This window comes from Desmodus rotundus, chromosome 10, assembly GCF_022682495.2.
Source record: "Desmodus rotundus isolate HL8 chromosome 10, HLdesRot8A.1, whole genome shotgun sequence".
In the NCBI taxonomy this organism is placed as follows: Eukaryota; Metazoa; Chordata; class Mammalia; order Chiroptera; family Phyllostomidae; genus Desmodus; species Desmodus rotundus.
Window position 1 is genome coordinate 40,130,257 of NC_071396.1, and position 143,844 is coordinate 40,274,100.

A 143,844-nucleotide genomic window follows, 5' to 3' on the forward strand; every position below is an offset into this window, starting at 1 on the left:
TCTAGACCTGTACTGTCAAACATGGATATCTAGAATTTTTACATAGATCGGCACACACACACACACACAAAGTTGTGTGTACATCGGTGCTTGGTTTCTCCAGTTTCCCTTCTCCCTGGTCCTGACCACCATTTCTCTCCGCGTAACAAGCCTCCTCACGTTTCCTTGAGGAAACGTCCTAAGTGTCTTGTGCCAAAGAAAACCGAACAATTCAGATGGATGAAGCAAGTTTTAACAAGTGTGGGCCTCTCTTTGGTTGGCCCTGTGCTGAAAGGGTGCACACAGCTTTGGGGGTTGCCAGACGTAAGACTGAGGACGACGAAGTCACCTGCCCGAACACGAGTGGTGCCAGATGCTCACTGGCAGCCCGAAAGACTGAAGGCTGGATCTGGCTTCCTGGGAACCCCCAGCTGCTCCCTTCTCTTCATGTCACGGCCCTCCAGGGTCTCTGAGGTCAGGCTACATGCCCCCCTCCTCCATGCAGTCGGCATCTTCTTCAGTTCTTTTTCCCATGTGTGATTATGGCCATTCTTTCCTATTGGTCTTATTTCTTTTCTCACGAAAACTAAGCTCTGACTCATAAAATACTTTGCCTTTACCTGCTTTTGTTTCTGAAACATGTTTAAAGAGGCCACTTTAAAGAATACAGGCCGACAATGGTTGTTTCTGTCTGCATCCCTGCATGATCATCCTACATCACTATGCATCTGTGATTGATAAAGGGAAGGTGTTCGGGTAAGGATTTCAGAAACCAAAACAATCAATTTATGTCAATAATTCTCTCATATACAATAAGTCAATAAATAAACTGTCTATTGGATGAAATAAAAATCTGAAGGCTGCCCTGGCTGGTGTGGCTCAGTGCATTGAGTGCTGGCCTGAAACCCAAAGGGTCGCCAGTTTGATTCCCAGTCAGGGCACATGCCTGGGTTGCAGGCCAGGTCCCCAGTAGGGGGCGCTTGAGAGGCAACCACACAATGAGGTTTCTCTCCCTCTCTATCTCCCTCCCTTTCCCTCTCTCTAAAAATAAAATAAAACAAAATATTTTAAAAAACACTGTAAGCTTTCTGTGAGTTACAAATCTTTGGGTGTTTTTTCTTCATTTTTAAGACTTGCATAGAGCAATATTATATATAGCCATGCATTTGCATAAATAACGCAAAACTTTTTATGGCTTCTCTGAATGACATATTATATGCGTGTATATGCATATGTATTTATATATGTTATTATGCATGGATACATATTCATAAATGGAAAAATAGATAAAGAGATCACATAAAATTTTACTTACATCATCTTTCATCTTAAAAAGAATGAGAAGAAATGATCTCATAAGAGGTAACGTTTCAAAAATAATCACTGGAATAACTCGTAAGAACACATGCTGTTAAGCCAAATAGGAGAATTCGAAGATTGAGGTAATGTGACCTAGATGGTAAGACTCTCAACTGACTGGACAGGTGACTTATCAGAATGACAGCTCAGCCTAGAGTCCAATGGGTGCGATAATCGGCAACCCAGGTTAATTAAACATTATTGAATGCGAAGAGGTCTACCTGTGTGGTTTTTTGTAAGACACGAGACAGTTCTATGAGTATGTTCCATATGTATGAACTGTTGGCTGGTTTCCACTTTGGGACAATTACAGATACTGATGCTCCTGTTGCAAATGTACTTTGGTCTTTTCAAAAATTGAGGTACAATTAACATATGCCATATTGGCTTCAGGCATACGACATAATGATCTGATATCTGCATATGTTCTGAAACGATTACCAGAAGTCTAATTAAGATCCATCACCACACAGAATTGTTTTCTTCTCATGAGGGAATTTAAGGTCTACTTACTCCTAGCAATTTTGATATTCACTTATGTTTTTCGGCACTGTTACAGATGTCCCCCATTTCCCTCACTTTGCCCTCCTCCACGGAGCCCCCATCCCCCCACCGGGCCTTCACCACACTGCTGTCTGTGTCCATGGGCTCTGCATATGTGCACGTATGTTCTTGGACTAATCTCTTCTAGCCCCTCCCCACCGCCTCTCCCTTCGGAGATGCCATTCTGTTCCATGTACCCATGCCTCTGGTTCTATTCTGTTCATTATATTCCACACATAAGTGACATCATATGCTATTTGCCTTTCTCTGACTGGCTTATTTCACTTAGCATACTATTCCCCAGGTCCATGAAACACTTAAATGTAAGTTGCAAAACCATAACCATCCTAGAAGAGAATATAGGCAGTAATATTTTTGCCGATCTCCTTGGGCAAGGGAAACAAGAGAAAAAATAAGCCATCGAAACTACTTCAAATTAAAAATGCTTCTGCACAGCAAAAGAAGCCATCAGCACAATAAGAAGGGAAGGCAATTATATGGGAGAACATATTCACCAAGGATACATTTGATAAGCACTTCATTTGCAAAATACATAAAGGACTTACGCAACTCAACACCAGGAAGACAAAGAACCCAATTTAAAATGGGCAAAGGGACTTTCATCCAAGATGGATGGGTAGGTAGACACACGGTGCCTCCTCGAACAACCAAAAGAAGGACGACAAATTTAAAAACAAAAAACAACCAGAACTGCCAGAAAATCGAACTGTATGGAAGTCTGACAAGCAAGGAGTTAAAGAAGAAACACTCACCCAGATGGCAGGAGGGGCAGAGACGGGCAGCCTGGTGGAGAGGACTCGCGGCAACGCGGTGCCTGGAGGACCAGGGGTCCCACATCCACATGCGGATAAACCGTGGGGAACAACTGGGGAGCGAGACAGACCCACAGCCCAGGGCTCCAGCAGGGAAATAAAGCCTCAAACCTCTGACTGACAACACCTGTGGGGGTTGAGGCGTCAGCGGGAGGAACTCCCAGCCTCACAGGAGAGTCTGTTGGAGAGACCCACAGGGTCCTAGAACGTACACAAGCCCACCCGGGAATCAGCACCAGAGGGGCCCAGTTTGCTTGTGGGTAGCGGGGGAAGTGACTGAAAGCCGGCAGAGAGTGGAGCAAGCGGCACAGTTCCCTCTCGGACCCTCCCCCACGTACAGCATCACAGCGCAGCATGTGTGACGCCACCCCTAAAACAAAAACGAAAACAAAGCAAACAACTAGAACAGGTACAAAATCACAGAAATGGAGATCACATGGAGGGTTGTCAGTGGGGGAGTGGGAGGCAGAGAGAGGGGGAAAAGTACAAGAATAAGTAGCATAAACGGTAAGTAGAAGATAGACAGGGGGAGGGTAAGAATAGCATAGGAAATGCAGAAGCCAAAGAACTTACATGTACAACCCATGGACATGAACTAAAGGGGGGAATGCGGGTGGGATGGGGTGCGCAGGGCGGAGGGTAATAAAGGCGGAAATGGGACAACTGTAATAGGATAATCAATAAAATATATTAATTAAAGAAATGGGCAAAGGACTTGAATAGACACTTCTCCAAAGAGGACATACAGGTGGCCTATAGACATGTGAAGAAATACTCATCACTAATCACCCACGTAGTATGCCATTACGTAAACGTACCACAGGTTTTTTATCCATTCACCTACTGATGGGCACTTGGGCCAGATTTTGGCGACTGTCCAAAATGCTGCTATGAACATAGGGGTGCACATATTCTTTTGAATTGGTGTTTCGGATTCTTAGGATATATTCCCAAAAGTGAAATTGCTGGGTCAAAGGGAAGTTACACGGTTACTTTTTTGAGGAAACTCCATACTGTTTTCCACAGTGGCTGCACCAGTCTACACTTGACTGCTTATGGGGTGTATCATTGGAGAATATCTTCTCCCCACTTATGGGCATATCCCGAAAGAAGCCCAAAACATTGATTCAGAAGACGATGCGCACCCCTATGTTCATCGCAGCATTACTTACAGTAGCCAAGATAAGGAAGCGGCCCCGTGCCCGTGGATAGACTGGTGAATAAGAAGGCCGTGGTACGCACATACAATGACATATGACTCGCTCACGAAAAAATGAAATCTTCCGATTTGCAACAACATGGATGGACCTAGAGGGTATTATGCTGAGCGAAATAAGTAAGTCCGAGAAAGACAGGTACCACATGATTGAATGTGGACCCTAAAGAACAAAATAAATGAACAACAGTAAGAGAAGCACAAGAAGGGGCATGGTGAGCTGGTGGAAAAGGAGGAAGGGTTAAGTACAAAGGGGTAGTTACAAAATAATTATGAGGATGTAACTACAGCACAGGGAATATAATCCGCAATATTTTAATACCTGTGTACCACGCCAGGTGGGTACTTTACGTATCAGGGGGGCTCCTCTGTAAACTACCTGATTGTCTATCCAATATAACATACATGTAAAACTAATATAAAATTGTATTGGATGTGAGCTATAAATGAAAAATAAAATTTAAAAAAGTTATGAAAAACGGTGGGTGAGTAGGTAAACAAAATGTGGTATGTGCGTGCAATGAAATATTATTAGCCTTTAAAAAGGGATTTTGACTCACGCTACATCGGTGAACCCCGGAAACATCATCCTCAGTGAAATAAGCCACACGCACAGGGACGTGTACTGTAGGATTCCATGTATATGAGGTTAACCAAGGGTAGTTAAGTTCATAGACACAGAAAGTATGATGGCAGTCGCCACGGCCTGGAGGGAGGGGCCATGGGCACTGTGTGATGGGTAAAGAGTTTCAGTCTGGGTTGATAAAACATTCTGAAGATGCACACGGTGAAAGCTGTAAAACAATATAATTGCACTTAATGCCACTGAATCGGACACTTAAGAAGGGTTAAGATATTCAACTTTGTTACAGATATATGAGTACAAGGAAAGAGTTATAGGAAAACGTGCGTGGGGCTGACTGGGTGCCAATTCAATCCCAAATATACACGTGGAGACACCAAGAAATAGGAGTCTTGTTGGCCAGCTGGCAAGCCATTGTCTTCCCCCCACCCAGAGAGAAGGGGGAACTTGCTGCTGTGCCACATGCTACCGTGGGGAGTAGACCTTCTCAGTAATGATGACTCTGGCCGTGTCTCACCCTGCTACCCTTTCCCTGCCAGAGCCCCGAGAGGATATTTCTCAGGTCACCACCATGTAAATATGCAGGGATTTTGGAGCTGGTGCCAATGGACACGGGAGATCCGTTAAAACTGTGGCCCCCAAGAATTTCTCACTCCCACGCCAGTCCTCACTCAGCCTTCAGCCATTCAACGAAATTAATGTTCAAATGTTCATACTGGGTTATCACTGCAGCAGCTTCCATTCCAGCAGAGCAGATCTGGACTGTCTTCTGGGTGTGCCGGTCTCTCTGGGTTTCAGGGTTTCAACGTACCCAGCAGCTTCCGTTCTCAAGAAGATAAGAGCCACTGATTTCCAGCTTGTCCAGATTTTTCTCCCTGTAAGGAGTGATGGCGTCCGTGCTGCTTACGTGGTGTAGCTAAAACTGGAAGCCCAACCAAGTTTCTGAATGCTGGAGAATTGAAGATTATTAAATGCAAACCAAATCACAAAACCTTTTAACTGCTTAAATGTTTAGATGCTAGTTAGTTACATCATTATCAGCGGAAAGGATATCACATGTCTGTACAGAATTAAGCAAAATATGGGCAGGACCACCGACACATTCCATAAAATCCTCTAGACTTTGTTTCAACTTCAAATAAATGGTTTGGACTTTTGCACACCCATTAAAATTCACATTTGTATAATTTACCCAAATCAGGGCATTTTCCTCATTAACTCAACAAAGTAAACGTCTGAAAAAAAATGTACATTGTTTCTGATGTTTTATCTGAAAGGGATTTTACTTGCAATAGTCTTCTAAGCAAGACTTCCATGGGAAAAACAGTACACAAGCGAAGGGAAATTTTTTCTGCATTGTATCACTTACATCTTGTCTTAAGTAGTAGGAGCATAAGGCACTTTAGAGCTTTAGTAATTTCTGTAATAAATTAGCTACTGAGTTTTATATTATCGCAGTGTTTTGCCCCAGCACTTGCGAAGTCATTTGCAATTTTAGAATCAGAAAACACTCCCGGTATATTCGGTCTGTATTCCGTGAAGATTTGGGTTGATGAAAACGATGGTGATAAGATACAGTATGGACAACAATGACAACCGCTGCTGTGATTATTTTATTGTCGTTTACATCTTGTAAGCAGAAAATGTATAGCTTTGTATCTTTACAGTTGAGTTAATCCCCTATCTCTGTTTTAGTGGTGAATACTCATATATTCTGATTCATATAGACTTTCCATAATTTTTGATATTGAACGTTTCATACTGCAGTTAATAAAGGTCTTTTTTTCTCATGTAATCTGCTGTTGATTCTATCTGATGTGCTCTTCCGTTTTATTGTATTCATTTCAGCTTCGTCCTTTTTTATGGTTTCTCTGTGTGAATTCTCACTGAGTTGATCTGGTGTTCCCCTAAGTTCTTTGAGCACCCATATAATCAGTGTTCTGAACTCTACATGTAATAGAGTGCTTGCCTTTATTTTGTTTAGTTCTTTCAAAAGTTTTGTCCTGTTCACTCACGTGGGACGTCCTTGTTTCCTCAGTTTGGCTGCCTCTCTCTGTTTGTTTCTATCTGTGAGGCAGATCTGCTGTCTCCCAGTCTTGGAAGGGTGGCCATATATAGTAGGTGTTTTGTGGGTGGGGTGGCCCTGAGGCCATCTGGCTGGAAGACTGGCCTAGCTGTGGTGCAGAAGCTGGCCCCAGGGACCAGGGTTCATATTAGCAGGGCTCTGGTCCTGCGGATTCACACTTAGGGTGTGTTTCTTGTGGCAGTAGTTGGGTGGTGCTCTTGTGTGGTCCGAAGCTCTCCATCAGGTGTGCTGGCTCTGCGGCCTCATGAGAGAACTTCCTGGGTGCAGACCCAGGTCAGATGCTGCCTGTGCCTGGCCAGCGGCCACCTGGCAGGAGCTACAAACTGATCTGAGGTTCATGCTGCCTGTGCTGTGAACAGAGGCCAGCTGCTACTAATGCCAAGCTTGGGGCCACTTAGCGAGAGTTACTGAGCACGCCAAGGCCAGACACTGCCTGTTTGGGATTTTTGGACCTTGGAGAGACTTTAGGAAACCCCAGAGTGGCCCAATGTCAGCAGCCTGTGAGGAACAACCACTGAAAGAGGTTCGGGCAGGTGGGAGGGTTGAGTGTGGTGAAGCCACAGGGAATCACCCCAGTGGGGAGAGTACTTGTTAGCCAAATTGATAGACTCATATAGGGAACCTATCTGCTGTGTTTGGGGGGAGGGCTCAAAAGAGGAACAGGGCCAGCACGTCCATCTGGGACAGAGCTGGCCCTTTATCCCTAGCCCTCAAGCCAGACCATTCAGTTTCCTCCCTTTATGTCCTTGGCACCTTTAGATGTGCTGCATCAGTACCGGAGCTTAGGGCAATTCAGTCCCGCAGGAAGTAAGTCTGTGCGTGGTCCTTTAAGAGGAAGCCTTTAAGAGGGCTACAGCAGCCCTCCATCTCACCTGGACAGAATCCCGGCTGCTTTCCACAGCCACACGTTGTGGGCTCTTTCTGGCACTGCTGGCCTAGGCGGGGGGACCTGGTGTGAGGCGGGGACCTCTCACTCCTTAGTGGAGACCTCCATGGCCAAGCTGCCACACAGGTACGGGACCAGCCCATTTTGCTCTCCACCTGCACCCCCCGCCCCAGCCTCAACATGGTTTCTTCTTCACATCCTGTCACGGGAGTGCTGCTCATCTGGTCTTCAGGTGGTGCTCAGAGGTGGTTGTTCTGTGATTTAGTTCTCATTTTGTGTGGTCACAGAGGAAGGCAAGCACAGTACTTACCTACTTGGCCTTCTTCGTCCTCCACATTGTTGGCACATTTTCCCTCCCTTAAAACCTTTGACTCCATCAACTTCTGAATGAAATGCAAACGTCTCAGCGAGGCAACTAGGCCTTTGTTATGTGGCCTCTGCCTTCTGCTTAACCTTTAGCAGGTCGTTGTCTTGCTCACTGGCTCCACTGGCGTTTCCACAAAGGTGTCGTTACACACGCAGTTTCTTCTCCTTTGAAAAGCTTATCTCACCCTCCGGGAAGTTATTCTCCCTTCAAATCCTGGCTCAGGCGTCACTGCCTCCGAAAAGCATTCTCTCACATTTCCAGGTTTGCTGGGTCAGGTTCAATTTCCTCTTCTTTCATCCTGCGCAACCTCCACATTCTTGCATTGCAGTACATTGCCCCAAATTACCTATTGGCCTTTTAAAACAAGCATGTTTACATACTGTGACATAATAATTTGCCTACTCATCTGCTAGTCCCTGAACTCCCCACCACTTCCTCCAATTCATGGCTTCCCTACGGCCCATGTCCTCTTAAACCTCCCCGCCATGAAGTACGGCATCCGCCCCAAAGCTGGGATTAAAGAAAAACAAAAAAACAAAACAAAAAAAACACCTACTGAGTTGTTTATAAGTGCTCACTTTGTTTTCCTGAAGTTGTTTGACACTACAGAAAATGAGTAAGGATAACGTATTTTTTTGTACCATGAAACTATTGATGTGCTTTCAATATTTTGGCACAGATGTTGAGGTTCATTAAACTTTTGACAGTTCCTCTGTTGCAAAGAAATAAATAAATAAATATATGTGCATATATATTAATAGCTTTAAACTTGAAATAATTGTTCATTTTTCCACTTAATATACCCAAGATGCAAGTTCACAGTGTGAGGCAGGTATACTCCCACAACAAATAACTTCACAGCAAAATATTCTGAGGACAGAATCACAAATTGGGTAGAAAATACCCAACCCATAGCAATTACTGGAACAAAGGAAGAAAACAGACTTTTATTTCTATTTTTAAATGAAATCCATGCACAAAGTTTGACATCAGGTCAGGAAAAGGACAAATCCCAGAAACCGAGAGGTAGTTTACAGTTCTTTTTATCTTTTATTTGGTCCTTCTCTCTAAAAACGTATACTTTCTTAGATCATATCTTTTATATGCCATTAGGATGTTATTTTAAAAAGCATTACCAGTTTATAGGTTTTTTTAATGAGAAATCCAGTGTCCACACACACCCCTGGCCCCGATGTTTCTGACAATCACATCCGGTATCTAGTGTGCGTTGCTGCAGAGATAAAACGATGCTCACAACTGCCCAATGTCCAGGCTGCCGTTGTGAGTGCGCTTCGGGGTATGTTAAAAGTCACGTCCGACAGACACGAACACTTTCCACTGTCCTCATGACCTATTATGTAGTCAAGACTTATCCTTGGAATTGAATATCTGACAACTACATTATAGAAAGGCTCTTATGTATCCGTTACACTTACCCCATCACTGCCACATACTCTGGAAAGCTTTGGTTTAAGGCTGTCGCACGTGTAAGAGTACCTTCTAGGAGCTCTCGTCAATGTGGATTTTGTAATGATTCATAAGAGACGACCTGTGGTTGAAAAGTTTCCCACACGTACTGCATTCATAGGGTTTCTCTCCGGTATGAATTCTCTGATGGGCAATACGCGATGAGCTTTGTCTGAAAGTCTTCCCACACGTGTTACATTGAAAGGGTTTCTCTCCCGTGTGAATCCTCCGGTGCTGAATGAGAGCTGAACTTTGGCCAAAAGATATCCCACACTCCTCACATCGATATGGTTTCTCTCCGGTATGAATCCTCTGGTGATTGCTGAGGGACGAATTACACCGGAACGTCTTCCCGCACTCATTACACTTATAGGGCCTTTCTCCAGTGTGCATTCTCTGATGCTGAATGAGAGCTGAGCTCTGTCTGAAGGCTTTCCCACACACTTTACATTTACATGGTTTCTCTCCAGTATGAATGCGCTCATGAATGATGAGTGTCGAGTGGGAACTCAAGGCTTTGCCACATTCATTACAATTATAAAACTTCTCACCAGTATGAATTATTCGGTGTCTATTAAGTCGTGAGATAGAAGTGAAGCCTTTTCCACATTCGTTACATCTATAGGGCTTTTCTCCAGTGTGAATTCTTTCATGTTGAATAAGAGACGCACTCTGACTAAAGGCTCTCCCACACTCACTGCATTTGAAAGGCTTCTCTCCTGTGTGAATTCTCTGATGATAACGAAGGGACGAGCTAGACTTAAAGGTGTTGCCACACTCGCTACATGAGTAGGAGTTCTTTCTGGCATGAGTTCTCGGGCAGCCCGGAAGAGAGGTGCTGCAGCTGGATGACTTCCTACCCGGGTTGTACTTACAGGGGTTTTCTCCAGCATGGATTTTTTGATGTATAAAAAGGCCTGACCTTCGCCCGAAAGATTTACCACATTCTTTACATCTGTAGGATTTCTCCACAGTGTGCGTTCTTAGATGTTTATAAAGGGATGTGCTAAGGGTGAAGGCTTTCCCACACTCTTTACATACGTAGGGTTTCTCTCCAGTGTGGGTTATTTGATGTTGAATGAGAGCTGAACTTTGGTTAAAGGCTTTTGAACATTCTTTACATTTAAATAATTTCTCTCCACTGTGGTTTTTCTCGTGTTTACGAAGGGATGAAGTGTTAATAAAGGTTTTCTCACATATACTACATTTATAGCGTTTCTCTGCTGTGTTGCTTTTCGGTTGACTAAGTAAATTTAAATTCTTCTTGAAGCTGTTTCCTTGTATTTCGCATTTTGGTGGTGTTTTCTCACTAGAAACCATCTGCTGCCTAGTAAGTACTGACTTTGGGCTGAAGTCTTGGCCAAATTCAGTATTTTTATGTCTTCTTTCCACAGTCAGAATGTTTTTCTGGGTGACTGAAAATATCTGAACACTCTCACTTTTCTTCTGCTTTCTCTCTAATCTGTTTTCATACATGCAGGGATTTTCTGATTTGAAGTCCCAGGGTCCATTCCTCCTGGATCTTTTCATTACCAGCTCCTGAAATGAAGAACCTTGCGTCTGAGTTGACTTGGTGGTTTTGTGACTGCTCTTCCATCCTGGTCCTGGAGGGGGAAACCCAAGATGTTTCATGTGATACAGCATTTGGCTACAGAGACAAAATTGAATAGAATTGTATAGAATAGATAAATATTGATGATATTTAAATACGATCTTGGTATCTGCCCCCAAAAATGGTTAAAAGAAGATTTTAGGAACTTTAAGCAGTATAGAGAAACAATCAATGAGACTACTAGGGTAGTCCTACTAGGGTTTTCCTACTAGGGTAGGAAAAAGTAATAAAACAAGTCCATTTAGAAGAGGGTGAGTGTGAGTGAGCAGCAGAACTGGTGAATGGAGAAAAGGAGAGCATGAATTGGGAAAGGCAGTCCGCGATCAGAGTCCAAAGCCCATGAGACTCCTACATTATCTTCACGACTTTTCTCTTCTTTTTGCAATCATTCCTAACCTGCAGGAAGGAAAGTTGCATCACAAAATATACAAGCCCAAGAGTAAATTCTGTCTCTTAAACAAAAGTTCTGTAGAAACTATGTAATGCTAATGACCAGCTGAACAACTCTCTCTACTGGTTTGTCACTTTGAACTCCAGGGGCAAACTTACCACACTTTGCCATGTATAATGCGTACTTTTTGGCCCAAATTTTTTAGGGAAATATAAGGATGCCAATCATACATGGGTAGTGCCTGAAATACCTTGTGTCTGTTCTTGTGTTTTCTAATTATTTGTTACATAAGATCTCTTGTACCAAACATGTTCGAAAATAAATGCTAAAATTCCTTTATACAAAAAACAAGTATCTAAATATAAATAAATAAAAATTGAATTAAAAAATTTAAATCAAATATTTTTTTCCAGAAAGTTTGGTCGAAAAACCTGGGTGCACACTATACACAGCAAAACACAGATACTTTCTAAATCAAAAGCTAAATTATAGAACAAATATTTGCAACCACAAGGTCAAAATCACTAAATGATTAATTTTCACCAGGAAAATACATTTAAAATAAAATAGAACTTTTGTTCATGTGTATCATGTCACACAGAAGCTGGCTTTTTTAACTCATTAAAAAAAAGTCTAGATATTTGTCAATGTGGCCAGAGCATTCAACAACAGAAGGGGAGCTCAGCCAGAGCGCACAGCTGGGCCCGCCTCGCCCCTGCAGGGCCCCGTGGTGCCCCTCCCACACCGCTCTGCTCCAGGGGACCTCCTGCAGAGATATCCTGACCCCGCACAAGCCCGCAGCCTCCCTCCACGCCCACTGGGAGCGTCCACCTGCCCCCTGGCCCCTGGTCTCCCGCAGTCAGGCGACATCCTCACAGGGCCGCCAGAAGCTGAGTGACTATGGGCACCATCTCTAGGCTACACCCAGGACCTGGGACAGCCAGGGGCCCCCAAAGCTCAGCGGGCCCCAACCTTTCTGGCACCAGAGGCCAGTTTCGTGGGAGAATGTTTTCCCACAGGCCAGGGTGAGCGTGATTTCAGGATGATTGCAGCGCCATTGCATTGACCACGCCCTTTATTTCTATTATCACTACATAGTAATATATGATGACAGAGTCAGACAAATCACCGTGGTGCAGAATCAGCGGGAGCCTGAGCTTGCTCCCTGCAACTAGACGGTCCGGTCTGGGGTGATGGGAGACAGCGACACCCGAAGCGTGTCGCTTAGGTCCAGTCTACTCCATAGTCTCATTTGGTTGCTGTCCCTGCAGAAACCCCGCTTCCCTAAGATGGGATGTTGGAAACGGGAGCAGGCTTCTCAGGGCCTCTGCGGCAATCGCAGGATATTCCACCTTGACCTTATTTACGTTTTGCCTGCAACAATCCCTTTATTTTCTTTTTACCGTTAAGGCTACAGAAAACCTGCACACAGACAAGGCCATTAATTCTCCTACTGAAAGGGCCCCTGTCCGCACCGCCAAGGTCTCCGTCAGGTCCACGGTGAGCGTGGGGCAGGTCACGTTCTGTCCCGCAGGTGCAGGTTCTCGTGAGTCTGGGGGGTTACGACGCATTCTTTCTGGAAATCCCAGCTTTTCACAAACGGCCTCCTTGATGGGGGAATCCTGTGCTACGTCAGGGGGCTCCGTGAAGACAGGAGGCAGAGCAGGCGTTAAATGAGCGATTTTGCAGTCTCCTGATGCATGTTCTCGTGACACGCTGGTCTCGTCGGCCTCTGGTAAAGTCTCGGGTCACTCACTCTGATGAGCACAACGTCAAGTCTGTAAAATAGCAACAGCAGGAAAAAGCTGGGAGGCACTCTACTCTAATTTTCACACTTAGAGTGGAAACTCCATGATGGTGAACTCATCCTCAAACAGGAGAACTTCTTCAAAAAACTTCATCTGATCTCTGGCTTTCGGTTTCTCTGTGTCTACAAGATGTGTTGTACGTACAACCTTCAACTTGAGTGATTCTCCAAGTAACATCCCCTTGTAATCTGCCCTGCAGGTCCCACCCTAGGGTTTAACACCCCCTCGGAGTGTGGGCCCTCTGTCCTGCTTTCCTGCCCCTCTGCCGCGCAGGCTCCTTTGAGCGTTCCTGGGTGGTTGGCCACACGTCTTAAAGCATCTGTGGCATTGACCTCGATCCCAAACCCAGAAAAGTGGTGGATTCTTAAAACGTCGTCTCCAAACATCTTTTCTGGGAGCGATGGCATATGCAATTCATCAGCTCACTTCTCCGGGTCTGCAGACCTCAGTGACGTGGGGGCTGGTAGCTGTCAGCCTCCAGGGCCCCAAGGAGAAGTCCTGCTCTGGAAGCCTTGGGCCATCCTGGCCCAGGGGGGGCCCAAGTGGGCGGAGGGGACCACAGAGGCACACACCATTCCCCAGCCTCACCCCACCCCCCACTTGACTTTATCTGCTCACCTCCTGCTGTGTGCCCCAGTTCCTACCTTCCTAAGAGAGTTCAGACCATACTGGTCTGTCCTCCCACATGGGGGAGGGGGGGTGGTCAGGGATGCCTGCTCAGCTGCTGGCCATCAGGAAAGCTGGGGAAAGAGACCCCCTCCCCATACATGAGTACAAACACTGGTTTTTGGCACATAGCAAAACCCCTATAAACTATCACCGTTAAAAAATGACACTTCCTAAATATTATCGAATATCAAATTCATTATATTTTATAATTGAGTTACTAGTTTTTGTAAAACATGTTTGCTTGAATTGTGATTTAAATAAGGCCTATATTTGGCAGTTAATGGATAAGGTTCCTAAATCTTGTCTATAAATTCGCCTTTATCTTCTTATTTATTGTGAATTTTGCGATTTCACTGTTGCTGAAGAAACTGGGTGGCTTGTAACAGAGACTTGCCTGCAGTCTGGATTTTGCTGAATACATATCCATGGTGTTGTCTTTGTCTAACTCCCATAATTCTCATAAATTGATTGTTAGTAAGATTTGATGAGATTGTCCATTTTTTTTTTTTGGCAAGAAGACCTGCATTGGTAGTTGTCTCTATTCTGAGGTTGTCAGTGGCCATTAATGAAGGCTTCCTATGTTTATGTTGTCATTAGAGTTTGCAAAATGACATTTTAACTTTATCTTCCTTCTTCATTTATGAGCTAAAATCCTTGGACCTCCCCCCACCCCCAACACACACCCACACCACAAGCTAATGATTGGCAATCTGGAAGGCCGATGTGCAAATTACACAGACAAGTTTAAAAAACACAGTATTATTATTTTTATTCCCAGTTTTGATGAGCTGGTTTCCTAACATTGTCTCACGTTCACCAAAATATTTTAGGGTCATTTGGAACTCCTGAATTTAAACGTGTTTGATGTGTTACATTCGTTGCAGTCACTGCTCACACTGATGCAGTGTCTCCCCTTTGGCAATGGAACCTCATCAGTTGATGCCCGAGTCCACGTGTAGTGAGGTATTGGACTGCGATCCTGTTTCCTGGTGTGGTCACAAGCTCCCAGCTTGCCATACATAAATTCTGCCGCTGACGTAGAGCTTATGATTACACCAATCATCTGTGATTTTCGGAAATAGGAGATAGTTTTACATACCACGACTTCAGGTCTGACAGTGGTCGCCACGATTGCACTGACAATTATCTCTAACTCTTTCTGGTGGACAGAGTTGCCACATGCACATTTTAAAGGTGATCTACATCATGAGTTCTAATATTTTTGTTTAATTCTTGCAAATTGTTGTTGGAGAAAAGAGAAGGTCCGTGTACAAGATTTCATACACATTACCTCAGGATTACGTCAAGTTACTGAAAAAATTAAGAAAAGCAAAGTTCTTTGCATTTAGGTTATATCACATTAAAGACATAGGCAAATTACTTTGTTCTAAAGTCATTTGGAATCATCACAGTACAAGACCTTTGACCTTAATAAAGTTTCAAACTGTGATCGACTGTTTAAGGATGTCTGCGTGCTACCTAGCTCAATGTTACATTTCCAGAAACTCAACACACACACTGTCCTTTCCATACAGAGGTTGCATTTTTAAAGCAAGTGTGAAAATCAACTTTTTATAAAGAAACTAATGATATGGGGGCGGGGAAAGACCAGATGTTTGGAAACAGGTCTGCTATACTGTGACTTTGCTGAAAAAATAACACAAGCAAATGATCTCTGAAGCTTTATGTACGCCTGCTCAACACAGTCAGAAACAATTCTCTAACCTACTTTATCTTACTTAAAAAAAATGCCCAAAATATGCTTATTATGCTTTTAAAATAAAACATGACCAGCTTTAGATTTATTTTAAGTTCAAATTTCAACGGTATGTTGGCATCTGTGGAAATATATTGCAAAGATGTCTGATTTGGAAAACACAGAAGTAATGCGTTTGCTCCATTTGGGTATAATACGTGTTGTGAGGTGTCACTTTTAGCTCCGGTACTCACTAAACCCAAGTACTACAGTGTAATACACCCATAGCCAGGTCACGAATTTATTAACCAAAAACTATTAGATACAATTTCAAAAACACTGAGGCATATTTATTTACATTGTCCTCACTAAAAATATTATGATTAATATAAAATAATTTCATTACCACCTTAGTTCATGGCCATGAGTCATACATCTAAGTTCTCTGGCTTCTCCATTTTCCACACTATTCTGACCCTGCCCCTGTCTATTTTGAACCTACCCTCTGTGCTTCTTATTCCCTGTGCCGTTTTCCCTATTCTTGCCCCATCCCTTCCCCGCTGATAACCATCCATGTGATCTCCATTTCTGTGATTCTGTTCTTTTTTAGGTTCAGTTGTTGATAGTTGTGAGTTTGTTGTCATTTTACTGTGCATATTTTTGATCATCTGCTTTTCCTTAGATGAGTCCCTTTAACATTTCACATAATAAGGGCTTGGGGATGATGAACTCCTTTAACTTGACCTCATCTGGGAAGCACTTTACCTGTCCTTCCATTCTAAATGATAGCTTTGCTGGAGAGAGTCATCTTGGATGTAGGTCCTTGCCTTTCAAGACTTGGAATATTTCTTTCTAGCCCCTTCTTGCCTGCAAGGTTTCTTTTGAGAAAAGAGCTGATAGCCTTATGGGAACTCCTTTGTAGGTAACTGTGTTCTTTTTTCTTGCTGCTTTTAAGATTCCCTCCTTCTGTTTAATCTTGGGTAATGTAATTATGATGTGCCTTGGTGTGTTCCTCCTTGGGTCCAACTTCTTTGGGACACTCTGAGCTTCCTGGACTTCCTAGAAATCTATTTCCTTTGCCAGATTGGGGAAATTCTCCTTCATTATTTGTTCAAATAAGTTTTCAACTTATTTTTCTTCCTTTTTTCATTCTAGCAGCCCTATGATTTGGGTGTTGGAAGGTTTAAGGTTGTCCTGGAGGTTCCTAAGCCTCTCCTCATTTTTTTTTTTTTTTTAATTCTTGTTCCTTCATTCTGTTCTGGTTGAATGTTTATTTCTCCCTTCTGTTCCAAATCGTTGATTTGAGTCCTGATATCCTTCCCTTCACTGTTGGTTCCCTGTGCATTTTCCTTTATTTCACTTTTCAAGCCTTCACTTTTTGCTCTATTTTGTGAGCATACTCAACTATTTCTGTGAGCACCCAATTTGAACTCTGCATCTAATAGGTTGGCTATCTCTTCATGCCTTGGTTCTTTTTCTGGATTTTGATCTGTTCTTTCATTTGGGCCGTATTTCTTTGGCTCAGCACAGCTGTTACATAATAAGGGGCAGAACCTTAGGTATTTGCCAGGGAGGGGCAAACCTGCTTGCTGCACTGTGGCGCTGTATGTGGGGAAGGCGTCAGAAAGGAAATTGTGCTGCTTGCTCAGCTCTCGCCCTGCTTTCCATCACTTCCTTCACTTCTCACAAGTGGATTGTGTCCTTTCAGGTGCCGATTCCAGGGTGGGAGGGTTTGTGTACCTTCTAGGGCCCTGTGAGCCTCTCCAACAGACTCTGCTGTGAGACTGGTAGTTTCTCCTGCCTCCACAACCCCCACAGACTTTTACAGCCAGAGGTTTTGAGTCTTTAGTTTCCCGTGCTGAAACCCTGGGTTGCATGGTCTGTTTCACTCCCCAGTTGTTCCTCCTGGCTTATTTACATGTGAATATGGGACCACCGGGTCCACCAGCCACCGCCTCACCCACCCAGTCCTCTGCCTTACTGCGCACCCTCTCCACCCGCCTGCCTATCTAAGCCCCTCCTACCAGTCTGGATGAATGTTTGTTTAACTCCTTGGTTTTGGAGTTCTGTGCAGTTTGATTTTCTGGCAGTTCTGATGGTTTATTGCTTTATTTTAAAGATTTTATTTACTTATTTTTAGAGAGAGAAGAAGGGAAGGAGAAAAAGAGGGAGAGAAACATCAATGTGTGGTACCCTCTCACACCCCCCCTAACAGGGACCCAGCCCACATCCCAGGCATGTGCCCTGACTGGGAATTGAACCACTGAACCATTGATTCCGAGGCCCATGCTCAATCCACTGAGCTACACCATCCAGGGCTGTTTGTTGTTTTAAATTGGTTGTTATCCTTCTTTTGGTTGTGTGAGGAAGTGAAGCATTTCTACCTAAACCTCCATCTTGGCCAGAACTTCTCAATGACATTTTTTTACACCAATAATAAACTCCCTGAAAGGAAACTAAGAAAACATTCGCATTCACAATTGCTTCTAAAAGAATAAGTGGCTGCTCAATCAGTTGATTAGAGTGCCGTTCCAACATGCCAAGGTTGTGGGTTTGATTCTCAATCAGGGCACATACAAGAAACAACCAATGAAATGCATAAACACGTGGAACAACAATTGATGTTTCTCTCTCTTTTCCCCCTTCTTCTTTTTCTACAATCAACAAATAAAGATAATAAAAAAATACATATATAAAGAAGAATAAAATACCTAGGAGTAAATTTAATCAAGGATGTAAAAGACCTGTACTCAGAAAATTGTAAGACACTAAAGAAAGAAATTGAAGAAGACACAAATAATTGGAAGCATATACTGTGTTCATGGATAGGAATATTAACATCATGAAAAAGTCCATACTACCCAAACTGATCTATATATTCAACACAATTCCTATTAAGATACCAATGATGTATTTCACTGAACTAGAACAAATATTCCAAAAATTTGTATGGAACCACAAAAGATCCTGAATATCCACAGCAATCTTGAGAAAGAACAAAGTTGGAGGAATCACACTACATTATATCAAACTATACTACATAGCCATCATAATCAAAACAGCATGTTACTGGCATAAAAACAGACATATAGATGAATGGAACAGAAGAGAGAATGCCTTTATAGTCGATTAATATTTGACGAAAAGGGCAAAAACACACAATATTGTAAAGGGAGTCTATTCAATAAATGGTGTTGGGAAAACTGGACAAAAACATGAGAAAAAATGAAACTATAACACCTCACATCATACACAAGAATAAACTCAAAATATATCAAAGATTTAAGTGTTAGATTTGAATCCATAAAAATCCTAGAAGAAAACATACAATCTTGGACATTTCTTGTAGCAATATTTTTTTCTGAGATATCTCCTTGGACAAGGGAAATGAAAGAAAAAGTAAACAAATGTGACTACATAAAACTAAAAAGGTTTTGCACAGCAAAGGAAATCATAAACAAAATGAAAATGCAACTCATTAAACAGGAGAACATATTCACAGATACATCGGATAAGGGGGTAATATGGAAAATATTAAAGAACTTATAAAATAACACAACCGTCCCCACCAACAATCTGATTTAAAAAATGGGCCACAGAGCTGAGTAGACATTGCTGCAAAGAGGACATTCAGAGGACTAACAGACATATGAAAAGATGCTCAACATCACTATCATCACAGAGATGCAAATTCAAACCACAATGAGACATCACCTCATATCTGTCAGGATGGCCGTCATCAGCAAATCAACAAGCAAGTGCTGGCCAGGATGTGGAGAAAGGGGAACCCTCATGCACTGTGGGTGGGAATGCAGACTGGTGCAGCCACAGTGGAAAGCAGTATGGAGTTATTTTGAAAAATTGTAAATGCAAGGGCTTTATGACCCAGTGATTCCACTTCTGGGATATATATGAAGAAACCCGAAACACTGATTTGAAAGAACATATGTATCCTTGTGTTCAGTGCAGTGTTATTTACAAACACCAAGATTTGTAAGCAGCTCAAGGGTCCATCAGTAGATGGATGAATACAAAAGCTGTGGTACATTGACCCAATGGAATACTCCTTGGCCATAAAAAAGAAGTAGATTTTACTTATTTATTGGAACAGCATGGGTGGACCTAGAGAGTATTATGCTAATGAAATAAGCCAGTCAGAGAAAGACAGATACCATATGACTTACCTAAGTGTGGAATCTAATAAACAAAATAAACTAACTGGCCAAATAGACTCATGGAGAGCAGGCTGACAGCTCTGGAGGGTCATTGGGGGAAGGGATTGAGCAAAAGAAGGGAAAAAAGAGAAAAAAACTCACGGACCTGGACAACAGTGTGGTGATTGCCTAAGGAATGGTTGGGGGGAGGTGGAGGAGGGTAAAGGGGGGTAAATGGTGATGGAAGGAGACTGACTCAGGGTGGTGAACACACAACGCAGGGTACAGGTGCTGTGTTGTAGAATCGTACCCCTAAAACCTGTATGATTTAGTTCCAGGACCACTGCATAAATTCCATTAAAAGGAAATAGATAAACAAATAAATAAATAGCAGGATGGTGGCTGTATGCAAGCTACGGAAAGCACTTGACGGGAACCAACCCTACCCACACCTCCCCTCCATCTTGGTCTTCTCGCCCACAGAACGGTGAGAAAACACGTTTCTGTTGAAGTTACCCAGTCCGTTGTATTTACTTGTCAGTTTGCACTAGCAAACTGATAGAGATGTGGGTGAGGAATGAAGTCTTTGGAGATGAATGTAACAAAATAGGCACATGACTTGTGTGCTGAATCCTACACATGGCAGAGATAATTTTAAAAATGTTTGTAAATGGGAAACATATGCCACCTTTATTTCCTACCATGACGGTACTCTCTACATTGATCTAAGTTCAATTTCAATTAAACGTCTTCCAAGCTACTTGGAAATTGATAAGATGATTAAAAAGCTCTTATGCCCTGGCTGGGGAACCCACCTGGTCAGAGTTTCATCCTGGTAGGCCCAGGTTGCGGGTTGGGTCCCCCGTCAGCACACACACAGGAAACAAGCAATGAGTGCGTCAGTGAGTGGGACAACAAACCCACGTTTCTCTCTCTCCCTCGCTCCCTCTCTCTCTTCCTCTCTCTCTCAAAAATCCATTGAAAAAACTGTTATGATGCTGGTCCCAGAGGCTGACGGTCCCGTGATCATTCTAAATGCCATCATGAATGAAAAAATGATGACGTTCTAATCTAAACACCAACTCGATATGAAGATGGGAGGGTGTCAGCAAGAGGTTGCAAGATGATAGGAATAAGATGTCGGCATCTTGGAGGGTTTATCATCCAGGGTACCTGGCGAGGCAATAACTGGAGCCAAACAACGAACAAATAAAGGAAAATTCATGTCTGTTCTAGCAGATGAGGAGAACATTACATGACCAGGCACTGAAAATGTAGCCCACTTTATCCCACAACGGAGAAGGCCCTGCTGGGGTTCATCAAGACGCTGCTTCCAGGAGGAGCCGAGGACCCTTGCTGCCACGGACAGCACCTGACGCCTGCTACAGGTGCCAGAAATTAGGACAATTCTTGGAACTGTGTACCCTGGCGTCTCTGGTCACTAGTGACAATGAAGGGCAGTTCCCTCCCTGGGGGCTGGCTGAAGTCCAGGGAGGGGGTAAAGGAAAGATCAGTGGGACATTTCGTGGCTCAAGGCAGTAAACAAAACCACGTACTGATCAGAGGACTCGTGTTGCTTAGTGTCCCTCTCTGCTGAGGCTGAGCTGAGGTTATCAGACTCAACCTAAAGTTTAGTGGGAGCAGACCTAAACTGAAATTGTTCCATGCTTTAGAAGCAAACGAATGTCTTAGGATCAATAGTCATATGCATATAAGAATAATTAAAATGTTGCTGCCCTTTATTCTAATGAGCCCCAGAGAGAGCTCATCTGCGGTTTCACGGGAGGAAAGGGCAGTGGCAGCAGCTCTCGGGTCCGGGCTGGGAGTTAAGGGCCAGGTCTCCCGGGCTTTAGAATCTCAGAGCTCAGTGTAGGCAGAGCGGACAGTGGCCTGCTGGGAGAGCCCCTTGGAGTCTATGAAGGCCCACCTGTGACTGCTTTCAAAGCCTTGCCCCTGCTCCAGGGAAGAGTCGTGTGAGGCACAGGACGTCAACAGCCCTCTTTTCCACCTAGAAACTGGAGACCACACAGAGAACAAATACTGGTGTGTGGAGGACAGAGATACTCAGTCAAAACTCTGGTAAGTTTGAATGGAGTGGGAGGGGACGTCCAACAGGAGTCTGGAGGCACAAGGGAAAACTCTTTGCAGCGTCCTGCCCCTTTCTCTGGCTTGAAAACAGAGCTCTTTTCAACGGGAATTTTGGAGAGAAGCCCCAAATTACCGAGCTATTTCATTTGTACTTCCTCACCAAAAAATTATTTTGGAATCTAAAATAAACGTGTTTGTATTGGGAAAGCATTCTCATCGGCAGTTTCCTGTAAATGCTATTTTTCTTGCCTGTACTCAACGCTGAAACGTTACCCAGACGGCACAGGCTCCAGGAGCTGTCTCCTCTCCCTCCCTCCCTCTCTCTTCACCTTTCCGTCCTCGCCCTCCCGCTTCCACCAACGGCGACAGTCTTCTTTCTCTGATATAGAAATAGTTCAGAAGTGTGTCAACTGAGCCCCACTGAATTCTAAGCCTCTCCCATAGAACCCCCTTACTTTGGGGCTGTTCCATGCACTGTAAACATTTCGAAGGTTTTGGAAGCTCGGTCAGGACACAGCTCGTGGACTTTCAAGCAGTTCCCGGCAATCACTGTGGACAAGCGCATCATAGTACATGAAAGGGTTATCGTGTTGTCAGCATTACCCAGAGCGAAGCACGCAGAGGTTTCACCTGTTTCAGAGGTGATCCCAGGCACAGTAGACCGTGGGGAGGAGAACCCACTGCCAAAGTCAGGTGCTTAGGGGGCGGCAGGAGCATGAGAGGACGCGCCCTGCTGACGGGCTTTGACCTTCCCTGAGCACACAACCTTCCCTGAGGTTGGCTGAGCAGAGCCCGTGGCGGAGGGATGGTTCCTTTGGAAGCAGCTCTCAGGGCCTGTAGACAGTGCTGGAAGTTTCCCACTCCAGCTGGGGCTACAGCACAGGCCGCAAACTTGCCGCACCTGGCCTAGCTGGGGCTCGGGTGTGACCTTTGAGTTAGGCACCTCCATACTGCTCCAAAAGCAGGGCCAGGGCCGCCCTTCTCTAGCAAAGGGACCCAAAGTTAGCAAAACTCAACGCAATCACCTTTTCTTAGGAGCCTTTTCAACTTGACAGGACTTGTTTTCTCACTCAGCAGAAAGCCTCCTGCGCTGGGCTGGGGGGTGCTATGAAGGTGGGCGATTCGCCTGCTCCCCCAGACACGCTCAGTCCATCTTCACGACACTAACAGGGAGGCAGAGGAAACAAAGCCAAGTGTGCTGACGTGCGCGGTAAGCTCTTCCCTGCTCCCCTGCTCCCCTGTTCCCCGAGGAAGGTGCTTCCTCCTAGCAGGCGTCCCCCCCCCCCCCCCCCGCCATGTTCTTCATTCTCCCACAATAAAGTGCTGCTCTCTCTGCCTCCCTCCCCTCATCGTTCTTATTTTCCTCCCTCCTTTTTTTTTTTTATACCTCACTCCCTCTCTCCCGTTTCTGTCTCTCTTCCTTTTGCATTTCTTCATTTCTGCCTGTGTCTTTGAGTTTATGTAGTAGAATACTGCTCAAGATAAATCATCGTAAGCCACTGCTCAGCATAATCAGTGACTAGGTTTCCCTAAGATTTTATCGCCAGCATACAGAAGGAGTATACTCAGTGTGCTTACTTGTTCCCTCATCTCATCTGTTCCCTCCGCTCCTGCTACTCTGTTGAATTGGGGCCACATAAGCCTCCCGGAAGAGGGGCTGTCACTGTTTCCTTAGTCTCTGTGGTCACTCTCTGAAACGTGTGATGCTGTTTCTCACCTCCTTTTACTTGAAACTCTTCCCCCTGTTCCTGCCTTTGTGCATTGACCCGGTGACCACGTCTGTCCAGCTTTCTTCCCTTATAATTCCTTCCGCATAGTTCTGCGTTTTAACCACCCGTCTCTCGCTCCCTTCTCCTCATTCCAACCTGGTGCAAGCTGTGCTGGGCCCTCTTCGGTCAGTCACAGGCCACAAGGGCTGCGTTCATCTTTATTCAGGAAACGGGGGCACGTGGAACTCAGTCCTAGGAAATAACTAGATGTTTGCAGAACAGGTATCTGAGCACACTTGCTCGGAGTGAGGAGGATGCTTCTCCTAAACGGAGTGTGTCTGTGACACTCTAGTCTGATTTACAAACCACACCGGGAAGTGGTGTGAGGATTGTGTGTGTGCGTGTGCGTGTGTGTGCGTGTGCGTGTGTGTTGTCCACATCCTGTTGTGGTGCCGTGTGTGGTTCTGTGTGGTGGGAAGGAAGTGTGTGTTCGTGTGTGTGTGTGTGTGTGTGTGAGGATGAGAGGTGACTCAGATGTCCTGCTTGGTTTTTCATCATTAGCTTCTGATCTTCTTAAACCTCCTGAAACCAAGTATATTTTTAGCTCACTTTGTCATTCTCCTTTGTCCCTTCTCTAGTATGTAACTTTTTTCTACCCTTACGAAAAATAAAATAAATAGAATGCCTAAATTTTTTCTTTGAGATGCTCTTTTCTTCCCTGCCATTTATTTTATCCCTGCTACTAATGGATTACCTTAAAAATATGACTATTTCCCACTAGTGCACTGTCTAGAGTTAGGTGGCTTCAAACACTAGGTGGGCATGTATTGTCTTTATCAGATGAAAATAGAAAATATTAGCTTTGGGGGTTTTGTAAATTTAACTTATTTTAGATAGAATCATAATATTAAAATGTAATAAGATTTCATACCAAAAATGGTAATAATTGTGTTCGATTATGAAAAATATTGATAATTTTGTCTAATTGTAAAACCAGTAAGTGTGGCTTTTAGCTGTAAAAATAAATAGTGGGGTTTTTGAAAAGCACATAGAGAATCATTGGAGGGACAAGGCCTCCCTCGCCAGCAGGGGAGGAGGTGCAGAGGGGCTGCAGTGCAGGCTCAGGGGGGGAGGGGGCTTCTAAGTCTGGTTAGGGCCCCCCACAGGCGCCGTGGAGGACTAGCATCTGCTCTCGCTCAGCTGCACAAACGCTGAGTGGGCCCTGGGGCCCTCGTGCGGCCGAGGCCCTGGAATTAAACTGAAGGTGGCTTTCCCCGGGCGGGAGAGTCTCAGGGTGAAGGTTACAAAGCTCCACTCCTAGCTTTTACAAGAAACCCCAAGGTGTGGCAGCTCGGCGCGTACCCATGGCTTCTGGGGAAACAGGCAATAGTGTGGCCTAGCTGGGCTCAGGCCAGGGTACCCAGAAACCTGGCGAGAACGGGGGTCGGCTGGGGGGGGCGGGGTGGGATCTAGTGAGAAAGGCGCCGAGGCGGGGAGTCCTCGCAGCTTCTGTAGTAGGCGCCCACTGAGAGCCGGGCGCCTGGGAGGCTGAGTGGTACTTACAGAAGTCAGAGACCATCGTGCTTTCTTACCTCCCGGTGCTTACAGGGAAAGCCACAAATATTAGAGAGCACTGAGGCTGCACGGGAATGAAGCAGCTGTCATTTAAAGGATGCCAAAGAAAAATCGAAGAGAGCTTCTAGAAACAAAGAGGATGCGAAGGAGGAAAACATGCCCACAGACCTCCTCACGCTGGCGCGTCTGAGTGACCCTGACCCTGGACGATAAGCCCTGGGAGGCCAGAGGACACAGCCTCTCTCATTAGGCGCAGGGGACATTGCTAATGTTTGTTGGTTCTTGCCATTAATTAACTCCTTCCTAGTGTTACGTGCCCATGACCTGGACGGTCTCAAGTTTAGGTCTTTCCATAAAAAATGGCAGCAAACATTTACAAACCAATTAATCAAACTTACCAGAGTAGCGCTCTATTTGTTGAGTGCCGCACTAAACAGCTGCACTAGAACGGCAGCAACAACAAAATCCCCTGACATTTGCAACAAAGAATCAATTTCTTTCTCTTTTTTTTTTTAGTGCAAAGACAGGGAGCAACCTTAATGTCCTTCAGTAGGGGCTGAATAAAAAGTTAGAATATCGTCTCCTAATCACGATTATTTAAACAGATTGCAGTTCGCAGTGAGCAGGAAACGAGTCCATGATGCCCAATTCACAAGAAAATTTACGGTAACTAGGATAATATTTGTGCATGAAAAGTGCACCTGAGCCCTAGACCGTGTGGCTCTGTTGGTTGGAATGTTCTTCCGTAAACCTGAAGGTCACAGGTGCGATGCCCAGCCAGGGCATGCGCCTAGATTACAGGCTTTGTCTCCATTTGGGGCGCATACGATTGATGTTTGTCTCTCACATGGATGCTTCTCTCTCTCTCTCATCCTTCCCCTCCCTCTAAGAATCAATAAACAAGTCCTAGGGTGAGGGAGAAAAAACAGAAATGCACTTTGTCATAATCACATAGTCAACCCTGCAATTCCCATTAGAAATAAACTTACTCAAAATGAGTTCTAAGTAGCTAGGGAGCTCTCTTCTTCTTTGACCACAAATTTAACTGCAGTCATATTGGAATGTTATATCCATGGTTGTTTTCATACCCGAGTCAACAATCAATAGGAATATTTTTGTATTTTTAAACTTTCTATCTAGCCCATGATGCTAATGTATACGATGTTTCAAAGCTAAAGAAGCAAGTGGATTTTATCTGTGACATTAACATGACTATTTCTCTTGACCGAACAGGGGGCTTATGACCGTAAAACACGATGAACGAAACCCTGGTGATGGAATTCTCGTTGGTGCGATGGACTGACAGCCGGGTGCTGTCGAGGCTTCTCGCTGTGTTCTTCTTGCTGCTGTACCTCATGGCCACATGGGAGAACATCATCGTCATTTTCCTCACAATTCTTGACCATCACCTCCACACCCCAATGTACTTCTTCCTCAGGCATTTGTCCTTCTTAGACCTTTGTCTCATTTCTGCCACAGTCCCCAAGTCCGTTCTCAATTCCGTCACCTTCAGAGACTCCATCTCTTTCCTGGGGTGTGCGGTCCAGCTCTTCCTAGTGGTACTGATGGCTGGGTCAGAGATCGGCATCCTCACTGTGATGTCCTATGACCGCTATGTTGCCATCTGCCGCCCTCTGCATTACGAAGCTGTCATGAGTAAAAGGACCTCTGTCCTTTTGACGGCTGTGTCCTGGCTCAATGGAGGGGCCTTTGGAATCTTGTACCTAACTGGGACATTCTCTCTGAAATTTTGTGGGTCCAACAAGATACAACAGTTCTTCTGTGATGTTCCTGCCCTACTGAAGCTCACGTGTTCAGAACAGCACGTGACTATTAATGTCAGCGTGGCCATCGGTGTCTGTTATGCATTTTCATGTTCAGTGTGCATTGTGGTCTCGTATGTGTACATTCTCTCCACGGTGCTGAAGATCCCAACCAGACAGAAGCAGTCCAAAGCCTTTTCCACCTGCCTGCCTCACCTCATTGTTGTGAGCATGTTCCTTCTGACAGGCGCTGTTTCTTATTTAAAACCAGCATCTGACAAGCCCTCCCTTTTAGACGTGCTGGCATCTATCTTCTATTCCGTGGCGCCCCCCACCTTGAACCCCATGATCTACTGTCTGAGGAACAAGGACATTAAGGCAGCACTAGGAAAAGTCCTGTGGATTGATAGAAATAGCAGAAACGTTGCAGGGAGAAAGTAGAATCTCTTTTTGCTCCATCATGAGCTAGCTGTTTGAAATGATTAGTACTAGAGACAAGTACACCACAGAGATCTGTGGGTGTTCAACTCAGGCCATCAGTTTGAATAGGAAGTAAGTGTTTTCCTTATACTCCTTCACTTGGTTTCATGGAAACTATGAAGATTTTCTTCTTGTAGCTTTGGTGATTTCGACTCCTGTCTGAGCCCCACACACGTGAGGTTTGTACGGGGTTCTTATTCCTCCAACATGATTATCTTCCCTGGCGTTTTCTCCATTTAACAAATGTTTTAATAGCCTAGATTTTGCATCTGTATTTTATTTACTCAACCTCCTTTGAAATCGTCAGCTAAAGATATGTTTTCTATCAATCTTTTTAGAGAGAGAGAGAGAGGAAGGCGGGGGAGAGAGAGAGGGAGAGAGAGAGAAACATTGATGTTAGAGAGAAACATGGATCAGTTACCTCCCATACACACCCTGACCAGGGATCGAACCTGCAACCTTTTGGTGCGCAGGACAACACTCCAACCCACTGGGCCACCCAGCCAGGGCTTAACTTTCTCGCTAGACTCTGACTTCCAGTATTCAATGAAAATTATGAATTTAATTTAAAACGATGATTTTAACACTGCAGTTTAAAAACATATGTACATACTCAACTTTGTCATATGCCCCACTTACTTGAGAACGCATATTTGATTATTTGCTTTATACGGTTGCTCACATATTGAAGAAGGTGGTTCTTTCACGTATCTGTTTGTTTTGATGCCAGTCATACTCTTTGGACTCAGATATTTTCCTGTTTATTAAAATTTCCTTCCATCTACTGTGTTGACTCCCGACACTGGGATGATTGTTCTTACAACGCACCACAACCCATGAAAGATGGCCGCCTGACAACTGCCTTTGTTCCTGTGATAAATCCCACCTCCTGCTTTTTTCAGATTTAATTATCGTGTAAGATTTCCAATATCCTAAGTGTTCTAAATTATTTACCATTTTTCCTGCAGAAACATCCTCTCGCCTTTATTTTCCTGCCCACTGCTTCCTCCACGTGCTCCCTTAACTGCACAAGACACAGATGCGTGCCTGTCGGCACCTGCACTGAATCAGACAGGTGCGCATGCGCTCTGCTGATGCTGCCGACCGACCAGGCGTGGCTTGAGTGCAGCGAAACCCGTCAAATAACCGAGACTGAGGAGCGGTGGTCGGCATGTTTTCAGTTACATATATGTATAATTTCTTGCCTGTAGAAACACCTTGCAAGTTCTGTAGGCTCATTATAACATTTCTGAAGCTTTGGTCATATCGCCATCCTCACGAAATCCTCTACTTGTCCAGATCGTACCTCCAAGTGTAGCTTCAGCAGAGTCTGGCTACATGGAGTTCTAAAAGCACGGATTTACACATTTACCGATCTCTAAAGCCTGGCACATAGTTGATGGAAATAGTTCAAATACATCGCCTAGTGAGCCTCATGCATAAATAAACTGGACAGGAAATAAATTGTAGATCTCTTCTAATAAGCAAATGGATGGGGTGCCCTACTGGTGGGAAGTCCACGCCCAGAGTCTGATTGATCGTCACCATTTAGGTCTCAACGCTGAGCAAACACTAGCTACATCATAACTGCTCCTTCAACACACTCTTCATCCGGAGCAATTCAGTTCAAATGCAGCACAATCTCACTGTGCCTTTCTCAGAAATGCACATTACACTGAGTGAATATATCAATTTTCAAATGAATCCCTAGTACAGAGGCACTGAAATATTAAAAAAAACATTTACCTAACAATTAAGGACATGGAATAATGACCATGTTTTAGGAGGAATCCTAAAGACTAGAAATACAACTGTTGGGGACGACTTTGTGTGGTATCAGAGACTGTAGCCCCGTCCGTGCAAGCAAGGCCTGGAAAGAGGCCTGCAAGTCTCTACCAGAATGCCGGGAATGCTGGAGGCAGGCATGACCCGGTACCAGCACTAAGGGTTCCCGTGGGAGATCGGGCCTGAAGAACGCATTGTATCCCTTGAGGCTTGCTTTGCTTTGGGTAGCCCTGTGGCCAGGAATCAGATATGGAAGTCCAAACACAGAACGAGTCAACTCCTCATCTCATGAACGGGCTTAACAACCATCTGGCCTCAGGGTGTCTAACACACCCTGGCCTGAGGCAGATCTCTGTGTTCCTTCAGTTGGTATCTATAGATAATGTCTGTTTTCTATAACTATAGCCTTGAGACATTGATCAATGAGCATTGTATGCATACTGTACACCCCTGAGCATACCGATCCCAATGAAAGCCATTTCAGAGAAGGGCTCGGGGCATTCTCCACTAGAGGGAATCGCCACCCCCTTTCCCGCTGGAACAAGAGATTGTGTCCAGGACAACTCATTCTCCTCCGTGGCTGGGAGTGCTCCACGGGACAGGGCTTCCCACATACAACCAAAGTTTGAAGCAGGGTGAGAAGTAGTACAAAGAAGTAGAGCTGAGATGATTTCTCATGTTCTACACTGAGAGAAAAGGGCTGTGACAAGTCATGGACCTTTGGTGACACCATGTGACCGTGATAGAGCATATTGCTTTGAGGGTTGTGTTAGGAAATCTTTCTCCATCCTCGAGGTCCTCCTTTACTCACTTCATGGAACTTTCATTACAATATACTTGCAGACAGTAGATGGCGATTCGGCACAGCCAATGAAAACCCTGCAAGCTTACACTCCTGTCTTGCCCTCCCACTCCTTTTTTCCCCAAACATTACCACCCCGGTAATGATTCAGATGAACATAAATGGAACTAGGATTTCCACCTCAGTTCAACAGTGGCCCTTCATATCTGGAAGAAGAAATTGGTGTGCTCATAATTTGAAACAAAACATGTATGTCACTTTTAAAAAGCTTAAACATTTTTATGGGCTTATGGAAGAGTCTGAATTTGGTGTGGTGTAAACATTTGCTTATTATTTTCTGACATATTAAAATATTTATTTCAAAGACCCCCACAAGTAGGCAGTTGAATCAAATGTCCAGTACTGGCCATTTCTTTGTTTGTCCCAGAAAGGGGGGCTTCCATTGCCTGTAGGTTAAATGCCAGAGGTGATCAGTAGATAAGACAAATAAATTAAGAACATTACAAGTATTTGCCATTTCAATCAACAAATTTGGGAAACTCATATGGAGGAATAATGATTTGGGACGAGATGGATTGAAAAGCATACAACAAAAAGGACAAGGAAGAGACATAAAAATGCATAAAAGTTAAAAAGTTCTTTGTAGAATGAAGGGAGGTTGTTGAATTAGAGGTAGGAATTCTATCACCAGACATAGGCTTTAATGGTATCTAGACCTGTACTGTCAAACATGGATATCTAGAAGTTTTACATAGATTGGCACACACACACACACACACAAAGTTGTGTGTACATCGGTGCTTGGTTTCTCCAGTTTCCCTTCTCCCTGGTCCTGACCACCATTTCTCTCCGCGTAACAAGCCTCCTCACGTTTCCTTGAGGAAACGTCCTAAGTGTCTTGTGCCAAAGAAAACCGAACAATTCAGATGGATGAAGCAAGTTTTAACAAGTGTGGGCCTCTCTTTGGTTGGACCTGTGCTGAAAGGATGCATGCAGCTTTGGGGGGTTGCCAGACGTAAGACTGAGGACGACGAAGTCACCTGCCCGAACACGAGTGGTGCCAGATGCTCACTGGCAGCCCGAAAGACTGAAGGCTGGATCTGGCTTCCTGGGAACCCCCAGCTGCTCTCTTCTCTTCATGTCACGGCCCTCCAGGGTCTCTGAGGTCAGGCTACATGCCCCCCTCCTCCATGCAGTCGGCATCTTCTTCAGTTCTTTTTCCCATGTGTTATTACGGCCATTCTTTCCTATTGGTCTTATTTCTTTTCTCACGAAAACTAAGCTCTGACTCATAAAATACTTTGCCTTTACCTGCTTTTGTTTCTGAAACATGTTTAAAGAGGCCACTTTAAAGAATACAGGCCGACAATGGTTGTTTCTGTCTGCATCCCTGCATGATCATCCTACATCACTATGCATCTGTGATTGATAAAGGGAAGGTGTTCGGGTAAGGATTTCAGAAACCAAAACAATAAATTTATGTCAATAATTCTCTCATATACAATAAGTCAATAAATAAACTGTCTATTGGATGAAATAAAAATCTGAAGGCTGCCCTGGCTGGTGTGGCTCAGTGCATTGAGTGCTGGCCTGAAACCCAAAGGGTCGCCAGTTTGATTCCCAGTCAGGGCACATGCCTGGGTTGCAGGCCAGGTCCCCAGTAGGGGGCGCTTGAGAGGCAACCACACAATGAGGTTTCTCTCCCTCTCTATCTCCCTCCCTTTCCCTCTCTCTAAAAATAAAATAAAACAAAATATTTTAAAAAACACTGTAAGCTTTCTGTGAGTTACAAATCTTTGGGTGTTTTTTCTTCATTTTTAAGACTTGCATAGAGCAATATTATATATAGCCATGCATTTGCATAAATAATGCAAAACTTTTTATGGCTTCTCTGAATGACATATTATATGCGTGTATATGCATATGTATTTATATATGTTATTATGCATGGATACATATTCATAAATGGAAAAATAGATAAAGAGATCACATAAAATTTTACTTACATCATCTTTCATCTTGAAAAGAATGAGAAGAAATGATCTCATAAGAGGTAACGTTTCAAAAATAATCACTGGAATAACTCGTAAGAACACATGCTGTTAAGCCAAATAGGAGAATTCGAAGATTGAGGTAATGTGACCTAGATGGTAAGACTCTCAACTGACTGGACAGGTGACTTATCAGAATGACAGCTCAGCCTAGAGTCCAATGGGTGCGATAATCGGCAACCCAGGTTAATTAAACATTATTGAATGCGAAGAGGTCTACCTGTGTGGTTTTTTGTAAGACACGAGACAGTTCTATGAGTATGTTCCATATGTATGAACTGTTGGCTGGTTTCCACTTTGGGACAATTACAGATACTGATGCTCCTGTTGCAAATGCACTTTGGTCTTTTTAAAAATTGAGGTACAATTAACATATGCCATATTGGCTTCAGGCATACGACGTAATGATCGGATATTTGCATATGTTCTGAAACGATTACCAGAAGTCTAATTAAGATCCGTCACCACACAGAATTGTTTTCTTCTCATGAGGGAATTTAAGGTCTACTTACTCCTAGCAATTTTGATATTCACTTATGTTTTTCGGCACTGTTACAGATGTCCCCCATTTCCCTCACTTTGCCCTCCTCCACGGAGCCCCCAGCCCCCCACCGGGCCTTCACCACACTGCTGTCTGTGTCCATGGGCTCTGCATACACGCACGTATGTTCTTGGACTAATCTCTTCTAGCCCCTCCCCACCGCCTCTCCCTTTGGAGATGCCATTCTGTTCCATGTACCCATGCCTCTGGTTCTATTCTGTTCATTATATTCCACACATAAGTGACATCATATGCTATTTGCCTTTCTCTGACTGGCTTATTTCACTTAGCATACTATTCTCCAGGTCCATGAAAGACTTAAATGTAACTTGCAAAACCATAACCATCCTAGAAGAGAATATAGGCAGTAATATTTTTGCCGATCTCCTTGGGCAAGGGAAACAAGAGAAAAAATAAGCCATTGAAACTACTTCAAATTAAAAATGCTTCTGCACAACAAAAGAAGCCATCAGCACAATAAGAAGGGAAGGCAATTATATGGGAGAACATATTCACCAAGGATACATTTGATAAGCACTTCATTTGCAAAATACATAAAGGACTTACGCAACTCAACACCAGGAAGACAAAGAACCCAATTAAAAAATGGGCAAAGGGACTTTCATCCAAGATGGATGGGTAGGTAGACACACGGTGCCTCCTCGAACAACCAAAAGAAGGACGACAAATTTAAAAACAAAAACAACCAGAACTGCCAGAAAATTGAACTGTATGGAAGTCTGACAAGCAAGGAGTTAAAGAAGAAATACTCACCCAGATGGCAGGAGGGGCAGAGACGGGCAGCCTGGTGGAGAGGACTCGCGGCAACGCGGTGCCTGGAGGACCAGGGGTCCCACATCCACATGCGGATAAACCGTGGGGAACAACTGGGGAGCGAGACAGACCCACAGCCCAGGGCTCCAGCAGGGAAATAAAGCCTCAAACCTCTGACTGACAACACCTGTGGGGGTTGAGGCGTCAGCGGGAGGAACTCCCAGCCTCACAGGAGAGTCTGTTGGAGAGACCCACAGGGTCCTAGAACGTACACAAGCCCACCTGGGAATCAGCACCAGAGGGGCCCAGTTTGCTTGTGGGTAGCGGGGGAAGTGACTGAAAGCCGGCAGAGAGTGGAGCAAGCGGCACAGTTCCCTCTCGGACCCTCCCCCACGTACAGCATCACAGCGCAGCATGTGTGACGCCACCCCTAAAACAAAAACGAAAACAAAGCAAACAACTACAACAGGTACAGAATCACAGAAATGGAGATCACATGGAGGGTTGTCAGTGGGGGAGTGGGAGGCAGAGAGAGGGGGAAAAGTACAAGAATAAGTAGCATAAACAGTAGGTAGAAGATAGACAGGGAGAGGTTAAGAATAGCATAGGAAATGCATAAGCCAAAGAACTTACATGTACAACCCACGGACATGAACTAAAGGGGGGGATGCGGGTGGGATGGGGTGCACAGGGCGGAGGGTAATAAAAGGGGAAATGGGACAACTGTAATAGGATAATCAATAAAATATATTAATTAAAAAAATGGGCAAACGATTTGAATAGACAGTTCTCCAAAGAGGACATACAGGTGGCCTATAGACATGTGAAGAAATACTCATCACTAATCACCCACGTAGTATGCCATTATGTAAACGTACCACAGGTTTTTTATCCATTCACCTCCTGATGGGCACTTGGGCCAGATTTTGGCGACTGTCCAAAATGCTGCTATGAACATAGGGGTGCACATATTCTTTTGAATTGGTGTTTCGGATTCTTAGGATATATTCCCAAAAGTGAAATTGCTGGGTCTAAAGGAAGTTACACGGTTACTTTTTTGAGGAAACTCCATACTGTTTTCCACAGTGGCTGTACCAGTCTACACTTGACTGCTTATGGGGTGTATCATTGGAGAATATCTTCTCCCCACTTATGGGCATATCCCGAAAGAAGCCCAAAACATTGATTCAGAAGACGATGCGCACCCTATGTTCATCGCAGCATTACTTACAGTAGCCAAGATAGGGAAGCGACCCCGTGCCCGTGGATAGACTGGTGAATAAGAAGGCCGTGGTACGCACATACAATGACATATGACTCGCTCACGAAAAAATGAAATCTTCCGATTTGCAACAACATGGATGGACCTAGAGGGTATTATGCTGAGCGAAATAAGTAAGTCCGAGAAAGACAGGTACCACATGATTGAATGTGGACCCTAAAGAACAAAATAAATGAACAACAGTAAGAGAAGCACAAGAAGGGGCATTGTGAGCTGGGTGGAAAAGGTGGAAGGGTTAAGTACAAAGGGGTAGTTACAAAATAATTATGAGGATGTAACTACAGCACAGGGAATATAATCGGTAATATTTTAATACCTGCGTACCACGCCAAGTGGGTACTTTACTTATCAGGGTGGCTCCTCTGTAAACTACCTGATTGTCTATCCAATATACCATACATGTAAAACTAATATAAAATTGTATTGGATGTGAGCTATAAATGAAAAATAAAATTTAAAAAAGTTATGAAAAACGGTGGGTGAGTAGGTAAACAAAATGTGGTATATGCGTGCAATGAAATATTATTAGCCTTTAAAAAGGGATTTTGACTCACGCTACATCGGTGAACCCCGGAAACATCATCCTCAGTGAAATAAGCCACACGACAGGGACGTGTACTGTAGGATTCCGTGTATATGAGGTTAACCAAGGGTAGTTAAGTTCATAGACACAGAAAGTATGATGGCAGTCGCCACGGCCTGGAGGGAGGGGCCATGGGCACTGTGTGATGGGTAAAGAGTTTCAGTCTGGGTTGATAAAACATTCTGAAGATGCACACTGGTGAAAGCTGTAAAACAACATAATTGCACTTAATGCCACTGAATCGGACACTTAAGAATGGTTAAGATATTAAACTTTGTTACAGATATATGAGTACAAGGAAAGAGTAATAGGAAAACGTGCGTGGGGCTGACTGGGTGCCAATTCAATCCCAAATATACACGTGGAGACACCAAGAAATAGGAGTCTTGTTGGCCAGCTGGCAAGCCATTGTCTTCCCCCCACCCAGAGAGAAGGGGGAACTTGCTTCTGTGCCACATGCTACCGTGGGGAGTAGACCTTCTCGGTACTGATGACTCTGGCCGTGTCTCACCATGCTACCCTTTCCCTGCCAGAGCCCCGAGAGGATATTTCTCAGGTCACCACCATGTAAATATGCAGGGATTTTGGAGCTGATGCCAATGGACACGGGAGATCCGTTAAAACTGTGGCCCCCAAGAATTTCTCACTCCCACGCCAGTCCTCACTCAGCCTTCAGCCATTCAACGAAATTACTGTTCAAATGTTCGTACTGGGTTATCACTGCAGCAGCTTCCGTACCAGCTGAGCAGATCTGGACTGTCTTCTGGGTGTGCCAGTCTCTCCGGGTTTCAGGGTTTCAACGTACCCAGCAGCTTCCGTTCTCAAGAAGATAAAAGCCACTGATTTCCAGCTTGTCCAGATTTTTCTCCCTGTAAGGAGTGATTGCGTCCGTGCTGCTTACGTGTTGTAGCTAAAACTGGAAGCCCAACCAAGTTTCTGAATGCTGGAGAATTGAAGATTATTAAATGCAAACCAAATCACAAAACCTTTTAACTGCTTAAATGTTTAGATGCTAGTTAGTTACATCATTATCAGCGGAAAGGATATCACATGTCTGTACAGAATTAAGCAAAAATGCAAAATATGGGCAGGACCACCGACACATTCCATAAAATCCTCTAGACTTTGTTTCAACTTCAAATAAATGGTTTGGACTTTTGCACACCCATTAAAATTCACATTTGTATAATTTACCCAAATCAGGGCATTTTCCTCATTAACTCAACAAAGTAAATGTCTGAAAAAAAATGTACATTGTTTCTGATGTTTTATCTGAAAGGGATTTTACTTGCAATAGTCTTCTAAGCAAGACTTCCATGGGAAAAACAGTACACAAGCGAAGGGAAATTTTTTCTGCATTGTATCACTTACATCTTGTCTTAAGTAGTAGGAGCATAAGGCACTTTAGAGCTTTAGTAATTTCTGTAATAAATTAGCTACTGAGTTTTATATTATCGCAGTGTTTTACCCCAGCACTTGCAAAGTCATTTGCAATTTTAGAATCAGCAAACACTCCCGGTATATTCGGTCAGTGTTCCGTGAAGATTTGGGTTGATGAAAACGATGGTGATAAGATACAGTATGGACAACAATGACAACCGCTGCTGTGATTATTTTATTGTTGTTTACATCTTGTAAGCAGAAAATGTATAGCTTTGTATCTTTACAGTTGAGTTAATCCCCTATCTCTGTTTTAATGGTGAATACTCATATATTCTGATTCATATCGACTTTCCATAATTTTTGATATTGAACGTTTCATACTGCAGTTAATAAAGGTCTTTTTTTCTCATGTAATCTGCTGTTGATTCTATCTGATGTGCTCTTCATTTTATTGTGTTCATTTCAGCTTCGTCCTTTTTTATGGTTTCTCTGTGTGAATTCTCACTGAGTTGATCTGGTGTTCCCCTAAGTTCATTGAGCACCCATATAATCAGTGTTCTGAACTCTACATGTAATAGAGTGCTTGCCTTTGTTTTGTTTAGTTCTTTCCAAAGTATTGTCCTGTTCACTCACGTGGGACGTCCTTGTTTCCTCAGTTTGGCTGCCTCTCTCTGTTTGTTTCTGTCTGTGAGGCAGATCTGCTGTCTCCCAGTCTTGGAAGGGTGGCCATATATAGTAGGTGTTTTGTGGGTGGGGTGGCCCTGAGGCCATCTGGCTGGAAGACTGGCCTAGCTGTGGTGCAGAAGCTGGCCCCAGGGACCAGGGTTCATATTAGCAGGGCTCTGGTCCTGCGGATTCACACTTAGGGTGTGTTTCTTGTGGCAGTAGTTGGGTGGTGCTCTTGTGTGGTCCGAAGCTGTCCATCAGGTGTGCTGGCTCTGTGGCCTCATGAGAGAACTTCCTGGGTGCAGACCCAGGTCAGATGCTGCCTGTGCCTGGCCAGCGGCCACCTGGCAGGAGCTACAAACTGATCTGAGGTTCATGCTGCCTGTGCTGTGAACAGAGGCCAGCTGCTACTAATGCCAAGCTTGGGGCCACTTAGCGAGAGTTACTGAGCACGCCAAGGCCAGACACTGCCTGTTTGGGATTTTTGGACCTTGGAGAGACTTTAGGAAACCCCAGAGTGGCCCAATGTCAGCAGCCTGTGAGGAACAACCACTGAAAGAGGTTCGGGCAGGTGGGAGGGTTGAGTGTGGTGAAGCCACAGGGAATCACCCCAGTGGGGAGAGTACTTGTTAGCCAAATTGATAGACTCATATAGGGAACCTATCTGCTGTGTTTGGGGGGAGGGCTCAAAAGAGGAACAGGGCCAGCACGTCCATCTGGGACAGAGCTGGCCCTTTATCCCTAGCCCTCAAGCCAGACCATTCAGTTTCCTCCCTTTATGTCCTTGGCACCTTTAGATGTGCTGCATCAGTACCGGAGCTTAGGGCAATTCAGTCCCGCAGGAAGTAAGTCTGTGCGTGGTCCTTTAAGAGGAAGCCTTTAAGAGGGCTACAGCAGCCCTCCATCTCACCTGGACAGAATCCCGGCTGCTTTCCACAGCCACACGTTGTGGGCTCTTTCTGGCACTGCTGGCCTAGGCGGGGGGACCTGGTGTGAGGCGGGGACCTCTCACTCCTTAGTGGAGACCTCCATGGCCAAGCTGCCACACAGGTACGGGACCAGCCCATTTTGCTCTCCACCTGCACCCCCCGCCCCAGCCTCAACATGGTTTCTTCTTCACATCCTGTCACGGGAGTGCTGCTCATCTGGTCTTCAGGTGGTGCTCAGAGGTGGTTGTTCTGTGATTTAGTTCTCATTTTGTGTGGTCACGGAGGAAGGCAAGCACAGTACATACCTACTTGGCCTTCTTCGTCCTCCACATTGTTGGCACATTTTCCCTCCCTTAAAACCTTTGACTCCATCAACTTCTGAATGAAATGCAAACGTCTCAGCGAGGCAACTAGGCCTTTGTTATGTGGCCTCTGCCTTCTGCTTAACCTTTAGCAGGTCGTTGTCTTGCTCACTGGCTCCACTGGCGTTTCCACAAAGGTGTCGTTACACACGCAGTTTCTTCTCCTTTGAAAAGCTTATCTCACCCTCCGGGAAGTTATTCTCCCTTCAAATCCTGGCTCAGGCGTCACTGCCTCCGGAAAGCATTCTCTCACATTTCCAGGTTTGCTGGGTCAGGTTCAATTTCCTCTTCTTTCATCCTGCGCAACCTCCACATTCTTGCATTGCAGTACATTGCCCCAAATTACCTATTGGCCTTTTAAAACAAGCATGTTTACATACTGTGACATAATAATTTGCCTACTCATCTGCTAGTCCCTGAACTCCCCACCACTTCCTCCAATTCATGGCTTCCCTACGGCCCATGTCCTCTTAAACCTCCCCGCCATGAAGTACGGCATCCGCCCCAAAGCTGGGATTAAAGAAAAACAAAAAAACAAAACAAAAAAAAACACCTACTGAGTTGTTTATAAGTGCTCACTTTGTTTTCCTGAAGTTGTTTGACACTACAGAAAATGAGTAAGGATAACGTATTTTTTTGTACCATGAAACTATTGATGTGCTTTCAATATTCTGGCACAGATGTTAAGGTTCATTAAACTTTTGACAGTTCCTCTGTTGCAAATAAATAAATAAATAAATATATGTGCATATATATTAATAGCTTTAAACTTGAAATAATTGTTCATTTTTCCACTTAATATACCCAAGATGCAAATTCACAGTGTGAGGCAGGTGTACTCCCACAACAAATAACTTCACAGCAAAATATTCTGAGGACAGAATCACAAATTGGGTAGAAAATACCCAACCCATAGCAATTACTGGAACAAAGGAAGAAAACAGACTTTTATTTCTATTTTTAAATGAAATCCATGCACAAAGTTTGACATCAGGTCAGGAAAAGGACAAACCCCAGAAACCGAGAGGTAGTTTACAGTTCTTTTTATCTTTTATTTGGTCCTTCTCTCTAAAAACGTATACTTTCTTAGATCATATCTTTTATATGCCATTAGGATGTTATTTTAAAAAGCATTACCAGTTTATAGGTTTTTTTAATGAGAAATCCAGTGTCCACACACACCCCTGGCCCCGATGTTTCTGACAATCACATCCGGTATCTAGTGTGCGTTGCTGCAGAGATAAAACGATGCTCACAACTGCCCAATGTCCAGGCTGCCGTTGTGAGTGCGCTTCGGGGTATGTTAAAAGTCACGTCCGACAGACACGAACACTTTCCACTGTCCTCATGACCTATTATGTAGTCAAGACTTATCCTTGGACTTGAATATCTGACGACTACATTATAGAAAGGCTCTTATGTATCCGTTACACTTACCCCATCACTGCCACGTACTCTGTAAGCTTTGGTTTAAGGCTGTCACACGTGTAAGTGTACTTTCTAGGAGCTCTCGTCAATGTGGATTTTGTAATGATTCGTAAGAGACGACCTGTGGTTGAAAAGTTTCCCACACGTACTGCATTCATAGGGTTTCTCTCCGGTATGAATTCTCTGATGGGCAATACGCGATGAGCTTTGTCTGAAAGTCTTCCCACATGTGTTACATTGAAAGGGTTTCTCTCCTGTGTGAATCCTCCGGTGCTGAATGAGAGCTGAACTTTGGCCAAAAGATATCCCACACTCCTCACATCGATATGGTTTCTCTCCGGTATGAATCCTCTGGTGATTGCTGAGGGACGAATTACACCGGAACGTCTTCCCGCACTCATTACACTTATAGGGCCTTTCTCCAGTGTGCATTCTCTGATGCTGAATGAGAGCTGAGCTCTGTCTGAAGGCTTTCCCACACACTTTACATTTACATGGTTTCTCTCCAGTATGAATGCGCTCATGAATGATGAGTGTCGAGTGGGAACTCAAGGCTTTGCCACATTCATTACAATTATAAAACTTCTCACCAGTATGAATTATTCGGTGTCTATTAAGTCGTGAGATAGAAGTGAAGCCTTTTCCACATTCGTTACATCTATAGGGCTTTTCTCCAGTGTGAATTCTTTCATGTTGAATAAGAGACGCACTCTGACTAAAGGCTCTCCCACACTCACTGCATTTGAAAGGCTTCTCTCCTGTGTGAATTCTCTGATGATAACGAAGGGACGAGCTAGACTTAAAGGTGTTGCCACACTCGCTACATAAGTAGGACTTCTTTCTGGCATGAGTTCTCGGGCAGCCCGGAAGAGAGGTGCTGCAGCTGGATGACTTCCTACCCGGGTTGTACTTACAGGGGTTTTCTCCAGCATGGATTTTTTGATGTATAAAAAGGCCTGACCTTCGCCCGAAAGATTTACCACATTCTTTACATCTGTAGGATTTCTCCACAGTGTGCGTTCTTAGATGTTTATAAAGGGATGTGCTAAGGGTGAAGGCTTTCCCACACTCTTTACATACGTAGGGTTTCTCTCCAGTGTGGGTTATTTGATGTTGAATGAGAGCTGAACTTTGGTTAAAGGCTTTTGAACATTCTTTACATTTAAATAATTTCTCTCCACTGTGGTTTTTCTCGTGTTTTCGAAGGGATGAAGTGTTAATAAAGGTTTTCTCACATATACTACATTTATAGCGTTTCTCTGCTGTGTTGCTTTTTGGTTGACTAAGTAAATTTAAATTCTTCTTGAAGCTGTTTCCTTGTATTTCGCATTTTGGTGGTGTTTTCTCACTAGAAACCATCTGCTGCCTAGTAAGTACTGACTTTGGGCTGAAGTCTTGGCCAAATTCAGTATTTTTATGTCTTCTTTCCACAGTCAGAATGTTTTTCTGGGTGACTGAAAATATCTGAACACTCTCACTTTTCTTCTGCTTTCTCTCTAATCTGTTTTCATACATGCAGGGATTTTCTGATTTGAAGTCCCAGGGTCCATTCCTCCTGGATCTTTTCATTACCAGCTCCTGAAATGAAGAACCTTGCGTCTGAGTTGACTTGGTGGTTTTGTGACTGCTCTTCCATCCTGGTCCTGGAGGGGAAAACCCAAGATGTTTCATGTGATACAGCATTTGGCTACAGAGACAAAATTGAATAGAATTGTATAGAATAGATAAAAATATTGATGATATTTAAATACGATCTTGGTATCTGCCCCCAAAAATGGTTAAAGGAAAATTTTAGGAACTTTAAGCAGTATAGAGAAACAATCAATGAGAGCTGAAGTACTAGGGTAGGAAAAAGTAATAAAACAAGTCCATTTAGAAGAGGGTGAGTGTGAGTGAGCAGCAGAACTGGTGAATGGAGAAAAGGAGAGCATGAATTGGGAAAGGCAGTCCGCAATCAGAGTCCAAAGCCCGTGAGACTCCTATATTATCTTCACGACTTGTCTCTTCTTTTTGCAATCATTCCTAACCTGCAGGAAGGAAAGTTGCATCACAAAATATATAAGCCCAAGAGTAAATTCTGTCTCTCAAACAAAACCTCTGTAGAAACTATGTAATGCGAATGACCAGCTGAACAACTCTCTCTACTGGTTTGTCACTTTGAACTCCAGTGGCAAACTTACTACACTTTGCCATGTATAATGCGTACTTTTTGGCCCAAATTTTTTAGGGAAATATAAGGATGCCAATCATACATGGGTAGTGCCTGAAATACCTTGTGTCTGTTCTTGTGTTTTCTAATTATTTGTTACATAAGATCTCTTGTACCAAACATGTTCGAAAATAAATGCTAAAATTCCTTTATAGTACAAAAAACAAGTATCTAAATATAAATAAATAAAAATTGAATTAAAAAATTTAAATCAAATATTTTTTTCCAGAAAGTTTGGTCGAAAAACCTGGGTGCACACTATACACAGCAAAACACAGATACTTTCTAAATCAAAGGCTAAATTATAGAACAAATATTTGCAACCACAAGGTCAAAATCACTAAATGATTAATTTTCACCAGGAAAATACATTTAAAATAAAATAGAACTTTTGTTCATGTGTATCATGTCACACAGAGGCTGGCTTTTTTAACTCATTAAAAAAAAGTCTAGATATTTGTCAATGTGGCCAGAGCATTCAACAACAGAAGGGGAGCTCAGCCAGAGCACACAGCTGGGCCCGCCTCGCCCCTGCAGGGCCCCGCGGTGCCCCTCCCACACCACTCTGCTCCAGGGGACCTCCTGCAGAGATATCCTGACCCCGCACAAGCCCGTATCCTCCCTCCACGCCCACTGGGAGCGTCCACCTGCCCCCTGGCCCCCGGTCCCCCGCAGTCAGGCAACATCCTCACAGGGCCGCCAGAAGCTGAGTGACTATGGGCACCATCTCTAGGCTACACCCAGGACCTGGGACAGCCAGGAGCCCCCAAAGCTCAGCGGGCCCCAACCTTTCTGGCACCAGAGGCCAGTTTAGTGGGAGAATGTTTTCCCACAGGCCAGGGTGAGCGTGATTTCAGGATGATTCCAGCGCCATTGCATTGACCACGTCCTTTATTTCTATTATCACTACATAGTAATATATGATGACAGAGTCAGACAAATCACCGTGGTGCAGAATCAGCGGGAGCCTGAGCTTGCTCCCTGCAACTAGACCGTCCGGTCTGGGGTGATGGGAGACAGCGACACCCGAAGCGTGTCGCTTAGGTCCAGTCTACTCCGTAGTCTCATTTGGTTGCTGTCCCTGCAGAAACCCCGCTTCCCTAAGATGGGATGTTGGAAACGGGAGCAGGCTTCTCAGGGCCTCTGCGGCAATCGCAGGATATTCCACCTTGACTTTATTTACGTTTTGCCTGCAACAATCCCTTTATTTTCTTTTTACCGTTAAGGCTACGGAAAACCTGCACACAGACAAGGCCATTAATGCTCCTACTGAAAGTGCCCCTGTCCGCACCGCCAAGGTCTCCGTCAGGTCCACGGTGAGCGTGGGGCAGGTCACGTTCTGTCCCGCAGGTGCAGGTTCTCGTGAGTCTGTGGGTTATGACGCATTCTTTCTGGAAATCCCAGCTTTTCACAAACGGCCTCCTTGATGGGGGAATCCTGTGCTACTTCAGGGGGCTCCGTGAAGACGGGAGGCGGAGCAGGCGTTAAATGAGCGATTTTGCAGTCTCCTGATGCATGTTCTCGTGACACGCTGGTCTCGTCGGCCTCTCGTCACTCTGGTGAGCACCGCGTCAAGTCTGTAAAATAGCAACAGCAGGAAAAAGCTGGGAGGCACTCTACTCTAATTTTCACACTTAGAGTGGAAACTCCATGATGGTGAACTCATCCTCAAACAGGAGAATTTCAAAAAACTTCATCTGTTCTCTGGCTTTCGGTTTCTCTGTGTCTACAAGATGTGTTGTACGTACAACCTTCAACTTGAGTGATTCTCCAAGTAACGTCCCCTTGTAATCTTCCCTGCAGGTCCCACCCTAGGGTTTAATACCCCCTGGGAGTGTGGGCCCTCTGTGCTGCTTTCCTGCCCTCTGCCGCGCAGGCTCCTTTGAGCGTTCCTGGGTGGTTGGCCACACGTCTTAAAGCATCTGTGGCATTGACCTCCATCCCAAAGCCAGAAAAGTGGTGGATTCTTAAAACGTTGTCTCCAAACATCTTTTCTGGGAGCGATGGCATATGCAATTCATCAGCTCACTTCTCCGGGTCTGCAGACCTCAGTGACGTGGGGGCTGGTAGCTGTCAGCCTCCAGGGCCCCAAGGAGAAGTCCTGCTCTGGAAGCCTTGGGCCATCCTGGCCCAGGGGGGGCCCATGTGGGCGGAGGGGACCACAGAGGCACACACCATTCCCCAGCCTCACCCCACCCCCCACTTGACTTTATCTGCTCACCTCCTGCTGTGTGCCCCAGTTCCTACCTTCCTAAGAGAGTTCAGACCATACTGGTCTGTCCTCCCACGTGGGGGAGGTGGGTGGTCAGGGATGCCTGCTCAGCTGCTGGCCATCAGGAAAGCTGGGGAAAGAGACCCCCTCCCCATACACGAGTACAAACACTGGTTTTTGGCACATAGCAAAACCCCTATAAATTATAACCGTTAAAAAATGACACTTTCTAAATATTGTCGAATATCAAATTCATTATATTTTATAATTGAGTTACTAGTTTTTGTAAAACATGTTTGCTTGAATTGCGATATAAATAAGGCTTATACTTGGCAGTTAATGGATAAGCTTCCTAAATCTTGTCTATAAATTCGCCTTTATCTTCTTATTTATTGTGAATTTTGCAATTTCACTGTTGCTGAAGAAACTGGGTGGCTTGTAACAGAGACTTGCCTGCAGTCTGGATTTTGCTGAATACATATCCATGGTGTTGTCTTTGTCTAACTTCCATAATTCTCATAAATTGATTGTTAGTAAGATTTGATGAGACTGTCCTTTTTTTTTTTTTTTTTTTGGCAAGATGACCTGCATTGGTAGTTGTCTCTATTCTGAGGTCGTCAGTGGCCATTAATGAAGGCTTCCTATGTTTATGTTGTCATTAGAGTTTGCAAAATGACATTTTAACTTTATCTTCCTTCTTCATTTATGAGCTAAAATCCTTGGACCTCCCCCCACCCCCAACACACACCCACACCACAAGCTAATGATTGGCAATCTGGAAGGCCGATGTGCAAATTACACAGACAAGTTTAAAAAACACAGTATTATTATTTTTATTCCCAGTTTTGATGAGCTGGTTTCCTAACATTGTCTCACGTTCACCAAAATATTTTAGGGTCATTTGGAACTCCTGAATTTAAACGTGTTTGATGTGTTACATTCGTTGCAGTCACTGCTCACACTGATGCAGTGTCTCCCCTTTGGCAATGGAACCTCATCAGTTGATGCCCGAGTCCACGTGTAGTGAGGTATTGGACTGCGATCCTGTTTCCTGGTGTGATCACAAGCTCCCAGCTTGCCATACATAAATTCTGCCGCTGACGTAGAGCTTATGATTACACCAATCATCTGTGATTTTCGGAAATAGGAGATAGTTTTACATACCACGACTTCAGGTCTGACAGTGGTCGCCACGATTGCACTGACGCTCGTCTCTAACTCTTTCCGGTGGACAGAGCTGCCACATGCACATTTTAAAGGTGCTCTACATCATGAGTTCTAATATTTTTGTTTAATTCTTGCAAATTGTTGTTGGAGAAAAGAGAAGGTCCGTGTACAAGATTTCATACACATTACCTCAGGATTACGTCAAGTTACTGAAAAAATTAAGAAAGCAAAGTTCTTTGCACTTAGGTTATATCACATTAAAGACATAGGCAAATTATTTTGTTCTAAAGTCATTTGGAATCATCACAGTACAAGACCTTTGACCTTAATAAAGTTTCAAACTGTGATCAACTGTTTAAGGATGTCTGCGTGCTACCTAGCTCAATGTTACATTTCCAGAAACTCAACACACACACTGTCCTTTCCATACAGAGGTTGCATTTTTAAAGCAAGTGTGAAAATCAACTTTTTATAAAGAAACTAATGATATGGGGGCGGGGAAAGACCAGATGTTTGGAAACATGTCTGCTATAGTGTGACTTTGCTGAAAAAATAACACAAGCAAATGATCTCTGAAGCTTTATGTACGCCTGCCAAACACAGTTGGAAACAATTCTCTAACCTACTTTATGTTACTTAAAAAAAATGCCCAAAATATGCTTATTATGCTTTTAAAATAAAACATGACCAGCTTTAGATTTATTTTAAGTTCAAATTTCAACGGTATGTTGGCATCTGTGGAAATATATTGCAAAGATGTCTGATTTAGAAAACGCAGAAGTAATGCGTTTGCTCCATTTGGGTATAATATGTGTTGTGAGGTGTCACTTTTAGCTCCAGTACTCACTAAACCCAAGTACTACAGTGTAATACACCCATAGCCAGGTCACGAATTTATTAACCAAAAACTATTAGATACAATTTCAAAAACACTGAGGCATATTTATTTACATTGTCCTCACTAAAAATATTATGATTAATATAAAATAATTTCATTACCACCTTAGTTCATGGCCATGAGTCATACATCTAAGTTCTCTGGCTTCTCCATTTTCCACACTATTCTTACCCTGCCCCTGTCTATTTTGAACCTACCCTCTGTGCTTCTTATTCCCTGTGCCGTTTTCCCTATTCTTGCCCCATCCCTTCCCCGCTGATAACCATCCATGTGATCTCCATTTCTGTGATTCTGTTCTTTTTTAGGTTCAGTTGTTGATACTTGTGAGTTTGTTGTCATTTTACTGTGCATATTTTTGATCATCTGCTTTTCCTTAGATGAGTCCCTTTAACATTTCACATAATAAGGGCTTGGTGATGATGAACTCCTTTAACTTGACCTCATCTGGGAAGCACTTTACCTGTCCTTCCATTCTAAATGATAGCTTTGCTGGAGAGAGTAATCTTGGATGTAGGTCCTTGCCTTTCAAGACTTGGAATATTTCTTTCTAGCCCCTTCTTGCCTGCAAGGTTTCTTTTGAGAAAAGAGCTGATAGCATTATGGGAACTCCTTTGTAGGTAACTGTGTTCTTTTTTCTTGCTGCTTTTAAGATTCCCTCCTTCTGTTTAATCTTGGGTAATGTAATTATGATGTGCTTTGGTGTGTTCCTCCTTGGGTCCAACTTCTTTGGGACACTCTGAGCTTCCTGGACTTCCTAGAAATCTATTTCCTTTGCCAGATTGGGGAAATTCTCCTTCATTATTTGTTCAAATAAGTTTTCAACTTATTTTTCTTCCTCTTTTCATTCTAGCAGCCCTATGATTTCGGTGTTGGAAGGTTTAAGGTTGTCCTGGAGGTTCCTAAGCCTCTCCTCATTTTTTTTTTTTTTTTTAATTCTTGTTCCTTCATTCTGTTCTGGTTGAATGTTTATTTCTTCCTTCTGTTCCAAATCGTTGATTTGAGTCCCGATATCCTTCCCTTCACTGTTGGTTCCCTGTGCATTTTCCTTTATTTCACTTTTCAAGCCTTCACTTTTTGCTCTGTTTTGTGAGCATACTCAACTATTTCTGTGAGCACCCAATCGAATTTTGAACTCTGCATCTAATAGGTTGGCTATCTCTTCATGCCTTGGTTCTTTTTCTGGATTTTGATCTGTTCTTTCATTTGGGCCGTATTTCTTTGGCTCAGCACAGCTGTTACATAATAAGGGGCAGAACCTTAGGTATTTGCCAGGGAGGGGCAAACCTGCTTGCTGCACTGTGGCGCTGTATGTGGGGAAGGCGTCAGAAAGGAAATTGTGCTGCTTGCTCAGCTCTCGCCCTGCTTTCCATCACTTCCTTCACTTCTCACAAGTGGATTGTGTCCTTTCAGGTGCCGATTCCAGGGTGGGAGGGTTTGTGTACCTTCTAGGGCCCTGTGAGCCTCTCCAACAGACTCTGCTGTGAGACTGGTAGTTTCTCCTGCCTCCACAACCCCCACAGACTTTTACAGCCAGAGGTTTTGAGTCTTTAGTTTCCCGTGCTGAAACCCTGGGTTGCATGGTCTGTTTCACTCCCCAGTTGTTCCTCCTGGCTTATTTACATGTGAATATGGGACCACCGGGTCCACCAGCCACCGCCTCACCCACCCAGTCCTCTGCCTTACTGCGCACCCTCTCCACCCGCCTGCCTATCTAAGCCCCTCCTACCAGTCTGGATGAATGTTTGTTTAACTCCTTGGTTTTGGAGTTCTGTGCAGTTTGATTTTCTGGCAGTTCTGATGGTTTATTGTTTTATTTTAAAGACTTTATTTACTTATTTTTAGAGAGAGAAGAAGGGAAGGAGAAAAAGAGGGAGAGAAACATCAATGTGTGGTACCCTCTCACACCCCCCCTAACAGGGACCCAGCCCACATCCCAGGCATGTGCCCTGACTGGGAATTGAACCACTGAACCTTTGATTCCCAGGCCCATGCTCAATCCACTGAGCTACACCATCCAGGGCTGTTTGTTGTTTTAAATTGGTTGTTATCCTTCTTTTGGTTGTGTGAGGAAGTGAAGCATTTCTACCTAAACCTCCATCTTGGCCAGAACTTCTCAATGACATTTTTTTACACCAATAATAAACTCCCTGAAAGGAAACTAAGAAAACATTCGCATGCACAATTGCTTCTAAAAGAATAAGTGGCTGCTCAATCAGTTGATTAGAGTGCCGTTCCAACATGCCAAGGTTGTGGGTTTGATTCTCAATCAGGGCACATACAAGAAACAACCAATGAAATGCATAAACACGTGGAACAACAATTGATGTTTCTCTCTCTTTTCCCCCTTCTTCTTTTTCTACAATCAACAAATAAAGATAATAAACAAATACATATATAAAGAAGAATAAAATACCTAGGAGTAAATTTAATCAAGGATGTAAAAGACCTGTACTCAGAAAATTGTAAGACACTAAAGAAAGAAATTGAAGAAGACACAAATAATTGGAAGCATATACTGTGTTCATGGATAGGAATATTAACATCATGAAAAAGTCCATACTACCCAAACTGATCTATATATTCAACACAATTCCTATTAAGATACCAATGATGTATTTCACTGAACTAGAACAAATATTCCAAAAATTTGTATGGAACCAGAAAAGATCCTGAATATCCACAGTAATCTTGAGGAAGAACAAAGTTGGAGGAATCATACTACATTATATCAAACTATACTACATAGCCATCATAATCAAAACAGCATGGTACTGGCATAAAAACAGACATATAGATGAATGGAACAGAAGAGAGAATGCCTTTATAGTCGATTAATATTTGACGAAAAGGGCAAAAACACACAATATTGTAAAGGGAGTCTATTCAATAAATGGTGTTGGGAAAACTGGACAAAAACATGAGAAAAAATGAAACTATAACACCTCACATCATACACAAGAATAAACTCAAAATATATCAAAGATTTAAGTGTTAGATTTGAATCCATAAAAATCCTAGAAGAAAACATACAATCTTGGACATTTCTTGTAGCAATATTTTTTTCTGAGATATCTCCTTGGACAAGGGAAATGAAAGAAAAAGTAAACAAATGTGACTACATAAAACTAAAAAGGTTTTGCACAGCAAAGGAAATCATCAACAAAATGAAAATGCAACTCATTAAACAGGAGAACATATTCACAGATACATCTGATAAGGGGGTAATATCAAAAATATTAAAGAACTTATAAAATAACACAACCGCCCCCACCAACAATCTGATTTAAAAAATGGGCCACAGAGCTGAGTAGACATTGCTGCAAAGAGGACATTCAGAGGACTAACAGACATATGAAAAGATGCTCAACATCACTATCATCAGAGAGATGCAAATTGAAACCACAATGAGACATCACCTCATATCTGTCAGGATGGCCGTCATCAGCAAATCAACAAACAAGTGCTGGCCAGGATGTGGAGAAAGGGGAACCCACCTGCACTGTGGATGGGAATGCAGACTGGTGCAGCCACAGTGGAAAGCAGTATGGAGTTATTTTGAAAAATTGTAAATGCAAGGGCTTTATGACCCAGTGATTCCACTTCTGGGATATATATGAAGAAACCCGAAACACTGATTTGAAAGAACATATGTATCCTTGTGTTCAGTGCAGTGTTATTTACAAACACCAAGATTTGTAAGCAGCTCAAAGGTCCATCAGTAGATGGATGAATACAAAAGCTGTGGTACATTGACCCAATGGAATACTCCTTGGCCGTAAAAAAGAAGTAGATTTTACTTATTTATTGGAACAGCATGGGTGGACCTAGAGAGTATTATGCTAATGAAATAAGCCAGTCAGAGAAAGACAGATACCATATGACTTACCTAAGTGTGGAATCTAATAAACAAAATAAACTAACCGGCCAAATAGACTCATGGAGAGCAGGCTGACAGCTCTGGAGGGTCACTGGGGGAAGGGATTGAGCAAAAGAAGGGAAAAAAGAGAAAAAAACTCACGGACCTGGACAACAGTGTGGTGATTGCCTGAGGAATGGTTGGGGGGAGGCGGAGGAGGGTAAAGGGGGGTAAATGGTGATAGAAGGAGACTGACTCAGGGTGGTGAACACACAACGCAGGGTACAGGTGCTGTGTTGTAGAATCGTACCCCTAGAACCTGTATGATTTAGTTCCAGGGCCACTGCATAAATTCCATTAAAAGGAAATAGATAAACAAATAAATAAATAGCAGGATGGTGGCTGTATGCAAGCTACGGAAAGCACTTGACGGGAACCAACCCTACCCACACCTCCCCTCCATCTTGGTCTTCTCGCCCACAGAACGGTGAGAAAACACGTTTCTGTTGAAGTTACCCAGTCCGTTGTATTTACTTGTCAGTTTGCACTAGCAAACTGATAGAGATGTGGGTGAGGAATGAAGTCTTTGGAGATGAATGTAACAAAATAGGCACATGACTTGTGTGCTGAACCCTACACATGGCAGAGATAATTTTAAAAATGTTTGTAAATGGGAAACATATGCCACCTTTATTTCCTACCATGACGGTACTCTCTACGTTGATCTAAGTTCAATTTCAATTACACTTCTTCCAAGCTACTTGGAAATTGATAAGATGATTAAAAAGCTCTTATGCCCTGGCTGGGGAACCCACCTGGTCAGAGTTTCATCCTGGTAGGCCCAGGTTGCGGGTTGGGTCCCCCGTCAGCGCACACACAGGAAACAAGCAATGAGTGCGTCAGTGAGTGGGACAACAAACCCACGTTTCTCTCTCTCCCTCGCTCCCTCTCTCTCTTCCTCTCTCTCTCAAAAATCCATTGAAAAAACTGTTATGATGCTGGTCCCAGAGGCTGACGGTCCCGTGATCACTCTAAATGCCATCACGAGTGAAAAAATGATGACGTTCTAATCTAAACACCAACTCGATATGAAGGTGGGAGGGTGTCAGCAAGAGGTTGCAAGATGATAGGAATAAGATGTCGGCATCTTGGAGGGTTTATCATCCAGGGTACCTGGCGAGGCAATAATTGGAGCCAAACAACGAACAAATAAAGGAAAATTTATGTCTGTTCTAGCAGATGAGGAGAACATTACATGACCAGGCACTGAAAATGTAGCCCACTTTATCCCACAACGGAGAAGGCCCTGCTGGGGTTCATCAAGACGCTGCTTCCAGGAGGAGCCGAGGACCCTTGCTGCCACGGACAGCACCTGACGCCTGCTACAGGTGCCAGAAATTAGGACAATTCTTGGAACTGTGTACCCTGGCGTCTCTGGTCACTAGTGACAATGAAGGGCAGTTCCCTCCCTGGGGGCTGGCTGAAGTCCAGGGAGGGGGTAAAGGAAAGATCAGTGGGACATTTCGTGGCTCAAGGCAGTAAACAAAACCACGTACTGATCAGAGGACTCGTGTTGCTTAGTGTCCCTCTCTGCTGAGGCTGAGCTGAGGTTATCAGACTCAACCTAAAGGTTGGTGGGAGCAGACCTAAACTGAAATTGTTCCATGCTTTAGAAGCAAACGAATGTCTTAGGATCAATAGTCATATGCATATAAGAATAATTAAAATGTTGCTGCCATTTATTCTAATGAGCCCCAGAGAGAGCTCATCTGCGGTTTCACGGGAGGAAAGGGCAGTGGCAGCAGCTCTCGGGTCTGGGCTGGGAGTTAAGGGCCAGGTCTCCCGGGCTTTAGAATCTCAGAGCTCAGTGTAGGCAGAGCGGACAGTGGCCTGCTGGGAGAGCCCCTTGGAGTCTATGAAGGCCCACCTGTGACTGCTTTCAAAGCCTTGCCCCTGCTCCAGGGGAGAGTCGTGTGAGGCACAGGACGTCAACAGCCCTCTTTTCCACCTAGAAACTGGAGACCACACAGAGAACAAATACTGGTGTGTGGAGGACAGAGATACTCAATCAAAACTCTGGTAAGTTTGAATGGAGTGGGAGGGGACGTCCAACAGGAGTCTGGAGGCACAAGGGAAAACTCTTTGCAGCGTCCTGCCCCTTTCTCTGGCTTGAAAACAGAGCTCTTTTCAACGGGAATTTTGGAGAGAAGCCCCAAATTACCGAGCTATTTCATTTGTACTTCCTCACCAAAAAATTATTTTGGAATCTAAAATAAACGTGTTTGTATTGGGAAAGCATTCTCATCGGCAGTTTCCTGTAAATGCTATTTTTCTTGCCTGTACTCAACGCTGAAACGTTACCCAGACGGCACAGGCTCCAGGAGCTGTCTCCTCTCCCTCCCTCCCTCTCTCTTCACCTTTCCGTCCTCACCCTCCCGCTTCCACCAACGGCGACAGTCTTCTTTCTCTGATATAGAAATAGTTCAGAAGTGTGTCAACTGAGCCCCACTGAATTCTAAGCCTCTCCCATAGAACCCCCTTACTTTGGGGCTGTTCCATGCACTGTAAACATTTCGAAGGTTTTGGAAGCTCGGTCAGGACACAGCTCGTGGACTTTCAAGCAGTTCCCGGCAATCACTGTGGACAAGCGCATCATAGTACATGAAAGGGTTATCGTGTTGTCAGCATTACCCAGAGCGAAGCACGCAGAGGTTTCACCTGTTTCAGAGGTGATCCCAGGCACAGTAGACCGTGGGGAGGAGAACCCACTGCCAAAGTCAGGTGCTTAGGGGGCGGCAGGAGCATGAGAGGACGCGCCCTGCTGACGGGCTTTGACCTTCCCTGAGCACACAACCTTCCCTGAGGTTGGCTGAGCAGAGCCCGTGGCGGAGGGATGGTTCCTTTGGAAGCAGCTCTCAGGGCCTGTAGACAGTGCTGGAAGTTTCCCACTCCAGCTGGGGCTACAGCACAGGCCGCAAACTTGCCGCACCTGGCCTAGCTGGGGCTCGGGTGTGACCTTTGAGTTAGGCACCTCCATACTGCTCCAAAAGCAGGGCCAGGGCCGCCCTTCTCTAGCAAAGGGACCCAAAGTTAGCAAAACTCAACGCAATCACCTTTTCTTAGGAGCCTTTTCAACTTGACAGGACTTGTTTTCTCACTCAGCAGAAAGCCTCCTGCGCTGGGCTGGGGGGTGCTATGAAGGTGGGCGATTCGCCTGCTCCCCCAGACACGCTCAGTCCATCTTCACGACACTAACAGGGAGGCAGAGGAAACAAAGCCAAGTGTGCTGACGTGCGCGGTAAGCTCTTCCCTGCTCCCCTGCTCCCCTGTTCCCCGAGGAAGGTGCTTCCTCCTAGCAGGCGTCCCCCCCCCCCCCCCCCGCCATGTTCTTCATTCTCCCACAATAAAGTGCTGCTCTCTCTGCCTCCCTCCCCTCATCGTTCTTATTTTCCTCCCTCCTTTTTTTTTTATACCTCACTCCCTCTCTCCCGTTTCTGTCTCTCTTCCTTTTGCATTTCTTCATTTCTGCCTGTGTCTTTGAGTTTATGTAGTAGAATACTGCTCCAGATAAGTCATCGTAAGCCACTGCTCAGCATAATCAGTGACTAGGTTTTCCCTAAGATTTTATCGCCAGCATACAGAAGGAGTATACTCAGTGTGCTTACTTGTTCCCTCATCTCATCTGTTCCCTCCGCTCCTGCTACTCTGTTGAATTGGGGCCACATAAGCCTCCCGGAAGAGGGGCTGTCACTGTTTCCTTAGTCTCTGCGGTTCCTCTCTGAAACGTGTGATGCTGTTTCTCACCTCCTTTTACTTGAAACTCTTCCCCCTGTTCCTGCCTTTGTGCATTGACCCGGTGACCACGTCTGTCCAGCTTTCTTCCCTTATAATTCCTTCCGCATAGTTCTGCGTTTTAACCACCCGTCTCTCGCTCCCTTCTCCTCATTCCAACCTGGTGCAAGCTGTGCTGGGCCCTCTTCGGTCAGTCACAGGCCACAAGGGCTGCGTTCATCTTTATTCAGGAAACGGGGGCACGTGGAACTCAGTCCTAGGAAATAACTAGATGTTTGCAGAACAGGTATCTGAGCACGCTTGCTCGGAGTGAGGAGGATGCTTCTCCTAAACGGAGTGTGTCTGTGAGTCTAGTCTGATTTACAAACTACACCGGGAAGTGGTGTGAGGATTGTGTGTGTGCGTGTGTGTGTGTGTTGTCTGTGTCCTGTCGTGGTGCCATGTGTGTGGTTCTGTGTGGTGGGAAGGAAGTGTGTGTTCATGCGTGTGTGTGTGTGTGTGTGTGTGTGAGGATGAGAGGTGACTCAGATGTCCTGCTTGGTTTTTCATCATTAGCTTCTGATCTTCTTAAACCTCCTGAAACCAAGTATATTTTTAGCTCACTTTGTCATTCTCCTTTGTCCCTTCTCTAGTATGTAACTTTTTTCTACCCTTACGAAAAATAAAATAAATAGAATGCCTAAATTTTTTCTTGGAGATGCTCTTTTCTTCCCTGCCATTTATTTTATCCCTGCTACTAATGGATTACCTTAAAAATATGACTATTTCCCACTAGTGCACTGTCTAGAGTTAGGTGGCTTCAAAAACTAGGTGGGCATGTATCTTTATCAGATGAAAATAGAAAATATTAGCTTTGGGGGTTTTATAAATTTAACTTATTTTAGATAGAATCATAATATTAAAATGTAATAAGATTCCATACCAAAAATGGTAATAATTGTGTTCGATTATGAAAAATATTGATAATTTTGTCTAATTGTAAAACCAGTAAGTGTGGCTTTTAGCTGTAAAAATAAATAGTGGGGTTTTTAAAAAGACTTTATTTATTTATTTTTAGAGAGAGGGGAAGGGAAGGGGAGAGATAGGGAGAGAAATATCAGTGTGTGGTTGCCTCTCATATGTCCTCCTACGGGGACCTGGCCCCCAACCCAGGCACGTGCCCAGACTGGGAATTGAACCAGCTACCCTTTGGTCGCAGGCCCCTGCTCAATCCACTGAGCCACATCAGCCAGGGCTAAATAGTGGTTTTATTAATAAAAAATTAGTCCACATTGTGAGAAGGTAGCTGCCCTGGTCATACCACATGCATATGTTTTACTTGCACTTGTTGGAATTACAGATTAATAAGAGATCAGCAAAATGGAACCTGCCAGAAGCTGCGGCCCTGTTACTTGGCAGAGTGCAGAAAGCACAGAGAGAATCATCGGAGGGACAGGGCCTCCCTCGCCAGCAGGGGAGGAGGTGCAGAGGGGCTGCAGTGCAGGCTCAGGGGGGGAGGGGGCTTCCAAGTCTGGTTAGGGCCCTGCACAGGCACAGCCAAGGACTAGCGTTTGCTCTCGCTCAGCTGCACAAACGCTGAGTGGGCCCTGGGGCCCTGGAGCAGCCAAGGCCCTGGAATTAAACTGAAGGTGGCTTTCCCCGGGCGGGAGAGTCTCAGGGTGAAGGTTACAAAGCTCCACTCCATCTAGCTTTTACAAGAAACCCCAAGGTGTGGCAGCTCGGCGCGTACCCATGGCTTCTGGGGACACAGGCAATAGTGTGGCCTAGCTGGGCTCAGGCCAGGGTACCCAGAAACCTGGCAAGAACAGGGTGGGGAGCTAGTGAGAAAGGCGCCGAGGCGGGGAGTCCTCGAGGCTTCTGTAGTCGGTGCCCACTGAGAGCCGGTGCCTGGGAGGCTGAGTGGTACTTACAGAAGTCAGAGACCATCGTGCTTTCTTACCTCCCGGTGCTTACAGGGAAAGCCACAAATATTAGAGAGCACTGAGGCTGCACGGGAATGAAGCAGCTGTCATTTAAAGGATGCCAAAGAAAAATCGAAGAGAGCTTCTAGAAACAAAAGAGGATGCGAAGGAGGAAAACATGCCCACAGACCTCCTCACACTGGCGCGTCTGAGTGACCCTGACCCTGGACGATAAGCCCTGGGAGGCCAGAGGACACAGCCTCTCTCATTAGGCGCAGGGGACATTGCTAATGTTTGTTGGTTCTTGCCATTAATTAACTCCTTCCTAGTGTTACGTGCCCATGACCTGGACGGTCTCAAGTTTAGGTCTTTCCATAAAAAATGGCAGCAAACATTTACAAACCAATTAATCAAACTTACCAGAGTAGCGCTCTATTTGTTGAGTGCCGCACTAAACAGCTGCACTAGAACGGCAGCAACAACAAAATCCCCTGACATTTGCAACAAAGAATCAATTTATTTCTCTTTTTTTTTTTAGTGCAAAGACAGGGAGCAACCTTAATGTCCTTCAGTAGGAGCTGCTGAATAAAAACTTAGAATATCGTCTCCTAATCACGATTATTTAAACAGATTGCAGTATGCAGTGAGCAGGAAACGAGTCCATGATGCCCAATTCACAAGAAAATTTACGGTAACTAGGATAATATTTGTGCATGAAAAGTGCACCTGAGCCCTAGACCGTGTGGCTTTGTTGGTTGGAATGTTCTTCCATAAACCTAAAGGTCACAGGTGCGATGCCCGGCCAGGGCATGCGCCTAGATTACAGGTTTTGTCCCCATTTGGGGCGAATACAATTGATGTTTGTCTCTCACATGGATGCTTCTTTCTCTCTCTCTCATCCTTCCCCTCCCTCTAAGAATCAATAAACAAGTCCTAGGGTGAGGGAGAAAAAACAGAAATGCACTTTGTCATAATCACATAGTCAACCCTGCAATTCCCATTAGAAATAAACTTACTCAAAATGAGTTCTAAGTAGCTAGGGAGCTCTCTTCTTCTTTGACCACAAATTTAACTGCAGTCATATTGGAATGTTATATCCATGGTTGTTTTCATACCCGAGTCAACAATCAATAGGAATATTTTTGTATTTTTAAACTTTCTATCTAGCCCATGATGCTAATGTATACGATGTTTCAAAGCTAAAGAAGCAAGTGGATTTTATCTGTGATATTAACATGACTATTTCTCTTGACCGAACAGGGGGCTTATGACCGTAAAACACGATGAACGAAACCCTGGTGACGGAATTCTCATTGGTGCGATGGACGGACAGCCAGGTGCTGTCGAGGCTTCTCGCTGTGTTCTTCTTGCTGCTCTACCTCATGGCCACATGGGAGAACATCGTCGTCATTTTCCTCACAATTCTTGACCATCACCTCCACACCCCAATGTACTTCTTCCTCAGGCATTTGTCCTTCTTAGACCTTTGTCTCATTTCTGCCACAGTCCCCAAGTCCATTCTCAATTCCGTCACCTTCAGAGACTCCATCTCTTTCCTGGGGTGTGCGGTCCAGCTCTTCCTGGTGGTGCTGATGGCTGGGTCAGAGATCGGCATCCTCACTGTGATGTCCTATGACCGCTATGTTGCCATCTGCCTCCCTCTGCATTACGAAGCTGTCATGAGTAAAAGGACCTCTGTCCTTTTGACAGCCGTGTCCTGGCTCAATGGAGGGGCCTTGGGAATCTTGTACTCAACTGGGACATTCTCTCTGAAATTTTGTGGGTCCAACAAGATACAACAGTTCTTCTGTGATGTTCCTGCCCTACTGAAGCTCACGTGTTCAGAACAGCACGTGACTATTAATGTCAGCGTGGCCATCGGTGTCTGTTATGCATTTTCATGTTCAGTGTGCATTGTGGTCTCGTATGTGTACATTCTCTCCACGGTGCTAAAGATCCCAACCAGACAGAAGCAGTCCAAAGCCTTTTCCACCTGCCTGCCTCACCTCATTGTTGTGAGCATGTTCCTGCTGACAGGCGCTGTTTCTTATTTAAAACCAGCATCTGACAAGCCCTCCCTTCTAGACGTGCTGGCATCTATCTTCTATTCCGTGGCGCCCCCCACCTTGAACCCCATGATCTACTGTCTGAGGAACAAGGACATTAAGGCAGCACTAGGAAAAGTCCTGTGGATTGATAGAAATAGCAGAAACGTTGCAGGGAGAAAGTAGAATCTCTTTTTGCTCCATCATGAGCTAGCTGTTTGAAATGATTAGTACTAGAGACAAGTACACCACAGAGATCTGTGGGTGTTCAACTCAGGCCATCAGTTTGAATAGGAAGTACGTGTTTTCCTTATACTCCTTCACTTGGTTAGTTACATGGAAACTATGAAGATTTTCTTCTTGTAGCTTTGGTGATTTCGACTCCTGTCTGAGCCCCACACACGTGAGGTTTGTACGGGGTTCTTATTCCTCCAACATGATTATCTTCCCTGGCGTTTTCTCCATTTAACAAATGTTTTAATAGCCTAGATTTTGCATCTGTATTTTATTTACTCAACCTTCTTTGAAATCGTCACCTAAAGATATGTTTCAATCAATCTTTTTCAGAGAGAGAGAGAGAGAGAGGGAGAGAGAGAGAAACATTGATGTTGGAGAGAAACATGGATCAGTTACCTCCCATACACACCCTGACCAGGGATCGAACCTGCAACCTTTTGGTGCGCAGGACAACACTCCAGCCCACTGAGCAACCCAGCCAGGGCTTAACTTTCTTGCTAGACTCTGACTTCCAGTATTCAATGAAAATTATGAATTTAATTTAAAACGATGATTTTAACTCTGCAGTTTAAAAACATATGTACATACTCAACTTTGTCATATGCCCCACTTACTTGAGAACGCATATTTGATTATTCGCTTTATACGGTTGCTCACATATTGAAGAAGGTGGTTCTTTCACGTATCTGTTTGTTTTGATGCCAGTCATACTCTTTGGACTCAGATATTTTCCTGTTTATTAAAATTTCCTTCCATCTACTGTGTTGACTCCCGACACTGGGATGTTGTTCTTACAACGCACCACAACCCATGAAAGATGGTTGCCTGACAACTGCCTTTGTTCCTGTGATAAATCCCACCTCCTGCTTTTTTCAGATTTAATTATCGTGTAAGATTTCCAATATCCTAAGTGTTCTAAATTATTTACCATTTTTCCTGCAGAAACATCCTCTCGCCTTTATTTTCCTGCCCGCTGCTTCCTCCACGTGCTCCCTTAACTGCACAAGACACAGATGCGTGCATGTGGGCACCTGCACTGAATCAGACAGGTGCGCATGCGCTCTGCTGATGCTGCCGACCGACCAGGAGTGGCTTGAGTGCAGCGAAACCCGTCAAATAACCGAGACTGAGGAGCGGTGGTCGGCATGTTTTCAGTTACATATATGTATAATTTCTTGCCTGTAGAAACACCTTGCAAGTTCTGTAGGCTCATTATAACATTTCTGAAGCTTTGGTCATATCGCCGTCCTCACGAAATCCTCTACTTGTCCAGATCGTACCTCCAAGTGTAGCTTCAGCAGAGTCTGGCTACCTGGAGTTCTAAAAGCACGGATTTACACATTTACCGATCTCTAAAGCCTGGCTCATAGTTGATGGAAATAGTTCAAATACATCGCCTAGTAAGCCTCATGCATAAATAAACTGGACAGGAAATAAATTGTAGATCTCTTCTAATAAGCCAATGGATGGGGTGCCCTACTGGTGGGAAGTCCATGCCCAGAGTCTGATTGATCGTCACCATTTAGGTCTCAACGCTGAGCAAACACTAGCTACATCATAACTGCTCCTTCAACACACTCTTCATCCGGAGCAATTCAGTTCAAATGCAGCACAATCTCACTGTGCCTTTCTCAGAAAAGCACATTACACTGAGTGAATATATCAATTTTCAAATGAATCCCTAGTACAGAGGCACTGAAATATTAAAAAAAACATTTACCTAACAATTAAGGACATGGAATAATGACCATGTTTTAGGAGGAATCCTAAAGACTAGAAATACAACTGCTGGGGACGACTTTGTGTGGTATCAGAGACTGTAGCCCCGTCCATGCAAGCAAGGCCTGGAAAGAGGCCTGCAAGTCTCTACCGGAACGCCAGCAATGCTGGAGGCAGGCATGACCCGGTGCCAGCACTGAGGGTTCCCGTGGGAGATCGGGCCTGAAGAACGCATTGTATCCCTTGAGGCTTGCTTTGCTTTGGGTAGCCCTGTGGCCAGGAATCAGATATGGAAGTCCAAACGCAGAAGGAGTCAACTCCTCATCCCATGAACGGGCTTAACAATGATCTGGCGTCAGCGTGTCTAACAGACCCTGGCCTGAGGCAGATCTCTGTGTTCCTTCAGTTGGTATCTATAGATAATGTCTGTTTTCTATAACTATAGCCTTGAGACATTGATCAATGAGCATTGTATGCATACTGTACACCCCTGCGCATACCGATCCCAATGAAAGCCATTTCAGAGAAGGGCTCGGGGCATTCTCCACTACAGGGAATCACCACACCCTTCCCTGCTGGAACAAGAGATTGTGTCCAGGACAACTCATTCTCCTCCGTGGCTGGGAGTGCTCCACCGGACAGGGCTTCCCACATACAACCAAAGTTTGAAGCAGGGTGAGAAGTAGTACAAAGAAGTAGAGCTGAGATGATTTCTCATGTTCTACACTGAGAGAAAAGGACTGTGACAAGTCATGGACCTTTGGTGACACCATGTGACAGTGATAGAGCATATCACTTTGAGGGTTGTGTTAGGAAACCTTTCTCCATCCTCGAGGTCCTCCTTTACTCACTTCATGGAACTTTCATTACAATATACTTGCAGACAGTAGATGGCTATTTGGCACAGCCATGAATACCCTGCAAGCTTACACTCCTGTCTTGCCCGCCCACTCCTTTTTTCCCCAAACATTACCACCCCGGTAATGGTTCAGATGAACATAAATGGAACTAGGATTTCCACCTCAGTTCAACAGTGGCCCTTCATATCTGGAAGAAGAAATTGGTGTGCTCATAATTTTAAACAAAACATGTATGTCACTTTTAGAAAGCATAAATATTTTTATGAGCTTATGGAAGAGTCTGAATTTGGTGTGGTGTAAACATTTGCTTATTATTTTCTGACATATTAAAATATTTATCTCAAAGACCCCCACAAGTAGGCAGTTGAATCAGATATCCAGTACTGGCTATTTCTTTTTTTGTCCCAGAAAGGGGGGCTTCCACTGCCTGTAGGTTAAATGCCAGAGGTGATCAGTAGATAAGACAAATAAATTAAGAACATTACAAATATTTGCCCTTTCAATCAACAAATTTGGGAAACTCATATGGAGGAATAATGATTTGGGACGAGATGGATTGAAAAGCATACAACAAAAAGGACAAGGAAGAGACATAAAAATGCATAAAAGTTAAAAAGTTCTTTGTAGAATGAAGGGAGGTTGTTGAATTAGAGGTAGGAATTCTATCACCAGACCTAGGCTTTAATGGTATCTAGACCTGTACTGTCAAACATGGATATCTAGAAGTTTTACATAGATCGGCACACACACACACACACACACACACACACACAAAGTTGTGTGTACATCGGTGCTTGGTTTCTCCAGTTTCCCTTCTCCCTGGTCCTGACCACCATTTCTCTCCGCGTAACAAGCCTCCTCACGTTTCCTTGAGGAAACGTCCTAAGTGTCTTGTGCCAAAGAAAACCGAACAATTCAGATGGATGAAGCAAGTTTTAACAAGTGTGGGCCTCTCTTTGGTTGGACCTGTGCTGAAAGGATGCACACAGCTTTGGGGGGTTGCCAGACGTAAGACTGAGGACCACGAAGTCACCTGCCAGAACACGAGTGGTGCCAGATGCTCACTGGCAGCCCGAAAGACTGAAGGCTGGATCTGGCTTCCTGGGAACCCCCAGCTGCTCCCTTCTCTTCATGTCACGGCCCTCCAGTGTCTCTGAGGTCAGGCTACATGCCCACCTCCTCCATGCAGTCGGCATCTTCTTCAGTTCTTTTTCCCATGTGTTATTATGGCCATTCTTTCCTATTGGTCTTATTTCTTTTCTCACAAAAACTAAGCTCTGACTCATAAAATACTTTGCCTTTACCTGCTTTTGTTTCTGAAACATGTTTAAAGAGGCCACTTTAAAGAATACAGGCCGACAATGGTTGTTTCTGTCTGCATCCCTGCATGATCATCCTACATCACTATGCATCTGTGATTGATAAAGGGAAGGTGTTCGGGTAAGGATTTCAGAAACCAAAACAATCAATTTATGTCAATAATTCTCTCATATACAATAAGTCAATAAATAAACTGTCTATTGCATGAAATAAAAATCTGAAGGCTGCCCTGGCTGGTGTGGCTCAGTGCATTGAGTGCTGGCCTGAAACCCAAAGGGTCGCCAGTTTGATTCCCAGTCAGGGCACATGCCTGGGTTGCAGGCCAGGTCCCCAGTAGGGGGCGCTTGAGAGGCAACCACACAGTGAGGTTTCTCTCCCTCTCTATCTCCCTCCCTTTCCCTCTCTCTAAAAATAAAATAAAATAAAATAGTTTAAAAAACACTGTAAGCTTTCTGTGAGTTACAAATCTTTGGGTGTTTTTTCTTCATTTTTAAGACTTGCATAGAGCAATAATATATATAGCCATGCATTTGCATAAATAATGCAAAACTTTTTATGGCTTCTCTGAATGACATATTATATGCATGTATATGCATATGTATTTATATATGTTATTATGCATGGATACATATTCACAAATGGAAAAATAGATAAAGAGATCACATAAAATTTTACTTACATCATCTTTCATCTTAAAAAGAATGAGAAGAAATGATCTCATAAGAGGTAACGTTTCAAAAATAATCACTGGAATAACTCGTAAGAACACATTCTGTTAAGCCAAATAGGAGAATTCGAAGATTGAGGTAATGTGACCTAGATGGTAAGACTCTCAACTGACTAGACAGGTGACTTATCAGAATGACAGCTCAGCCTAGAGTCCAATGGGTGCGATAATCGGCAACCCAGGTTAATTAAACATTATTGAATGCGAAGAGGTCTACCTGTGTGGTTTTTTGTAAGACACGAGACAGTTCTATGAGTATGTTCCATATGTATGTACTGTTGGCTGGTTTCCACTTTGGGACAATTACAGATACTGATACTCCTGTTGCAAATGTACTTTGGTCTTTTTAAAAATTGAGGTACAATTAACATATGCCATATTGGTTTCAGGCATATGACATAATGATCGGATATTTGCATATGTTCTGAAACGATTACCAGAAGTCTAATTAAGATCCGTCACCACACAGAATTGTTTTCTTCTCATGAGGGAATTTAAGGTCTACTTACTCTTAGCAATTTTGATATTCACTTATGTTTTTCAGCACTGTTACAGATGTCCCCCATTTCCCTCACTTTGCCCTCCTCCACGGAGCCCCCATCACCCCACCGGGCCTTCACCAGACTGCTGTCTGTGTCCATGGGCTCTGCATACGCGCACGTATGTTCTTGGGCTAATCTCTTCTAGCCCCTCCCCACCGCCTCTCCCTTCGGAGATGCCATTCTGTTCCATGTACCCATGCCTCTGGTTCTATTCTGTTATTATATTCCACACATAAGTGACATCATATGCTATTTGTCTTTCTCTGACTGGCTTATTTCACTTAGCATACTATTCCCCAGGTCCATGAAAGACTTAAATGGAAGTTGCAAAACCATACCCATCCTAGAAGAAAACATATGCAGTAATATTTTTGCCGATCCCTTGGGCAAGGGAAACAAGAGAAAAAATAAGCCATTGAAACTACTTCAAATTAAAAATGCTTCTGCACAGGAAAAGAAGCCATCAACACAATAAGAAGGGAAGGCAAGTATATGGGAGAACATATTCACCAATGATACATTTGATAAGTAGTTAATTTGCAAAATATATAAAGGACTTATGCAACTCAACACCAGGAAGACAAAGAACCCAATTTAAAATGGGCAAAGGGACTTTCATCCAAGATGGATGGGTAGGTAGACACACGGTGCCTCCTCGCACAACCAAAAGAAGGACGACAAATTTAAAAACAATAAACAACCAGAACTGCCAGAAAATCAAACTGTATGGAAGTCCCACAATCAAGGAGTTAAAGAAGAAACACTCACCCAGATGGCAGGAGGGGCAGAGATGGGCAGCCGGGCGGAGAGGACTCCCAGCAAGGCAGTGGCTGGCGGACCGGGGGTCCCACACTTCCGTGCAGATAAACTGTGGGGAACAACTGGGGAGCGAGACAGACCCACAGCCCAGGGCTCCAGCAGGGAAATAAAGCCTCAAACCTCTGACTGACAACACCTGTGGGGGTTGAGGCGTCAGCGGGAGGAACTCCCAGACTCACTGGAGAGTCTGTTGGAGAGACCCACAGGGTCCTAGAACGTATACAAGCCCACCCGGGAATCAGCACCAGAGAGGCCCAGTTCGCTTGTGGGTAGTGGGGGAAGTGACTGAAAGCCGGCAGAGAGTGGAGCAAGCGGCACAGTTCCCTCTCGGACCCTCCCCCACGTACAGCATCACAGCGCAGCATGTGTGACGCCACCCCTAAAACAAAAAGAAAAACAAAGCAAACAACTAGAACAGGTACAGAATCACAGAAATGGAGATCACATGGAGGGTTATCAGTGGGGGAGTGGGAGGCAGAGAGAGGGGGAAAAGTACAAGAATAAGTAGCATAAATAGTAGGTAGAAGATAGACAGGCGGAGGGTAAGAATAGCATAGGAAATGTAGAAGCCAAAGAATTTACATGTACAACCCATGGACATGAACTAAAGGGGGGAATGCAGGTGGGATGGGGTGCACAGGGCGGAGGGTAATAAAAGGGGAAATGGGACAACTGTAATAGCATAATCAATAAAATATATTAATTAAAGAAATGGGCAAAGGACTTGAATAGACACTTCTCCAAAGAGGACATACAGGTGGCCTACAGACATGTGAAGAAATACTCATCACTAATCACCCACGTAGTATGCCATTACGTAAACGTACCACAGGTTTTTTATCCATTCACCTACTGATGGGCACTTGGGCCAGAATTTGGCGACTGTCCAAAATGCTGCTATGAACATAGGGGTGCACATATTCTTTTGAATTGGTGTTTCGGATTCTTAGGATATATTCCCAAAAGTGAAATTGCTGGGTCAAAGGGAAGTTACACGGTTACTTTTTTGAGGAAACTCCATACTGTTTTCCACAGTGGCTGCACCAGTCTACACTTGACTGCTTATGGGGTGTATCATTGGAGAATATCTTCTCCCCACTTCTGGGCATATCCCGAAAGAAGCCCAAAACATTGATTCAGAAGACGATGCGCACCCCTATGTTCATCGCAGCATTACTTACAGTAGCCAAGATAGGGAAGCGGCCCCGTGCCCGTGGATAGACTGGTGAATAAGAAGGCCGTGGTACGCACATACAATGACATATGACTCGCTCACGAAAAAATGAAATCTTACGATTTGCAACAACATGTTTGGACCTAGAGGGTATTATGCTGAGCGAAATAAGTAAGTCCGAGAAAGACAGGTACCACATGATTGAATGTGGACCCTAAAGAACAAACTAAATGGACAACAGTAAGAGAAGCACAAGAAGGGGCATGGTGAGCTGGGTGGAAAAGGTGGAAGGGTTAAGTACAAAGGGGTAGTTACAAAATAATTATGAGGATGTAACTACAGCACAGGGAATATAATCCGCAATATTTTAATACCTGTGTACCACGCCAGGTGGGTACTTTACGTATCAGGGGGGCTCCTCTGTAAACTACCTGATTGTCTATCCAATATACCATACATGTAAAACTAATATAAAATTGTATTGGATGTGAGCTATAAATGAAAAATAAAATTTTAAAAAGTTATGAAAAACGGTGGGTGAGTAGGTAAACAAAATGTGGTATATGCGTGCAATGAAATATTATTAGCCTTTAAAAAGGGATTTTGACTCACGCTACATCGGTGAACCCCGGAAACATCATCCTCAGTGAAATAAGCCACACGCACAGGGACGTGTACTGTAGGATTCCGTGTATATGAGGTTAACCAAGGGTAGTTAAGTTCATAGACACAGAAAGTATGATGGCAGTCGCCACGGCCTGGAGGGAGGGGCCATGGGCACTGTGTGATGGGTAAAGAGTTTCAGTCTGGGTTGATAAAACATTCTGAAGATGCACACTGGTGAAAGCTGTAAAACAACATAATTGCACTTAATGCCACTGAATCGGACACTTAAGAAGGGTTAAGATATTCAACTTTGTTACAGATATATGAGTACAAGGAAAGAGTTATAGGAAAACGTGCGTGGGCTGACTGGGTGCCAATTCAATCCCAAATATACACGTGGAGACACCAAGAAATAGGAGTCTTGTTGACCAGCTGGCAAGCCATTGTCTTCCCCCCACCCAGAGAGAAGGGGGAACTTGCTTCTGTGCCACATGCTACTGTGGGGAGTAGACCTTCTCGGTACTGATGACTCTGGCCGTGTCTCACCCTGCTACCCTTTCCCTGCCAGAGCCCCGAGAGGATATTTCTCAGGTCACCACCATGTAAATATGCAGGGATTTTGGAGCTGATGCCAATGGACACGGGAGATCCGTTAAAACTGTGGCCCCCAAGAATTTCTCACTCCCACGCCAGTCCTCACTCAGCCTTCAGCCATTCAACGAAATTACTGTTCAAATGTTCATACTGGGTTATCACTGCAGCAGCTTCCATTCCAGCTGAGCAGATCTGGACTGTCTTCTGTGTGTGCCGGTCTCTCCGGGTTTCAGGGTTTCAACGTACCCAGCAGCTTCCGTTCTCAAGAAGATAAAAGCCACTGATTTCCAGCTTGTCCAGATTTTTCTCCCTGTAAGGAGTGATGGCGTCCGTGCTGCTTACGTGTTGTAGCTAAAACTGGAAGCCCAACCAAGTTTCTGAATGCTGGAGAATTGAAGATTATTAAATGCAAACCAAATCACAAAACCTTTTAACTGCTTGAATGTTTAGATGCTAGTTAGTTACATCATTATCAGCGGAAAGGATATCACATGTCTGTACAGAATTATGCAAAATATGGGCAGGACCACCGACACATTCCATAAAATCCTTTAGACTTTGTTTCAACTTCAAATAAATGGTTTGGACTTTTGCACGCCCATTAAAATTCACATTTGTATAATTTACCCAAATCAGGGCATTTTCCTCATTAACTCAACAAAGTAAATGTCTGAAAAAAAATGTACATTGTTTCTGATGTTTTATCTGAAAGGGATTTTACTTGCAATAGTCTTCTAAGCAAGACTTCCATGGGAAAAACAGTACACAAGCGAAGGGAAATTTTTTCTGCATTGTATCACTTACATCTTGTCTTAAGTAGTAGGAGCATAAGGCACTTTAGAGCTTTAGTAATTTCTGTAATAAATTAGCTACTGAGTTTTATATTATCGCAGTGTTTTGCCCCAGCACTTGCGAAGTCATTTGCAATTTTAGAATCAGCAAACACTCCCGGTATATTCGGTTAGAATTCCGTGAAGATTTGGGTTGATGAAAATATGACGATAAGATACAGTATGGACAACAATGACAACCGCTGCTGTGATTATTTTATTGTTGTTTACATCTTGTAAGCAGAAAATGTATAGCTTTGTATCTTTACAGTTGAGTTAATCCCCTATCTCTGTTTTAATGGTGAATACTCATATATTCTGATTCATATCGACTTTCCATAATTTTTGATGTTGAACGTTTCATACTGCAGTTAATAAAGGTCTTTTTTTCTCATGTAATCTGCTGTTGATTCTATCTGATGTGCTCTTCGTTTTATTGTATTCATTTCAGCTTCGTCCTTTTTTATGGTTTCTCTGTGTGAATTCTCACTGAGTTGATCTGGTGTTCCCCTAAGTTCATTGAGCACCCATATAATCAGTGTTCTGAACTCTACATGTAATAGAGTGCTTGCCTTTGTTTTGTTTAGTTCTTTCGAAAGTTTTGTCCTGTTCACTCACGTGGGACGTCCTTGTTTCCTCAGTTTGGCTGCCTCTCTCTGTTTGTTTCTATCTGTGAGGCAGATCTGCTGTCTCCCAGTCTTGGAAGGGTGGCCATATATAGTAGGTGTTTTGTGGGTGGGGTGGCCCTGAGGCCATCTGGCTGGAAGACTGGCCTAGCTGTGGTGCAGAAGCTGGCCCCAGGGACCAGGGTTCATTTTAGCAGGGCTCTGGTCCTGCGGATTCACACTTAGGGTGTGTTTCTTGTGGCAGTAGTTGGGTGGTGCTCTTGTGTGGTCCGAAGCTGTCCATCAGGTGTGCTGGCTCTGTGGCCTCATGAGAGAACTTCCTGGGTGCAGACCCAGGTCAGATGCGGCCTGTGCCTGGCCAGCGGCCACCTGGCAGGAGCTACAAACTGATCTGAGGTTCATGCTGCCTGTGCTGTGAACAGAGGCCAGCTGCTACTAATGCCAAGCTTGGGGCCACTTAGCGAGAGTTACTGAGCACGCCAAGGCCAGACACTGCCTGTTTGGGATTTTTGGACCTTGGAGAGACTTTAGGAAACCCCAGAGTGGCCCAATGTCAGCAGCCTGTGAGGAACAACCACTGAAAGAGGTTCGGGCAGGTGAGAGGGTTGAGTGTGGTGAAGCCACAGGGAATCACCCCAGTGGGGAGAGTACTTGTTAGCCAAATTGATAGACTCAGATAGGGAACCTATCTGCTGTGTTTGGGGGGAGGGCTCAAAAGAGGAACAGGGCCAGCACGTCCATCTGGGACAGAGCTGGCCCTTTATCCCTAGCCCTCAAGCCAGACCATTCAGTTTCCTCCCTTTATGTCCTTGGCACCTTTAGATGTGCTGCATCAGTACCGGAGCTTAGGGCAATTCAGTCCCGCAGGAAGTAAGTCTGTGCGTGGTCCTTTAAGAGGAAGCCTTTAAGAGGGCTACAGCAGCCCTCCATCTCACCTGGACAGAATCCCGCTGCTTTCCACAGCCACACGTTGTGGGCTCTTTCTGGCACTGCTGGCCTAGGCGGGGGGACCTGATGTGAGGTGGGGACCTCTCACTCCTTAGTGGAGACCTCCATGGCCAAGCTGCCACACAGGTACGGGACCAGCCCATTTTGCTCTCCACCTGCACCCCCCGCCCCAGCCTCAACATGGTTTCTTCTTCACATCCTGTCACGGGAGTGCTGCTCATCTGGTCTTCAGGTGGTGCTCAGAGGTGGTTGTTCTGTGATTTGGTTCTCATTTTGTGTGGTCACGGAGGAAGGCAAGCACAGTACTTACCTACTTGGCCTTCTTCGTCCTCCACATTGTTGGCACATTTTCCCTCCCTTAAAACCTTTGACTCCATCAACTTCTGAATGAAATGCAAACGTCTCAGCGAGGCAACTAGGCCTTTCTTATGTGGCCTCTGCCTTCTGCTTAACCTTTAGCAGGTCGTTGTCTTGCTCACTGGCTCCACTGGCGTTTCCACAAAGGTGTCGTTACACACGCAATTTCTTCTCCTTTGAAAAGCTTATCTCACCCTCCGGGAAGTTATTCTCCCTTCAAATCCTGGCTCAGGTGTCACTGCCTCCGGAAAGCATTCTCTCACATTTCCAGGTTTGCTGGGTCAGGTTCAATTTCCTCTTCTTTCATCCTGCGCAACCTCCACATTCTTGCATTGCAGTACATTGCCCCAAATTACCTCTTGGCCTGCTAAAACAAGCATATTTACATACTGTGACATAATAATTTGCCTACTCATCTGCTAGTCCCTGAACTCCCCACCACTTCCTCCAATTCATGGCTTCCCTACGGCCCATGTCCTCTTAAACCTCCCCGCCATGAAGTACGGCATCCGCCCCAAAGCTGGGATTAAAGAAAAACAAAAAAACAAAACAAAAAAAACACCTACTGAGTTGTTTGTAAGTGCTCACTTTGTTTTCCTGAAGTTGTTTGACACTACAGAAAATGAGTAAGGATAACGTATTTTTTTGTACCATGAAACTATTGATGTGCTTTCAATATTTTGGCACAGATGTTGAGGTTCATTAAACTTTTGACAGTTCCTCTGTTGCAAATAAATAAATAAATAAATATATGTGCATATATATTAATAGCTTTAAACTTGAAATAATTGTTCATTTTCCACTTAATATACCCAAGATGCAAGTTCACAGTGTGAGGCAGGTGTACTCCCACAATAAATAACTTCACAGCAAAATATTCTGAGGACAGAATCACAAATTGGGTAGAAAATACCCAACCCATAGCAATTACTGGAACAAAGGAAGAAAACAGACTTTTATTTCTATTTTTAAATGAAATCCATGCACAAAGTTTGACATCAGGTCAGGAAAAGGACAAACCCCAGAAACCGAGAGGTAGTTTACAGTTCTTTTTATCTTTTATTTGGTCCTTCTCTCTAAAAACGTATACTTTCTTAGATCATATCTTTTATATGCCATTAGGATGTTATTTTAAAAAGCATTACCAGTTTATAGCTTTTTTTAATGAGAAATCCAGTGTCCACACCCACCCCTGGCCCCGATGTTTCTGACAATCACATCCGGTATCTAGTGTGCGTTGCTGCAGAGATAAAACGATGCTCACAACTGCCCAATGTCCAGGCTGCCGTTGTGAGTGCGCTTCAGGGTATGTTAAAAGTCACGTCCGACAGACACGAACACTTTCCACTGTCCTCATGACCTATTATGTAGTCAAGACTTATCCTTGGAATTGAATATCTGACGACTACATTATAGAAAGGCTCTTATGTATCCGTTACACTTACCCCATCACTGCCACGTACTCTGGAAAGCTTTGGTTTAAGGCTGTCGCACGTGTAAGAGTACCTTCTAGGAGCTCTCGTCAATGTGGATTTTGTAATGATTCGTAAGAGACGACCTGTGGTTGAAAAGTTTCCCACACGTACTGCATTCATAGGGTTTCTCTCCGGTATGAATTCTCTGATGGGCAATACGCGATGAGCTTTGTCTGAAAGTCTTCCCACACGTGTTACACTGAAAGGGTTTCTCTCCTGTGTGAATCCTCCGGTGCTGAATGAGAGCTGAACTTTGGCCAAAAGATATCCCACACTCCTCACATCGATATGGTTTCTCTCCGGTATGAATCCTCTGGTGATTGCTGAGGGACGAATTACACCGGAACGTCTTCCCGCACTCATTACACTTATAGGGCCTTTCTCCAGTGTGCATTCTCTGATGCTGAATGAGAGCTGAGCTCTGTCTGAAGGCTTTCCCACACACTTTACATTTACATGGTTTCTCTCCAGTATGAATGCGCTCATGAATGATGAGTGTCGAGTGGGAACTCAAGGCTTTGCCACATTCATTACAATTATAAAACTTCTCCCCAGTATGAATTATTCGGTGTCTATTAAGTCGTGAGATAGAAGTGAAGCCTTTTCCACATTCGTTACATCTATAGGGCTTTTCTCCAGTGTGAATTCTTTCATGTTGAATAAGAGACGCACTCTGACTAAAGGCTCTCCCACACTCACTGCATTTGAAAGGCTTCTCTCCTGTGTGAATTCTCTGATGATAACGAAGGGACGAGCTAGACTTAAAGGTGTTGCCACACTCGCTACATAAGTAGGACTTCTTTCTGGCATGAGTTCTCGGGCAGCCCGGAAGAGAGGTGCTGCAGCTGGATGACTTCCTACCCGGGTTGTACTTACAGGGGTTTTCTCCAGCATGGATTTTTTGATGTATAAAAAGGCCTGACCTTCGCCCGAAAGATTTACCACATTCTTTACATCTGTAGGATTTCTCCACAGTGTGCGTTCTTAGATGTTTATAAAGGGATGTGCTAAGGGTGAAGGCTTTCCCACACTCTTTACATACGTAGGGTTTCTCTCCAGTGTGGGTTATTTGATGTTGAATGAGAGCTGAACTTTGGTTAAAGGCTTTTGAACATTCTTTACATTTAAATAATTTCTCTCCACTATGGTTTTTCTCGTGTTTACGAAGGGATGAAGTGTTAATAAAGGTTTTCTCACATATACTACATTTATAGCGTTTCTCTGCTGTGTTGCTTTTTGGTTGACTAAGTAAATTTAAATTCTTCTTGAAGCTGTTTCCTTGTATTTCGCATTTTGGTGGTGTTTTCTCACTAGAAACCATCTGCTGCCTAGTAAGTACTGACTTTGGGCTGAAGTCTTGGCCAAATTCAGTATTTTTATGTCTTCTTTCCACAGTCAGAATGTTTTTCTGGGTGACTGAAAATATCTGAACACTCTCACTTTTCTTCTGCTTTCTCTCTAATCTGTTTTCATACATGCAGGGATTTTCTGATTTGAAGTCCCAGGGTCCATTCCTCCTGGATCTTTTCATTACCAGCTCCTGAAATGAAGAACCTTGCGTCTGAGTTGACTTGGTGGTTTTGTGACTGCTCTTCCATCCTGGTCCTGGAGGGGAAAACCCAAGATGTTTCATGTGATACAGCATTTGGCTACAGAGACAAAATTGAATAGAATTGTATAGAATAGATAAATATTGATGATATTTAAATATGATCTTGGTATCTGCCCCCAAATATGGTTAAAGGAAAATTTTAGGAACTTTAAGCAGTATAGAGAAACAATCAATGAGAGCTGAAGTACTAGGGTAGGAAAAAGTAATAAAACAAGTCCATTTAGAAGAGGGTGAGTGTGAGTGAGCAGCAGAACTGGTGAATGGAGAAAAGGAGAGCATGAATTGGGAAAGGCAGTCCGCGATCAGAGTCCAAAGCCCGTGAGACTCCTACATTATCTTCACGACTTGTCTCTTCTTTTTGCAATCATTCCTAACCTGCAAAGTCTCCCTCCCTTTCCCTCGTGCCAAATTCCTCTGTATCCTTTAGATTCACTTCAAAACCTAGCTCTGAGTCTTTTCTTCACTCTGAGTTTCCGTAGTTCATTCCCCTTATTATAGCACTTACCAGTGTTTTAAATATTTTCCTTTGCTCCTGGAAGGGTTCTTCACAAACAAATTCGCATGCCCTGTTTACCTCCAGGTCTTCCTGAAGGCATCCAAAATATATACAAGTTTTGTTGATCTTCCTTAAGTACTTATATATATAGTCTCAATTATTTATACAGTAATTTCACACACACACAAGTTGCCTTACAGATCAGTGCATTACACGGTGGTGGGAGGGTTCCAGGGCCAGTTCAAACAGGAAGGCATTATTGAAGTAATCTATAGAGGAGTTACAGGTAGACAGGAAGCCGAGTCACAAGCTAGGAAGGCAGACTTGCTCATGGATCAAGCATGAGACTGTGCAAGCAAAGTAGAAAGGAGTCAAAAATCAAGACTAAGGTAGGCATAGCCCTGGCCAGTGTAGCTCAGTTGGTTGTACATTGTCCCACAAACCAAAAAGTCGCCGGTTTGATTCCCATTCAGGGTACAGGCCTGGTTGTGGGTTCAGCCCTGAGTCGGGGTGCCTAGAGAAGGCAGCTGATCAATGTTTCTCTGACCAATGTTTCTCTCCTCCTCTTTCTCCCTCCTCCTCTCTCTAAAAAATAAAATAAAATAAAAGTAAATTTAGAAAAAGAATAAGGTAGGTATAAATATGAAAGGGTAAAAGAAAACTAACAGGATAGAGTGGTAAAGAAAGAATTGATTTCGCCCAGACTGGTGTAGCCCAGTAGGTTGGGTGTTGTCCTGCAAACCAAAAAGTCACTGGTTTGATTCCCGGTCAGGGCACATGTCTGGGTTGTAGGCCAGGGCCCCGGCTAGGGGCAGGGGAGAGGCAACCAATCAATGTCACTCTCTCACATGATGTTTCTCTCCCTCTCTTTCTCCCTTCCACTGTCTAAAAGTAAATAAATAAAATCTTTAAAAAAAAAGAATTGGTTTCAATGAATATTAAAATTGGGTAAGAACACAATTCATTGAGTATTAAATCTTGCCAGGGGCATGGTCATGCACACAGTTTGCATTTTCTCCTGTGTTAGAGGCAAGCATTTAAAGGGCCCCTTTGTAGCTCATGGTACTCGAGATTCCATGTGACATGAGCTTTCTTCCCTACGTACACAGGCCTTGTGCCCAGTGAACATAATGCGCTATGCTTTCCGCTTTTCTCCTTCTACCAGGATTCCTTCTCAGTTTCCTTCACGAGTAACTTTCTCTGTTCCCTCTTTAAAACTAGTATTCCCCAGGGTTTTGGATTTTTTTTTTTTTACTCTACACTCCCTCCTTGACTAATTTTATATGCACCCATATCTTTACTACTTATCGTAAGGGAAAGAGGAGTTTTTTACTTTCTGCCCAACAACTTCCTACCTCCTTTTCCATCTAAGTCTTGATAAATGAAATGATCAAATTTCAATACATTATTTGGGCAAAAGTATGGAAGGCGGTCGCATACACACAAAAAATTGGAGCATGCTGGTTCTAGGTTCAGTATATTTAGTAAAATTCTGCAGTTTGGATTCTAGCCTGTAACAAGGTACAGTTAGAGACCCTGCCTGAGGCCTGTCTGTAAGGACTGCAGTTTTGTGACCAACACCTTTACCAGAGCCCTGCGCACCTGGGCACAGGTGCTTACGGCTTTTTGTTTCCCGTGCTTCACTGCAGTCTCCCATAGTCTCCTAAATAGTCTCCCTGTCTCATGTCTTGCTCTCTGCCAATTCAGTTTCCACGCTGTAGCTAGAGTAATCTTAAAACCAGTATCTTATCATGTTGCAAACTTCCTTAGATCCTCCAACTCATCGTTAATGATTTATACAGAAGGTCCAGAGTACTTCACACGGTGATCGAGGTATTCTCCAACCTGACCTTCGCCGCCTTTGTCCTCCCCCTCCCCTGGCCTCTTGTCAGGTATGCTGAACTCTGTGCAGTTTCTGGGCTACTCCGTGTTTTCTCACGTTTCTTCTTTGCGTGTGCTGTAGACATCCTTTCCATTAACGAACAGTTATGAAGTGCCCCCTATGGGCCAGGTAGTGTTCTAGGGAATGTAGACAATGTGATGACGAAGACCGAGTTCTGGAACTTACACTTTGGTCTGTGTGTATGTGAGTGCTGAGGGGAAGGGGGAAAATGAAGTGACAGATAATAAGTAAGTAAATAAATAAGAGCCATATGGATAGGTGAAGAAAGAGCTTCCCTGGCAAACGAAACAGAAAACGCAGAAGTGTGGTGACTTCAGAGGACCAGCATGGACCTGTGTTGCCCAAGTGCGTGAGCAAGAGACAAAAGGGTGAATGAGACTGGAGCAAAAGGTAGGGGCCAATCATATTAGGGCCTCATATGTTATAGGAAGGCGCACGCGCCTTTGTCCAGGCCCAGTTACACCTTGGGCACAAGTTTCTGGGAACTCCCCATGTCTAACTCATTTGCCTCAGTTTCAATCTGTCCCCTGCAGTGCTTCCAAAGGGACTGCTCTTGTTAACATCAAGCTACTAAGGACTTCACAAATTCTCCATGTGAAAATTAAAAGACTTCATGTACATAAAGCCCCCTTTTATCCCGCCCGTTCTCGATCCCCTTCCAAACATAACTGTTACCAGCTAAGCTATGCCTTTCATCTTTCTCTCTGTATTTACCTGCAAGTTACACCTGTAGACAAGCACCCACACAATTTTCTTCAGACATAAACGGGGACACATCACAACAACACTCCAGAACTCGCCGTGCCGTGGGGGGAGCTGTCACACCTGGTGCTCGCTTTCTGACCGTGTGGCAGAGTAGGGACAACCCACAGCTCCTTCAGCTGTGCCTTTACTAGACGATGTTAAACTGTTTCTGATTCAGACCAATTTTTCTAAAATATCAAGGACCATATAATTCTTCTGCCTAAAACCCTCTGCTGTCAGCCATGGGACAGGTCACATCTCTAAGAACTGCACCAAAGCACTTTATAACAGAGCCCCCGACAAGTTTCCCAAAGTAGCTTCTCTCCTCGTCTCGTTCCTTCCCCAAGTACACACCCTGAGCCTCCGTCAGCAGGAACTACTGGCAACTCCTTAACACACCATGTTGGCTGAGTGAGCGCGTGAGAATGCCGCCTCCTCTGAAACACCAGGAAAGGACAAGAAGAGAGACCCTGCGGATTCATTTGTGAAGCGATTGTGGGGGGTGGGGGGAAAGAGGACACTCGTGTCTGGGGTCCTCAGTGCCTCTCTCTCCAGCACTTCCTGAGGCCTGAGAACCCTGGGGACACTTTCCCGAGACTGTCGTCTCCATGTTGCGCCTTCCAGTGGCCAGACCACTGCCTGCGGGGATCCCCGGGCCCCTCGGCCCCACTCACCCGGACAGGAGCCTCCGGGACGGCCCTCCTCCGCCTTCCAGGGCTCTTCTCCTTGCTGCAACAGGGAGATCACTTGGGGTTTGGAAAATGGGAGTCCTGCTCACAGACAGAAAGAAAAAGACTTGGATTTGCTTTGACACAAAAAGCTAGCCCAGAGCTGAGTGGAAAGCTGAGGGGAGGGCACAAAAGCTGCAGTGGGGTGCTCAAGCTGTGTCCCCGTGACGTGAGAGGCACGTCAGGAAGACGGAAGGGACTTGCAGGACACGACTACGTAATAGTTAGTTGTGTAGTCGGGACACAGTGTAAACACGCAGCCTCGACTGAGAGGGCACCATTGGCTCCCACAGAAGGCACAATGTGTTAGGTGCGCAGACTGAACTAAAACTCACTGACGGCATCTGTGGGAAGGATCATGTACAAGGAGAAAACACCTCCTCACTCCCTTTCACGGTGGCCGCGGTCAGCAAACTTTGGGTCGCAGGCGAAATCGAGACCACCGTCTGTTTACGTATGGCCCTTGAGCAAAGAGTGGTTTTAAAAAAGCCGAATATGTTACAGAAACAGTATGTGGCCCACAAAGCATAAAGTGTCTCTTCCTGGCCCTTTACAGAAAATGTTTGCTGATCCCCGCAAAAGGCCAGTGGGAAAGGCACGTGGTGGGTCCAGCCTGAACAAAGCCCCCCGCCGACAAGGGCAAAGAAACCACACGCATGAAAAGAAATAGCTGCAAAGAAATAATGCCTGAACTGTGAGGAAAGTTCTAATGTGTAATTTTGCGGAGAGGGGATGATTACCACCACCACCTCCTCCATTCCCACACGGGCCGCAGTTCCCCGTGCGTGGGGGAGGATGGTTTTAGGGTTTACTTGTAAAGATCTCGTAAGGACAGTCTCGGGGTAAAACTCAGTGAAAGTTTATTGGACAACCCTCAGCTCTTATCCAGGAAAGCCGGTGCTAAGTCACCCCAGTTTCTCGGCTGGAAAAGAGGACTGGGAAAGGCAGTGGCAGGTCAGTGAAGAGGGCTGAGGAACCTTTCTGCTGCAAGGTGAGTCACACAGGAACACGATGCCTGAAGTGGGAGCCAAGCTCCACCGTGCAACTGCAGGCTGCGCCTCCCTGGGGCAATTCCATGCCTATATATAAAGGGGAAAGGTTCTTCCTATTATTTTTGGAGAGCTAGTTATGCAATCCTCAGGCAAAACTCGGCCAGAGTTTCTCAGGACCCACAGCTTTTACCCAGGAAAGCGGGTGCTGAGTTACCCCATTTCTAAATTCTGCACCGCGGGGACAACGTCCTCACCCAGCGAGACCAGGTGATGGTAGTTCTCCAGCATCACATCCTGGTACAAGCTCCTCTGAGACGGACGCAGCTTTCTCCACTCATCCCGGGTGAAGAGCACCGCCACGTCCTCGAACGTCACTGACACCTGCCACGACAAGCCACCCCGGCTCGCCAGGACCCCGTCACAGAGTGAAGAAGGGGCGGCGGGGAGGAGGTGGGTTACCATACAATGCTTGTTCAGAGATTCCCGCAACCTACTCCTCAGGTTCGGTTACTGTGCTAGAGTGGCTCCCAGAACCCAGAAAAACAGGTTACTTACTAGATTACCAGTTTATTATAAAAGAATATAACGCTACAACAGCCAACGAAGAGATGCACAGTGCAGGCTTTGGGGGAAGGGGCCTGGAGCTGCCACACCCTCTTAGGAGACGCCCACTGACTTGGAATCTCCTTCCGTTCACTCTGTTCACTCTGATACCGAGAGATCTGATTAAGAGAACGCATATCCCTGGAGAGAACTAGGGCGGGGCCGTAGGAGGAGTTTGCGAGGCCACTTGGGCAGTCTAGGACGGGATTGGCTGAGCTGAATGCGCCCAGAGCCAATAGAAGGAACGAGGGCGGGCCCTGTGGCTCAGGATGAGAGCGCTGACTTTTGAGCTAGTGCTCAGGCTCAGGTTCAGGCTCAGGCTCAGACTCAGACTCTATCTAGGCTCCTCTTCCTTGCGATGCGGGGATGATGGTGCTGCAGCCGCCTGCATTTCCCAACGGACAGTATTTTGTATGGGAAGGAACTCTGGGCACAGCCTGGGATCGGGCTGGCCTGGCAGAGTGTGGCAGCTTTATTCCTTGGGTGTTCTCGAGGGGATCGGCTCTGAGCCAGAAGCCTGTCGTTCTTCCAAAATTGGGTAGTTTTTGTACATTACATTGTTTCTAGTATATAAACTAACCTTATGGAAACAAAATAACTAAAAACTAACAGGGAAAAGCTACAACTCAGGTGCTGGAGTTTAGCTATAATTGATAGGCTTAAGTGATTAAAGCTGTGACTTGAGGGATTCAGTGACTGCTCTTGAATAAGACTCCTTTCCTTTATCACCAAACCTTTTCGTCTGCAATTCGTGCCTAAAGGGCGGCTGCGGGCAGCAGGACCTCAAGTGCTGCTCGGTGACACTTTCACCAACTCTGGGAACCCTGACCTTTTGGGTTTTGGTGAAGGTTTCAGTAGGAGAGCCTGACGGATGAAATCACTGGCATGACTGACGGAATTCTACAGACAGGACTGACTCATCCCGCAGCCTAAGGCAGGCCACGCGGTGGAAGGCTGAAAGTTCCCACCTTCTCATCAGGGTTGGCTTCTCTGGCAACCAACCCCAGTCCTCAAGTCACCTCATTGGTGTCAAGTCTGGTGTGATTGAAAGGGCTGGTTAGGAATGACAAAACAGAGCCATTTCACCTTTATTGCCTTTAAGTTATTTCTGATAAATAACCCAACTATTACTAATCACTTAGGGAATTATAAGTGCTTTGGAAGCTATGTGCCAGAAACTGGGACGAGATCAAATATGTATTTTATATTATAAATCACAATATACAGATGCTCAGTGGTAGAGATGGACTTCCAATCCAGGTGAATGTCCAAGGTGCCCTTGTGATCCACTCTGCAACACCGCCCGTCAGTGCCCACCTCACAGGTTAGCAAATCAATGAGTTACCTGGAGGTGGATGGTGGTGATGGTCACAGAGCAACGTGAATGTACCGAATGCCACTGAATCATACACTCAAAAAGGGTTGAAACCAGTAAATTTTATGTATCTTTTTGCACAATAAAAAGTGAAAATGGTAAAATACAAAGATATGTATATATACACATAAATAAAGGTTCATAAAAAATGATTCCAAGGGAAGCACACCAAAGGGACGATAATGATGATCTCCAGAGGTTATGATAAGAGCGATTAAAAAAATATATTTATTTATTTTTAGAGAGGGGACGGGAGGGAAAAGAGGGAGAGAAACAATGTGTGGTTGCCTCTCACATGCCCCCTACTGGGGGCCTGGCTCACAACCCAGGCATGTGCCCTGAGTGGGAATCGAACCGGGGACCCTCTGGTTCGCAGGCTGGCACTCAGTCCACTGAGCCACACCAGCCAGGGCGGGTAAGAGTGATTTTAATTTCTTCCTTATACATGTATTTTTTATTCTGTGAATTTTTAACGTGAATGTTCAATACATGTATAAGAAGGTAATTTATTGGCATATGCAGAATATGAAAAATGGTCCTGTCCTCAAAAGAACTTCCAGTCCAATTGGTAGAGAAGAAAAACCCATGAGATAACCTGGACCATGAAAGACAAAGTGTGGCCGGGCAGGACTGCAGGCCGCCGCCTCCTTCAGCTCTCCCCTTAGAGAGAGGACCTTGAGGTCCAGGGCAGTCAACACCCAGGTCACCTCATTTATCAGTGACAGAGGCAGGGCAATTCTTAAAGTTTTTCTTTTTCTTTTAAAATCCAGTACGCAGGGTACTCTCTCTGGTCATAAATGTCCTGTCGGCAGTGAGTTTTCCACACAGGTCCGGGCAGCGGGCAAGGCTAGGGAGAATGCAGTACAGGGTTTGCTAGCACCCCGGATGGGGGGTGGGGGTGTGTGTGAAGATTCTGGGCAAGACAGCGGCTCTGTCGGGATGGATCAGCAAAGCCGTGGAAACAAGCGGCCCACACAGGCAGCGGGAGGCCCAATTCTTAGTCCCCTAAGGCCAAACACCACCCAATGTTGTGGGTCTAGAAGGTGACATCACAGCGCGGAAGAGCCCCAGTGACAGGCGGCTGGGTCTGCCCTGCGTTCGGAAAGGCCACCAGAGCGGCGACTGGGGACAGTAAGCAGGAACTTAGAGCCCCACATACTGGGGTGTGAACGCAGGCGACTGGACTTGTGCTGTCGTGAGAACAAAGGTAAAGCCGTCAGGACGACGCCCAGCAACGTTACCTGTCATTGTTAGATGAGGACAAGTGAAGAAAGGACGAGTAGGGCCCTGGGAGCACTGCATAGCAGCTTCCATGCTGTTGTTACTAGAGAAACCTCCTTCGGCTGCCATGACAACCACACATTTTGCCTGGCCTCGATCTAAACAGTTTCCACGCTCCAATTCATGTGCCCATTTTACAGGTGAGAAACCAGATAAGGAGAGGTGGAGGTATTTGCCCAACACCCATACAGGGCAGCAGAGGACATGGGTTCAAACCCAGCCATCCGACTCAAAAGCCCCACTTCCTAACCACTGTATACGCTGCCTTTCCACTACCAGTATCCCATGAACCCCCCCCCCCCACCTGCTGCTTCCCGAGGAGCCAAGGGACCTCTCCAACTGTGTCCCTTCCAACACAGCGATCCTGTATTCAAGCCCTGGCTCACAGGATGGGTCCCTCCCTCATTCCCACACATAAAGATGAAAGCAGCTGGTCAAGATCCGTTTTCAAGAGTGGGAGAAGCAAGGCACACAACCCCCAAAGTTAAGAGGGAGTGAAAAGCTAAAACTGTGGATTGGAGAAGCCTGGGGAGGTGTCACCAGGACTCTTAGGGGTGGGAAGAAAAAGCAGAGTACTCTTGCCAAGGGGAGGGAGGGAGATGTGGGTGAGCCAGGGAGGCAGGGCCGGGCAGTAACTCTGCGGGGTGGGATGTTTGTTCTGTCCCCGAGTGATGTCAGATGTGTGGCATCTTACCTGTCAAATTAGTAATCATGCACTGAATTGAGATTAATGCCAAAAAGTGTGTCTGTGACGGGAAGAAGAGGGGGCCACTAGACACGGATTGGGGAGGAGGCAAGCATTCACTACGGAATGGTCCACCCTGGTGGGTGCACCAACTCTTCCAAGGGAAAAGGGCTTGGGCTCCAAGCCCTGGGGGAGGCTGTACTGGGTAGAGAACTGCAGTGGGGAGAAAAGAGAAAACGAACAAAAACAAATACACGACGACAGCAACCTGTCCCTAAGGCCTGAGATACAGTGAACTCACCCGACAGCTTGCTTTCCTCTGCTCAGGAGCCATGTCCTCCTTCGCCGCTCTTCCCCCTGAGGACAGGCCGAGTCTCCAGAAGGCAGATCTGCCAGAAGAGAACGGGAGCCAGGAGAGAGAAGCCCCTTCCACTTTCCGCCGCCAGAATCGGCAGCTCTCAAATCCTTAGGCCACCTGTGGATGCCCGACGCGCCCTCAGAGAGACAAGTCGGGAGGAGCCAGGAGCAAGCAGGACCAGAGAGAAGGGCTGGGCCACCCGGTGTGGGCACCAACTTTCCCCAGGCTCGGGGAGAGAGAGAGGACCTAGCAGGAGCAGCAGCAGCGAATTCGGGCCTCGCTGCGAGCCAGGCCCCGCCCGCGCTGTTCAGCCCCCTCAGCGCCGCGGGCGCCCCCACTTCACAGACGGGCAAACCGAGGGCCGAGTGAGGACGGCGCCCAGGGCTCCCACCGCGGCTCCAGCGCGACCCCTCTGGACTCTGCGCGCTCGCTCGCGACAACTTTCTCCGTCACCAGCTCTCCCCATCCAGGGCCCCTCCTTGCTGTCAAGGAACTGATTTCCAGACGCTCAGAGAGAACGGCGCCGGAGAGGGTAACATCCGCTGCCCCAGGGCGGGGAGGGGGCCGCGCTCGGAACCCTGGGCGCGGAAAACAAAGGCCCGGGTCGGAGTCCCGACCCTGCCGTTGGGGGGAGTGGGAAATCCACTTCTCCCGGAAAACAGACCGTTCGGCCGCGGCAGGGCAGCGGCGGCGGGCGGGGAGGAAACACCTTCGCTCTCGTCCACCGACGGCCGGCAGGGGCCGGGCGGGGAGCGCGCTGGGCATGGTCGGGAGGAAGCCGGAGGGAGCTGGGGCCTGGGGCATCAGGGACAAAGTGCCGCGTACAAGGGCACGTCTGCAGGGCAGCTCCCGGGGGCAGGCGGACGGGGCTGCGGTGCCCCGCGCTCGGCCCGCTCGCGCCCACAAAGGCCCCGCTCGCGCTTCTCGGGCCTGTGCGGCGCATCCTCCCGAGGCCCCGGTCCTCCCTCCCGCATCCCACCGACCTCCGCCACTCACCTCGCCCAGGCCTCGGGGATTGCGGGGGTTGTGCCTCCGCCGGGCGCGCTCCGCCGGAGGGGTCCGGAACTTCCCCGGCCGGAGGGCGGCCTCCGCTCCAGACTCCTGTAGCTCTCCGGCCGGGGAAGCCTCTTACTGGGGCGGCAGGTCCGGGAGGGGCGGGGCAGGGGGCGGGGCAGGGGCGGCCGCTAGTCGCTCTGGGAGATGTCGCCCGCGCGAGGACCCGAGGATTCTGGGAAGTGTAGTTCTCTGCGCCTGTCTGTGAGCCCGGGCGCTGGCGAGTCTGCGGGTCCCTACACCCCACTCCCGGACTTGGAGCCGCCGGGAGTGTCTCGCAGAGGCCTGGGTTCCCGGGTTCCCGGGTCCTCGGTAAGGAAGAGGAGGTTCCCCTCCAGCCATTCACCGAAAGTGTATGTGTGCTAAGCCAGTTGTACGCAGCTGGAAGTATGCGGATGGACAAAACGGAGATCATTCATTGATCGCTGCTCTCCAGAACTTTGGGGGAGGAAGGGAACGGACAGCAAGCCATGAACAGAATTATGTAACCTTTTCAACAGTGTGTTATCCATCTGGCTGTCCTTTTTATAATGCATACTGAGAACTTTCTCTACCATGTCTAATAAATGGCCAAGTTCCATTGCCAAGAATGTGTTGTCCAATACGCCTGTTGAGTGCGTAAGGATGGAACTCCCCCCTTCGCTTGGTGTTGTGTGCGTATGGAATGTTGTTACAGGACAGAGCAGTAATGGTGGTGAGACAAACGCAAGTGGTGGGAAGACAAACCTATATGTGTGAAATAAACTCATGATTTTAATAAACTCATTTTTTAATAAGTGAAAAAACCTCACTTAAAAATAATTTTGGATCCAGCAAAAATGGACGAAATATTTCAACATTGATTGCACCAGTGAAGACATATAGATATCAAATAAAAACATGAAAATGTGCTCGATATTTTAGCCATTAGAAAACTTCTAACTTAGACCCCAATGAAATACCATTACGCAGCGACAATACCAAGTGCTGGTGAGGATGCAGAGAAACTAGACCTCTCACAGGTTGTAGGTGGGACTCTAAAATTTTACAGCCACCCTGGAAAATGGTTTGGTGATTTTTTTAAAAGAAATTTAAATGTAGAGTTATATGTAGACCCAGGAAAATTCTGGGTATTTCCCTAGAGAAATGGTAGCACAAAGCCTATATGCATGTTTGTGGTGGCTTTATCCACTCAGCAGAATGCTATTCAGCAATAAAAAGGGACGCTTTATTGATATACACAACAGCATGGATGAATCGCACAGGCATTACGCTAAAAGAAAAACAAGGTTGAAACATTTATATACATTATGCATCCGTCTATATGACATTCAGGAAAAGGCAGAACTCTGCGGGTGGAGAAATATCAAGGCTGACGGGTTAGGAGAGGAGGGAGAGCTTGACTACACAGGGACAGCGTGGGGGACTCTGGGAGGGATACAACTGTTCTCTTTTTAAAATGTTTATCAGTTACAGTTGACATTCAGTGTATTAGTTTCAGGTGTACAGCACAGTATTTATTACCATCCACCCGTGTAGAGTTATTAGGATATTTCAGACTGTGCTGTAACTTACATTCCCATGACTATTTTGTAGCTGCCAATTTGTGCTTCTTAATCCCTTCACATTTTTTACCCAGTCTCTAAGCCCCTTTCATCTGGCAACCATCAGTTTGGTTTTTGTTTCTATAAGTTTCTTTCTCTTTTGTTTGTTTTCAATTACACATATAGGATGAAGAAAATATAGGTTTGCAGTTGTGAGTATGCTAAAGCCAGTTTATTCTTGTATTACTGCTTATTAATTATTATATTATTTTTCCATATGAACAATTGTAAACCTACCCTGTATGAACGGAACCATATATTTGCTTTTCTCTGTCTGATTTATTTTGCTTAGCATAATACCCTCTAGGTCCACCCATGTTTTTTCAAATGGGAAGATTTCATTTTTTTATGGTTAGTAATATCCACTGTATACACGTACTACATCTTCATTCTCCAGTAGTCCATCAGTGGAAACTTAGGCTGCTTCCATATCTTGGCTACTGTAAATAATGCTGCAATGAACATAGAGGTGCCTACATCTTTTCAAATTAGTGTTTTGGATTTCTTCAGATCAATACCCAGAAGTGGGATTGGGGGGCATATGGTAGTTCTATTTTAAATATTTTGAGGAATCTCCATACTGTTTTCCTTAGTGGCTGCACAACCTGCATTCCCACCATCAGTGCATGAAGGCTCCCTTCTCTCCTCATCCTCACCAACACTTGTTGTTTGTTCATTTATTGATGGCGGCCATTCTGACAGGTGTGAGGTGATATCCCAGTACGGTTTTAATTTGCACATCTATGATGATCAGTGATCTTGAGCATATTCATGTCTGTTGGCCACCTGTTCTCTTTGGAAAAGTGTCCATTTAGGCCCTCTGCCAATTTTCTTTTTTAAAAATTGTCGTTAAATTACAGTTGTCCCCATTCCCCCCCCCATTATTCTCCCCTGCCCTACCCACCCCCTACCTCCCACATTTGATCCTCCCATGCCCCTATTGTCTTTGTCCATGGGTCCTTTATACGTGTTCCATGACTTGACCCTTCCCCTTCTTTCTCCTGTTTACCAACCCCCCTCTAGTCACTGTCCGTGTGTTCTTTATTTCAGTGTCTCTGGCTCCATTTTGCCTGCTTGTTTGTTTTGTTGACTAGGTTCCACTTATAGGTGAGATCATATGCTATTTGTCTTTCACCGCCTGGCTTATTTCACTTAGCATAATGCTCCCCAGTTCCATCCATGCTGTCACAAAGGGTAGGAGCTTCTTCTTTCTTTCTGCTGCATAGCATTCCATTGTGTAAATGTACCACCGTTTTTTGATCCACTCATTTACTGATGGGCACTTAGGTGGCTTCCAGCACTTGGCTATTGTAAATAATGCTGCTATGAACATTGGGGTGCATAGGTTCTTTTGGATGGATGTTTCAGGATTCTTAGGGTATAATCCCAGCAGTGGAATTGCTGGGTCAAAAGGCAGTTCCATTTTTAGTTTTTTGAGGAAATTCCATACTGTTTTCTACAATGGCTGCACCAGTCTGCACTCCCACCAACAGTGCACCAGGGTTCCCTTTTCTCCACAACATCTCCAACACTTGTTGTTTGTTGATTTGTTTATGATGGCCATTCTGACTGGTGTGAGGTGTTATCTCATTGTGGTTTTAATTTGCATCTCTCTGATGGCTAGTGATGCTGAGCATCCTTTCATATGCCTATGGGCCCTCTGCATGTCCTCCCTGGAGAAGTGTCTGTTCAGGTCCTTTGCCCATTTCTTAATTAGATTGTTTGTTTTCTCGGTGTGGAGTCGTGTCAGTTCTTTATATATTTTGGAGATCAAAACCCTTGTGTGAAGTATCATTGGCAAATATATTTTCCCATACAGTTGGTTCCTTTTTCATTTTGCTGATGTTTCTTTAGCCATACAGAAGCTTTTTAATTTGATGTAGTCCCATTCATTTATTCTTTCCCGTATATCCTTTTCTCTAGAGGATATATCAGTGAAAACATTGCTGTGTGGAATATATGAAATTTTCCTGCCTATGTTTTCCTCTAGGACTTTTATGGTGTCACGACTTATATTTAAGTTTTTTATCCATCTTGAGTTTATTTTTGTGTATGGTGTAAATTGGTGGTCGAGTTTTCATTTTTTTCCATATAGCTGTCCAGATCTCCCAACACCATTTGTTGAAGAGGCTATTTTTACTCCATTTTATGCTCCTGCCCACTTTGTCAAATATTAATTGTCCATAGAGATATGGGTTTTTTTCTGGGCTCTCTGTTCTGTTCCATTGATCTATGTGTCTGTTTTCATACCAGTACCAGACCATTTGGATTACAGTGGCCTTGTCATATAATTTGATATCAGGTATTGTGATCTGTTCTACTTTGTTCATCTTTCTCAGAATTGCTGAGGCTATTTGGAGTTGTTTATGGTTACATATTAATTTTTGAAATATTTGTTCTCTATCTGTGAAATATGTCATTGGTACTTCAATAGGGATTGTGTTGAATCTATAAGTTGCTTTGAGTAGTATGGACATTTCGATGATGTTAATTATTCTATTCCATGACCATGATATACACTTCCATTTATTTGTGTTTTCCTTAATTTCTTCCTTCAGTGTTGTGTAGTTTTTTAAGGATAGGTCTTTTACCTCCTTAGTTAGGTTTATTCCTAGGTAGTTTATTGTTCTTGTTGCTACAGCAAATGGGATTTTCCCCCCTAATTTTTGTTTCTGATATTTCATTGTTGGTGTGTAAAAATGCCTTTAATTTCTGAATATTGACTTTGTATATGCTGTGGGCAGGATGTATGAGAAAGAAAAGAAAAAAAAAACAGGATAAGACAGGGAAAAATTAAAATTTGAAACCAAAAAAGAGTAGGAGAGGGGAACAGTAAAATTTGAGATTTGAAATACAAGAATATGCAGATGTAGAGATAAAATTGAAAAAAATGCAACTACCCTACCCCCAGCCAATGAGCAAAGAGTGGTAAGGGTGGAGAGAGAACATGGGCATTTTAAGAGTGGGGAAAAGAATGTGAGATGACCATTGACAAGAGAATTGGTTTTGAGAGGCTGGTCGGGGGAGAAATAGCAAGAGTGCCAAATGGAAACAAGTAGTAGTAAGAGAGAAAACAATTTAAGATGAAAATAATAAGAGGAAAGAAGAAAGTAAAATGGGGTAAGAGAAGGAAGGAGCAAAATATGTGAATTGAAAAACTATAATATAAAATCTAGTGACTTAATATGCACAACCTTGAAGGACAAGAAATGAATGTTAAAAAGCTATGCAGGGAAGAAAACATCACAAATCATGGAGAAGACCGCGGTGGACTTTGTCTTGGTAGCATCTACCACTTGGTAGTATTTACCACGGTTTTTTCTTTCTGCCTCTGGTGACGTCAAATGCTGGCCCCCTCTGCCTTAGGCAGCCTACGTGAGACTTCCAGGGATCTACTGTCTGTGGCTGACTCCTTCAGTTGTTATCTAGTCACTTTGCACTCAGCAGTCAGGTGTAAGCACCACAGGGTGGGGCAGAATCCCTCCTGGGGGTGGGGCTATTGCTTCCCCTTAGGCTGCTGCCACTTGGAGGGGAGTGGTCTGTCTGAGCCAGGTGGCTGCTGCAGTATCCCAGCAGACTACTATCTCAGTTCTCTCCCCAAAGCCCCCGGCCCCAGTCTCTCCTCAAGTATCTCTTGTCCTCTCTGCCCTCCCTTTGCTGGAACCCAGGGTAAGTGACTGCAAATGACAATTTATGTGTTGGCCCTTTAAACAGCTCTTTGTGTCTCCAACTCTGCTACTTTTCACAGCTGAATGTTACCTGTGTACTTTTCGGGCTCTGGTGCTCCAGGCTGGGGAGCCCAGCTTGGGGTTTAGACCCCACACTTCTCAGGGGCATCCAACTGGTCACTTAAATATCCCTCCAGTGCTTCAGCTGCCACCTATGTGTGCCCAGCCAGCCCTCTTGCATCTCCACTGCACTCCCTACCAGTCACGTTCTGCTGAAGCTGTTTCGTCGTTCTGTGCATGGTTATAAGGCTTCTCTCTTGCTATTGTTCAGTTGTTTGTTCCCGATGATTTCTCCACAATTTCACTGCAATTCCAGATTGGTCCTGGGAGGAGGTTAGTGTAACTTCATTCACTCCTCTGCCATCTTGGATCCCCTCCATCTGCCAATTTTCTAATCAGATTGTATGGACTTATTTTGTGTGTGTGTGTGTTAAGCTGTATGAGTTCTTTATATATTTTGGATATTAATGTCTTACTGAACGTGTCATTGGCAAATGTCTTCAGCAATTTGGTAGGTTGTCTTTTCATTTTGTTGATGGTTTCCTTTGCTATGTAAAAACCTTTTAGTTTGATGTGGTCCCATTTGTTTATTTTTTCTTTTGTTTCCCTTGCCTAAGGAGGCATATTCAAAAAAATATTTCTGAGTGATGTCAAAGAGTTTACTGTCTGTGTTTTCTTGTAGCAGTATTATGGTGTCAGGTCTTACATTTAAGTCTTTAATCCATTTTGAGCTTATTCTTGTTGTATATGGTGTAAGACAGTGGTCTAGTTTCATATGTTTTGCATGTAACTGTCACATTTTCCCAACACCATTTATTGAAGAGGCTGTCTTTACCCCAGTGTGTATTCTTGCCTCCTTTGTCATAGATTAATTGATCATATGGACATGGGTGTGTGTCTTGGCTTTCTACTCCATTCCATTGGTCTATGTGTCTGTTTTTATGCCAGTATCAAAACCACGCTGTTTTGACATCAGGTAGCTTGATACTCCTTCAACTTTGTTCTTCCTTCTCAAGATTGCTTTGCCTATTCAGGGTCTTTTGTGGTTCCATATAGATTTTTGGATTATTTGTTCTAGTCTGTGAAAAATGCCATTGGTATTTTGATAGAGATAGCATTGAACTGCAGGTTGCTATGGACATTTTAATGATGTTAATTCCTCCTATCCTTTAGCATGGTATATGCTTCCATTTATTTGTATATTTTTCGATTTATTTCTTCAATGTCTCCTAGTTTTCTGAGTACATGTCTTTTATGTCCTTGGTTAAAATGATTCCCTTGGTATTTTCTTATTCGTGATGCAATTGTAAAGAGAATTGTTTTCTTAATTTCTGTCTCAGAAGTTTGTTATTGGTATATAAAAAACAATTTCTGAATATTAATTATATATCCTACTATTTTACTGAATTTATCAGTTCTAATAGTTTAAAAAATATTTTATTTATTTATTTATTTACTTATTTTAGAGGGAGGGAGAAAGAGGGGGAGAAAATTGTTGATGTGCAAGGGAAACATCGATTGCTTGTGCTCAACCAGGGACCTTACCCACAACCCTGGACATTGTGCCCTGACTGGGAATTGAACTGGTGACCTTTTGGATTGTGGGACGATGTCCAACCCACTGAGCCACACCAGTCAGGGCAGGTCTAATAGTTTTTTGATGTTACCTTTAGGGTCCTCTATAGTATCATATAATCAACAAATAATGACAATTTTACTTCTTCCTTTTGAATTTGAGTGCTTTTTATTTCTTTATCTTGTTTGATTGCCATGGCTAGGACGTCCAATGCTGGGTTGAATCAAAGTTGTGAGAGTGAACACCCTTATGTCGTTCCTTAAGGAAAACACTTTAAGCTTTCACCATTGAGTGTGATATTAGCTGTAAGTCTGTCACGTATGGTCTTTATTGTGTTGAGGTATGTTTCCTCTATTCCCACTTTGTTGAGAGTTTTTATCATAAATTGATGCTGGATTTTTTCCAAATGATTTTTCTGCATATATTGAGAGGATAATATGATTTTTTCCTTCATTTTGTTTATGTGGTGTTTCATGTTAATTGATTTGCAGATATTGAACCAACAACATTGCATACCAGGAATAAATCCCACTTGATCGTGGTGTGTGATCTTTTTAATGTATTGCTGAATTCAGTTTGCCAATATTTTGTTGAGGAATATATACCTATGTTCATCAGGAGGATTGACCTCTAATTTTCTTTGTGTGGTTTTGGTATCACAGTAATGCCAGACTCATAAAATGAGTTTGGGGGCCTTTTCTCCTCTTCAGTTTTTTGGAAAATTTGAGAAGAGTAAGTGTTCTTCATTTGATGTTTGGTGAAATTCACCTGTGAAGCTACCTGGTCCAGGACTTTTGTTTGTTGTATTATTTTTATTACTGAACAATTTCATTATTTGTTATTTGCTCAGATTTTCTGTTTCTTTTTTATTCTGTTTGCAAAGATTGTATGTTTCTAAGAATTTATACATTTCTTCCAGGTTGTCCAATTTATTGGCATATGATTGTTCATAGCATTTTCTTACAATCCTTTGTATTTTTGGAGTGTCAGTTGTTACTTCTCCTATTTTGTTTTTAATTTTATTAATTTTTGTCCTGTCTTTTCTTTCTTGATGAGTCTGCTTAAATGTTTGTCAATTTACTTTTTCAGTGAACCAGTTCTTGGTTTCATTATCTTTTGTATTCTTTTTTAGACTTTATTTCATTTATATTTACTCGGATCTCCATTATTTTGTTCCTTCTGTTTATTTGGGGCTTTGTTTGCTGTTTTTTTCCTAGTTCCATTAGGTGTAACATTAGGTTGTTTATTTGAGATTTTCTTGTTTCGTAAGGTAGGCCTAGGCTGCCATGAACTTTCCTTTTAAGTCTGCTTTTGCTGAGTCCCATTGATTTGGGTTTGCGGTGTTTCCCTTTTTATTTGTCTCCACGTATCTTTTGATTTCTTCCTCGATCAGTGTTACCCCTTTCATTGTTTAGTAGCAGGTTGTTTAACCTCTGTGTTTGTGTTTCTCAGGGGGTTTTTGGTAACTGATTTCTAGTTTTACACCATTGTAACCAAGAAGATGCTTGATATGATTTTAATTTTCTTAAATGTATTGAGACTTGTTTTTTGGCCTATATGTGGTCCTGGAATATGTTCCATGGGTACTTGAAAAGAATATATATTCTGCTGCTTTGGGGTGAAAGGTTCTAAAACTATCAATAAATGGATCTGACCTAATGTGTCATTTAAGGCCATTGTTTCCTTGTTGATTTTCTGTCTTGATCTACCCACTGATGCCAATGGGATATTAAAGTCCCCTGTGATTGATGTATTACCATCGATCTTTCCCGTTATGGTGTCAGTTAGCTTTATGTATTTGGGTGCTCCTATGTTGGGTGCATAAGTGTTTACAAGGCTTTTATCCTTTTCTTGGATTGTTCCCTTTATCATTAGGAAGTGTTCTTCTTTGTTTCTTGTAATAGCCTTGGTTTTAAAGTTGATTTTGTCTGATATGAGTACTGCTACCCTAGCTTTTTTATTCATTTCCATTTGGGTGAAATATACTATTTCATCTGTTTATTTTACATCTTCATGTTTTCAATCTCAAGGAGATCTCTTGTAGGCAACATGTATATAGGCCTTGTTTTCTTACTCATTCGGCCACCTGTGTCCTTTGATTGGATCATTTAGTTCATTTAAAGTCATTATTCATAGGTCTCTAGTTATTGCATTTTACTAATTATTTTCTGCTTGTTTTGTAGTTCTTTTCTATTCCTTTCTTATTCTCTTGCTCTCTTGTCTTTACATTGGTGACTTTCTGAATTGTTGTGATTGGATTCCTTTCTCCTCATTTTTTGTACACCTCTTGTAGATTTGGTTTGTGGTTACAATGTGCTTCATATATGCTAAACTATGTATATAGCAGTCCATTTTAAGTTGATGATTAAGTTTGAACATGTTCTATAATCACTACCATTTTTCTAACCCTCTTTACATTTGCTTTTGTCATTTTTTTTTTTGCTTCTTTTGTGCGTTTTCGTGTATCAGTTAATTTGCTCCAATAATGACAGATGACCATTCTGCTCCTGTCTTTTCACTTCTGTACCAGCCTTATACTTGTTGAACCACTGCTTTTATCGTGTGTTGGCCTTTGTCAGAAGAGGTTTTTTTTTTTGCCGTATTTTCTTATTCATATTTTTTCTTCTTTATCTTCTTGAAGAAATCCCTTTCACACTTCTTATAATATAGGTTTTGCGGGTATTAACTCCTTTAGTTTTCTCTTTATCTTCCTTTTTTTTGTAGTCTGGGAAGCTCTTTTCAATATCCTTCAATTCCAAAAGATAGCTTTGTAGGAAGAGTAATTTTGGTTGTAGGTCCTTGCTTTTCATCACTTGGAGTATTTCACGCCAGTCTCTTCTGGCCTGCATACTTTCTGCTGAGAAATCAGCTAGAAGTCTTATAGGAGCACCCTTGCTGCTTTTAAGGTTCTCTCTTTGTTCTAACCTTTGGCATTTTAATTATGACGTGTCTTGGTGTGGCCTTCTTTTGGTTCATCCTGTTTGGGACTCTCTGTGCTTTCTGGACATGTATGTCTATTTCCTTTACCAGGTTAGTAAAGTTTTCAGTCCTTATTTCTTCAAATTTATTTTCAATTCCTTGCTCACTCTCTTCTCCTTCTGGTACCATATGATACAAATGTTGGTATGCTTTAGGTTGTCCCAGAAGCCCCTTAAACAATCCTCATTTAAAAAAAATTTTTTTTTTTTTGTATTTCGGTTGGGTATTTTCATCTGCCTTTTCTCCAAATTGTTCATCCAACCCCCTGCTTCATCCAATCTACTGTTGATTCCATATAATGTATTCCTTATTTCAGTTATTGTGTTCTTTATTCCTGACCAACATTTTTATAGTTTCTATCTCTTTGTGTGAGTTTTCATTGAATTCAACTATTTTCCCCCGTAAGTTTATTGAGCATTCTTGTAACCAGAGTTTTGAACTCTGCATCTGGCAGTTTGGTTGCCTTCATTTTGTTTAGTTCTTTTTCTGGAGTTTCTCCTGTTCTTTTATTTGGTACATGTTTCTTTGTCTTTTCACTTTTGGCTGCCTTCCTGTGTTTTGGGTTTTTTTTTTTTTTTTGTATGTATTGGATATATCTGCTAAGTAAGTACCCCCTCTTGACAGGGTGGTCTTATGTACTACTATGTGTCTGTGATGCCCAGTAGTACAGTCACCCTGGTCACCTGATTCAGGTGCTCTAGAGATGTCTCTTGTGAAGGTTGTGTGGGCCTCCTGTCATAGTTGACCCTTGATTGCTGTTGGCACGTGATTGGGTAAGACTGACCCTCAGACTGTCTGGCAATGAATCCTGGCCATGACTATAGCTGATGAGCTGTTGAATAAGGGCTGATGTCATGGGCTGGGACTTGCCTTAGCAGAGTTCTGGTATCTTACAAATATACTCTTTAGGTGTAATTGATGGAGCTAGTAGGGTGGTGCTCTGCTGTGTTAGTTCCGGGGTCTTTTAGGAGGAGCTGAGTGCAGGCCCAGGTCAGCTGCTCCCTGTACCTGGCCCAGAGCCACCTGGTAGGATCTAAAAAATGACGTGCATTTGATAACTACCTGTACTGGGCTTCAAGGCACCTGGTAGAGGCTATGCTGAGAACTGAGGCTCTATTCTAATACATGTGGGCTTGAGGCAACTTAGCCATGGTACAGGGCATATTGAGGCCACTTGCTGTATAATAGCCACTGAAAGCATGCTAGCGGGTTGGGTATGGTCTCAGGGAACCACCATAGTAGGGCATAGTGCTGGCCAGGACAGTGGAAACTCAGACTGGATGTGCACCAGCCAGCTATATAGTGGAGGGAGGACTCAGCAATGAAACGATGGCATGTGCCAGCACATCAGCCCAAGAAAGAGCTGGACCTCATCCCTTACGCTAAAGCCAGATAATTCAGTTCTCGTCACATTTCCTTTCTGCTTTTCAAGCAACTGTCCCTTTGCTGGAGATTAAGGCAAGTGTTTGTGAGTGAGTGAGTCTGTGCTCAGCCCTTTAAGAGGACACTTGGGTCTACAGCATCACTCCATCTCTCACCCGATGGCGTCCCCGACGATCCTCACAGCCAGGTGTTGTGGGGACGTTTCTTTCCAGCACTGGGGCTCTAGTCTGGGACTTTCACTCTTCAGCTAGCTCCTCCAGAGCCCAAATACCCCTCCCTATTCTTAATCGCCACACATGGGTGTGGAATCAGCTCATTTTGCAACTCTTCCCCTTCTACCAGTCTCAGTGTGGCTGTTTCTTTACATCCTTAGTTATGGGAGTGTTTTTCAGCTAGTCTTCAGCTTTTTCTCAGGGGTGGTTATTCTATAACTTAATCATAATTTTGATGTGGTCATGGGAGGGGAAAAGCACAGGATTTGCCTACTTCATTATCTTGACTGTAAGTTTATAGAACTGTTCTTTGTCCTGAGACCTATGGTGGTCATACAAATCTATACATGTCTTAAAGCTCATAGAACTGTATGCCCCCCAAAGGAGCAATTTACCGTATGCAGCTTAAAAATAATAAAATTAACAATAAGAAGTAAAAAAAGAAAATCAAATACCTCAAAAGAAAATGGTCGGGACCATTTGGTTAGTAGTTTAATGGACTTGAACAAGTTAACTTCTCTATGACCCAATTTTCTCATCTTGAACAATGGAAATTTTTGTCATATCACCTCATAAGGGATATGAGAGTTTAGTAACGTAATACAAAGATAGCCTTTAACATGTTGAAATCACTTAGTACTGCCAGTTCTATTTTATCATGCACAGGAAGACAAGTGGCATGAGATCTGTGAAACTTCATCGACATGTGTGACTCTAGTTGGTACACATACCCTGCTTCCTGCTTTTCCTGTTCTGAACTCTCAGACTCACACCGCTCTAAACAGGCTTCTCCAGTTTTTACACGGGAGAGTACATAGAGCAGTTGACTCTAACAAGTCCATTGCTCAGTCATTTGCAAGTCCCTCACCTTAGTGGTGGCCAGTACCGTGTAACATTGCTATGCTCATCCTTAAAAAATGCTGCCAGGTGTTACTTCGGATCTATTTCCCTTAGGTCTCTGTCTACCTTTCATCTGCATATTGAAGGCCATAGGATCAGCCCTTCCTACAGGTGTCAAATGAATGTGTTTATGATTTCAGAGCACCTGTCACCCTCCTTTTAAAACAAGATCATGACCACGAATTACAGAAACAGTCACGGAATAATTTCACATCTATCTGGGCCTCGGTTTCTCTTTTGAAAAATGAAGAAGTGTATGATTTCCAATGGCCTTTTTAGCTCTAAAATTTTCTAATACTAGGATCTTGACAAAACAGTTCTCCTAATAATAATTAGTTTCCTTAAGGCTTCCTTCACGTCGCGATTTCTCAAGCTGTAGATGAAGGGATTGACGAGGGGGGTCAGCACGGTGAAGACGATGGTGGCCACCATGTCTCGTGCTGAGTAGGAGGATGAAGGATGCATATAGACCCCCAGGATTGCCCCATAGAAGAGGGAGACCACAGTGAGATGGGATCCGCACGTGGACAGAGCTTTCCTTAGTCCACGGGCAGTTGGCAGCTTCAGTACATTGGAGAGAATGCAAGCATAGGAAATGATTATACATGAGACTGGTGTCAGGAATATCAGCCCACCCACAGCGAAGACCGTCATATCGTTGACAAAGGTATCAGAACAGGACAGCTTTAGGATTGCATAGGGGTCACAGAAGAAGTGGTGCACCACATTGCTGGAACAGAATGTGAGCTCAACCATCAGGAGCGTGTGAAGGAGGGCGTGCAGGTTTGTAATGACCCAAGACGCTGCCACCAGAAGGACACAGAGCCGTGGCCTCATGATCGTGGTGTACCGCAGTGGGCAGCAGATGGCGGTGTACCGGTCGTAGGCCATGACACTCAGGAGGAATCCGTCCATGTTGATGAAAGTGATGAAGAAGTAGATCTGGGTCATACATTCCCCGTAAGAGATAGACTTGCTTCCCACTATGTGATTCACCAGCGTCCTGGGCATGGTGACTGACGAAAAGCAGACGTCGACACAGGAGAGGTTGGCCAGGAAGAAGTACATGGGTGTGTGGAGATGACTGTCACAGCTAATGGCCACGATGATGAGAAGGTTTCCAATGATGGTGAGCAGGTACGCACACAAGAACAAGCCGAAAGTGACCTGTTCCTGCCCTGGCTGCTCAGAGAGTCCCAGGAGAAGAAATTCTGTGACTCTAGTCTGGTTGTCTCTGTCCATGTCTGTGGCAGAGAAAATGTGGTGACACGTAAAAGGAGTGATTTAATTAACTGGACTTGTAATTTTCTTAATGATAGCGGGTCCAAAGTTTATTTTTTAATGAATATTACTTCAAACATAAAATGAGATGACATGGTGATAATATGTTGTGGTTCAAAAAAGATTTTGTGACACTATTTTCATCATTGTTTGAGCATTAATTTACAATTAGATGATTCTGTAAAGGTGGTTTTACTGACATAGCCAGTGAATTTGTATAATTTAGTAAGTTATTTTTGATTACATCCAGCTTAGTGGAGATTTCACTAACATTTAATGAATATCCGTATGTACAAAGTATTTTCACATACACTATTTCTTGTCAGCCTATGAATGAATCTGTTGATCTTCAATGAGACAGTGGTGAGGGGAATCAGAGATAAGCAAACAGACTCAGAGAGAGGAGATGATGACGCGTTAGGCCAGCGATGTTCAACCTTGGTCATCTCGTGGCACACACAAACTTACGACTAAAATTCTGCAGCACACCGAAAACTGCATTATCTGATGACCTGACAAAAAGATAGGTGTAATTTTGATTCATTCACACCAGATGGGGATTGTTATGTTGGCTGTTGTCGTTTTTTTTATTTGACACTTTGGGGAAGGAAGTCAGTGTCCCTGGCTAAATAGTCAAGGATTGCAGGTTTTAAAAATCCCCGCAAGCTCTGGCCAGGTTGCCCAGGTGGTTAGAGTGTCCCGATAATGTCAAGCTTGCAAGTTTGACCCCCGAGTCAGGGCATATACATGAATCAACCAATGGATGCATCAATAAGTTGATCAACAAGTCTATGTCTGTCTGTCTGTCTGTCTGTCTCTCCCTTCTTTCCTCTATCTAAAATAAATAAATAAATAAATAAGTAAGTAAATAAATAAAAAATAAAAGGAAAATTCCTGTGGCACACTGGTTGAAAATGGATGGATTAGGTTGATAGGATCCATAACATTTACAGCCCTAAAACAATTAAAATGCTGTTTTTCAAAAATTCCTCCCAGTTTTACCTCCATATTTTGATTAGCTTCCATTTATTTAAAATAAACGTGAAAGAGGTATAGCAGGGTGGCAGTGGTTTTTTTCCCATTATCTGAGAACTGTGGATAAAGCCCCCAAAAAGGTCCCTAGGCTGTAAGTAACTCACAATCCATCTGAGAGAGCTGCCAGCATGAAGGTGAGCCACTTCCTGCCGGTGTTTGTGGGGGCAGTGCCCCCAGGAAGGAGCACAGCCAACCCTGCCCCACCCGCAGGTCACTGGGGCATGGGGCTGAGAGGTGACAGGGCAGTAATTCTGATGGAAGGCTGTACCCTCTCATCACACTGTCATGCACATATGTTTGTGATGTAGTCTTTCCTGTAAGTCAGCCAGGCAGCTGCTCACCTGGCTGCCTGTTGAGCAGCCTGGCACCAAGGAACAGACAAGAGTCACACACGGTAACTGTGCAGTTAACTCAGCTTGTATCAAAGGCAGGTTCACTCAAAGTAGAACATCAACATACATTAATATCCTACTCACACTCTAACAGTCTAAGAGAATTGTAACACAGACACAGCAACCACTAGGGAACAATGAACCCAAGTCCCAGAGTCTCATTCCGTAGGTCCCGGAGACAGCAAGGTGGGCAAGGCAGTCGTCAGCATCTTGCAAGGGACAATCTCTGGAGCCAGGTGGGCAGTGGGCAGGCGGATCTTCAGCCCAGCAGGGCAGAGCCTCCGGCAGCCTATGCCAAGGGAGAGCAGCGTGGCCTGGAGCAACACTCCGGTGTGTGGGGCTCAGCTGTCTTGGCAGTGGTCTGAACCTGCTCAGTTACACCTTGAGAGAGGTGGACTCCACCCTTTTGGGTCTCTTTGATGAATGTCTTGACACCCTGATGCCAAGTGTGGAACTGGCCCAGCAGCCCATCTCTGGGTGGTCCCGCCCTGCAGACGTGGCTGCTCTGACCTCGTCCGCAGATATCCTGCATTGACCCCTTGCCAGACGTGTCTACGGTGACTTAGGTTGTTTCCCTCCTGAACCAAAGGATCATGCTTGGCTGGTGGCCATCTTGGTTGATATGAATGACTGCATTTGTTTTATATACTTTATACTGTCTTGCCTGGACCGGTGCCATTTTATTATAGGTCCTGCTCTCCAAACAAATGCCTTTAGGAGAGAAAAGTGGGCTTTCTCGTGTCCAAATCTGAGGGAGGGGAGCACCAAGAAAATTCCTCCAAATAACCGAGGTACTGACATGGTGGGGAGACTATCGTTTGATTTTCTCAGTCAGAGAAGTCTGCTTAGCTAAGGGGCTTGTTGATGGCCCTTGTTTCCTCTCTGCAGGGCAGATAAAATGGATAGAGGTGGTAGAGCTGAGAGTGGAATGGAGGGAAGGGACCTGTGCATTTGCTGTTTATCATCACAAAGTGTACGGGGTTCCTGTACGCTGGCTGGAGCTCGTGGAAGGCACCTGACTTGGCACATCTGTGCAATACTGAAGGCAAAGTGGTGCCTACGAGGAAAGGAGATGCTATCGACAAGACACAGCAGAATAAACTGCATTTAGGTGAGGATTTCCAGAGTTACCGAGGCTGAGTGAGTGCCGGCTCTCCCACCCCTGAGACCACGTGGGGGTCCTTGGAGAACCCTCTGTGAGAAACTCAGGGCGATGAGCCTGTAGGGAGCCAGCTTGTTTATTCCTGCCGCGTTCTGGGAGAGCCAGAAAAGCAGCCGACACCAGGAGAGGAAGGGCAGCTTCCTTAAGTGGTCAAGAACAGTAATACCTTCTGGATTTCCCCTCTCTCTCTCTCTTGCCCCAACTCAGGAAGAGCTAATTCTAGACGAGTGAAGGGGAAGAGGTGCCTGAGACTTAACCATATCTATCGCCATTCACTCTCTCCCCACCATACTCCTAGCCTCAGAACATTGTGGGAGAGCGGAACACAAGCAATTGAAGTTTTAGAATGTTTTTGACCACTGAATCACTAAGAGTGATTTTTATAATAGGCAATGGCTTAAAATGGTGGAATCTGGCCAGGGTGTTTTTATGAGAGCTAGCAACAGAAGATCAGTTACAAGAAAAAACACCATCGTTTCATGGTTTAAACCCGGACAAGATGAGCTTCCGTACTGAGTAGGTCATGTACTAACTTCATCTTACTACGATTGGATAGTCCCCTTGGCAATAACGTTATTCTGTGTAACTTCTATAGATGTGTAGTTTCCTGCATTCATCTCCGGTGAGCCTTGTTAGTGTGTGACTGTCTCTGAAGCGTCTGCCATATTTGTAGCAGTGACAGGTTGTATTCCTGCCCATGAACCCTGAGGCTGCTTGTGCCTGGACCCCAGGCTGAGCTGACTCCCTTTGGAGGGGCTCCCTGTGACATGCAAGGAGCCTCCCTCTGAAACACCTTTATTTTGACCGCAGTGGAGGAACATGGGGAAGCAACTGGAGAAAAGGTGGAGACTAGAGGCAGAATTGGGGCTCTTGACTGTCTGGCAGAATAGTCTCTTTTGTGGGCATGGAGCTCTTGACTGTGCTTCTGGGAGGATTCGAGGAGCTGAAGTCACCGGTCCTAGCACCACAAACCTTAGTTATGTCCTTTCTTTCCCACGGCCTGCTTTTCTGCTTCCATCTCATAAATGGGCTTGCTATGTTCTGCAATGGGCACCACATCCTGACAGGAAAAAGGCCTGTACCTGTCCGATCAAGAGTCGTTCTGCCTTTGAGGTTGGTTAGATGCAAAGGGATTCACTGTGTTTGCTTTTTCCAGTGTGAATCTGTGTGTGGGGGTGGGGAGGTAACCTTGCCCTCACCTGCTTTCCCAGTTCTTACCTGGCTGCTCTCTGCTGCTGTCAGATGCTCTCATGGATCGTCATCCCCACTGGCTCCTTGTTTCACCCTGGATGATGGGAAAGTCTCAGCCAGGGCTGAGGATTCGGGAACCTTTTCTCACTGGAAGAGGCATTAGCGTTCGACACCGTGGCTCTCCTGGCTTTGTTGAGTAGGAGCAAATACATAGATCTTCTGTCCCCAGAGATCAGGCCTTTCATGGGGGATCGGGACAGCAATAGCTGCCTTGTTTGGGCATCCCTAGGGTGGATTTCCCACAGCTCCTCATCAGAGGCTCACATACTAACTTTCTGAGTTCCTGTTCTGTTTAGACACCATTATTGTGGTGTCAGGGGAACTCAGCTTAGTGCATAGACATGTTACTTCTCACTGCTTCCAGTACACCTCATGCCCTTGTCACAGACAAAATACACCTGGTCCCTGATCTGCATCCTGAATTTACCTAAAGAAAAGTGGGAAGCCAGTGAAGACACTGGCCCGCAGAGATTTATGGCCGCTTCATTCTGTGTACCCTGTCGCCTGCACTGACTCCCTTTTGTGTGACCCTAAAGCTGTCAAAACCCTGAACTCTTTCTTCTTTCAAACACAAGGTTTTAAAAAAGAACCCAACCAAAACAAAACAAAAAAATCAAACACAAGGTTTGATTGTCAATGTATACTAAGAAGCAATGACTAACAGCAGAACCTCAATTCTGTGTTTTAATCTCTGTCATAGTTACTGTGTCCCTGACATTGGAAACCAGAGGCACTGCCTGGACTTGCTGGCCTAGGAACAAGGGGTAGGGAGTCCTGGGTGTGGGGTGTGCAGGGATTATCCAAATACATGGTAACTGTGGGCTGGCTACTGGAAGTTGGGTGTGTATTAGTATCTATTTGTGTGTCATTCAAGGAAAATATTTAAAGCAAAAATTATTCAAAGCATAATTTTTAAAAGATGAATTAAAAAAACCCACATTAAAAAAACACAAATATGAAATCGGGTAAAGACATGTTAGGTAAAGGCAGAAATTAGAGAAAAATGGTTGCATTCACACTTATAGATAAAGCAGTAATTAAGCCAAATATAAGCATAAATCACAAAATGGGAATATTTTATAATAGAAAAATTCATAGATCATAACAGTTATAAAACATAAAAAACAATGTAAAACTAGTTTGTATAAGAAAAAGTCTCGGGGACTTGCAGCCAAGATGGAGGTGTAGGTAGACACACTTTGCCTCTTTGCACAACCAAAACAAGGACAACAACAAATTTAAAACCAAAAAACAACCAGAACTGACAGAAAATTGAACTATATGGAAGTCTGACAACCAAGGAGTTAAAGAAGAAACATTCATCCAGACCTGTAGGAAGGGCGGAGATGGGCAGCCAGGTAGAGAGGACAGCACAGTAGCTGGCGGACCTGGCAAGGCGGTGGCTTGCAGACAGGATGGTCCCACATTTATGTGCAGATAAACTGGGAGGAACAACTGGGGAGTGAGACAGACCCACAACCCACGGTTCCAGCCCAGGGAAATAAAGCCTCTTGACTGAAAACACCTGTGAGGGTTGTGGTGGTGGGAGAAACTCCCAGCCTCACAGGAGAGATCCTTGGAGAGCTCCACAGGGTTCTAGAAGGTACACAAACCCACTTACCTAGGAGCCAGCACCAGAAGGGCCCAATTTGCTTGTGGGTAGCTCCAGAAGTGACTGAAAGCTGGCAGAGAGGGGAGCAAGCAGCACTGTTCCCTCTCGGACCCTCTCCCACTGACAGCGCTAAAATGCAGCAATGTGGGTTGCCCAGCCCTGGTGAACACCTAAGTCTCTGCCCCTTACTATGTAACAGGCACAGCGAGGAAAAAAAAATGGCCCAGATGAAAGAACAGATCAAAGATCCAGAAAAAATACATCTGAGTTATCCCATCATATGCACAGTTCAAAACACTGGTAATCAGGATGCTCACAGAATTGGTTGAGTACAGTCACAAAATAGAGGAAAAAATGAAGGCTATGAAAAGTGAAATAAAGTAAAATGTACAGGGAACCAACAGTGACAGGAAGGAAACTGGGACTCAAATCAACAGTTTGGAGCAGAAGGAAAAAAGAAACATTCGACCAGAAAAGAATGAAGAACAAGAATTCAAAAAAATGAGAAGAGGCGTAGGAACCTCCAGGACAACGTTAAATGTTCCAACATCTAAATCACAGGGGGCGAAGAGGAAGAGAAGAAATTGAAAACTTATTTGAAAACATAATGAAGGAGAACTTCCCCAATTGGGCAAAGAAAATAGACTTCCAGGAAGTCCAGGAAACTCAGACAGTCCCAAAGAAGTTGGACCCAAGGAAGCACACACCAAGGCACATCATAATCACATTACCCAAGATTAAAGAGAAGGAAAGGATCTTAGAAGCAGCAAGAGAAAAGGAGACAGTTACCTGCAAAGGAGTTCCCATAAGACTATCAGCTGATTTCTCAAAAGAAACTTTGCAGGTAAGAAGGGGCTGGAAAGAAGTATTCCAAGTCATGAAAGGCAAGGACCTACATCCAAGATGACTCTATCCAGCAAAGCTATCATTTAGAATGGAAGGGCGGATAAAGTGCTTCCCAGATGAGGTCAAGTTAAAGGAGTTCATCATCACTGAACCATTATCATATGAAATGTTAAAGGGACTTATCTAAGGAAAAGAAGAAGATCAAAAATAGGAACAGCAAAATGACAACAAGCTCACAACTATTGACAACCAAACCTAAAAAACAAAAACAAAAACAAAAGCAAACTAAGCAAACATCCACAACATGAACAGAATCACAGAAATGGAGATCACATGGAGGGTTATCAGCAAGGAATTGGGAAAAGAATAGAGGGGGGAAAGGTACAGAGAATAAGAAGCATAAATGGCAGGTAGAAAATAGACAGGGGGAGGTTAAGAATAATATAGGAAGTGTGGAAGTCGAGGAACTTATATGTACGACCCATGGACAAAACTAAAGTGGGGGAATGCAGGTGGGAGGGGGTGTGCAGGGTGGAGGAGAATAAAGGGGGGAAATGGGGCAACTGTAATAGCACAATCAATAAAATATATTTAAAAAAAGAAAAAGTATCATAAAAGTTTTTAAATAAGTTAAATAAATCAATATTTTAATAATACTCTTTAATACACACTTTCCAGAATTTGATAAAGTAGTTAATGGAAGTATATGGCAGATATTTTGTTTAAACAATGCCTAAATTTAATTTAAAAATATATACACATGAAATATATATATTTTTACTTATGTAAACAGAGAACGCACATTTATATTTTAAGCCCAGAGAACAATTATAATTATTGGGCATATTCTCAGCTACAAATCAAAAACTTCAATAGAGGCCCCAGACACTGATTTCCTAGAACACATTCTCTTTCAGGTGAAAATTAGATACCACAAATCAAAAGGTGAATATAAATGTCCAGTTGGTAAAATTTAAAACAGTGTTCTTCATAATTCCTATATCAAAGAGAAAATAAAACCAAATGGTCTATAAATGAGAGAAAAAGAATATAAAAACCTGTGAGAGGAGTGATGTCTGCATCACGACAGAGTGAGAAGGCCTCTTGGCTTCTCCCTTAAAGGTACAACAAGTCGGAAAACTGTAATTCAACATCGACCGGTCTGAGAGACTCACACAGCAGGCCATGTGGAGGTGGGCCCACTGGAATAAGCAGGGGAGGCAAGCAGTGGGGTGGACAGAGCCTGTGGCTATAGATGCAGTCCAGCACCAGCCCTGGTGCCCCCAAAGCAGCAGTGGTGGAGCTGGGCTACAGCCTCACATGGCAGCCTGGAAGGTAGGAAGGCAGAAGCAACATTCCATCCTGAATAGCCAGGACCCACTGTAGCCAAACCTGGTGACCAGGCTGGAGACGTGGCAAGGCATTGTGGCAGCTATAGACTAGCAGCTGTCGTTGCAAGCAAGAAGGCAAAGCCAAAGACGCAGAAAGCCTTGCCGTACTCCCCCTCGCCCTGTCCCTTGTCCACACCCTCACGGTAGAACCTGGTAGAGGCAAAACCCGGTAGAGACATCAGAGATACACATATTTCAGGTAGCAGAGAGCAGCTGACAGCCTCAACAAGATCCTGCAGGTGCCAGCGTGCAGGTAAGGAAAATTGAAAATATGTGCTAGCTATAGAACCATCTATGAGAAAAAGACCACTACATATCAACCTGCTAAGTTTTTAAGAGCAAAAGAGTACTTAAAAAAGAAAGGAGTTCACAGGCAGAGATCCAATCCATGAAGCACCGTGGATAATGAAGGCAACGGGGCAGCTCAGAAAGTAAGTGAAGAGTCTCCAGGAGTCAAACTCAAAGGTACAATAGCCAGTGATTTCAGTGACAGAGCATTCAAGATGGCAGTCATGAAAAATGTTAATGCAGAAAACTCAGAACTGCAGTTCAATGAGCTTAGGGATACAATCAAACACACAAAAAATGGAGTAGTTTATTAAAGTGCTTGAAACTATAAACAAGAACAAAACAAATTCTGGAGCTGAAGAACTCAGTAAATAAGGTAAAGAATGCATTAGAAAGAAAGAAAGCATTGGAAACAGAATTGGCAAGTTCAAAAATATAAATCTAGACTTCCGGCCAAGATGGAGGCATAGGTAGACATACTGTGCCTCTTCACACAACCAGAACAAGGACAACAACACATTTAAAAACAAAACAACCAGAACTGTCAGAAAATCGAACTGTATGGAAGTCCGACAACCAAGGAGTTAAAGAAGAAACACTCACCCAGATGGTAGGAGGGGCGGAGAAAGGCAGCCAGGTAGAGAGGAGTCAAGGCAACACAGTGGCTGGAAGACCTGGTGGTCCCACATTCATGTGCAGATAAACTGGGAGGAATAACTGGGGAGCGAGACAGGCCCACAACCCAGGGCTCCAGCGGGGAAATAAAGCCTCAAACCTCTGACTGTAAACACCTGTGGTGGCTGGGGAGGCAGCAGGAGAGACTCCCAGCCTCACAGGGGAGTTCATTGGAGAGACCCACAGGGTCCTAGAATGTACACAAGCCCACCTACCTGGGAATCAGCACCAGAAGGGCCCAGTTTGCTTGTGGGTAGCGGGGGAAGTGACTGAAAGCCAGTGAGAGCCTAGCAAGCCACATTATTCCCTCTTGGACCCTCCCCCACGTACAGCGTCACAGTTGCCCCACCCTTAGTTGCCCCTAAGGCTCCGCCCCTTACTACCTAACAGGAGCTCCGAGACCAAAAAAAAAAAAGGCCCCAATGAAAGAACAGTGAAAAGCTCCAGAACAAATATAACTACCGTATTTTTCAGACTATAAGATGCAATTTCCAGCCCCCAAATTTGGAAGGAAAATGGGGGTGCATGTTATAGTCCGAATGTAGCTTACCTGGCTCACTGGGGTGGGGGGGATGGTGGAACGGGTTTTTTTTTTTCCTATTTTCCTCCTCTAAAACCTAGGTATGTCTTATGATCCGGTGCGTCTTATAGTCCGAAAATACGGTAAGTGACGAAGAGATAGCCAACCCATCAGATGCACAGTTCAAAATACTGGTAATCAGGATGCTCCAGGAACTCGCTGGGTACTTCAACAGCATAAAAAAGACCCAGGCAGCAATAAAGGTCTCATTATATGAAATAAAGAAAAATCTACAGAGAACCAAGAGTGATGAGAAGGAAACCGGGACTCAAATCAACAGTTTGGAGCAGAAGGAAGAAAGAAACATTCAACCAGAACAGAATGAAGAAACAAGAATTCAAAAAAATGAGGAGAGGCTTAGGAACATCCAGGACATCTTTAAACATTTCAACATCTGAACCAAAGGTGTGCCACAAGGAGAAGAGGAAGAACAAACAATTGAAAACTTATTTGAAAACATAATGAAGGAGAACTTCCCCAGTTGGGCAAAGAAAATAGACTTTCAATAAGTCCAGGAAACTCAGACAGTCCCAAAGAAGTTGGACCCAAGGAGGAACACACCAAGGCACATCATAATTACATTACCCAAGATTAAACAGAAGGAGAGAAAGCAGCAAGAGAAAAGGAGACAGTTACCTGCAAAGGAGTTCCCATAAGACTATCAGCTGATTTCTCAAAAGAAACCTTGCAGGCCAGAAGGGGCTGGAAAGAAGTATTCCAAGTCATGAAAGGCAAGGACCTACATCCAAGATGACTCTATCCAGCAAAGCTTTCATTTAGAATGGAAGGGCAGATAAAGTGCTTCCCAGATAAGGTCAAGTTAAAGGAGTTCATCATCACCAAGCCCTTATTATATGAAATGTTAAAGGGACTTCTCTAAGAAAAAGATCAAAACTGTGAACAGTAAAATGACAACAAACTTACAGTTATTAACAACCGAACCTAAAAAAACAAAAACAACTAAGCAAACAACTAGAACAGGCACAGAATCACAGAAATGGAGATCACATGAAGGGTTATTAGTGGGGGAGTGAGAGGGGGAGAGACAGGGGGAACAGGTACAGGGAATAAGAAGCATAAATGGCAGGGAGAAAATAGGCAGGGGGAGGGTAAGAATAGTACAGGAAATGGAGAAGCCAAAGAACTTATACGTATGACCCATGGACATGAACTAAGGTGAGGGAGTGCTGGTGGGAGGAGGTGCGCAGGGAGGAGGGGAATAAAGGGGGGGAATGGGACAACTGTAATAGCATAATCAATAAAATATATTCTTAAAAAATACAAATCTAGAAATTACTCAGGATGAAGAAAAGGGAGAATTGAGAACTTTTAAAAATAAAATAAATCTACTTGTTTATTGTATGATTAGATGAACTATGTGATTCCGCTAGAAAAAGCAACATAAGAACAATAGGAGCCTTCAGTCAAGATGGCAAAGTAAATGTGGTCCTGGTGTCCTACCGCAACCACGCCACAATTACAACTAGACTACAGAACAGTTACTGTTGCGAACTTCCTGAAATCTGCCTGAACAGAGTTCCTGTGACTGAGGACATAAAGAAGAAACCGTGGTGCGAATGGTGGAAGGAGCAAGGAGACACCGAATGGGCTGATACCACCCTGCACGTGGCGGTTGAAAACTGGGAGGATATCTCAGCTGTGGAGGTCCCTCCTGAGGAGCAAGGAGCCCCAGCCCCACACCAGGACCCGCAGTCCAGGGTCCAGGTGCCAGGAAGAGCGGTCCTTATAACTTTGGGCTGTGAAAACCAGTGGGGATTGTGGCTGACTGAGACAGGATTTTTGGAGTCCCAGGCAGTTCCTCTTAAAGGACCCATGCGCAGACGTACCTGGACTGACTGACTCTGAGCTCCAGCACTGGAGCAGCGGCTTGAAAGGCACGTCAGGGACATCCAGGGAGGAACTGAGTTGTCTGCCTTTGGGGTAAGGGCTGAAAGGGTCTGCTTTCTCCAAGACAGAAGTGTGGGCAGAGGCCATTGTTCCTTTGCTGAGCTCCCCCCCCCACACACACCCAAGTCACCAGACTGTGCCACAGCTTAGTCTCCATCCACCTGGCTAACACTGTTTCCCCACCCTAGTGATTCCCAGGGACCCCACCCCACCCAACTTTTGGGCCCACCCAAGCCTATCCAATCGCTTTCCCATACAAATGGCCTGTTGTAGCTCATGCTGTGGACTTTTCTAAACTCAAAGTTTTGCAAACCCCAAACAAGCAACACCTGGCCTCACAAGCCCCCGTACACTTGCATAGTGGCCCCAGGCCCTGCACTAGAGGCAGCCAGCCTCAGTTTGCATCTTGGCCTCTCCTGGGTACCTCCCAGCCCAGCACAAATAGAAGCCATCTGCTAATAGCTTGGTAGCTGAGGCTGGGTGGCCCCGGGCAGGGCACAGGTGGCAGCTGATCATGGTCTGCACCTTCTGGGAGATACAAAGAAACTCGGTTTCGAGCAACCTTGTTTCATCTCTTCTGCTTTTCTTCTTTCTCTGCCTGCAGCGTGCAAATGACGACTGTACCTGCAGCTGTCATTCTGACCCAGAACGTGAGGATATACATCTTGCAGGACGATAGTGGAATAGAAATATCCGAGCCTGGACATGTGAAATCAACTGAGACCCGTTGTACCAGCCTTGCAATGCCTGCTTCTGAACTTACTCTGTGTGCAACATAAAAACATCGATCTTGTCTAAGCCTCATCCTTTGCTGTCAGATGCAATAGAACCTCATCTTAACTGACACACACACACACACACATCAGTTTTAAGTGTCTATAGCCCCACCCTACCACTTTCAGGCTGTCTTAGTAGAAATGAATAGGCAATACACAATTTGCAAACTGGAGCTTTGAGAAAAGCCAACAGGTCTCAGACACCTGGAGAATGGTGTCCAGAAGAATTCCTTCATACTATATTTAGGATGAGTAGATGGTCTAGATTCAAGAGTTCTAAAAATGAAAGTTAGTAAAATCAAAAAATGAGTGGTGACGATGGAAAGATAATACAACTCCTCCTCCTCCCCAGAAACACAGAGCAACAGGAAGAAATGAAAAGGCTTGGGTGGGCCCCAAAGCTGGGTACCAGCTCTGCACGGGAAAACAGTAACATCCTGAGCAAGGACCTTATGCTTCTGAGGATTGCAAACAGAGTAAGAAATCAGTAAGAAAAGAAATCGAAGGCAACAGAATGTGGTAAAGTGGAGACTGCAAAGAAATAGAAACGAATGGAGAACCAAAGCAATACAATTACAGAACTATTTGTCCATTCACGGGATTAAGGAGCTACGAGGTTGAAAACAAAATTAGTGACTTAGGGAAAAAACGCTAGTTAACGTCATTGAATACAGTGGAAAAAGACGAAAACAAAACAGAAGAGAAAAAGCAGAAAGGATCACCTTTGTCCCCGAGGTAGGGAATTCCAGAAATGGAATGGAAAATGCAGCCCAATCAGAAAAACTTCTCTTGGATAAAAGGAATAATTCAACTTTTTTGAGTTATTTTTAGAAAGTGTGGTCAAATAACAAAAGTTGCCGTCTTAACTATTGTCAAGGGCACAGCACACTCGAATTCTTGTGCAAGCATCACCACCACCCACCTCCGCAACTGTCCCGTCGTCCCACACTGAGACCGTGCACCTGTTCAACACTAACTCCCGATTTTCCACTCTCCCCAGGCCCTGGCGACCACCATCTACTTTCTATCCGTATGAATCTGGCTACTCTAGGTACCTCATATAAGTGGAAATATATATATATAATATATTTATATTTGTATATATAATACAGTATTTATGTGTGTGACTGGCTTATTTCACTTAGCATGTGTTCAAGGTTCACCCATATTCATTTCTTTGTTGATGGACATTTGTTTCCCCCTTTGGGCTATTTGTGAAAAATGCTGCTGTGAACATTGGTGTTCAAATACCCGCTGGCGTCTCCTTCAGTTTTTGCAGGTGTGTATCTACAGGCGGAATCGCTGGACCCTTCGGCAGTTCCGTGTCCCAGTCTTGGAGGAACCATCCCACCGTTCTCCATGGTGGCTGCACCACTTCCCGTCCCCACCAGGCGTGCACAAGGGTTCCAGTTTCTCAATATTCTCACCAACACTTGTTATTTTCTGGGTTTTTTTTTTAATAGACAATAGCCATCTTAAGGGGTGCGTGTGGTACGTCGCTGTGGTTTTGACCTGCGTTTCTCTCATAACTAACGACCTTGAACTTTTTCCATGTGTATCTTCTTTGGAGAAAGGTCTGTATAAGCCCTTTGCCCACTTTTTAAGTTGGTGTATGTATTTTTTTGGTTGTAGCTGTCTATGCATTCTGGGTAGTAAACTCTGATCAGATAAATGATTTGCAGATATTCTCTCCCATTCTGTGAGTTGTCTTCCCTGTCGTCATACTGTCTTTGATGTATAAATGGTTTTCATTTTGATTAAGTCCAGTGTATCTGGGGTTTTCTGTTGTTGCTGTTACTTGTGCTTTTGGTATCATATCCAAGAAATCATTGCCGAATCCAATATAATGGAGCATTCCTTGTATTTCCTGCTAGAAGTTTTATAGTTTTAACTCTTTTTTTAAGGCTGCACGAGGTTTGTTAGCCCATGGTAACATATGAAATGATTCGTGGTGATGGAAGCACGTGCCACCAGCCACGTGCCAGCGCTCACATGGGGCCCCACCCTGCAGAACACTGGGGGCTCACATTTCCTGGGTGTTGGGGGGCTTCCTGAGGAAAGGAAGCCCCGCAGATCAGGGCTCAGATCAGGGCCGGGACACAAAGGAAAACCCCAGACACCCCTGGGGAAGAGCACAAGGTAGAAAGCTGTTATGAACATTGGGGGTGGGGTGGGTGGGGGAGGATTTGAATCTCCAAACTAAGTAAGGGGGAAACAAACACGCACGGCAGGGTCTTCTGGGCCTGGGGCAGGGGTGGGGGCGCAGAGGCAAGGCGGCAGTAGCTGGGACCTGACGGCAGGTTCCTCCCTCCTGCTTCTTCCCCCAGCCTCTCTCCGGGTTGGGTCGGGGCTGCCAGCGAGCCGGAGTCCTCAATGGGGACACCCGTGCACTCTGCAGCTTCTGCTTCCCTGCGGGCATGGACCTGGCCTCGTGCCTCTTTGCCTGGACCACACAGATGGGTCTGGGAATGAGGGCGTGCAGACTAGCCCCTGTCCCTTCCATTTCCACTCCCTCTTCTCCTGCGTGCCAGGCACCTGGACTCGGGTGGATGCTGGACCCTGGTTTCTGCACCGAACAACTTCTCAGGCGCAAGGCTATGCCTGGAGCTGGGACACGTGCTGCCGGTGGAGCCGCACAAAGGCTGCGGCACAGTCGTGGGAGGTGGCAGGGGCCACGATAGGAGGGTCTGAGGGAAGCACGGGCACCCACGCTGCACGGGGCGAGTGGGTGAGACACTGCAAAGGAGCGATCACAGGAACCTGTTTCCACTAGGGGCAATGGGTCCACATTCCCCAATTCAGCGTTTATAGTGACTTTATACAGCATGGCTTTCAGTAAAGAGTCAACTGTGCTAGCCGTCCCCGCGGGCAAAGCCGCAGCACTGAGGTATTACGTGACGAGCTCAGGACCACACGGCCAGTAAGATGGACTGAGGCCGTGGCAGCCTGGCTCCCGAACCTGTGCTCCTCCCTCCCACACCACTCTGCTGCTTAGAGGACAAGAGGTCCCTGGGTCAGGCTCCTTGAAGGTCAGTGTGGGGTTGGAGTTAGGATGCCCTAGAAGAACAAATGCCTGTGAATCTGCCAGCCGCCTGAGGGATTGTGATATTCTGGGATGTCAGGTCAAAGTTCTGGCTTCTCGGTGTCCTCAGGGAGCAGGGGCAATGGATCGAAATGTCCTGGGAAATTAGGTGTCCTGGAAGGCTGGTCAGAATGCCCCTGCAGGGTTAGGGTATCTTGAGGCATTAGGGCGTATCAGATGCCCGTGTTTGCGTGTTGCTGGGTCCCTGGAGGTCACAGGACATTCTGGGGTGTGGGGAGGGGTAGGGGCCTTGGATCAGCGCTTCTCAACTTTTGTGTTATTGGGGATTGAATGTTCGAGCCGCCCCCAGTCCGTGAGTTGAAGCCCTAGCCCTAGTGTGATGGTATTTGGCAGTGGGGTCCTTTGGGAGGGGAGTGGGGTTAGCTGAGATCGGGGCGGGGGGGGGGGGGCAAAGGGGGGGGCGGGCGCGGCGTGTGATGGGATTAGTGTCCCTGAGAGAAGAGGAAGAGACAGCAGAGCTGGTTCCCCTCTGCACTGTGCAGACAGAAGACCCTGTCTGCAACCCGGGAAAAGAGGTGTCTGCAGGAACTGAATCCGCAGACACTCCATCTTGGACTTCCCAGCCTCCAGAACTGAGACATAAATGTCTATTGTTTAAGCCACCCAACCTCCAGTTTTTTGTTTGTTTGGGGTTTCTTGTCTTTTCCTTCCTTCCTTTCTTTTTAGCAGCCTGAATTCAAGAAGACAACTGTACCTTCAGTTCTCTTGGGAAGCCCTTGGCAATGCAGATTCTGACTCAGCAGGACAGCGGTGGAGCAGAGGTTCTGTGTTCGGATACACAAGCTGTCACATGTTTCCGATGCTTTTGGTCCAGGGACGTCTTGTAAGCCTAAGATCCTAGAGGATTATGACAGTTTTCTGTCTTAACTTGTCAGGGTGCTTTTAAAGGATGTGTGTGAACGTTAGTATGACCTTGGGGATCAGACTGTTGTATGGGTGCAGTGTTTTCCAAGGGAGTTAGGGTGTCCTCATTGGGTCAATGTGTCCTGAGAGCTCAGAACTTCATGAGGGCAGGGGGACCTCCCGGTAGACGTGGAATATTCTGGGGGTCAGTGTGTCCTAGAGGATCGGGGATCTCAGGATGTGCCAGGGATGTCAGAATGCACCCCCTGGGTGAATGTAACCGCAGTGAGCAGAGTACTGGGGGCATCAGCATGCCCTGATGCTCAGGGGTTCTGGATGTACCCCAAGTTTCCCTAAACAATCAGAATATTCGAATGCCAGGGGGACCTCTGTCTCCTGCGGCCCTGGGGACTCAGCATATACTTGGAATTCAGATGCTTTTGAGGGTCGGGGTTTTCTGAAAACCTGGGCGACCTTGGAAGGCCATGGAGCCCTGGGGCCTTGGGTGCACGCAGAGGTGGCATTTGGAGGAGAACAGCTCGGTGTGCGGGAGACTCACCCCCAGTGTGCTGGAGGTTCCGGTTGCCCTGAGGGAGTGTCTGGTGTATTCTGAGAATCAGGGTATCCGGAAGGGGCCGGAATGCACTGTGTCTTTTAGTTTTTAGTTTTCTGGAAACAGGCCCTTGGGTATCACCCGCAGGCTGAGATGACAGACAGGCCCTTCTCCTGGCCCCCATTTGTCCTCCCTCCCCCTTGGGGGGGATTCTGAGGAGGGTCTGAGGAGGAATGCATTTTCTCCTCCTTCCCCTACCTGCTCCCAGCGAGGGATTTAACTGGACAAAAGAACTTGGTCCTCTGGGAATACGAGCTCTTGGCCCCAGTCCCTGGACCCTCCAACAGAGCACCTTCCCTCATCCAGAGTGTGATCCTCCCCTGAGGAAGGGGCTCTGGTGGGCAGGCAGTGATTGGATGGACCCAACGGGCGGGCAGGCAGGGAGGTGGCCACTCCTTCAAGACTCGGGGAGGGCAAGGGGGTGTGGGGTTGCAGGCTGGGCACTGGGGCAGCCAAGAGCAAAGGGAGGGAGGGCATCAGTTAGGGCAGGGACAGGGAGTAGAGACAAAGCCCAAGAAACAGGGTGAGGGCAAGACAGAGAGAGAGGTGATCTCAGGAGGGGGACTGGAGAATTTGAAAAAAAAGTTAGCAAAAAGGGGAGACAGTGAAAAAGGCAAAGATCTCTACCTATATCTACACGCAGAGACCCGAGAGAGGCATCGACAGCGGCGGAAGCAGAGAGGGCAGCGGCAGGACTAGACAAAGACCAGCCCAGAGGTGGAGACTCGGGGTCACAGAGACTGAGCCGCCCTGGGTGCTTGTTCCTGGGCATGGAAGCAGGAGGGCCGGGTGAGCAGGGTAAGCCGGAGACGGGGTGAGTTTGTAGCGGCCTCTGGCCCGAGAGCTGCCCAGCCTCTGGGACCTCCACGGTGGGTGAGTGAAACGTGGGGCGGGGGCGGTCCTGAGGAGGCAGCAGGTATGGGGGCTCCACGCCTGGGCGCCTGTGGGGCCATGGTTTGCCACAAGGAAGGCGACCAGAAGAAATCAAAATAGAACCCAGGAATGTTAAAACCATGGGAACCTTAGCGAGCCCGGGGCACCTCCTTCGGTTTACCAATGGGACCACCGAGGCCTGAGCGCTGGCTGGCTGCTGCCCGCACACCTTTCTGTGCTGTGGGACAGGGAAAGGGCCAGAATGTGTCTCCTCACTCCTGGCCTCGCAGTTTCCGCCTGCACTGAAGGAGGGAGCGGGAGGGGCCGGGGGTTTGGATCCAAGGTGAGCAGGAGACCAGTGGCTCAACCCATCTGTGCCCCCAAGGCAGACAGTGAATGTTGGGTGGAGCCCTCCCCCTGGGTCCCCGTGGGGATGGGGGCCTCAGCTCCAGACACCTCCTTTTCTCAGTGTGGGCCTTCCAGGTGTTTCTCTTTGCTCCCCGTCTCTCTGCCCCCACTGGCTCTCAGACTAATTAGTGTGCGGGCTTAGTGAGCCTGTGGGAAGGACAGGCAAGCCTTTCCCACGAGCTCAGGTTCCTGCAGCCTAGTGGCCCAGCCAGGGCCGGAAGAGGGGAGAAGATGAGATGTACGGGGTGGGAGGTGTCAGAACGGAGGAGGGGAAGTGTTTTATCTTCCCGGGTGAGGGCTGTGGGAGGATGGCAGTGGCATAAAAAAGGTTTAAGGTACATGTGAGCTGTGAGAACAGGGACAAGCAGCAGGGTCTCGGCCAGAGACCGGGACAGTTTGTTAGGGTGTCAGAGCAAGTGGGAGACCCGCAGGATGAGTCTCCGAGAGGTGAGAAGCACGTGGTGGGGAGCACATTCCCTAGGGACGTGTCAGGGGCGTGAGGCTGCTGGAGCAGGAGTGAGTCTGAAGAGTGGAGGGCGCAGCCTGGCTCAGGAGGCTCGGAGGTGGCCCAGGGCCCAGGCTGAGCCGGGTTCAGCTGGCCGTGGAAGCTGATGGGTTTCTGTGTGCAGCAGCATGGGGGCACAGAATAGAGGGCGCCCCCAGGGGCCCAGGAGTGGATGGGGGTTCCTCTGGGCAGCATCGTCTCCCTTCCCACCCACCCTCAGACAGGAGCACTCAGCCCTACAGGAGCCTCTCCGGTGCAGCAGTGGGGAGACCGAGGCTTTCTCCGCAAGGAGGACAGAGAGGCCACGCGCACTCCCGGCGCCGCCACCGCACCACCTTCAGTCCGGCGCAGCTGGAGCAGCTGGAGTCGGCCTTCGGGAGGAACCAGTACCCCGACATCTGGGCCCGAGAGGGCCTGGCCCGGGACACAGGCCTCAGCGAGGCCCGCATCCAGGTGATGCCCCAGGACGCGCCCCCACAGCTTCCTGTGGGCAGAAGTGTGGTCTGGGTTGTAAGGGACCACCAGGACACCTTCTCACAGGCACCGTCGCCCCACGCTAACCGTCACCTCACGCTAACTGTCACCACGCGTAGCCAAACGTGACAGGCAGGCAGCACAGCCTCATCCACACCGGCAGGGCCACTAGCGTCACCCCTCGTGCTGACCTGTTCTGACTTGAATGTCAACACCTGCCCCCAGCCTTTATGGAAATTCACTCTTACCCTTTCCCTACATATGTAAATATGAAACCTTGGCTGTGGCCATGGCCTCAAACCTCAATCAGCCTGATGCTCCCTCAGTTCTCACCACGCAGTCAATCAGTTTTAAGTATAAACCCTACCCTAAACCCAACCCTGTCTGATCTGTAATGTAACAATTAAACCTATCCATTATCTTAATCTCTAGCAACCCTGGGGGAAATTTCCTGTTCTCTGGGGAGGGAAAAATGCCATTGTGTTGTATTTATCTCTCTCTCTTTTTTTTGGAGATTGACATTTCTTACTCATCCAAAGTTACAGTCGGGCAAACTTAGACACAAGTTGGGGGTAATCGTATTCGTCTTGCTTTGTCAATAGGTCTGGCCCAGACCTGCCTCTGCAGAGCTTTGCTTCCTGCCGTGATGGGGGAGGGGCCTGTGCATCTGCACCTTCTGTCTTCAGGGGAGGGGCCGCATGTGACAGTGCCAGCTCTTTGAGACAGGGGCTCTGATGTGGCTGTTCTCCCCCTCCCCCAGGTCTGGTTCCAGAACCGCAGAGCTAAGAAGAGGAAGCAAGAGCGATCGCTGCTCCAGCCGCTGGCTCATCTGTCTCCGGCCACCTCCTCTGGTTTCTTGCCCGAGGCCCCTGCCTGCCCCTACTCCTACCCAGCACCATCTCCACCAGGGACCTGCTTTCCTCACCCCTACAACCATGCCCTTCCCTCTCAGCCCTCTGCAGGTGGTTCCTTTGCTCGAACCCACCAGTCTGAAGACTGGTACCCCACCTTGCACCCAAACCCCGTCGGGCATCTGCCCCGCCCCCCGCCCCCACCCATGCTTCCCCTCGGCCTTGAGCCACCCAAGTCCTGGAACTAAGGTCAAATGAGTGCCATGGCCTTCAGAAAACCTGGAGAAAACTAGGTGGTTTCCATCGCAGCTCAGAGTAAAGTAGAAATATGGTGGGGGGCAGCTCAGAGATTGGGAATTTACAAATGGGTGATCGAGAGAATTTAGGGAGGCCAACCTACCGGAAGATAGACGTCAGCCTCAATGGAGACGAGTGCGGGAAGCGTAATTTTGATGGGAGCAATGGTTGCTCCTGGTGAATGGAAGTGGTGGAGGGAGAGGGAACTTGCAGGGCTTCTCGTTCTTTGATATCGCGAGGGAAGAGCTTCCTCCCAGCGGTTGGGAGCTGACTTCAGAAAACCTTCTGATTAAAAGTCTACCCATACGATTCTTCCCCATCACCCACCCCACCACCCAAATCAGGCATTAACTTTTGCTCGTTATGTCTCAGAAATGTCTCTTGAATTTATTCTTCTCCATTCCAGCAGACACTGCTTTTGCTGGCCCAGTACTTTCTAACTCTCCCCACTGGTTTCCTTAGCTTCGGTCTTTCCCACCTCCAACAGAACTTGCAGACCCAGTCCTCAAAGAACGGCTCTCCAATGTCTTATAAAAAATAAACAAGATCTGATGAGGTTGGCCTGTGGGAGTCTAAACGTACCAGGTTTCGTGCCTCCAAAAGTAGCTGAGCGCTGGTTTTAGCACATCCTTGCTGACAAAAACAAAAAAACAGAAACTCCAATTCTGCTAAGACACAGGCTGAAAATGAACTATATATGCAATTTTTTAACAGTGGGGACTTCCTAGTTATTTAGTAAAAGCATACAACTATGTTACATATACTTCTAGTTATTTAGTAAAAACATGTCACTCTATTGTATGTATTTCTAGTTATAAGTATGTTATGTATATTTCTAGTTATAACTGTATTATATGTATTTCTAGTTCTTTAGTAAAAACATATAAGTATATTTTATGACATATGATTCTAACAGCCAGGCTTGAAAACAATCATTTCTCCTGTAAATTATTGAAAGTACATATCTCATTCTCACTGGGAAAATCAGTTCATTTTCTAGAGACTATTTTCATGAAATTTGCAGCATGTAGATTCAAAATGCCAAGGTTCTTATGCCCACGGGAACCACCTAATGCTCAAGGAGAACCAACCACGTAAGGTGTTACAGCGCATGGTTGTTAAACGCACCTGCCAGGAGAACCTGGGGGGCGATGATAGGACCCGAGGGGACTGAAGACCGCGCAGGTGACCTGAGTGTGTTGGGCGGCACAGTCTTAGCTACACGCCAGCCTCCGGCCCATGCTGGGGTCGTCTGACCGGCCTTAGGATCCCAAGGTGCCGAGCCACCTGTACGACCCTGGGCCCCACAGGCGGCACCAGCACCGAGAAATAACAGGGAGCCTCATAGGGCCCCCTGCTGCTCACTCAGATTTACTAACGCAGGTTCATGCAGATTTAATCCAAAACCGTAGTAACCTAAAAACAATACTAATCACTCAGTAACAATCAGTAATAACATCACACGAGAGAATTCGGGGTAACAAACCTGAGTCCCAGGGTCTTGCTCTGCAGGTCCAGGAGACAGCACGGAGCAGCAAGGGAGTTGTCAGCGTCTTGCAAGGAAGGGTCTCTGGAGCCAGGTGGGCAGCGGGCAGACAAATCCTCAGTCCAGCTGGGCAGAATCTCCGGCAGCTGATGTCAAGAGAGATCAGCGTGGGTTGGAGCAGCACCTTGGTGTGGGCTCCGCTCTCTCGGCAGTGGCCTGGAGCCAGCTTCAGTTACACCTTGACAGAGGTGCACTCCACCCTCTGGGTCTCTTGACCAGTGTCTTGTCACCCCTGATGGCAAGTGGGCATTTCCCCAGGAGCGTATCTGTGGGTGGTCCTGCTCTGCAGACACAGCTGTTCTGGTCAAGTGTGCAGATATCATAGGTGTGTCTGCTTGCCAGATGTGTTTGCTCTGACTCAGGTAGTTGCCCTCTTGAACCAGAGTGTCATGGCTGGCTGGTGGCCATCTGGGTTGACATGAGTGACTCCACTTTGTTTTATATGCTTTTTGCTGTTCTGACCAGACCAACGCCATTTTTGTTCCTGCTCTCCACGAAAAGTCATCAAAAAACAGAAACAAAAACCCTTCAAACACTCCTGGGCCTGCCAGCCGGTGTTTCCAAGCCACATGCAGCCTCCCAGGCTCAGGGACCGCAGCTCAGCAGCTCAGACAACTAGGAAAACAGCAGCCATGATGGAGCTCGACCGCAGCTGTGAACGTGGCCCATAGTAGGGCCCGATCGATTCTAACTCTCCCAGAGTGAAGAGAATACTTCTCACGAACATTTAGTAATTCTTCTGATACAATTTGAGATATCAGTGAGTTTAACAGCAGCCCACTAAGTCTGCTGATTATGAACACCAGCCACACCCTTGCACACTAGCTATTTGCACCTGCAGGCAGAGGAGGGAGACTCTCAGTTCTGACCCTGCAGAGGTCTCAGGCCCACAGACACCCAGCCAGTCTGGGTGAGGCTCAGCAGCAACCAAAGGCGTCTTTACCGGGAGGAGGGCTGGCTGTTCCCGGGCCCCACATGTGATCTGGGTGCACACCCGTGAGCTCTGGGAACATCAGGGTGGCCTGTGGTGAGCCCGTCAATCTCCTGAGAACTCTGTCCACGTGCGTCTGAGATTTGTTTTATTTTATCATTAAAGGCAGAGCATAAAGGAAAAGTCACTGGAGTTGAAGGTGGAGGAAACAGAGCAAGAGGCCGACAGGAAAGACCAATATCCCCAGACATCCAGACCTCACAGCGAGAACCGGAGCTGTACATCCTTCCCTGAGACACCGGAGGGACTTGGCCAGGAGCTGCGGGCCACTGCCAGGGATGCGTCCCTGAGAGCTGACCACAGAACGGGCACTGCTGACTCCTGGCCCTGCTGACAAGTCTGGAGAGACTCAGAAGAGGGGCTGTGGTTTTGGCAACTAATCTAGAAATCCAGACACTAATGATTTGTTAATGGAGATACAGTGTGATCTGCTTGATATTCTTTCATCATATATATTAAATAATCTCTTGTTAAATAGTATTTCCCACACTGTCTTCTTAAGGTCAGTGAATACTGAAGCAAATATTTGTAATGCGTGTTTCAAACAGTCTTCCATGCTTTATAATAATGGGTTCTGATTAATCAGGCTTCGGGCCAAGATGGAGGCATAGGCAGAAACGCTTTGTTTCCTCACACAACCAAAAGAATGTAACGACCAATTTAAAACAAAGAACAAGCAGAACTGCCAGAAAATCATTTGCATGGAAGTCTGACAACCAAGGAGTTAAAGAAACGTTCATCCAGACTAGTAGGAGAGGCCGAGATGGGCAGCTGGGGTGGAGAGGACGCACAGCAAGGCAAAGGGGCAGACCTCAGGGCGATCCCACACTGGTGCGTAGATAAGCCGGGAGGGACAACAGGAGAGTGGACAGACTGCAAAACCCAGGGTTTCAGTGCAGGACACTAAAGACTCAAAACTGGCTTAAAAATCTGTGGGGGTTGCAGCAGCGGGAGAAACTCCCAGCCTCACAGGAGAGTTCGTTCGAGAGACCCACAGGGTCCTAGAACATACACAAACCCACCCACCTGTGAATCAGCACCTGAAAGGGCACAATCCACTTGTGGGAAGTGAGGGAAGTGATGTAAAGCAGGATGAGGGCAGAGCAAGCCGCATTGTTCCCTCTCAGACCCTCCCTGACAGACAGCACCACAACACAGCAAAGAGGGCTGGCCCGCCCTGGTGAACACCTAAGGTTCCACCCCTTACAACACAGCAGGTGCACTGATGCAAAGAAATATGTCCCAAATGAAAGAACAGATCAAAACTCCAGAAAAAGAACTAAGTGATGAGGAAGTAGACAACCTATCTGATGCAGAGTTCAAAACACTGGTAATCAGGACACTCACAGAATTGATGGAGCTCAGTCACAAAATGAAGGGAAAAATGAAGGCTACACACAGTGAAATGAAGGAAAATGCACAGGGAACCATCAGTGAAGGGAAGGAAACCAGGACTCAAATCAATGATTTGGACCAGAAGGAAAAAAGAAACATTCAACCAGAACAGAATGAAGAAACAAAAATTTTTTTAAATGAGGAGAGGCTTAGGAACCTCCAGGACAACTTTAATGTTCCAATGTCTGAATCATGGGGATGCCAGAAGGAGAGGAGAAAGAGCAAGAAATTGAAAATTTATTTGAACAAATAATGAAGGAAAACTTCCCCAGTTGGGCAAAGAAAATAGACTTTCAATAAGTCCAGGAAGCTCAGAGAGTCCCAAAGAAGTTGGACCCAAGGAGGAACACACCAAGGCACATTATAATTACATTACCCAAGATTAAAGAGGAGAGAATCTTAGAAGCAGCAAGAGAAGAGGACACAGTTACCTACAAAGGTCTTCCCATAAGACTGTCAGCTGATTTCTCAAAAGAGACCTTAGAGGCAAGAAGGGGCTGGAAAGAAGTATTCCAAGTCATGAAAGGCAAGGACCTACATCCAAGATGACTCTATCCAGCAAAGCTTTCATTTAGAATGGAAGGGCAGATAAAGTGCTTCCCAGATAAGGTCAAGTTAAAGGAGTTCATCATCACCAAGCCCTTATTATATGAAATGTTAAAGAAACTTATCTAAGAAATAGATTTTAAAAAACTATGAATAGTAAAATGACAACAAACTCACAACTATCAACCACTGAACCTAAAAAACACAAACAAAAACTAAGCAAACAACTAGAACATGAACAGAATCACAGAAATGGAGATCATGGAGGGTTATCAGCATGGAGGAGGGGAGAATGGGGGAAAAGATACAGGGAATAAATAGCATAAATGGTAGGTAGAAAATAGACAGGGGAAGGTTAATAATAGTATGGGAAATGGAGAAGCCAAAGAACTTGTACGTACGACCATGGACGTGAACTAAGGAGGGGAATGAGGGAGAGAAGAGGGTGTAGGGAGGAGGCGGATAAAGGGTGGAAAATGGGACAACTGCAATAGCATAGTCAGTAAAATATACTTAAAAAATAATGTATTCCTTGTATTTCTAAAATACTGAAACTCATTGGTTTCTTTTTCTTTGCCCCCAAACCTTAAACTTGAATCTTTAACCGAAAAAAAACATTTACAGGCTGTTTGGATACAGATGAATCAATGTGTCCTCGTTACACATGGTCTGTGCGGTTTTGTAACGGTAATGGCTGACATCCATCGACAATTTACTGAGTGCCAGATGCTAAATTAGGGTCTTCACATGGATCATTTGCCATTTTACTTAATCTCCAAAATCTGTGAGGTAAATACTGTTATAATTTATACTTTCAGTTCAGTTTAACAAGGCTCAGAGAACTTACAAAAGACAATGAAGCTAATACGTAGTAAAGTGGTGACTCAAACCCAAATTCAAGTTTATATTGTTCTCTCTCTCTGTCTCAGCATTGTGCTTAATTGTCCATACAACACAGAGAAAGGAGACCTCAACCAAGCAGTAAAGAAGAATACCAGGAGACCCCTATGTTTTATAAAAACTATTATTTATATCCCAGAAGAGCTACATAATCTATGTATTTTAATATTTTTTGTCTAATTCTCTTCCTACAAGATCTGCAAGCCTGCTCATCAATTTTTAAAAGATTTAATTAATTTATTTATTTTTAGAAAGGGGAAGGGAGGGAGAAAGAGAGAGAGAAACATCAACGTGTGGCTGCCTCTCCAGCTCCCCCTACAAGGGACCTGGCCCACAACCCAGGCATGAGCCCTCACTGGAAATCAAACCACGGCCCTTTGGTTTGAAGCCAGGGGCTCAGTCCCCTGAGCCACACAAGCCAGGGCCTGTTCACCATTTTTTGAAAGATACAATTCCATCATGAATATATTTCATCTCCTGAAACACAGAAACCATGAACATGTGTTCATAGCAGTGCCGTTAACGCTGCAGGGACTTTACTGGGAGGAAAAGCCAAACAAAACCCTGCACTCCGTGAGAGGTATAGTAAAAGACATTCCAAAATTTAAGAAAGTTCTGTCACAGATGATTCTTTTAAAGGAAAGATGGAAATAAAATTACTGATCAACTTCACACCTTACTCTGTTAGCAGATGTGAAATCTCGCCCTGACTAAGGGAACGCACCCTAATGTCAAAACGCTTAGATGTGATTTAATTGTATATCTATCTTTACTACGTTTATGAGTAATGTTGTTTATTATATTCCTAGATAATAAAATTGTCCACCATTGTTTTAAAGAAGACGTTGAAACTCTGCATTAGGAATAAACCAATGCCTCCCCCCAAATAAACGTTGATTCTTTAAAGAGTGAAATTCCAAAACAAAATAAATTTTATATAATTGCTTAGCAAAACGCACAGTCAACACTCTGAAAGAGTATTTCTTTAGAAAATATGTTCTATCGTTAAAACTACGTAGAAATGATCTTCTTAGACAGATTTGAAGTCGGTAAAGGGCGAGGATGGATCTACAATGCAGTTGTACCGTGAAAAGTTAGGGAAAATGTGGCCACCGTAAAGGCCCGTCCTGTGAGACTTGGAGTCCCTCCTGTCTGTCTCTCCCTTCATGTCCGTTTACGGAAAGATCTGTTTCCACTACCGTAAAGGAGAGGAAACACACCTTCGGGAGCTCCCGGTCACTTTACCCAGAACAGCCGCCTACGTCATAAACACCAAATCAGTTCTTTAGCACGTGGGTCACTTAAGCGTATTTTACTCTCTTGGAACGTGAATGGGGGACCGCTTTGGAAGGGTTGTGCCTTCCACAGAAGACTGGGTGGAAACTTGGAGCCGGGCACCGAAACAAATAGGTTTGTTAAAACTTCACATGTGAGGTTAAGACAACAAAGTATCAAGTAAAACAATCATTTTCCATCTTTGTTTTTAAATATGAGTCTTTTTTTATTTTTTTATTTTTTTTAAATATATTTATTGATTATGCTATTACAGTTGTCCCATTCCCCCCCCCCACTCCACTCCATCCTGCCCACCCCCCTCCCTCCCACATTCCCCCCCCATAGTTCATGTCCATGGGTCATACTTATAAGTTCTTTGGCTTCTACATTTCCTACACTATTCTTACCCTCCCCCTGTCTATTTTCCACCTATCATTTATGCTACTTATTCTCTGTACCTTTACCCACCCCCTCCCTTATTGACAACCCTCATGTTCTAGTTGTTTGCCTAGTTTGCTCTTGTTTTTGTTTTAGGTGTGGTCGTTAATAACTGTGAGTTTGCTGTCATTTTTACTGTTCCTATTTTTGATCTTCTTTTTCTTAGGTAACTCCCTTTAACATTTCATATAATAAGGGCTTGGTGATGATGAGCTTCTTTAACTTGACCTTATCTGAGAAGCACTTTATCTTCCCTTCCATTCTAAATGATAGCTTTGCTGGATACAGTAATCTTGGATGTAGGTCCTTGCGTTTAATCTTGGGTAATGTAATTATGATGTGCCTTGTTGTGTTCCTCCTTGGGTCCAGCTTCTTTGGGACTCTCTGAGCTTCCTGGACTTCCCAGAAGTCTATTTCCTTTGCCAGATTGGGGAAGTTCTCCATTATTTGTTCAAATAAGTTTTCAATTTTTTGTTCTTCCTCTTCTCCTTCTGGCACCCCTATAATTTGGATGTTGGAACGTTTCAAGGTGTCCTGGAGGTTCCTGAGCCTCTCCTCATTTTTCCAAGTTCTTGTTTCTTCATTCTTTTCTGGTTGGATGTTTCTTTCTTCCTCTGGTCCACACCGTTGATTTGAGTCCCAGTTTCCTTCTCATCACTATTGGTTCCCTGTACATTTTCCTTTGTTTCTCTTAGCATAGGCTTTATTTTTTCATCTGATTTTCGAACAGATTCAACCAATTCTGTGAGCATCTTGATAACCAGTGTTTTGAACTGTGCATCCGATAGGTTGGCTATCTCTTCCTTGCTTAGTTGTATTTTTTCTGGAGCTTTGAAGTGTTCTGTCATTTGGGCCATTTTTTTTTTTTTTTTTTTTGTCTTGGCGCGTCTGTTACTTTAAGGGGCGGAGCCTTAGGTGTTCACCGGGGCAGGGGTAACGCTGGTCACTGCGCTGTGACGCTGTACGTGGGGGAGGGGCCGAGTGGGAGCAATGGCGCCCGCTTCACTCTCCTCCGGATTTCAAGATACCCACAATGAAACTGGGCCACTCTGGTGCTGGTTCCCGAGTAAGTGGGCCTGTGCACACTCTAGGCCCCTGTGGGTCTCTCCAACAACCTCTCCCGTGAGGCTGGGAGTCTCTCCTGCCGCCCCAACCCCCACAGCGCTTTCAATCAGAGGTTTGAGGCTTTATTTCCCCGAGCTGGAGCCCTGGGTTGCGCAGTGGTCTGCTTCGCTGCCCGCCGTTTGTCCGGTTTATCTGGGCGAACGTGGTGCCGCAAGGTGCTACCCGCCACTCTGAGTCTGGCCCTCTGGGTTTATCTGTGCAAATGTGGGGCCGCAGGGTCTGCTAGTGCTCGGACTGCCTGCGCCATTTGTCCCACACTCCGCCAGTCTCAGTCCCGCCACAGCCACGCGAGTCCTCTCCACCCCGGTGCCCGTCTCCGCCCCTCCTACCGGTCTGGATGAATGTTTATTTTTCTATTTCCTAGGTGTCGGTCCCCCATGCTGTTCGATTCTCTGTCAGTTCTGGTTGTGCGAGGAGGCGCAGTGTGTCTACCTACGCCGCCATCTTGGTTCTAAATATGACTTTTTACTCATCCATACAGAGTAAGTCAGCAAAATAATATCCACATGTAAAGAAAATCCACTGGATGTGTTTTCTATATTCAGTATTTTTTTTTTTTGGCCTTCCAGTTAGTTTTACATTAAATGGTGAAAGGCAAACCTTGTTCACTGGCTTTATTCTCAGTTACCTATTTTTAAACTATAATATGCTTGCATAAATTTTTATTCTAAAAACAGTTGTCAAACAGTTATAAAAGAAAAATTACTATTTTTCTTATCAAAACAAATGAGGTATGTAATAATTTTAAGCTTGCATAGTACATATTCCAAATGACTAGTTCTCAAAAAATATTACTTTCTGTAATAAATATAAGACCTGTTTCCCAGCAGCGTAAATACCAAAAACAAAAAAAACAAAGCCAAATTCACCAAAGTGAGACTAAACTTCTAAGTGGGAAACGAATGAGACTGTGATCTTGAGGTATAAGGGCCCCGCGGGCAGTGCAGGGCGGGCAGAAGCAGGTCTCCCGTGGTGAGTCCACGAAACGTGGAGTTTATTCTTGTATTATGATCCGCTCATCATTGTATTACTTGTTGTACTAGGACTGTAACCAACTTTTGCTCACTCCTGTATATTTTCATAAAATGTTTATACCAAGAGACATGAAAAGTGAGTTATCACTTACGAAGGTGTGCACTGGGGAGCTAAACTGTATTGCACCCCAAGTACTTGAAAACCAAGTTATGACAAAAACCTCAATACACTGAGTGTTTAGTCAATTTTTACTAAGATTATCTTTCAGGAAAACTACTTTTTAAAATATTGTATTTCACTTAAAAAACAATTTCTTTAGGAAAAAGTCTCGAGTATTTTGAAAACTAGTCACTGCAATTAAACACGAGTTCATAACTTAGATTATTTAACTAATAGTTGCTGATCAGAAAATAGGATAAACAACCTCTAGGGACCCAATCAAAATATCAAGCAGTTACTTAACATCTGCAGAACTACATCTGTTTTTCTAGATAACTCACTTATTTAAAAATGTTGTGAATAAATCTATCATAAGTGACATGAGTTAACTTTCCTTATGCTTTAAAAAATACACATAAAATTTCCACATGAAAATCTTCAAAGCAACTTCAGATTTTAACTATCTGAGGGAAAACAAATACAATGACATAGCTTACCAAAACATCAACAACCAACAACAAAGTACCAAATGCTAAGAGCTGCAGCCCCAGAGAAGGATGCCTCTGGTGAGAGAGAGGAAGTGGGTGCCCATGTGTATAGACACCAATAAAGCAAACACAGGGGAGAGTGTCCTGCAGAGATGGGACCGCCCCTCTAGGCTGCTGGTCAAGGCTGAAGGGCGTGGCCAGGCTGAGGAGAAAACCTCTGGCAGGCCTTCGCTGTGATCAGAAAGCTGTGTCCCGCCGTCCTCTGAGTCCGTGACCAGCTGTGTTGTCATTCTCAAGCAAGTGCCAAGACAAGGAGAGAACACGCAGGGCCGACCGCTGCCCGGACTGTACAGAGGCATGCACCTGTCACAGGCCGGCATCGTCATCACAGCTCCTCTTACCTCATAAGACCAGACACACTGAGTCCCACCAAACCGCCGGACACACCTTCCCACTTCCACGTCTTCGTGCTTCGTGTACATTTCTCCCAGGCATTCGCCAATATGCGGCACCATCCTCCTGAGAACCTCCTGGCTGAAGATCATCCCGGGGCCCCCCATGCAGAAGTTCTCCCCAGGCTTCAGGCCCAGCTTTCCCAGTTCTTCAACATTGCCCAGGCCAGTCTGGCCCAGGTACAGGGGCTTGCTGCTATTCAGTGACCTGAGAAACTCTTCCAACTTGTCACCTGCAAAGAGAAAGGCAACAATCACTCCTTCTCCTAATTTCATCATCACTTAACTTCCAATATGGTGTGTGAACTCCCCACAAGTCTTAAACCCTTGAAAAGAAAAAGCTCTCTGAATATTCTATTATTTAAAAAATACTAAACTATAGTTATTAATTAAATCATAATAAAATGATATCAACCTTGTAGTCAAGGTCACTGAAAAACCTTAAGTCTTACAATCATCAGATTTTTTTCAAGTTGAAGTACGGATAAGGAGAATAAAGAGGTTTCTTAGCATGTTTTAAGTAATGATAAACTTCCCACACATATTAAATATTGATATTTAGCATTGACTGGCAGAGTGTTAATACCCAATAATTATTTTTCTACTGACAATTGATTTAATTTAGTGTTTTGTCCTTAACTTGCCTTGAAATTTAAATTTGGAACTTTGCAAAGCACCCTTTTAAGAAAAATAAACATTTGTAAAAAACGAAGGAATAAAATTGGTTCACTTATACCTTGTGAGTTCATCAGGAAAAGCAATTTAAAATCAGCTAACACAGTTCCAGAGCATCTGATATTCCAGCCCATGATGCGTTGGAGGAGCAGCCAGCTTCCTACACTCCCATCAGCGCCTTCACCGTCATTAGCGACGAGCACAGCACCTGCATCACTCTCTGGGTCCCATGCGCCCCTCAGACCTCAGCGCGTTTCAGCTGACTGTTACTGGGTTCTTAACACAAAATGCCTTTCATCCTTAATAGAAATGGAAAAAATATGGCATTTCCACGTTCTAAAGGACAATCTTCCACAGCACTAAGAGAAATTCTTGTTTTTCCGTGAGCCCTGGGAAAGGCACTACTGCCTGGGTGGGGGGAGCGCAGTGAGCTCCGAGTGCGGAGGCAGGAAGGAAGCAGGGGCTGTCCGCGCTCCTTCAAAAAGCTGGGAGACCAGGTGTGCACAGGGAGACCTCCGCTCCACACAGCCTCTCCTTCCCTTGCGTCCCTCTCCATCCCTGCAACGGGCTGGACTGGAAAGATTCACTCCAGCTCTCAGGAACTTCATGCTGAGTTTAGAAATCTCTGCCCAGGCCACCCACACTCAGGGTGAAGGGCCGCGCCACTTCAAAAAGCTGACAAAGTTTGCTGCTGCTGTGGCTGCGCGTGGCCTGGGGGACTTCCAGCCTCTGCTTACCGCCGCAGCCACCAGGATGGACTGAAGGACCCATTCTAGGGTGGGCTGGCGCAGCTCGGAACTCCTAGGGTCTGGACAATTGGAGGGCTCTTCTCTTTCCTCCCACCACCAAATCTGACAATACACCCATCGCCTGGGGGGTTCATTGAGGTGTGATGGGGGTGTTGGGAGGAGCTTGGCGCTGCACTGTAAAAGCTGGAAGGAGCTGTGCCTGGGGGATGCTCTCGGGCTCCCAGTTCCTGGCGTATCTTGGGAGAGGGAAGGAAACGCTCAGGGGAGGGTCCGGGGCAGGGAAGAGGTTTCCTCGACCTCCCCAGTCCCGAAACTGTCCCAGATCCGTTTAGAACAAAAAAGACAGGGAACAAAGCGAGAACCGCGATCTCCAGCCAGGCTCTCGCCCGCGTGCAGCATCTTCCCTCCCTCCACCGAGGACACGCCCCTCTGGACCGACTTGGGAACCCGCGGGTCTTCCGGGAGCAGGGCAGAGTGGGATCAGCCTTGTGTCGGACCCTAAGGTGCCTGCCTCTCCTCTCCCCCACCCCATACGGAGCTGGGCTAAGCGCTGGGCGGAAACCAGAACGCGAGTGTGAGGAAGGCGGATAAAACCCGGCAGGTGTGAGGAGAGCCCAACCCGCAGGAAAGGAGGAGGAGCAGGCGCACTAGGGGTGGCGGGGGTTCGAGGGGTGGGGACGGCGGGCTGGGGGCCGCGGGAGCCTGGAGCACGTGCTGGCAGAGAAGCACAGCAGGGCTGGGCAGGGGTTGGGGTTGGATGCAGAGAAAGGAGGCGGGCAGGCGGGGCACCAGGGGCTGGGAGGTCACCTTTGATGTAGACATCGTCGTCGGCGCGCCTGAACCACTCAGACTTGTTCAGGTAGTGGTCGTGCATGTACTTGATCGTCATGAATGACTTTTTCTGGGGAGGGTAGGAGTCGTCCACCCCCGGCAGCTCGATGACAGGCAGGGGTGGCGGGGGCCGGCCAAGCCCGGCGTTGGGGGGCTGCTGGCTGGAAAAGAACTCAACGCGGCCGGGGATGAAGCGCGCCCAGGTCCGCTGCACCGCCAGCGCACGGCTGCCCAGGTTCTTCTGCGCGGTCATCACCCCCACGTACAGGAAATCTCGGGGTCGGGAGCTCAGGACGGCGGTGCCCAGTCCCCGCTGCCGTTGTGGCTACTCCTCGGCCAGCAGCCTTTCCACCGCGCCGCGCGCCGCGTTCTTGCTCTCCTTGGGTTCCACATCCAGTACCAGGGACCGGGGAGCCCCGTCGCGCCTTAGGGCTCGTGTCCTCCCTGCTGCTTGGTGGAGTTGCCTGTTGACAGGAGCTGCTCCGAAAATTGGTTACCCCAGACACTGTCTGAGCCAGCTGCGACCCCTGCAGCTCTGGGAGCGCAGGGACCGTGACTTCGGAAAGCGGCTGCGGGGCCCCGGGGCCAGCGGTGAGGGGACGTAGTAAAAGCAGCGGCTGGAGCCGCGTCTCTTCCTCTCGCTCAGCTCGGCCACTCTGGAGGCGATGAGCCAGGACGCAGCTGTGAAGCCCAGCACCAGTCCCAGTGCCACGCTGACCCACGGGCGGCGGGAGCGCACGGCCATCCCGGCTGCCGGGCGCCGACGCCAGCGGAGCGGCTCCTGGGCTGCGGACGGTCCGCTGGCTCACACATGCTCCGGGCCCCGGCCGCGGACTGCCGCCCAGGCGCCCACCCCGGCTTGGGTTCCAATCGCTCCTAGCGCCTAGCCCGAGGCAGGTTTCAGCCACCAGCCGCGACCCTCACCACACACGCTCTGGGTTGGGGGCTGCTACCCTGTCACTGGCGCGCCTGGGCCCTCCCTCCGCCCCCTCCCGGATTCCCAGCCCTCGCTCCCCCGCCTCCCACTTCCTCCAGCTGCTGGGCCCCGGACTGGCCGGGAGGAGGAGCCACAAACGCCACCGCTGCCAGCCGTGGGAAGCGCGGCCGTGGTGTCTCCCAGTCCTCAGTCCTTGGACGCCCCGGGTCCAAGCCTGGGTCCGGGGACTCTGCCGCCCTTCTCCCCGCGAGACAGCTCCGCCGACCTCCTCCGCCGAGCGCGCCCTGAGTCCCGAGTCTCCCCGGGCTCACCTCCACCCCTCACCTCCGCCCACGGCCCATTACGCCCGTGCGTGTGACGCTCCACCATTCGGTTCTGCCCAGGTCAGCCAGCGCTCCTCTCCGAGTTCTGGGTCCCTTTCAGGTTTCTCTCTGGACTCCTCGTCCCGCTCGCTGCTCAGGAAACCAACCGTCCAGGTCTCAGCCTCCCCCCACCCCTCCCCTGCACCTTACTGCACCCCCAGTCCCTCTCCACGGAAGCGCCCTTGTCACTCGGGGTCTCGCCTAAGACAATCTCAGAAGCATAGGACAGACCTCACCCTAACAGGCTGGGGAAGATCATGGAGAGTGGGGCTCCACCCCATAAAGATCACAAATGTTCCATGTTCCCCACCTGCTGCGTTAGGAACTATGGGCCTGCCCAGGGCTCCCCTCCCCACCTCTCCCACTGGCCTCTGGTCTAGAAGTGAGAGCCACGAACCATCGCCAGTCTTGGGGCGACACTGGCTCAGCAAGACCTGAGAAAGGGGAGCACGTTATAGGACCAACACCCGGAGGGTTGTTACCGCCCCACCGCATAAGGGAACCTCATCAGAAAATAAAATGTACATTTTTCTGGCCTACAAACCATTTTATTTTTTAAGACAATGACAGGAAATGTTTTACCTCTTCAATTAGGGAGGTAAAATATCCAGCAACAGAATTTAAAAAAAATAATGTTAAACTGTATTGGCCAAAATCATCAAACGTCACATTATGAAGAAATTACCTGAAGACATGTGACGGTTTGAAGAAGGGAGCTTTGAACAACTCTCTCTCCAGGCACCGAGAATCTAACTGTAGTCCGAGGTGCTTTTGGCATCCAAACCCTTTCCACTTCCTCAAACGTCAGTCGCCTGTCTGCCCATCAAATGCAAAGGGGTGGTGTGCAAGGGCATCAGACGTGGGGCTCCCCCCAGCCAGGCACGGGCAGCGTCCTGGGAGCAGCAGGCCCGCCCGGAGCCCCAGGGGAGCTTCTTTCCACACTAGTCACGGGCGGTGCCCCAGCCGGCTGGCGTCTCACTAAGTGCCCCGTCTCTGCACCAGAAGCTCCTCTTCCACGTCCAGGTCTTGCCCAGGAACGCTTGGGGACACTGACTATTGGACTCTTTCTCCAAGCTTAATTTTAGTCAGAATGCAACACTAATCCAGCAGGTCCCCTCTAATTCAAAAATATATCTTCCCAAGGACACTTTACACTTTCTGGACGAGTGCTGTTCAATAGAACTCCTCCTTGATGGGAATTCCCTTTATCTGAGCTGCCCAATAAGGCTGTCTCCAGCCATGCACGGTTATGGAGCACTTGGAATGCGGCTGGTGTGATAGAAGAACTGATTGCTCAGCTATACTGAATTTTTGTTAACTTTGACTGAAGTGGCCTTGGTGGCTAGGAGCTGCCGTGGTGGCCAGCACACTGTCAGAGGAACTCCATACCATCTGGTCCCCGCACACCAGCATACTCTCCCCTGCAAGGCCCTGCCAGGCTTTCCTGGGATGGGGGCCGTTCATGCGGGTGCTCTACAAAATCACTCGTTCTCACGGGGCTCGCAGAACCCACTCATCAACGGTTATGACACTTTGGGAGAAAATTAACTTCCTTCCTTCTTTTATTCAACAGATGGGTGTTAGAGATGAAGCATTCGACAAGGAGGAAGGCTCTGGACTTGGAAATGTCAACGAGATACTCACTGTCACCCACTGTGAAGGTTACAGTGCAGTGGAGAGCCAGACACTGACTGCCACCTGCCCGGACGACAGTGGTGACCAATGATGTGCAGGGACAATGCAGGCCGTTCCCTGAGGGCGGTTGTCTGAGCTTCTGATCTAGTCTGGGGGGGGGGGGGTTGTATACAAGGCAATCTGATGAAAAGCGTTGAAATGATGTTCTGTACTGGCCAAGTGACATTGAGAAGGTTATTTAAGTTATCTGAGCTGTAGATTGCTCATCTGTAAGGATCTTCTTGTGAGCATTTATCAGGGTATATATACATAAGTGCTTGGCACACTGTCTAGTTTGTTGTAGGCACTCGGGAAATGGTAGTTCTTCTCACTTACCAATCTCTTCCTTTATCATAAAATCTCTTAGATTTAACCTAATATTTTTGTGATATTTCATCCCTTCATTTATTTAACAAATATGTATTTATTTGCATTGCTAGACACTATTCTAGAAAAAAGCAGGAAAAGGAACAAAGACCTTGACTTCGCGGGGGTTGTGTTCTCCTGAGGAGAGATTACCCCCCTGTGTACAGGCCGGGCTGTCAGTGTGTTGAAAAATAGAGTTAGTGGGTGTGTATGGGTACTGGAAGCCACATAAAATTGATTGTTCAGAGAAATTCTTTCTGATAATTTTAGCAGAAAACAGAAGGAAGTGAGGAAACTCCGCATGAGGATGTCTGAGGGAAGGCTTTCCAGGAAGAGGGAATAGCCACGCCCAGGCATGGGAGAGACCTGGTGAGTTGAGAACAGCAAAGAGCCGTGCAGGTTGGGAATGGGAGGGAGCTGGGGACTGGGGCTCATTTAGGCCAGAGCTGTCCCACGGGGTTGCAGTGTGATCATGCGGGACACAGATCTTAACCTTTTTCTCATAGGCACAACTTTTAAAGGCGAAATTAATTGTAATAATATATTTTATTCAATTCAACACACCCAAATATTACCATTCCAACATGTAGTCACTATAAAATCATTAGGGGAAAAGTTTACATTCTTCTCATTAGTACGAAGTTTTCCAAATCCAATGTGTATTTTATGCTCACAGCACAGCTCAATGCAGAGTAGCCACTTTAAAGAAACTTTTTAAAGATTTTATTTATACATATTTCAGAGAGAGGGGAAGGGAGGGAAAGAGGGAGAGAAGCATCCATGTGCAAGTGGGGGACCTGCGCAGGTGTCGAACCAGCGACCTATCAGACCACACGTCGCAGCTCAGTCCACTGAGCCACACCAGCTGGGGTGGGTGACCCACCTTTCAGATGCTGTGTGGACGAGTGGAATAGTGTCCCCCATGTGGCACAGGGAGTGTTTTGAGCCTTGAAGACAATCGTGAAGATTTTAGCTTCAGTGAAGGCGTTGAGCAGTGGCGATGGGGCTTTTATCTGCTTTACAAGGACCACTCTAGAGCCCGTGGGGAGGAAAGAGCAGATGGACAGAAGAGTGGAAGCAGAATAAGCATTTCAAACGTGACTGAAGGGGCCCCCGTGGAATAGAAGAAAAGACATATACGGTTTTCTCCCTCCTACACAGCGTCTTCCTCATTTGTCGTACGTAGGTAGAGCATTGGGAAAGCTTTTTTCTATGAGTTTAATTACATGTTATCTAATAACCAAATAAATTACATGTAATCTAAATACCAAATAAATAGTAGATTCCTCTACTATTTATTTGGCATTTCCAAAAGTCCATGAAGTAATTTTCTCCTTTATTAATATTCAAGATTCCATGAGTTTTAAGGAAGGTAATTTTCTGGGAAACTTCTGCCAGGCACTGTTTTTCATTAAAACAAAGACTGAAGTAATACATTCTAGGAAGAATTTAAGAAAACATTTTTATTTGTGGAAAAGGGGTGTAAAGAGACAAGTTTATATAGAAACTCGTGATCATTGGAGAAAACAAACATACTAAATGCAGCCTCAGCTGCAGCTGGGTCTGTGTACCACGTAGGCAACTCCAGGGTCACTGGCTAAAAGTGTCTGATAGGATCGCTGCTCTTGTCCAAACCAGAAAGTTTCAATAGTTATACTTTTGAACCACCTGATAAATTCTCTATGAAGCACTTCAGTAGGTTTTGAGAAAAACAATAAAGCAAAAACTTGTTAAACTGTAACAGTTTCCAGGGAAAAGTGTACAACGGATTCCCTGTCCCCTCTGAATCCTGGAACAGTTTCGCACTTGCCCATATGTGACTCCTGCAGCACGGGAGTCATTGGCCGCCTGCTCGGAGCTGGAGCTGTGAGGACGAGGGATCGCCGGACTCCCGGGGAAGCAGGGCTCTCGTGGGGGCTGTGTCCCCGGCCTTGGGACAACGTTCATGTCACCCACCCGAAGCCAAGTCTCACACACTGAGGGCCATTCACCAGACCGCCCTGCAGGTACTACACCGAGTGTTAGAATCGATTGGAAAGAATTAGCAATAACTGTACAATGACAGAAAAAGGTACAAAAGAGTTTTAATGGGAGGATGTCATAGTTTGATCCGTTATGAGAGTTAAAGGTAAATATTTAAGTATGTGGCTCAGCACAGGCTGCTGTGACAAGGTGCAAGCAGGTCTAGGCTGGTACTGACACTCAGACTCAGCATTTCTCTGTCAGATTTGGAAAGTTGTTTTTTCCTGAAGGATCCAGGCTGTGCTGATTTCATTTGTGTGAAGCAACTGTGGCATCTAGTGGTTAATAATCATAATGTAATTCGGTGTGTTTCTAAGGGATAGACTGTGTTATAAAACATTTCAGATGTTTTAGAACGTTGTAATCACAGAGACATAATGAGATAAGCACTTAATTATATATTTCCTCAGAAATAAGCACGTGAAGAGATGACGGAAGTTCATATACTGAAATAGGACAGGTAACCATTTAGAGCACATGATAAGACCACGTCAGTTGCAGAGTCTAATACTAATCGACCTTTAGTTAATGAACATGAAGCTGTTGTAGTTAATCTTTTTATACCAACTGGATATTTGATGCTATGGGGGTATTTATTATTTCTTTTTTGAGGTATGATAATGTGACTATGACTATGTTTTTTAAAGAGTCCTATAGAAAGGGTATGAGTTTTCAGAAAAATACAGTGAAATGTTCCGAGACTAACTGGGATGACGCTGGAATTCACATGACATGGAACTGCGGGGGGTGTCGGGCGGGTGTGAAGCGGCCGGGCCGTGGCCCAGGCAGTGGTGGCTGTCGGGCGGGGGGAAGATACTTGGGGGATCTGAGGTTCTCCGCAGTGAGGAGTTGAGAGGACATATTAAATAAATATGTATTTAAATAGTATTTAAGCTCAGCACACACTCAGTGTTCGTTGCCTGCAGGTTTGTCAGACACTGAGATGGGCCACACGTCCTCAGTGTCCATGGGCTTCGAGAAGAAGACGATGAGGCCCCTGCTGCCCCATATCAAAGGGTCAGGAGTGCCCATGTCCGAATTAAAACGCCCAGTTCTTGCGCCCGGGCCCCGCGACAGTCTGCGGGACACAACTCGCACGCCCAGCGGAGGTCAGCCGTGGCCGTCTGCGCCTGGGCGGGAAGCGGCCCAACTCACAGACTGCCTGGTCACCCGTCTGAGTTTATTCTAACGAGGTTTTCTATTTTCATTTTCTCCTCTTATTACTCTCCTAAAACATTAGGAAGGTCCAATTCAGTATTGTCTCTAGAAAAGTTAAAAGGTGTGTATTAACCTTCCTCTCTTCTAATTTTCAACCCGTTAAGTCCTCAACTCTCTCTCTGTCCTACAGGTCACTGCTGTTGAAAGGAAACATAATAATCACATACGTAGTTAAAATGTTTCAAATAGCCACATAAAAAGGGAACAACTGGGAAATTAATCTTAATAATGTACTTTATTTTATTTAACACAATATACCCAGTTCTGACTATTACCAGTAGTTCCAATTGCATGATGGTACAGTAATTTAGGGACCCACTTCGGGGCCATATTTCCTCTCTCTCTAAAATATACTTAGGCCACACAGTTTTACAATAAAGACCCAATTGCTCCTTAGACATTGGCCGATGGCTGTACATAACCCAGTCCACTAAAGTTCTGTGCAGTGGGCTCCCTCCGGGAGCAAACACAGAACAGCCCCTATTGGCCCAGACCTACAGGCCTCAAGCTGCGACCAAAAGAACTCAGGCAAACCGGCAAACCCGCCCCACAACTCTGCCTCACAAGCAGGTTTCCATGTCCTACTTTCTGCCAAATGGTTTGCAAAGTGTGGCCCCCAAACCATGGCCCCCCAGACCTGTGGTGATCCTCAGCCAACCTAGGCCACATGGCCTTCCTTCCCAAACCCGTTTCCTTTCACCTGCCAGGTGTTTTTAGGCAGCGGACACCTGGAGTGGATGTGCGGAATAACTCCCGGAGACTGGGAAACTCCAGGGTCCCACTGTTGGGGTTGACCAGCCACAGACAGGTGGGGTCCCACCACAGTCAGCACTGCTGTTACTGAACAGCCAGTGGGGGCCTGCAGCCCGCCACCGACCTCCCGGCAAAATTCCAATGGCAGAGCTTTGGTGATAAAGGAAAGGAGTCTCTATTCAAATGCTACACATTTTTGGAATACCAGCTTTCCACATGCATTAGTCACTTACGTCCATCAACTCAGGCTAAAATCTTTAACTCCTGAGTACCCCTATCATTCCCCCTGCTACTTCATAATTACCTTATTTCTATAAGGTGAGTTTACAAACTAAAACAACAGAAGATACAAAAGTTAAACAATTTCAGAAGAATGGCAGGCTTCCGCCTCAGAGCCCATCCCCTCTAGAACACCGAAAGAAGAATAACCCTGCCACCCTCTGCCAGGCCCGCCTGATCCTAGGATGTGCCTGCAGTTCCTTCTCCCACTTGAAATGCCATCCTGTGGGAACACACAGGTGGCTACAGCACAATCAGCCAGGCGTCCTCCAGGAAGAGCCAGTGAGGCAGAGAGAGAGGCAGAGAGAGAGGCAGAGAGAGGCAGAGAGAGGCTGCCCTCCTTCTCGTTCATTATTCTGGCCATAATTCCATGCAATCCAGACACGTCCACCTTCTCAGCCAATCAGGTCCTAGTTTGGCAGATGTGCACCCACCCCTGCCTGTCTGTGCCTGAGGGTAGAAAGGTCTGTCACTTGCCTTGCCAGCCTGTTTACCGTTCCTTGGGTAACCTCCTCCTATGGTCCTTCCCTTCTCCCCACAGTGATCTGATCAGATCTCTCTGTATCAGGAAGACAGCAAGTCTAATGCCAACAGTGAGAGAGGGAGCGCCATACTGGCAATTACGAGCTCTTGAAAACCATTGAAAGTGATCCTTGGCCAAGGTCAAACAGGCCCGGCACATTCAGACTGAAACAGGTGGCTGTGAACGCCATTAGTCAGTGGGACTTCTTGGAACATTTTCAAGACGTCCAATGTCTTAAAGGCTTACAGTACACCAAAATAATGCAACGTCACTTGAGGTCATTGCCAGCTGGGAGAAATATTTTCTCATCTTGGAGCATGTAAGCAAAGGGGACTTATTTGAACACCTGGAGAAATATGGCCACAGGACGGAAGAGGAAGCCCGAGTCATGTTCCGGCAATTAACATCAGCCGTAACATCAGCCACCGGAAAGGAATCATACATCCGGACCTGAAGCCAGAGAGCAAACTGGTACATGGTGAGCTTAGCATCAAGCTGGTAGACTGTGTCTTCAGTAGGGAATTCACCAACTACAAACTCACCACCTTCTGGGCCACCGGCCCCTGTATTGGCCCCAGAAGTCTTACATCGTCAAGAGTATGACAGCCCCAATATCGGTGTCTGGACTCTGGGGCTCATTTTGTACAGGATGGTGACGAGAAATGCCCCCTTTGAGGGGGACGAGGTTGATAAACTGAAGGAGAAAATACTGAGTGGGAAGTTCCAGGCACACACTTTGTGGCAACACAAGGTCAAAGAGTTTTAAAAAAATTTAATGATGGCTGAGAGCAGCAAAAGCCCAACCACGGACACTATGATGAGAGGCCCACGGGGCAACATGGGCCAGGGGGAGGAGCCGAGGCCATACACGAGACACCCTGGGGTGACGTGAATCCCCAGGTGGCACAAATAATAAAGGACAAGAGCTTTAAGAATCGGGAGGGACATGACCCCTAAAGAAAGAAAGGAAACAACGTTACGGGCACCTGTCTGACCGCAGACGCCACAAAACACGAGAGGAAAAACCGCACAGTCAGGGTCAGGCCCTGCCCCTCACCCGGCCCAACAGCAGGGCTCCCTCCAGCCGAGAGGGTCAGCCATCAGGGCAGAGAGCAGCTCAGCCTGCTGCTCCCTCACCCACGGCCCCGCCCACGCTGCAAAGCAGCGCCACCCCTCCTCAGGCCCAGGTGGACATGAGGACCACTGCTCCCGCCTTCCATCTGGAAGGGAGGAAGAGCACTCCCTTAGCCAGCACAGAACTGAGGGTGACTGTTCCACCACCCAGCATGCAAGAGAGGACGGCCGGTCCCCAAACCTGCTTGTATTTAAGGACCACCAAGCCCCCGCCATCATGAAACAGAGGACTACTGTTGCCCCAGCCACCCTGAATTCAAGGATCCTCCCTCCCCTACCTGGGTCCAGAGTCCAGGATCGCAACCGCCAGCCCAGCCCTCCAGCATGGCCCTGGGGGCTCCCCAACCCACAGGAGAAGCAGCACCAGCACTGTTAGTGGATGCCTAAAAGACCACCAATGAAAAATGCCTTCAAGCTGCAAAGCCAGCTAGTGGGACCCCAAGCTCTCCTGCTGCCCCAGCTATGCTAGGAGGGTCCTCAGGCTTTCCTAAAATGTATATGCTGTAGGCTGTCAGCTAACAAGCACCGTCACAGAAAAACAAAAGTGACACCAATGTAATTTTTTAAAAATTGTGGACGGCCGAGGCAGGGCCATGGTCAGACACTGGGGCCCAACCCAGGCACCTCCCCTGACCGGGAATCCAACCAGGCTCCCTGGGGCTGGCAGAGCTCTTTCGCGTGAGAGCCCAGGAAGCTGACTGTGGTGACCTGTTTGGACTTGGACAAGTTTGCTTTCTCTCTCATTTTTTGTTATTTCATTTTGTTTCTTCCATTTTGGGTTTTCTTTATTTTTACCTGTTTGATCTGCACTTTTTATTTTGTTTTATAATTTGTTTATAACATTTTTTTGAGGCTGCAGTAGCCTCAACCACTCCTGCGCCAGCCCAGACACCAGCTCCGCTGCCTCCACCTCCATCCCGGAAGAGAGTGTGCCTGCTGCCCCACCCAGCCTGGAATCCAGATCGGCCACTTCCAACTCCATCATGGAAGTGAGGACCGCCACTCCCCCCTCCCCGGCCCAGCCCTCCAGCCTGGCCCTGGGGGCTCCCTCACCACCCACAGCAGCAGGAGCAGCTCCTGCCAACAAGTTTCAGATCCCGGTGGCAGGACCCCAGCCTCTCCCTCTGGCCCCCCCCGCCATGGCCGGCAGGGGGTGGCTAGAAGGGTCCTCAGGTTCTTTTTAAAATGCTTCTGCTGTTGGCCGTCCACTAGAAAAAGAAGAGTTACACCAGTGTAACGTGTAAAAATTGTGGGTGGTCCACAGCAGGCACATTTTAACAAGAACTCGAGGACCCTGGGCCCACATGTGCTCTGACTGGGAATCCAACCAAGGACCCTGTGGCTTGCAAGACAACACCCAACCCACTGAACCACATCAACGGGGCCATACTCCCTGCATTTCAAATGCTGAACCTGAAGGTACTCAGCTCCAAGGAGGCCGGTCACTGGTGCAGGAGCCGAGCCAGAGGCGGCACACAGACAGCTGCGGGTGAGAGCGCTGCCAGACACACACACACACACACACACACACGCTGTGTGTGCAGGTGAGAGGACTCGGTCCCGAGGACGATGGACGTGTGCAAACTGCCGCAGCGTTCCCGCACGGGATTCACATCAGGAGGGTATCGGCATCTCAGTGGCCTTCAGAAGCATCTTGTCCAGAGTATCCGCTGAGCTTGGAGGACGGTCTGGAGCCCCTGGGGGTCAGGAAGAGAGGCCGCCCTCACTGCGGGTCCACCCCTCAGCCCCCACCTAATGAAAACGCAGAGACTGGACTGTTTTCCCGGGACCCTTCTCCCCTCCCCTGCTCTCCTTTGCTCCCGTGTTTGTGGTGGTTCTTATTAAAGTACTTGGTTTTTCCAAATTTTGTAATAAACTTGCTGCTCCAGAAAGATGTATTGGACACTGGGTTTTTATGCTCTCTGCACAGAATTGGTGCGGGGCATCCTGCAGTCTGAGAAGCGTTTAACGGTGCAATACTTGGGCTTAATTGGTGAAACTCCCAACAGGAACAGATACATGTATTATCTCATTTAAATGAAACCAGTCCCAGAGAGAAATACAACCCTTACCCCTGACTTACAAGGAGGCAGAGTCTCCTGCCCAGAGTGTAGAGCTGGGGTGCAGAGGAGCCTGGATTGGAACCGGGGAGTCCGACTCCAGAGACTCGCACTGTGCACAGCAGCAAGCAGGAGCGGAGGGGGGTTGGGCTGTGAGCCTCCCCTGAGAGCACATGGCAAGTCCCTCCCGCACCCAACACGCCATTCTCTTTCTCCTGCACACAGGAAACCGGCCCTGACGTGGAACTCCAGGATAACCACCGGGAGCGGGCCCAAAGAGCCAGAAGGGCTCCTCAGGCATTTCTCGCACTCTGGGGTCCCGAGTTTGCAATTGTGATGAGACCCTGAGAGCCAGCCACATTCTTTCCCCTGCTTACTCCACTCACTCTGCGGGGTTCGGTGGTCTCTGCAGCGGAACTGGGGTGTCAGGGAGCATGTCATCTGCTCCTCTGCTCTGACAGCGCAGCTGCAATGAGTTTAGAGGGCTGGCTCAGTCAGTGCAGGAGGTGGTATGGCTCAGCAGATCACTCATGAATCTGTCACCAAGGACACTCGGCTTGCCATAGAGAAGAGCACAAAATCACTTTCATTCAACAGGGTCAAGGACACTTAAATGAGTCCGAGATCCTACTCTCTGTAATGTGTTCATTTGTCCTTGGGCTTAGCTGGCACAAATGAGATTGCTGGGTCTTCGTTCTCTCTTTTCCCAGACCAGGACCATGTAAGCTGAGTGTTCGCTGGTCAGGGGGGAGGTACAAGCCATTCACTCTCAAGTGCCCTTGGTGAGGGGAGATAAGCTCTTGCTGGCTGTAAGTTGCTCAAAGTGTTTGGCCCTATTTGACTTTCTTGCCTCGGTTTCCCCTTTCCACTTGCCCAGGAGGTTTCCCAGCTTCTCACTACCCTGCCCTAGCAGGAACATAAAACAGGCATGAGCACAAAGCCTGGCCAGCAGCCCTCGAGGCGAGAAGGCCAGGAGAGAGCAGGAAGCTTACCTTCTTGATGCCTTCCTATTTAATGGCGACTTTGATCTGGCTCAGACTTGGACGGTGGTGGTCAGAGCAGGCTTGGAAGTTCACGTCATTTAAAGTCGCCTGCGGCCCTCAGTGTCTCGGCACAGGTCCAGCACACCCACCACAACTTCCTGGCACTGCACACACAGCCTCCTGGAATCGTTCTAACAGAATAGAGAGAAATCTGGGGGGTGTCACACTGGGCCCCACATATCAGCCTGCCCAGCTCAGCAGCACGAGCAGCAGCTGTGCACCAAGTGTGAGCTGATGGGGAGCATTAGAACCAGGGAAGGTGCTGGATCCAGAAGTCAGGCAGTTTTCATTGACACACCAACCCAGAGGGCATCTTCTCTCAGCCAGGATTTGTCAAGGTGTGCTCTGTGGGGCCACCGGCACCAGAGTGACCCTGGGTGCCCGCTAAAACTGCAGCCACCGGCCCTGTCGCAGACTTACCGAGTCACAATTCCTGGGGATGAGGCCCAGAAATTTGTCTTCTAACCTTGTTCTGTAAGTGATTTGGAGGCCTGCCAAGGCCCATCTGGGGCTCTTTCAAAGCAGCAGCTCTCCGTGCCCAACTCTGAGAGAGCAGTAATGAGGGGACGAACTTGGGAGGCCAGTGGGTCTAACACTTCATCATTTCCCACCAGTCCACATCGGTAGCTGCTCTATAGAGGGAGTTTACTGGAAACAGATGGCCGACCTGCCAAAGTGCAAATCAATGTGCACAAGTGTGTGGAAAACCTGCTGGTAAGGTATAAATGTAAAACCAAATGCCGTGTAAACCCAACAGGATTCTCTCTTACCACAAACCCTTCAGTATGGGGAGTCGAGGCCCCTTAAATTACTTGCCTGTTGAGTAAGCCTTTTTAGACCCTAGCCTTTTTTTCTTTTTTGGGTTAGTTGCCTCTGGAGTCTTGTCTTCTCTTGCCCAGGCAAACCTTTCGGAATTATCTCCGAGATGCTACTTTCTCCCCTAGCGACATGCCGGCTTCTCTCTCCCCAGACAGACTGCTGCAACCCCAGGTAACGATCCAAAATCTGTCGGAAAAAGGAACATTTCGTGTCACCCTCAAGCGAGGCCTGGCTCCGTGAAAGCTGTCACACTGGACGAGCAGCTGCACTGGCGGGGGCTTTGTCCCCTGTCCACTGAACATCTGGTTGCCACAGGAGACCACCTTTTACTCCCTGGTCCCAGGGCACTGAGGCTTTGTGCTTATTCCAAGTAAATGACCCAGAAGAGGACACTTGAACTTGACCTAGAAGATTATCTACATGGAGTTTCACACTTCAGAGAGATTAATGGCATTATATTATGTCTGATCCCTGGGTAGTGTCAGAGGACCTCATGAAGCACATAAAATGTTGATAATTGAAGATATTTGGTATTTTAAAAACATTTTAGATGTCTTGATATCGTTATAAATTGTCACTTGAAAAGACTACATGCTGCTTAAAATATTAATTTCACACCTCAAATTACTCCAGAAGCAAAAAGCAGCACATCTGAACAGAGAGCAGCTTTTCTCTTTTCATTACCCGTTGGACATGTTTACAGTATTTAAGCAGTATTTCCTAAACATCCTAAGAATGACCTAGGATGTTTGTTTCAAATAGGGGTTTCCAGCACTCATCCCAGAAAGGTGGAGTCAGAGTCTCCAGGGGCAGAAGCTGGGTGCCGTGGCCGACCAGCACCCCAGAGGAACTGCATGGTCAGTCAGGGAGGGGACGCACCGATCCGAGGATAAAAAACACCACCGTTTTCAAGGAAGGCGAGAAGTGAAGGGAAGCCCGGACTTAAAAAATTTAAAGGTAAATGGAGAATGAGAATAATGCCAAGCTTATGGAACACGGAGCCCAGAAGCCCTGGAACCCCTTCCCCTGGTCAGCCCTCCATCTCCAGCTGAGTCCAGCCTCTGCCCTGTCCCTCCACTCTATCTAAAATGCCATGGTCGAAGAAACAAACAAAAAATGAGCTCTCCTCCACGCGAGTCGTGAATGGAAGATGCTCCTTTGGGGCATCTTTGGGCAGTTGGGCACCTTTTCCAAACACAGGCAAAGGTAGTCAGTGCAGGGCCCCCAGAGCTGCACAGAAGGGGCTGAGGGGGTGGGCGGGGAGAGAAGTGCAGGGGCCTCGTGGGCAGGTGGGGGGAGCAGGAAGAGTAACTGTGGAGGGTCTTGAAAGTGTTTGAAAGCCCCTGCCAAGAGAAGCAGCCCGCAGTCCACTAGGGGGAGTGGGGAAAGGAACAGAAAGGGGGGAGCTAGGTGAGCCCCCACCCAAGGCTGTAGACTGGGACCTGGAGAGGCGCCCTTCGGGAAGTACAAGACAACATCTGGATTCCCAGGAATCCTCAGGCTCTCCCCCTGCGAGGGATGGGGACACCCAGAATGGAGCTGAGAGGAATCCAGGGAAAGAGGGTGACTCCCACACGTTCCCCACCTCCAAGGACCCTGTGCCTGTGGACAGGAACCCAGGCTCCGGGGTGCGGGTCTCTCCCAAGCGCAGGCCCTCCTAATGTTAGGCATCCTAAAGCTTCTTTCCCAGGCCCCCACAGGCGCCAGGCCCCAGCCACCAGGACGCAGCCTGTGAAAGAGCTGGCAGCAGCTCCCACAGCAGGGCAGGGGCGCCATCTGCTGGAAGGACTGTGCCAGGTGCCTCTGCTCCTGCGTCCTCTGGGGCACCCCTGGGGGGCAGCAGCCAGCCTGGGGGCAGAAGCGGGCAGCAGGTGTGCCCCGCAATAACTCTCTCCCCTCCAGGTTCACCCAGAGGAGCAGAGCTCTGCCACCCAGGCTCCTCTTCGGGACAGGGGACCAAGTCCATGAGCTCCCAGCCTTTCCCTTCCCC

The 143,844-nt window shown here is 45.9% G+C and overlaps 5 protein-coding genes and 4 pseudogenes across 11 annotated transcripts; 3 read left to right on the top strand and 6 right to left on the bottom strand.

Annotated features, from left to right (window-relative positions):
- Positions 1-8,879: 8,879 nt before the first annotated feature.
- LOC112296372 (zinc finger protein 354A) lies at positions 8,880-82,690 on the bottom strand. 7 transcript variants are annotated; one of them, XR_008425260.1, is made up of 6 exons: positions 82,538-82,690; positions 81,485-81,572; positions 77,494-77,620; positions 76,194-76,289; positions 70,735-72,369; positions 64,129-69,656 (listed from the first exon to the last, which is right to left on the bottom strand). XR_008425260.1 is itself a non-coding variant. In XM_053912341.1 (6 exons), the coding sequence occupies exons 2-5, from the start codon at positions 81,515-81,517 to the stop codon at positions 75,910-75,912; spliced, it is 303 nt and encodes a 100-aa protein (XP_053768316.1). In that variant the 5' UTR covers positions 81,518-81,572; positions 82,538-82,690; the 3' UTR covers positions 72,234-72,369; positions 75,874-75,909. The 7 variants fall into 7 exon arrangements, 6 of the variants coding, with proteins under 6 accessions (XP_071075578.1, XP_053768314.1, XP_071075579.1 ...); XM_053912341.1 differs by lacking the exon at positions 64,129-69,656 and adding an exon at positions 75,874-75,956 and having other exon boundaries at positions 72,234-72,369; XM_071219477.1 differs by lacking the exons at positions 64,129-69,656; positions 70,735-72,369 and adding an exon at positions 8,880-10,923.
- On the bottom strand, positions 12,711-13,537 carry LOC128779347 (TIP41-like protein; annotated as a pseudogene).
- On the top strand, positions 26,267-27,481 carry LOC128779371 (olfactory receptor 14K1). Its single transcript, XM_053912344.1, has one exon. It carries the CDS (start codon positions 26,278-26,280, stop codon positions 27,223-27,225), a length of 948 nt encoding a protein of 315 aa, XP_053768319.1. The 5' UTR covers positions 26,267-26,277; the 3' UTR covers positions 27,226-27,481.
- LOC128779368 (zinc finger protein 354A pseudogene) lies at positions 39,353-41,548 on the bottom strand (annotated as a pseudogene).
- Positions 43,392-44,213, bottom strand: LOC128779348 (TIP41-like protein; annotated as a pseudogene).
- On the top strand, positions 51,481-58,281 carry LOC128779370 (olfactory receptor 14K1-like). The gene is made up of 2 exons (XM_053912343.1): positions 51,481-52,271; positions 57,146-58,281. The coding sequence occupies exon 2, from the start codon at positions 57,169-57,171 to the stop codon at positions 58,114-58,116; it is 948 nt and encodes a 315-aa protein (XP_053768318.1). The 5' UTR covers positions 51,481-52,271; positions 57,146-57,168; the 3' UTR covers positions 58,117-58,281.
- Positions 82,691-95,227: 12,537 nt separating the features above from the next.
- Positions 95,228-100,218, bottom strand: LOC112296403 (olfactory receptor 1f45). The gene is made up of 2 exons (XM_024551253.4): positions 100,044-100,218; positions 95,228-96,199 (listed from the first exon to the last, which is right to left on the bottom strand). Exons 1-2 carry the CDS (start codon positions 100,075-100,077, stop codon positions 95,253-95,255), a joined length of 981 nt encoding a protein of 326 aa, XP_024407021.3. The 5' UTR covers positions 100,078-100,218; the 3' UTR covers positions 95,228-95,252.
- A 13,263-nt stretch (positions 100,219-113,481) lies between these two features.
- On the top strand, positions 113,482-116,070 carry PROP1 (PROP paired-like homeobox 1). The gene is given in 3 exon segments (XM_024551210.2): positions 113,482-113,584; positions 114,718-114,950; positions 115,732-116,070. Coding segments are annotated over 3 exon segments (675 nt in total).
- A 9,864-nt stretch (positions 116,071-125,934) lies between these two features.
- Positions 125,935-129,975, bottom strand: LOC128779369 (chondroitin sulfate synthase 3-like; annotated as a pseudogene).
- Positions 129,976-143,844: the final 13,869 nt, after the last annotated feature.

Coding starts and splice junctions, on each gene's coding strand:
- LOC112296403 (XM_024551253.4), bottom strand. CDS start 100,077: ATGAGAGCATCTGACAGCAGCAGAGAGCAGCCAG. Junction 96,200..100,043: donor CAGCAGCAGAGAGCAGCCAG/GTAAGAACTGGG, acceptor TCTCTGCCACAG/ACATGGACAGAGACAACCAG.
- LOC128779370 (XM_053912343.1), top strand. CDS start 57,169: ATGAACGAAACCCTGGTGACGGAATTCTCATTGGTGCGATGGACGGAC.
- LOC112296372 (XM_071219477.1), bottom strand. CDS start 81,517: ATGGCTCCTGAGCAGAGGAAAGCAAGCTGTCGG. Junction 77,621..81,484: donor AGAGGAAAGCAAGCTGTCGG/GTGAGTTCACTG, acceptor TTGTCGTGGCAG/GTGTCAGTGACGTTCGAGGA. Junction 76,290..77,493: donor CCATCACCTGGTCTCGCTGG/GTGAGGACGTTG, acceptor GTCTGTGAGCAG/GACTCCCATTTTCCAAACCC.
- LOC128779371 (XM_053912344.1), top strand. CDS start 26,278: ATGAACGAAACCCTGGTGATGGAATTCTCGTTGGTGCGATGGACTGAC.